The following is a 144,179-nucleotide window of genomic DNA, read 5'->3' on the forward strand; positions in this document are numbered from 1 at the left end:
CTTTTTACTATGGGAAAGTCAACATAGAAAATGCCATAAGGAAATTTCTCCGAAATATGAAGACTTACACTAGAGTTGTTATATGTAAATCCACAGAGATTTTTTTTAACCTGCAGTCTCTGTGAACGAGAAATATATTCGGCTTCAAATGTTTGTCTTTATTCATGCTGCAAAGGTAGCCTGCTTGTGCAGCCACCGTCACTGCATTACTGGAAACAAAATGCTCTTTCAGTATTGGTACTGAATTGAATGTTTTCTAAGGCCACTGAGGTGAGCAAATATCTGTAGAGAGAAGAAAGAATAGCACCAAACCCAATATTTGCTTTCCAGAACCCCCAAAGTCATCAGTGTGTATAGCATGCAGTTAGCAGCACAAGTTCTGAAGCCCATATCAGACTAGAAAATGGCTAAATCAGAAAAAAATTGCTCTAGGTGAGGTAAATTAATTTTCTCTGAGAATTTTCTGGCATTCTGAGGGGCAATTTCCATGAAAGTGTACTAAAGTTCTCAAATCTTAGTGAAACGAATGCAGTATTTCAAAATATATATAAATTTAATGATATCTGAATATTGAGTCTGTCCCCTCTGATTCTGAGAGGCGATGAGTAAATCTTGATCTGTTCTTTCTTCTACAGCCAACAGGGAATATTTTCCTGGTTCAGGACCTATCCTGAGTGAGTACAGGTTTGGCTGGCTAAAGACAGAGAAGTATGCCAGGAGTAGGCACACTTTTCCCTTCGGCCTTTGAGGGAAGCTATGGAAATAGTAATTAAGGTTGAAGTATTAAAGTAGGATGTGTAGGCTCAGAGGCAGGTCCTATGGGAAGATAATTTTAAGGCACCCATGTGCCTTAAAGGCACTCGCAAGGACTTAACTTTCTCTTAGTGTGAGCTATCACCAAGTTCGATTGTTGAGGAGCAGGGACAGAGGGTGAGTTAATCCACGTCTGGTCCCTGAAGCGGCATGCGAGTGACGTGAATGGGCTAAGACCTCCTGGAAGAAAGTGCTGACAAATGGGTTGCAAGAATGGATGCCGACAGTGTTGCTGGTAGTCCAGAAATGGGCTCATCCACGTACCTTGATGGAAGAATCCCTGTGGACACTAAAGTTGGTGACTTTTGCAGTTGGAAAGACAGCTCCCTGCCGCTTACCAACATGTGTTTACCAGTTCCTGTGCAATTCCCAACATGTTGTTTGTGTTGCATCTAATTTCTGCCAACCAATGCAATTGTTGGATGGATTACATTCTTCATAAGGTTAAGAACTCCCTTCCATTCATAATGGCAAAACAAATCTCTCTCCCTTACGTGAAGTGAAATATGTTAGCTTTGCAGTAGTAGTTCAGAAGCAAGATATTATTCAGAAGTATCATATTATTTTACAAGTTAAATCTGTGTGTGCAAGGATGTTTGGGGTGAAAAGTGTCTTTTCAAGTTTGACCTGGATTTGTTTTAAAGCTATTGAAATATTTTATGTCTTAACATCTGCTGTCTTCTCCTTTCAAAAAAGTGTTTCAGAAGAAAACTCTCTCCCTGTTGCATAAGTTCGTACAATCTAACAAAAAAAACCCCCAAGTTCTTCTCGTACATCTTTCTATATGTTTATTGACATCTTTCATTTTCCACCAATATTCAGAGTATTTTGGGGCAAATCTGATATAATCCCTCATTCTGTATTCCTGACCATTGTGCTACTAACATCAAGTTACGGTAAGAAAAGTGCTCATCACTAGGAGTTTTTCTCATGGTTTGATCTTGCTAAAGTTTTTAAAGGTACTTATGTGATTTAAAATAGTGTTGTCAGTAACCTCTTGATTTAGGGAGATTAAAAATAATTTTTGAAGAATCATCGTTATTTTGTTGCTGAAGAGTGAGCCAAGAATGATAGCTGATAGTTCTTTCGCAAACATAATCCCTTATAGCGTTCTTTCTATCTATTTATGCACAGAGCTGCTGATGACTGAATGGAAATAGGATTTAGTGGGATTTAGTAATACTCTTGGTAGAAAGGCTCAACTTCATGTGCAAGTTCTAGTGGGACTTTTCTTTCCCAAAGATATTTTTATTAGCATTTAGATACTTTGAAGTGTACAAAATAGAGATCCAGCTCTCAAGCAAAGTAAGTCCCATCAAAGTATTGTTGTATTGAAATGTAGACCTTTATAGAAGCTGCATACTAAACTCGTGAAGATAAAATGTGGACTTATTTCTTTAAGGCTTTGAAGTGTCTGTTCTCTCTCTTGTTATTGACTGCATTTAATACAGTCTTTGAATTTATGCTTGATATAGTCCTAGTAAAATAGAATGAAATTATCCACAGCTGGTCAATGATAAAGAACCATGAAATAACCATCAAGTACCGGGCACTCGTCCTCATACAGTCTGAGCCTCCTCCATATGATGTGTGTTTGTTATCAGCAGTGATCCTGAAAATGTCTTTCGCTTTCCATGAGTGGCAGATTTGATACAGCTGCTGCACCCTGGTGTGACAACGCAGACAGAAACATAGCTGTAAAACTGACTAGTTATATAGGTTTATACTACCACGAGGTAGGCATGAAGCTGGTGCACCATCTTCCCCCCCCCCCCAAAAAAAAAAGCCTCAGTGGTTGCGAGCAACGCAATTGATACGGTCTAGCAACTTCAGCTTCTGTAATGAATTATTAGCCTGAGAAAACCTATTTAGTACCTCTTGAAATTATAGCTGAATGCTAGGATAGCATCTCGGACAATATTGTTGTAAGTGATACCGATGGATGGGTTCTGTAAAATTGAAAGAATGGAAGAATTTTTAGAATACTAATGCAGTAAAAGCTATGTCTGTCAGCTGAGTCAGTGAAACAGCAACAATCGGTTACTTAGTACAGGTTTGGAGATTCTTGAACATGGTTTACTGAGCCAGAAAATTGTCTAATAAAGTGGCTTTTTGTATAGATGTTTTGTGTAAATTCATGGTTATCTGCTAAATTACATTCCATGTAATTTTGTAAAAGAGTTTGAAAGGTATTTATTTCAGCCTTTTCTGCTGAAGTTAGATGGATGGGCCTGGATCAATTAATCAAGAAAATACTTCCTGAAGGAATGATAGCTATTTTAGAAAGAACTCAGATATTCAGAAAGGTGAGGCTGGTGTCTTCGTATATTCTCTTAGAAAGATTTCAGTCTGTGGTGTTTTAATATACCGACTTGGAAGCTGAGTAGACAAAGAATATTCTCATAGGACTACTATTGCATCTTCAAGGATGAAAAGCAAAAAAGTACAATGACAATAATTGGGCTTCTGTCTCTGATAATAAAATTAAATGGAAATACGGAGGCCTCTAACTCAGTCTGGTGTATTTGTAAAATAAAAGGCGGTGGTTAGGAAAGATGGCTGTTGTTTACAAGCATCCTCTATACATACACCACAGTATTCACTGAAGTGAATAAACAGCCAGTTCCTGACTCATAAATATGTAGAAGTAAAGGTCAGGTTATCTGGTGGCTAATACCTGTCAAGATTATCTGGCTTGTATTTTTCCCAAACTGTTTGGGTTTCTTTAAGCCATACCAAGACAGGCTGAATCCCCTCAGTGTGCCTGAGGTTTGTTTTTCCTGTCGGCTAGGCACCTCGGCAGGGCAGAGCCAGCCAGGAGAATCACCCGCGTGAGGGGCTGGTGGAATTCAGACAATCCCTCTAATGCTTCTGTCCTTACCTAAAGAGGTTTGCTCAGCCAAATCCATCAGTAGCTCACCATGATCTTCGATGTAGCTATTGTAACATGCTTTTGTTTTAACCAAGGCAATTTTAAAACTTCATCTTAAATTTCTCCAAAAATAGGAAAGTCGGTTTGCTGCATCTTGCTGTTTGTAGTTGGTGCTTTTGTATTTCGTGCTTTAACATTTGTATTCCACGTGCAATGTTACCTTTACTATAGTCAAGGTAGAGGTCTGGAAGGCTCTGTATTTTGTGACAATTCAATACCCAATTTTGTAATCACGTTTCAAAATTATAGCAGATACTAAATCTTTTCTGTTTAACTTAACTTCTAATTCAACTCAATGAGTACTGCGTTTTTCTACCTCATGAGATACTTTTGGCTATTTTTCCCAGTCTATGTGGCAATATCTATCTAGTTGTTTATATCCCTTTTTTTTTTTGACTTCTTAACCCTAGATTATTCCATTTATCCATTTTACAGCATACCCCACAAACAGTTTTATCAGCTCAAAGAGGCTGTGAGTTGCAGTAGAGAGGTGGAAACAGAGACAGGGAGAGAAACGTGGGAAGCTCTTTAACTGGATTTACTATTACTGAAAATGAAACATAGAACTATACTCTATAGAACCTCACGATTGCAGTCTTGATTCATGCCAAGCCTGTAACAGTCATTGACAAAAGAGAAATCACGCTATAATTTTTCCAAGTAAATTACTCATCCCATAAAATCCCCAAAGTTAAGGATCTTTGTTAAGGACAAATTGTTAAAAATCGATTAAATGCTGGTATCTTATGTGTATTACCAAAAGACAGCCCACAGTAACCATTGTTTAATATTACCTGCTTTTGAAAAGCACAAAGTCACGAAGGGTTATTCATAACAAGTTTCATAAATACATGTGACTTTCTAGATCAGTAATTCAATAAGTGCAGGAAAGTGCGAATCAATGGGACAATGTTTTAATGTTGACCTTCTTATGTTTCTTGAAGCATTGCTATGTTTATATTTGGTCTTTATAAATCTGAATGGAAGAATGCACCCAAAAGCGCTGATAAATGCTTTAGATCTAAGTATGTCGGAGATTCAAGCAGTCAGAGTTTCAGGCTATAATGAATAATGCATCACCTAATCTGACCTTTCCTATTTCACAGACCATTACACTTCTCCAAAATTGACTCCAGCGTGGACTCCTTGTTGGGTCCGATAGCTTGGGATTGACTGAAGCAAAACTGTGGTGTAACTGATGACAGTTCACACATAGCCAACATCGCTGGGTACGGAAATCTCCTCAGCCAGTTCTTTTACAACTCTTACTGATATTAAAAAGTTTTCTCTTTAGGAGTTGTTCCTTAATGCCCCATTTTAAAATTAATGGACAGTATTGCTTGTGTAAGAATGGAAATGGAAAACAGAGCATTTACTAAACTGATATCTAATGATGTCTAATTACTTGAAACGCTAAAGCCCCTTGCCTGTAACTTCGCGAAACACCTTGTAAAAGGGCTCAGAAACTTTACAGGAGTGGGCCCAGTGGTGTCAGCGAACGATAATCCAGCTGATAATATTGATAGGTGGATTCAGACAAGACCATATCCAAACACGACAGTGCGGCCAATTTGTTTGTCAATGTATGTAAATGTATGCTAATTTAAATGGGTTATTTGGCAGGCCAGAGGAGTCCCTATTTAGTAGCAGATAAGTAAGGTATCCTAAAAGAATACAAATGAGAAAAAAGTTGTAAAACAGCCTGATTAGCTTTTCTAGGCCTGCTGTAGCTGTCTGCTCATTTATCAAAATTTCTGTAATAAATCTCTCCCATCTCCCTCACCTAATTCCCGGGAGGCCAGGTGGCAAACTTGGAAAAAAAATGCCCTCTTTGTGCATCTGTGCCAGCGAGTGGACTAGCTAGGCAGTGGCATGAAACTTTGGCAAACAGGGCTTATTCTGTCAGACAGAAGCTGTTTACAAGTAAGATTGTTTTCTTACAAAGCTTGTTACACTGTACAGTTTGCTTGACTTTATTAAAAAGGTTCCTTTGATTATTCAGGTGAGCAAAGGAGGCGCATTAGGATGTCTCAGGACCATCTGCCGAGAGCTTTACAGCTTCCATAGGATGAATATATTGCTGGTTGCACTGCGCGGTGGTAGCTGCCTGGGCACTGGGGTCCACGGCTGTCCCACCATCTCTGGCAGGCTGCAGCCCCTGCACAGCGTGACAAACTTTGTTGCAGGTAGAAGAAATAGCTCCATTTCAGGGAGTCTGGCTAACAAGGGGGTAGTTTTCTTATGTTGCGTGCTGTTGGATTTTTTTTCTGGATGTTAATGCTTCAGCCAGTGTGTAAGCAATTGCCCAGAGGTGCTATGGTGTCTCCAGGCACGGTTGTAAATACCATGTGGGTTTCAGGTACAGCCATGTGTCTGTATTTACATCTGCATCTATGCCTGTAGTATCTGTAAAATCAGTTCTGTGTTTTTTCTAAATGCAATTTGGAAAGGAAAACATAAAACTGAAATTTATGTAGCCCTTTCATCTAGATGTATTTGATGCACTGTATATACTGATTTCTAATTTACATCTTTAATAGAATATCATCTTACACCGCAGTGTAAAATATTTCTATTTCCATATGTTTTCTTACTCTGTTTTAATATGGCAAATAAGCAGTGTTCCATGCTTATAATTATAGGATTTTCTGGATTTTTTTGTGAGCCAGTCGAATGACATAAATAGCCATTTTCATATGGTACATAACTATCCAATTCCATAATTATCTAGGCGTATGTCATGCATATTGACATTCAGTAAATACTAACAAAATCAACTGAGTTGGTATTTATTTAGTATATTCTATTGAATAACTATAACTGAATGCTATTAAGCTAGAGGATGTATTGTGAAACAGTCCATTGGGATAATTTTATTTATTTTAATATGTTATATTTTACTGTGTTTATTGTCTTTCAGATTAGGGGCTCTGCTGTATATGGTGTCATTTTTCTGTTCTGTATCATGATGTTGCTATACTGTTAGAATAACAGCACATTAACATTTGCCGTAAGAGTGCAGTCTAGTCTTTCGGAGTGAAATTCATTCCTGGGCGTAGGGCCAGGACGAGGCCTGTGAATCTCCCAAGTCCTACTTCAGCTCTCAAATCCAGTGTAAAAGCATATAAAAATTGTTATGTTTTCCTCCCTCATTTGGCCTGGGGAACGGAACTGCTTTTGAGTATACTTTGACGAGGTTTGTGCTCTGAAGCGAAGAGAGCTAGCCCAGAGATGTAAGAGCCTCCCATATGTTTAGGTAGGTACCCGCTGTTCTTTCTGAATGCGTATGTGCAGCCCCGTGGGTCAGTGCAAAGCTCTGCTAAGGGCTGTGCGCCAGGTTATACCCCACCCCTCACGCTGCCCTGCCCGTGGGAGCATCTTGGGTTGGGTAAAGTGCTCTGCGCTGTGCCTAAATCCTCTTCACGACCAAGGGAAGCTAGTAAAGTCTAGCAGCGTTGGAGTTCCTGTAAGTCAGTCTGTAGGAAAGATAGACCTTTGCAGGTATGCAAAATACGGGCAGCGTAAAAATAGTCCCATACAGCACCCTTTGGATTTCTTCTCCGTGAAGGGAAACAAAGTAACTCCGTATAAAAGTGACATTTTTTCCTCAGAAATCATTGGAGGCAGCTATCCATGGCAGGCGTGCCATCATTATGAATTAACCAGCCGCCTCTGCAATACATGCCACTGAGGCTGGAACTCTTGAGTTAAAATTAACACCTCGCCAATGAACAAAGGCCTCCTTATGAGGCTGAAAACAAAATAGGAAAAGCCATTAAAAAAGCAGTGTAAGAGTGTGGGAACTGAACTTCTGGGCACAGAGATTTGCTTCTGCGGGAGAGCTGATGAATGGTACGCTGACTTGAGATAGTAGAAATCTAACATCAACTCCTGGTGAGCCAAAGAAACCCTGTTAGGCTTAAGTGAGCTGTTCTCTGTCCAAACTGCTCAGCTGGAAGAATGAGATTTGTAAAAATTTCCTCTCTTTCCTGACAGAGTGGAAACCGTGTTAGTGTCTGTAAATTGCCTTGCAATCTTGAGGAGGTGGCTGCTACAGAAATGCCGGGCGGTGTGTGCTCTTTCTCCAGGAACGAGCTACTGTTAGCGCTGTAGTAATGAGTTAAAGCAGTTCTCCTGTGTACTTTACTCCAAAAGGCGGTTGTCTCTCGAAGTGCAACACTTGACAGTGACGGTCCTGAGTAACCATTAGTCTGTAATGTCCTTCAAGGGTGACGGTAAGCCCGGCTTACCCGCATGAGGGGAAGCCTAAATAAATGGCCTGTCTGCATGGTGCGACACAGACTTGGAGCTTAACTCAAAAGGCATAAGCGCCTTTGACAGGATGCGCGCTCGATTACTGTGACGCCTGGTTTCCTGGAGATGGAAGTGTTGCTGGACCACCTTGAGGGTGTCATCCAGAAGGGTGAAATGGATGTCTGAACCTGCTCTGGGCAAAGATGGTGGTAATTTAATTTCTCACCATTGCAGATATGAAACAAAATATTTCCTTAAAAATAAAGAAATAAAAGGGAAGAAGTCTGCTTTAAATTATTTCTGTAGAGCAACCCATGATATACAATCAGTAGTGCTTGTAGGCAGTTTTATGGGCACACTAGAGCTAAATTTTACATAACTGGGAAAATAAAATTAGGTGTTCTCCAGATGAAGCGTGCTGTGCTATAAATTTTCAGTGCAGTTTGAGTTCTGTCTGAACAGCCCTTCGTTAAAATTTACACTGCAAGATGAGAGGGGTTGGAGCAGGTTTAGGTGAAGATCAAGAAGATTAGAACAAACAAAAGAGGAGAAAATGCAAAGAAAAATAATCTGGAGTGGTTTGTACACGTGGCTGATACTGTGTGAGGGAAACTAAGGGAATGGCTTCAGGAAGCTTAAGAAAATCAAAGGGGTAACAGTTCAGTAATACAATATGGTACATTTCTTTCAGATTACTTTAAAACAACAACTTTGCTGTATAGGTATTTTCCTCTCCAAATGTTTTTCATGCGGTCACGTTTCAAACTAACTTAATGTATAACTTTAGATAAAGGACGTATAGCAGTTGACGCCTATTTGCACAAAAATCCATTTTCCTTATTCTCACAGAAACTCAAAGCAGTGAGACTCAAAGCCAACAGGTCTTTGGAGTGGAAGAGTTCTCATCTATGTACACCAGCTCACACTACCTTAGATTGGGAATGAATGGCTGCAGAGGGACTGCGCCTGCTTAAGCAGCCCAGTTTGGACTCTGGCCTGTGCATCTGCAGAAGGGAGCAGCATCCATTGGTTACCAAACGTATGCAAGTACTCCATTCCTTCTGGCTGCAGGTAGTTGCCCGGGACCCTCTTCTGGGTCCTTGCCTCTCTCCCCTCCACCTCCTGATGTGCTGGCTGGGGTAGTAGCGCTCGCTAGAAACCTAAAATAAGCTATTCTCTCCACTGGGAGCAGACAGGAGTAGAGAATACTCGGCAACTACTCTCTACAGAAGTTTGAAATTCGTGGCTTCTTTGATGCTTCAGTGTCTCGTATTAACAGTAAATGTTTTCATCTTAAAGGGCTCCAAACCATTTATGTTAAAAAAAAAAAAAAAGAAAAGGACATGGAATCAAACCTAGTATAGAGTGAAATATACAGCAATTACTTTAATAAATTTATAAACGCCACTGCAAGTGCAGTTTTAGTATTGTGAGTTCTTTTGAACAAAGAACGAAAATAATCCAGAATGATACAAAGCATATAAAGCTACAGGTAAGCGTACCTGTCAGTAGGACCTTTGAGTGTAACAATGCTTGAAGGTACTTGACCCGTCTATAAATAAGCAGTTGCAGCAGTGTGGAGGCCCTTGTGAGCTCCTTCGGACTCTTTCAATGGAGAGCTGTAAGTGCACGTACCCCAGCATGTTCTGATTACCAGAGCCAGAAGAGTCTTTGGTCTACCTTTCGGGGCACCGTGCTAGGAACATAATTTCTGCTGCGAGATGGATAGGGCTTAAAATACTGAGCTGCATGAAGCAATATGAGCACTGCACTATGTCACTGCAGGCTGAAGTAATAAAATGAGTATTTCTGACCCAGTGGATTCTTGCTGTTCACGTTCACCATAAGAACTGTGTAAATATGAATTCAAGCTTCTGTATAAAAAGCACAGTAAAATGGATTGTGTTTTGAGATGCCAAATCTGACCTGTCAGCTGTCATTTTCATGTGTCTTCATATACTTTTCTGTGCTGCTATGGTGTATCAGTTGCAGAGTTTTCAGGGAAAATGGACTTCTGTACAGTGGTCTCAAAGGTGGGGGCAGAATGCAGCTGATCTAAAGATTATCTGCATTTATAGTGGGCTGTGTTTAAAACTCTGCCATTTTTGCAACAAAATCCTGAAGAAGCTTTGTTTCACTTGGACTGCTGAAATGTTTCTGCAATGTAATTATTTTAATGGAGTGTTCTGAAGCAGTAGACACAGGAAAACTCCACAGGCGCTGCTGCTGCTCAGCTGGTAAGCTGCGTATGAATCTAGCAGAAATTTCTGATTGTAAAGAAAATGTGAATTTTCTTCCCTGCCTCTGTTTCAGGGATAGAGACAGATATCCTTAGTCTTTAAGAGGCTTGAACGCTCTTATGAGAAGCTTGTGCATCTCCTGTTGATATAAAATCAATAAACGTGATTTGGATTTTAAGAGTGAGGATTTTCTCCATATGGTGGTTTCAGAGGAAATACAGAGTTCTGATATCTGGGGCCAATCTCTATGTTTATGAATAATCCCTGCTGACTTGAATGAGAGCTGCAGAAAGGGTATGTCCCTTGTGTTCATCACCCTTGCAGCTTGTCTGATGCAGTGTGTGCTACCTAAGTGAGAGGCCTCTGAGGAAAAAGAGAGAGAGATGTGGAAGGCTAGAAGTCGTCTTGAAATGCTTACTAAACACACTGATTGACAGCACTGGAAAGTCTACAAGAGCTCACAGATTATAAGAGTGGTAATTAGTCATAATACCGGAATAATCAGGTGGATGATCTGTTTGCAGTTTGGAGAAAACCCCTGCACATCTCAGTTTTGTGAATCTGTGGTCATAGCCATTGCATCGAGGTAGCGTGTCTGTTTTCTAGAGCCCAGCAAAAGCCATACTGCACAAAACGTTCATTTTTGCATAGCCTCCACAACTTGGTGCTGGGTAACTCTGTGTCTCCTCAGTTTCCCAGTAACTGAATGTAGAAACCCCAGTAATAGTGATCTTTGCATGACCTAAATGGTCTGTTTTCTGTGGGACAAATAACCTTATTATTCTATAACTCTAGGATTACTTTATAGTTAATTTATTTGCTTGCGTATTGATGTGCATGTATATGGTCATGTGTGGGAGAATTACTGAGGAAAGCTCAGCTTAGAAAATGGGCTTTGCTTTTTGTTTTGGCAGTAAGATGGTCTCTATTCTTGGTGGGGAAGTGAGTTTCAGGACTTGGCTCTATGACCTGTGGAAGTTAGTCTTCGCATGCTTGAGTCCTTTTGAGTGTGCGCTTCTGGTGGGATGCGGTTGCAAAATGTGGTGGAGCAGGAGTCGGTCTCCTCAGAATTAGTGCAGCGGGGAGCTTGTCGGCACAAGGGGCTGAGATGCAGCTCTGTCCCAAAAAGATGCCCAAATGTTCAGCATTGCTTCCCGAATGCCAGGGACGTAGAGTAACATTCACAGCAGGAATGCTTGGATGATTTCTAGGAAGATACGTGCCCATCCAAATGATTTCCAAAACCATTTTGACTAGCATAAAAATTGGTATGAATCAAAACTGTTCCCTGGCAATTCTTGAACTGGAAAAGGATACAATTTACCGGATGAATAATTTGCTGTGAATGGTTTGTTCATCTCTACTCTGGTGTTTTCTAAGCAATTGCTTATTATGGCAAATTACCAGGTAACAGATTTACTTGGGCTGTGGTTTGAAACAAAGATCTGTCTTCCTTCGCTGTGGATCCAGCCTGCTGAGCTGAGTGACAGCTAGTGCCCCTGAGCTTGTCTGGAAATGAATATTCTTAGATATAAGCAATCTGTGATTAAAACGTTGTACGCTCGGTCTCATTCAACTATTTTCTTTTAATTTTTCAAATTGAACACCACCTTTTGCTAGCGGTGACTGCAGTGCCGAGTAGGCTCCACAGAGTCGCTCTGCCAGTGGCCTGCTTAGCACGCTGTGACAGATCGGGCAGGCTGAGCAGCCTCTGTGCATAACAATAGACCTGGTAGTTACTCACTGGAAAAAATTGCCAGAAGGGACTATAAAAGATTATTACCGTTCAGGAAGCTTTCTCTGGGGAGGTTTGTTCTACCTGTTTTATCACAGGGAATGGTTAGCCCCTTCCAGGGAGAAAGCTGTGGGCTTTGCGGCGTGCATCGTTCACGTTCCTCGGGAGAGGCCTGCCTGGTGGAGTTGGCAGACTTGCGTTCCTGTGCTGGATTTGTGGTGGTGTGCATCCCTCTCTGCCGGCAGCACAGCTTTGTGAAATTTAAGCATTGTGTTTTGGGTGCAGGAATGATGTGGTCCTTTTACATGTTTATCCCTTGAAGCAGGAGGTCACTGAGATACTGAAATAGGCGCTACAATTAATTTTCTCATATTTAAGGAGAGACTCCCCCCCCATAGTATCAGTACCTCCTCATAACAAACAGCCTATGCTTTGACTGTAAGAATAAAACTGTACTGGCTGATATGTATGCAGGTTGCTGCAATATTATGGAGATTTGCTTGTGCTGCTCAATTATGGAGGCAAAGCTTGTAACACAAAATTGCTTATATTGAGGCATGGTGTTTTTAGCCTTTTGCGAATATGACTTTGGAATTTACAATTTGGAAAAGACAGGTGATCAACACTGATTCACAGAAAAAATGAATGCTCCTTAGTGGGAAGCAGTGCTGCTTACCTGATAATGTCTCACCAGGTTTTGTTGTATTGATGCTGTGCAAGGTGTTATTTCATGTTTAAAGGTGTTGGAATCCAACCCGTTGTTACTAATTTAGAAGGGCAGGATTTATCTAGGTATGACTTCTGTGCTTTAGCACAGTAGCTTCATCAGTAAGACAAACCACCCTTCAAAGGTGCCTTTCCTACCCCCCTTATACACCCATCTCTAGCACCCTGTAGTAGCGTCTCTCTCTCTTTCCTTTGACTAACAGGAGTCTGTTACCCTCTAAATGGTTAACTAAATGGCATCAAAATCAGGTGGGATTAATCTTACTGTAAGAACTGTTATCAACTTGTACTAATGTATGCATGCTAATTACACAGTATGAAATGCTTATAAAGAACTATGGTAGTAACCATTTTTTCAGATGACGTGATCCTCATGTCATGACTATTAGTCTAGTTTATGATGATACAGTAGAAGTTTAATTTCTCAATCTAATGACTAATGTTTTTAAGAATGCTGTATTTGTGAAAAAGTTCTATTTTGTTGCAGTTACTCTGTGGGGGGGGAAAGGTTAGGGTTTGTTTTAGGGCTTTTGATAAAAATCTGAACATACTTTGTTTTCATAAAACATTCCTATATGACACAAAATACCTTTTTTAATGAGTAGTCGTATACACTTTCGCGTGTCACAGAGGAGGTTTCATTGTCACTACAGGAAAGCTGGTTACGGGAGTGGTTTAATTTGTCTGTTTAGCTGAACTCGGTGTCTCCAAATCCCATGTAACTGATTGTAAGGGATAGCAGCTATCATTTCAGTTAAGCAGGAGGGGGGAAATGGAAGCAGGAGAATAACTTTTCTCTGGTCATGTTGTAATGCAATTTGTTGTTTTTTTCCCCTTTATCAGTTCTTGAAACCTAATTCGTAGTTTTCTGTTTTGCAACCAGTATCAAAAATAAGGCAATTTGTTGTTCAGCTTCACATGGGCTTATATTGTAAAGCAGACTTGTAAATGTATATAGACATATATATTTATAATAATAAAAACATTCATGAGACTTAAGATGGTCTCAGCTGGTATGTTGGAAGAATCGGCAAATCAAATGTCTTCAAACCAGATCTGGCAAAATGTCGGTGCATTTAATTTTTTTTCTTGTTCTTAAACAGGAACATTTTTGTAAATATTCTTGCTTTTCTATGAGCCCAATTGCAAAGGGTATAAAGAGGAGAATCTCAGATTTTGTGAGGAACACAGCTTTCACACCATTTTTCAGATACCTGTCTTTTTGCATTATGTGATAGCCCAGCTTAATAAAAAGTCTTATACTAGTTCTTAATGTTAGTTTTTTTCCGTTTATGCCAAAATAGATAAATAGCACCTCATTCCTTTTCCTCAATAAAATACCCCCCCGCCTCCCCAATTTCTAATGAGATAGTGTAGCGAGCCACATAGCCTTCACAAATATTTGTTTCTTAAAGGCATCAGTTTTGACCGTAAGTAACAATACTACTGCTAGCGAACCCCAAACCTCTTTGCAAGAGGTTGGCCTCAGTGTTGTGGCTGTTTTCTAGCAAGGGCACGCAATATGGTGGCTACCAGGTGCCACACTGATCACTCGGGCTTTGAACCTTTCCCTTTGTATTTTCTCCTTGCTTACTGTCATCCCAGAGAAGAGCTTTGTCAACAGATAAATGTTCTTCTATTATTGGTAAGAAGACAGGCAGATTAAGGAAAGCAACTTGACTTCTAACGTTGCTCCTCACTGCCCCAGAACAGCGCAAATACGGGATTGCACTCTCACCCTCGGGCGGGAGGCATGGGCAGCAGCCCGCTTTCAGATTCTCTCTTGTAAAGCCCAGATCAGGGAGTGGGCATAAACAAGGGAAATAAAATGGTGGAAGGAAAGAGAGTCGGAGAAAAAGAGATTGAGAGAGAGAGAAGCCAGCAGCATGAGATAAAAATTGGGCAGGGCAAACAATTGTAAAGCTGGGACTGTCCCTGCCCCCACGGCAGGGGGGTTGGACTAGATGACATTCAGAGGTCCCTTCCAACCCAAACTATTCTATGATTCTATGATTCTGTGGTATGAGGCTTCAATGTTATGAATTTACCGGTAAGCACCAGTGGTGAGTAAGAAGGGGTCTACCAAGCAACGTTGAGAATAGAGATCACGCGCCTGAGACGCTATTGGTCTTTCTCAGAAACAACAACCTTTTTTTTTCAGATTTTTACCATTTTCAATTGACCCATAGCCAGAACTGCCATTAAGCTTCAATATATTTTATAAAAAATAGTACTTAGTTTACTTTCACATAAGTGAAGAGATACAATTGCACAATGGTGGTTACAATGGTAGAAATACATACTGTCGATAAAATGTTTGCAAGAGATTTAAAAACATACTGTACAGCACCACATCTGAAATTGGGTGATGGCAAAATGAATCATACTCCATGTCCAAGTAAATTAAATTCCTAAATCTTTCTTTTGGAATAAATAAAAAAAAAAAAAATACAATGTGCAATATGTGTCTGACACTACCAAAATATTTCCTGAAGTTGAGCAATAGATTAAAAACAAAAATGAGGTAAAAAAAGACATTCATGCATTTAAGCCACCATTAGTCTCTGACTCTAAAATAAGGCAGATCATAATCTTTTTAAAACTGTCTTTAGCCACTTAAATCCTTTTCAGTGCTTTTTAAGACATGGTCTTGACAGACCTTGTAGAATCATGAGTTAAGATGCTTTTATTTCCAACAGGTCATTTTTAACAGGCTCAGCCATATTTGGAATGCATTGTATGGTAGAAAATGTTGCTTTTTCATTAATGAAAAAAGAAATGTAAATTAAAAGGAACTGAGAGAGGTGGATGCTTTAGCGTTTATCACAAATGACACTGCTTTGAGGGAGGGAGGTGAAGGAACGGGAAAGAAAATTATGTGTCATCTTCAGTTTTAATGACATGGAAAAGGGTGACGTTAAACAGGACTTGATGCCCGTTATTCCAGGCATAGAGAGCTCTATCTCTTGCATTGTAGTCAAGCATGGATATATGAAAATACTGATTATGGAAAGGAATGTCTGTATACTCGTAAGTGGAGGTTTTTGTGGAATAAGAATAGTAGACCTTGGCTCCTGTTAAGTGAGAGTTAGTAACATACAAGGTGCCACAGATCATGAAGGATTCTCCAGCGCTTCTCTTTGGGTAGCCTGTGCTCCAGCTCTTCAGCACCTCCAGTGTATCCTGGTTTAGCTGGCTGATGACAATGTTGCCTGCGTTCTGGTTGGTGGCATACACAGCCCATAGCCCAATTTCATCTGCCATCAGGTCAATATCAGAAAAGCCACCCCAGGTGTAAGGGTAGACATTGTGAAAGCCAGCATACTCAAGGCTACGCTGTGCAAGCACCCGCCCAGTGTCAAAGCTGTATTTGATGATGATGTTGCTCTGGTACTTGTTGAAATAGAGGGAGCCATTGTAGACAACGTGGTTGGTTCCTGCCCATTTGAATGGAAGGTTGTATGTCCTTGATTCAGCCCCACTGACAAAGTCTGCAATTGATTTATATTCACGGACAATTTTATTGTTAGTGTAACTATCCATGTACCAGACCTGGAAAGAAAACAAAGATTGGGAGTGAACACCTGGAACACAATCTGTGGTACTACATGACCATGATACGGCATGATGGATGCATTGCAGAAAAAGAAGGAAAAAAGGTTTTAGGTGTGCAGCAGGCTATCGAAGTACAACATTGTCCACATTCCTGTTACAAAAGTATGAGGAACTCTGGAGTTTCGGAATCAAAACTTACCTATACAGGTGAACTCTCAAGAAGACTGTTACTAACTACAGTGTCTGCATTTTCAGAGAAATTTATTTCTGGATTATTCAGTGTTTGGGTTTCTGCTGTATGGGGCTTGCTTAAAGATATTCCCAGGGACTAATAATCAAAGAGGGAGATGGGAAATGGCATGTGAGCTAAGCTTGGATTTATGATTAGGAATAAATTTCATTGAATTGTCTTCAGCTGAACCTCTAATTGGTGAAAAATAGTGTATTCTTAGTAAAGAAACCAAAATACAATAGCAATGAAACCAGTAAAGTTTAGGAACCATTTTTTTCCTTTAAAGCAAAAGAAAACAAAATCAATACTTTTTTTTTTTTAATGTTCTGTATGCCAACTTCCATTCCCCCATTTTTTCCTTCATGCATTTTGCCTTTTCTCCTTATAGTTTGTCAGAGGACCTGACTAACAACAGAACAGAATAATTTCTGGAGATATTTTTCGTGCTGATTTCACAACTGGCATTAACAGAATATTTGTATAAATGCCAGTTCAGCTCCCCATCGTCCTATTAGTTGGGATGCTAATGAGGGATGTGGTTTGTTCTAATTTGCATGCACACGGGTAGTCTTTGTGTTGCTTTAAGAGGGTGGCAGTGGGGGGAACGTGGAGGCTGTCTGGGGAGGGGGCTGCAGGGCGTGCAGGGAGGGGGCCACGGTGGGGAGCAGGTGCTGGCGGGGGCGAGGGCCCATGGGGGTGGTTCTGGAGCAGCCACTGGTGCTCTGAGGTGGCAGAAGAAGCTGCCTTGGGACAAGATGGGGCTGAGCAGAGTTTGCTGCTCTCCTAAAGGTAATTGAGATTCCTGGGGCCGGCAGTAAACCTGCATGGACACAGCGGGCAGGGGAGAGCTGCACGCAACTCTTTAGTTATTACCATTTGTATGTTGCCTTTTCTATTGCCTTTGGTTTTTATCGTGTTCAAAAAATGAACCTTCTGGCTCTCCTTCAAAAGCCCTTTGATGGAGGGAGCACCTCCTCAAAGCTGTGGCCAATTTTGAGATCCTATTGCAGATCCGAACAATAACATAACTTGGATCTGAGACGGCAAATGGCCTGAATACCGCTTTTATGGGGCCTAATCCTGCAAATTTTGGCTGTGCTGCGTTATGGGTTATGCACTTGGGTAAAAGCGTTGGTGTTGGCGTTATATTACTTGGGTTCTTAAAGACCCAAGCTCAATTAAATATGGTAGAAAGAAAAAAAAATTGTGTAGTTGGGTCAGATAGGTGTATATCAGCCCTGAAACAGTTGAAGGAAATTGCAGAAAGGTGCTTCGCTAACTTTTGTCTGTGGATATTTCTGCACAAACACTGTTGCTTTTTTTCTGAGGATTTTTAACAGTGAAAATGGTGGCAGTAGAAGAAACATGCTTGCGAGTGTAACCTCCTAGGGAGAAAATATCTTTTTAAAGATTAAAATAAAGCAAGTAAAACTCCAGAAGGACACAAAGATACTCGGTGCCTTAACATACTCGGTTATTTTTCTCTGATGCTAATGGATCTGTCATCCAGGCTCCAAATCGGGTTCCGGATATCTTGACTGTAATGGGGCCTGTAATTTTCATCAATTTGCCACATGCTGAAATTAGAAAAACAAATGCATTAATGCAAATAATTACACAACTCTCCTTGACATCAGTCAGAGCACAAGACCAATTGCTCTAAACTAAATAGTGGCTCCAGGGGATTCAGGCTTATGTTGAAGATGGATTGTCATCTTCACCGTATGAACTTTTCCGTATCAAGCAGTAATATAAATATGTTAAAAATAGATAAATAAAAGTTTATTTGTGTATATTTTTGTTTTTATATATGTCAAAGCACAGTTACATTTTCTGGGCGTAAAGAAAAATACAACCTAGTAAAATATCTTCTGAGCTGAAGTGAATAACGTTTAATAATAAATGAAAAGAAGACACAAACTCCCCTCGCTTTTGCCTTCAGAAAGTTCAGTGCAAGGCTAGGACTGATGGATGGTTCAGTTTGCCATTGACCAGGGTAACAAGGAGGTTAAGGGCGGACAGGAAAAAACGAGCTTGTACACAAAACGTATAGCTGTACACAAACGCCTGTGTCTGCCCTGCGGTTACACACACGTAGCCGTTCCAGTACTAGGGGCCTGTCTGAAGTTAAGAAAGCGAATATGGGAATTATTCAGCAACCTTGGCTGTATCAGTTGGCTTCTAATCCATTAGGCTGTCTCATATTGGACTGTCTGGGAGGAAATAATGAGAGTCGATATGATCTTGGATGCTGACCTTCCTAACAATCCAAAAATCTATATTTTAGGTAACATTAATAACATACCTATTGGCAACAAGCCCCTGGTGGAATTCATAAGTTTACCAAGAGGCTTAATATCACACAGTGGTGTGTAGGTGATTAGCTGAAATAGCATGTTTCTGAAGAAAAGATGTTCCATAAGAATGTAAAAAGAAGTGACGCATTTAATTTGTTTCTTTAATTTAAAATTAAGTGCTTCTCCGTGATACATGGGTGTGCTATATTGTATAACCCTATCTGTCTCGGAAATGCGGAGAACAAACTGTACCTGGTGTTGAGAGTGAATTTATTCAGTTCAAAAGAGAAGGTGACATCGAGCCTGGATTTTCTACTTCATGGAACTGGCAAGGAATGTATTGTGCAAGCCTGTTTCAGTCAATTAGAAGGGGGTTAATGCTGTGGTGACAACTCAGGGGCTGCTCGCGGGGATTTCGTTCCCGGCCAGGGAGGTGGAGTGTAATGGAAATGAAGATAACCGAGTACATGCCGAGACCGCAATGAGCAGCGTAGGCCGTGTCTATTTTCTGGGTCAATTCAAAGGCATTATTATTTACGTATCTCAATCTATGTATCTTACAATCTTTTGAAGATATTTTGGAATTTCCCATTTTATAGAATCTTATAGCTTTTCTACAGTTGGTTATCATAGTATATAATCTTTTATTCTGGAATTTTTTGTAGATAGGCTTCTAGTATTGTGTGCCGAGTGCTGTTTTTCTACAGCAATGAACTGCTATTAGCTTGGAAAGTAGAGGACTGTATCCTATCACGGTGAAGGCTTTTATTTCTAGGTGGTATGTTAGTAAATAGTACCAGAAACGGGCATGAGGTAAACTCAAGCCTTCAGAGGGGTTTAATTTGGAATAAAATTATCAGAAAACTAATAATGAGTAGAAAGAAATCAGGAAAAAATTAACTACTCCTGAATTTGTAGTTTTTAAGATAATTAAAATACAATGAATGTCTGAGTTAAAGAGTATACCGATTGGTGCCTTTAAAACACAGTATTGAAATCAGTAGGAAAACATAACCAAAGAATTTGGAATTCTGAACCGCTGTTTCTTCCATTTAAAAAAATATCCAGGAAGCTAAATGTGGAATCAAAACCGAGCTGTGAAATTTCGCTTCTGAGCGGACAAAACTTAGAGAGGAGCCCATGGCAGAGATGTGGGGTTGCTCACAGAGCCCACCTTTGGCACGTAACGCCACGTCTTGGGGGTAGGCACGGGAGCACGCGCGGTGTGAGTCGAATTTGCAAAACTGTCTGCTGGCACGATGACTTTTGCCGAGGCCAGGCAGAGCAGCCACCCCACCAGGTACCGTGAGCAGCCAGCGCTCGGGGAGTGGAGTCAGAGTACGGGGGCGGTGAGCCGAGTCCCTGTCCTGGTTTCAGCAGGGATAGAGTTAATTTCCTTCCTAGTAGCTGGTACAGTGTTTTGGATTTAGGATGAGAACACAGTTGATAACGCACCGATGTTTTAGTTGTTGCTGAGCAGTGCTTACACTAGTCAAGGACTTTTCAGCTTCCCATGCTCTACCGACTGAGAAGGCTGGAGGTGCACAAGAAGCTGGGAGGGGGCACAGCCAAACTGGCCAAAGGGACATTCCATACCATGGGACGTCATGCTCAATACATGAACTGGGGAAAGCTGGCCGGGGGGGCCGCTGCTCGGGGACTGGCTGGGCATCGGTTGGCGGGCGGTGAGCAATTGTACTGTGCATCACTTGTTTTGTGTATTATTATTATCGTATTATTATTATTATCATTTTATTTCAATTATTAAACTGTTTTTATCTCAACCCACGACTTTTTCTCACTTGTGCTCTTCCAATTCTCTCCCCCATCCCACCGGGTGGGGGGGAGTGAGCGAGCGGCTGCGTGGTGCTCAGTTGCCGACTGAGGTTAAACCACGGCAGTCCCGCGGCCAGGGCAGGTGCCTGTGAACTCACGGGCTTTCTCACCGGCGCGTGTGTTAGCGGATTGTGGGGAGCAGCACGGGCACGCGTCGGGCTCGAGGCCCCACATCTCCAGCAGGAGAGCTGTAAAAGGAGGGAGTGTGCTTGTAGCCCACGCCGGTTGTTGCGGGGGGTGTGTGTGTGTGTGCATGCACGTAACTCCATGGGTGTCTGTGCACGTGGTGTGCTATCTGCGACTGGAACTTTTTGATACTAGCTAGAGAAGGGTGTCCAGAAATTTGTAGGCTTATTAATGTTTCTTAAGTGTCTAGTACTCTGGTTCGTCTGTTGTATTACTTGTATTGATCCTGAATGTACAGTTCACTGATTGCCAGCTAATTACATGTCGTTAATATTTAATAAACCTCTTCAGTCTTGATTTGGTTTAAGCTGTATGAACTGAGCAGCTTTCCCCTGTGATGGGAGTCAGATGCTTCTAGAGCGTGATCTTTCAAAACGTATTGGGATGCCATTCAGTGTGAAAAAAGAGATGATGCTGTACTTCAGCCACCAGATGATTGGCGGTTTGAGTCAAGGTATATTTATGTGGTTAAATTTTTATTCCCAGATAGCATGTAGTGATATCAAGAAAGGAAGGAAGGCTGTTAAGAGAGTTGCTATATAGCTGAGGGGCAGCTGACTGAAAAAATGACAAAGCTTCTCTTTTCAGCATAACAAAACAGAGCATCTTGTGAGAGGCGCGAGGATTTTTTTTTTTCTCTCCTGCCCTGTAGTATGTCCCATCTTTTCTTTTCCTTGTTCGTTAAACAGAAACCCATAAATCTGCCTATTTGTGATATAACTTGATGGAACTGGTATTTAAAACTAAGGAGTAATACTTACAAGTATTTTTTCCACATATGGTAAGCCATTCCCGCTGTAGTGATAATTCACATCCCATCAGCAGGTTTCTGCTGTGAACCTCAGCAGTACCTGAGGCCTGTTGGCCTGCTTGCTGACAGCGTGGGCAGTAAGAAGGAGGCAGCAGAGCTGTCGGTGCCCACCTCTGTCTTGTCATCACAGCCTCCTCACAGCTGGGAGCTCCTCAGGCACAGGAGCTTCATGTATGAAGTCTCTACCAAAATTCTAGTCCTGTAAGTCTAGCACCCTGCTATTGCAGACAGCCTTTTTATAAAATTATTAACACGATTTTAAAAATGGGGAAATATTGTTTGCGCTTGCCTACCCTCACCCTTACTCCAACTGAAGATTGTTTCAGAACCTCACTCTTCTCTTCATTTGAAAAACGTTCAGGGCCAAGTACGTGGGTGTCATCTGTCTTTTCTTTTGAGTAGTCAGAACTCAAACCATTGCTTCCAGATACATGCGGACTGGAACCCCTTACCAGTAAGTTCTCTGAGTTCAGAAAAGAACTGCTTGAAAGAACAGGACAAGGCCCCAAAGCATGTCTTGGCTGAATGGTCAACTTGATACGTCAGCTCATGCTGTTTTGAACTGTTTAAGGCTGCACAAGTAACTTTTGTAGAAGTAAGTTGTCCTAAGTATTCCACAAATCGTCTGGCTTGCTAAATACTGGTCTTGTGAACGCAGTGAACCTATTGCTGACTGATGGTGCAGGGAAATGTGAGACTAGGAGAAAGTAGTTGAGGCCAAATTGTCCTCCCCTTCTCATTGAGATCCCTCTGAAATTCAGTTCACGCTTTATTCTGTCAAACCTTCAGACAGTCCTCTAATGCAGTGTTGCTTCTAGTATTTGATTGGAAGTTAAGAGAATTAAGTGAATCCAATTAAGAAAACAGTAAAACGAATTTCTCATTCTTCAAGAGAAATGTATCGTCGTTTTCTCCAGTTCTGTCTTTTGGAGCCCTACCTTCAGATGTGTTTACCCATTTGTTACAGCAGACCTATAAAAATTGGCAGAATCGGGGTCATTTAGGTTTTGTTCATTATAAAGTAGCAAGTGTGCTGTCTGTGCTGAAGTATTATTGACTTACTAATACAATTAAATAATTTATTCCAGATGAATATCACAGCATTTTGATGACATGTTACTACAATATGCAGTTTATCAGTCTGTTTAACACTAAAATAATTAGCGATACTGACTTTATAAAGTGAATTCCCTTACAGCTTGCCCAAACCTGATCTTGCATTTGATACAGAAATTAAATGAACGACAACGCCTTCAAGAGTAAAGCTCAATATAATGTTTAACAGTTCACTGATAAAGCAAGGTGAATTTTCTGTGTGGTTGTAAGCACTTCCAACTTCAAATTTGGTGCAAGAAATTTTCCTCACTCCTTCACCAGAATTGGAAACAGCTTCTTCTTGTCTACTTAAGTGTAAAATGTGTTGATCTAATCCCAGCCTATATTCTTAGCTGCAGAATGAACCTTATAATTGTTCGTGTGGCTATATTGAAATTGATCTTGCATGCTGAGGTTTCTTGCTAGGGAATGGTGATACTAATATACTGAAAAGCAGGATCATTTACTTAACACTTTTGTGGCATGGCAAGTCTGGGAGTCTGAAATTAAAAAAATGCCCATTAGTTTCCAGTTGAGACTTTTCTTGAGCTCATTTTGTGTGTAGGGAAATAGACCATAGACAAATGTCATGTGAAATGGGAAACGCTTCTGGGCTATGAATTTTCCATAGCAGTGAGGTGGCTGAGAATTAAAACTGGCCTATGTGTCTTGGTTGGTTTTTGGTTTTGGGTTTGTTTTTTTTTTTTAAATATGGCCAAAACCTCCTTTTTTTTTTCTTTTCTTTTTTTCTGGCAGAAGGGAACCTATGAGGATGTGGAAATAACTCTTGTGATGGCGGGAAAGCTTTTTTTTACCGGTTGAAAAGTTTTGGTTTATAGCAAACCTCTGCTCTTTAATTCCCTGACAGGAGAAGGACCAGATGTTCCTGAGAAGGTAGGACAAATATATATCCATACGAGCAAATGTCAGGAAGTTCAGGAACAGTAAGAAAAAAGAAAAAAAAAAAAGATATTTCTAGGCATTTTTTCCACCCCTAACAGGTTCAGATGGAGTTACACAGAAAAAGAGTGGGATTTTTAGAAGCACTCAGTCTCTTTCTCTTGAAAGAAGACTTTCTTCTTTGAAAGAAGCAGCTGCCTCCATTAGAAAATCCCAACCATAACTGATGGTAGTAATTGGAAAATCAGACCTCTGAGTGTTTATGCATCCTAAATTGAACTGTAGAAGGAACATCGTATCATGCACCATCTGGGTGTTCGTGGCTTGATTCATCTCTTGTAACAGTTTTGTACCGTGGACTCCAGTAAGTCTATTTGTGATTTCCTGTATTTATTTATATTAAGGAAGAAGTTGAGCACGAAGTGACCATTGAAAAAGAAAGTAGATGTACTACCCCTGCAGGCTGGGAAAGTCTATGGGGCAGAACGCATCTGGAAAGCTGCTCCAAAGGGAGCAAATACCAGGAGAAGGTTGTGATAGACCAATTGGACAGGAGCTGTTTTGAAGACATCTAGGAATAGGTAGTTGATAGCCCCCAGTCTCTGTGATGCAAAAGAATATTGGTAGCTGCTTTGTATACCAAGTGAGTGTGTGATTTATAGACGGGCTTGCAAGGGAAATAAAATCAAAACATTCTCTTGAAGTGTTCGTAAACATTATTATTCTATTTATTGTAGGTAATAAATAGGGGAAAATGGAGCGGGTCTTTTTTTCAGTGGTTGCACAAATGACTTCTCAGTGTTTTACTACTTGCACTTTCCTGCTTATGATCAAATTTGTCATAACATTACTTTGTAATGTGAGGGAATGAATAATTAGTTCTTACTTAATGGGTGTATGTCTGTTGTCCTACATAATACAAATCCAGGAAGCACTATAGTTACTAGAGCTTGCTGAGAGGAAGCCTCTGGATTCTTCTGTACGTGTGCAATGACTTGCCGTGTAATCTTTGGGAAAGTCATTTATCCTCCTGGGCTGCTTGTTCCTTCATCTACAAAGTGGGGATAACAATATATATCTCTATTGCACAATTTTGTACTAAATGATATTCATAAAGGTCTTCAAATCCCAAAGGGAAGGATGCTTTGGAAGTACAGGTAGCACTGTAATCAATCAAATAATCTCATGCCTGCACTAACACTTCTTTTGCCACTGATGTAACAGCATTTCTTTGGATACATAGAATATTCTACTTTTGAATTTCTAACCAAAAATGATACTGTAAAATATTGTTTAGATTCTACATTATAATCGGATGTAGCTACAAATGAATCTAGTGTGTAGCTACTCTAATTATTTCTTCATATTTCATAAGCAACATCTGGCAGAGTATTGGCTTCTATGAATGCTACCCATATAATTTTTTTCCAATTTCATAAACACATTATGACAAGAATAGGAGAGTCCCAAGCAGACTGTGCAACCTGCATTCTCTTATAAATGCACATGCCTTAGATGATGGCCAGCAAAGGACCCACACGTGCACGAGTGTATGTGAATGTGTGGTGTGTGCACTCTATTCCTACATGTTTAATTGCACGCACCCTTTTAAAGTTTTGGGGACAAATTTCTCACCAGCTTCAGCCTGAATTTTCTCTTATTCCAAAAGAGAAGGAGCAAGTTTCAGTCGTCACAACTGCTGTGGTAATCATTAAACCTCAGTTGAAAGTAAGACAACTGCTTACTGTTATGTTAGTGAGTGTTGAAAGTGTTGCCAGTGCAGATGGAAGATCCCTTTTAAGTGGCCAGGACAGTATAAATAATGCAAATATATTGCTGAAAAACACCTGCTAGGGAGAAGAATGGAAAATAGCTATCACACACGCTGGTTAGATAATTATATTGTGAAACGCAACAAAATCTGTGAAGATTTGAGCCAGATCCTGTGGCACATCGGGGCCAGCCTGCCTTCTGCTGCCAATGGCTTCTGGCCATCACATTGGCACGGACAGTCACAGCTGGGTCATCTCCAGCGTGGTGAATGTGGCTGGGGAGAAGGTGTAGGCACGAAAGCTGTTTTTCCTTTACGCTTGCTGATCTGAACACACAGCACCAGCTTTGAGGAGTTACAGTAAGCCTAACTGAAGCTGGTTTTACTTTAAAAGCCACACAGGGTTAGGCCAGAAATACAGCCACTCCATTAGCAGGTGAGCATAGAAGTCATTTAAGCATCTAAGACCAGGGAATAATGCCATTAAGGATGAGTAAGTCGGTATTAGAGCTTGAGAAGGCCAAACCCCATTTAATAATGGATGTGCTTAATAATCTATTTCATACAAAAATTTTCCCTCTATTGTTGATACACATAATTTTAATAGTTTTTTTTTTTTTTTAACATCAGCACATCAAGAGAAATAGAATGTGTTGCAGGAATTCAGGATGATAGGAGGGGAAACGTGGATGAAAAATAGGGAAATAGTAAATAACTTCTGAGAAAGCCCCCTGTGAATACACCTACTCATCCCAATGTATAAAATATATCATACTGTAGTCACTTCACTAATCAATTTTACAAGAATATGCTGTAAAAGCAAAGAAAAACAAGAAGCTCATTAAAGATAAGTTAATGATCTTTTGGTGTCTAATAAACTTACTGGAACACTCACTATCAGAAAATACTGTCTATTTATATGAATTTTCTTGCTTGCTGCGGTATTGCAGCGCAGCCGTTTTCTCCTGACTGCCTCCTGTCAATGCAGTGATGCGCTATTATGTGTGTGTACTGAGGGGAAAATAGGATCATACGAAATTTCTGTTTGAAGAAGGCTTTCATGTATTTTAGCCCATCATCACTGTTATTTCTAGTGTAAAATAAAGAAATTGAAAATAAATAATTTAAGAGGCTAACCTAGATTTTTCTCATTCCATTGCTTCGCAAAAATACAGGCACTGCTCATCAAGTTAATAACATATTTCATGTCACATGTAGCATTTAAAAGTAAACGTCCCACACTTGGTAACTGAGATACCGATCGCAGGACTGAACCTTGGGATTTCTAGTTTATTCATGTTCAGTGTCAACTTACAAAGCGTTTATTTCTCATAGAGGGGCTGGATCGTTGGCTGTAGCAATCCGGATTGCAATAGCGATCCATTCAGGAGTCCGGATAGATTGGGGAGGGGGGAGCCTTTGCAATGTGATTGTAAAGGTACTAATTGTCCCTCTTTGGGTAATGGAAGTTAAGGCTGACGCTTGATAATGATACTTCAGGCTTTTAGTTTTGGTGGCTGATACCGAGCTAGCGCTGATTTTCAGAGGTGCTGATCATTTGACTCTTTCTAACTAAAGCCAGCATGTGAGCCATAAGGTGGAGGCTGCCTGATGTAAATCTAGTGCAGCGCTCGCAACAGGCTGTTGCTGTGCTTCCTACAAAAATCACGCTTTGTTCCCTTAAATTAGGTGTAATGCTTAATTACGTTGTATTGCAAATTGTAGAATGGCACATCTCTCCTAATGCTAATACTACAGGTCTAAAGACAGTACAATCAGAGCGGCCTCCCAGGTGTCATAGCAAGATGACAGGGTTATGATGTGGACATCTCAAAATTGATTCCAGTCTACTTCCCACTAAAGTTTTTTTCACGCTGACATCCCAAAGATGACCTAAGTAGCAATGCCTGTCTGAGCTTTTTTTAAAGAATATTTGTAGCTCTCCAGCCGTTGTAAATCTCTTAGATTTTAAAGTTGCTGTCTGTTGTTAATTTTCCATCTTAATTCCTTCTGTATATGGTAGGGCAGATCATTACGTAAGATACACTGGTGCAGACTTCGAATGATATGACTGACCTTAGGTTGAGTTACTCGTGACTTTTATTAGGGTGGCACAGATCAGAATATAATGCAGTCTTTCATCAAACAAGAAAAAAGAAAACTGCATCTTTCTATAGAGACAACTGAAAATATACAGCCGAGGGACCAAATTTGCCATGAAATTGTTGACTTACTGAGCTTTTTCATGCAGTCTCGAAGCCTGGTTTCTAAACTGAGTACGCGCTGGTGAAGTTCCTCATAGTCATAAGCACCGATTTCTTCCTGAATCCCAGTGAGGACAGTAGACAGATTCCGAATTTCCTCCTTGAACTGGGTGATTAATTTGGCATCGGTTTTGTATTGTTCCAGAACTGGGATCAGTGGCAGGAGCTCATCCATCTTTTCTTTCAGCTCCTGTTAAAGGCAATCAAATGTACGTTAGAGCAGTTTAAGGGAGTTCAATCCCCTAATTCCCTTTAATGTAATATTTATGCCCGATTATTAAAAAGACTTGAAAATTATTATTGATTTTAGTTACAGGTCTATTATTAGAGTATCGTGAAGGTCTTAGAACCTCAGACTTAATGGTAGTAAGCAGTAGATAAAATGTATGAGAGCATAGTTTTTCTGCTGAAAGTACCCAATTACCTTCAAGTGATCTGAACCAAGCCTGTTGAAGGTCTGACTTTCCATCCAGAGGATATAAATCCCTGCTAAGTGTACCTTTCTCGAGGGAAGGTGATGAGGCCTGAACACACAGTGGCGTTCGAGGAGGTCACACTGTTTTACAGTGCTGTCATAGCTGGTGAGCTGTTAATTTCTATTTCACTCCTTAGAAAGACTGAATTCATTCTTTTCTCAACAGCTGTTGAACACTGTTCAGTTCTGTTCCGGCCACAGCGATATACAGCTCTTTCTTCTGAAGTGAAAAATCCACGGTTCTTAACTGTGCTCTGTATTTGTCATCCTGCTACATCGCTGGGTGCCTTTGAACTTCCTCAGCTGATCTCTCTTCTGGACTATCACAAATGGAGTTTTTTGCCATGTGCAGTTGCCGTTGCATTGCCAATCCTATTCTTAAACATTGATTAAATAAAATAAGGCTCCACTTGGGATCTCGGGTTGCCCCTTTCTCAGACTTTTGCCGAGTCATACACTTTGAGAATTTGTCTTGGTTTGTAACCTATATTGGCTGCTCATCTTTCATTTCTTAATTAGTCTTAAATGCACTAATCATAGGGGCTTTGTTAAATTTAAACTAATTGTCCGAGGTTGTTTTTTGTTTGGTTATTATTCTGTAGAAAACCTCAAAGAATCTTTGCAGTCAAAAGGTTTTGCTTTATTGAAAAGCAGACGGGTTTTCCCTGATGTATCATCTGTATGTAGAGATCTGCATATCTTTTTATAATTTGAGGAAACAGCAGGACTTCCATGAGCAAATGCCAGAGACACATGAGGAGGTGCAAGCCGGGACAAAACAAGTCAAAGGATGGGAATAAAGATCTGCTAGGTACTAGCATTAGGTGGTAACAGAGACTGGGAACAGGTGAGGACACACAGGGAGAGGCTGTTGAGGGGGTTAAAAAATCAAGTCCTGAAGAATAGCTGGAGTAGTCAGCAGGTTAAAAGGGAAAGCAGAAGAGAGCTAAATGGAAGCCCAAGCACGAGAAAGAGGTGCAGAAGCAAATGTGGCTGGAGGTTATAGTCACGGAGGTGTGCAAAGACACGCACGTGCAGTTTGTTACATCACTTTTATTAAAGGATGCAATGAACAGGGTAGGACGTTTCCAAGATAAATAACGTGATGATGCCAAGTGCATTTTTGCTAAGGAGATGTGAAAGAAGCTGATAGGCAGGGTCAGCATTTGAGCTGCCTGAAGATCTACCTCTGAATTTTTGCCTCTCGAACGTGTTCTAAGACGGCTTGAGAGTTCTGCAGTATCTCTTCATAACCTAGCTAATATATCCATGTTGTTCTAACAATTGCTTTCGTATTGGAGTTGTTATTTACTCAAAATAAAGACTTGTATGTGTTGTTAGGAAGTATATTGTGCACACAGGTCATCTTAATAGCCAGAAAATTGCATTTTAAATTATAAGCAGATAAGTCATTATAAATGGGTTTGAGAGTCTCAGGAGTTCTATTGGTTCTGTTCTAAAGGGGTCTTCCAATTACATTATAGGAGCAGAATTACTGAAACAGAAAGAAGTGGAGTCGTTTTGTCTACAGTTAAAACTATTTTTATCAAAAACTTAACTTGAGCCTACTTTATGCCTGTTGAAATGAACAGTTATTTTTTCCGTGACGACAAGGAGAGTAGGCTTTGTGACACGGAAAGCAGAGCTCTAGAAGCCAAAGTTTTTTTTACTTCATTTTGAAATTACGAACTTAGGCTTCAGGGTTCTGTGGGGCAGTGAACTGCCAAAAATCATGGGTAAACCATGATGTAAAAAATTGCAAGGCTTGTAAAAACTCAGGAAGATAAAATGTGTTTAAGAGAATTAGTGAAGGTAGGATTTATGCCGGATGAGGTATCATTTGAGCAAACTGCGGTAACTTTTTGTGGCGATCAGGTATCTCCTGCCTGGTGTAAATGCTGATTTGACTGAAGTATGACCGCATGGTCAAGTGTGATCTGGATCAAATTTGTACTCTCTGGTTCTCATCAGCGTGGAACCACAGCGTTAGAGTATCTCACTTCAGTAAATGATACAAAGACGTTTTTAGTATTTTCGTGATAAAGAAACTAATTTTATTGGTTTCTGCTGACGCTCCTAGCTTGTTGCTATGATGAGTGGTACAAGAACTAATTTGTATTGCAACATGGATAGGTGGTAGACATATTCTGGCACTTCATGAGGGGTTATGCTGTATCCAGAATGAGTTTCTTTGTCTCGGGAAAGATAAAGCACTGGAATTTTAGTAGATCAAATTTCAAAAAGCCAGCAGCATAGTGTATTGTGTTGACTTTTTAAATTACTCTATAATTTGATTGGCTGGAAATCTGTTTTATACTCCTGGCACACTGTCAAACTGAAGTTAAATGACTGGCCAATACAAATATCGAATATTTAAAAGGTTAGAGTACTGCAGAAATCTGCTACCTTTGACATCGTGTATCAGACATTCAAATTTTGATATTTTGTTCCCAAGGAAAACGATAATGAGCATACAGGATATATAATGGCATTGTACAAATGTGTTGTTATAGTAGCAATGAGTGATGAAGGGGAAAAAGGTGGAGATGTTTCTTAGTACCTGAAAATAACTGGAAGTATGTGCTCAAACTCTAATCTAAACTAAGAATGATGACATAAAGAATAAAGTTTGGTAGTCAGATCATTAGTGTACTTAATTCCTGGTATTATTAAGACCCATTGGATATTCAGCGTCTCTGAAACATAAATTAGACCCCGTAGCTATGTAATTGTTTAGGTATCTAATTTTAGCACCAATTAGAAAATTAAGTCCATTTTATGTGACCTTTCATAAACACTTTAAAAATATATATTTGTAATCCTCAGAACGTATTTTCTAGATCCTGTCTTGTAGTCTTGAAATATCAACTTATCAGACTTGATATTTAAAGAACCTAAGTATGCTCTTGTAACATCATTACTTAAGAGTACTTAGCTTTAAAAGCTAAAGCTTCCGATAAGCTTTTTCAGAACACACAATGCTCTTTTGTAATCTCTGCAACCCTCCTTCCTCACAAAAAGATTGGCTTGTGGTTTTTGTTGTCGTTAAAATTCCTTGGAAGTCTTTTTTTAATCACACAAATGTGACTGGGAATGATTGCCCTCCTCCCCTACCCCAAATTCAAAATAGCAAACCTTCAGACATGAAATTAGATCTTAATTGTACTGGATAAAAATTACAATAACCTGATTTATTACACGCTTTCTTCCCTTCAACTGCAGCAAATGTCAGGCAACAGTAGAAGTGCAGAACTCTCTAGTTGTTTGCTATTCATTCCCGTGGATCTCCCCGTTTATCACTGGAGCTTGAATTTCTCAGTATGACATGCACATTGATACAGAAAAAACAAGAATCTGTTTATAGTGACATTTCTCTAATGACTTACTAATTAGTGGTTACTCCCTATTACAATTAAATAGGACAGAGCAAAAGTTTATCATCATAAAAGAAGATTTATTATGCTTTTCTCTTTAATGTTGCTCTTGCATAAGCATTTCAAGCTGCGATCTTAGCAGTCCATGCATTGCTGCTTAGTACATTGCTTCCAGCAGGCTTTCAAAGTTAGTGTTAAAATAAAACCTACTTGAAAATGCTTTGTCATTAACGTCTTCCGATCATCTTCAATTTGCCGAAACTTGGCCTTCAGCCCTTTCATTTGTGTTTCCATTTTTAAAACATACTGGAAATCCCTCTGAGTCCGTAGATTTAAAACTTCAATAGATTGGGACATATTCTGAACCTGTTAAAGAAGAACACTCTCTAAATGCACTTTTTGTTGCTTTACTTTTTTCCTGGTTAGGTAGTTAAATGTCAGGCAATAAAATGTGCTTATGTCAGTGCTTTAGTTGTGAGTCATTTATACCACAGTATAGTTTTAAATCCCATAACTGCTGACGGTACAAAAATTGGGGAACAGGGCTAACAGAGGACTATCAGGAGCAAGACCTTGAAGCCATAAATGATTTGGACTAGCCTCTTTGAGGTAGAAAGAGAGAGAGATCCCTTCAGCACCGTTACCAACGGGCTCAAAAAAGGCTGTTAGGCAGCAGAGTCTACTTTGTCACTCTGTCCTGGTTTCGGCAGGGATAGAGTTAATTTCCTTCCCAGTAGCTGGTACAGTGCTGTGTTTTGGATTTAGGGTGAGAACAATGCTGATAACACACCGATGTTTTAGGTGTTGCTGAGCAGTGCTTACACTAGTCAAGGACTTTTCAGCTCCCCATGCTCTACCGACTGAGAAGGCTGGAGGTGCACAAGAAGCTGGGAGGGGGCACAGCCAGGACAGCTGACCCCAACTGGCCAAAGGGACATTCCATACCATGGGACGTCATGCTCAGCATATAAAGCTGGGGGAAGAAGAAGGAAGGGGGGGATGTTGGGAGTGATGGCGTTTGTCTTCCCAAGTCACCGTTAGGCGTGATGGAGCCCTGCTGTCCTGGAGATGGCTGAACACCTGCTTGCCCATGGGAAGGAGTGAAGGAATGCCTTGGTTTGCTTTGCTTGCGTGCGCGGTTTTTGCTTTCCCTATTAAACTGTCTTTATCTCAACCCACGAGTTTTCTCACTTTTACCCTTCCGATTCTCTCCCCCATCCCACCGGGGGGGAGTGAGCGAGCGGCTGCGTGGTGCTCAGTTGCCGACTGAGATTAAACCACGACACACTCGTAGTAGAAGCTGACTGTTCTTCAGGATGTGTTATATAGCACGTGTTTCCTCCCGAGCACTTCGGGAGGGACAGGACTGAGATTTGGAGATTTTGGTTGGTTTGAAGAGCATGATTTTTATTGCTAGTGGCATTTATATAATAATTCAGTATAAGGAGTTCATGAGACTATCCAGAGATAAAAGGGGGTGTGCCCATCATCGAATAGGTGTTTGCTCATCATTTTGTATTAGATATAAAATTAGAAATTTTACCCAATTGTCTCATTGGTAGAAACCCCCTTTTTTTTTTTTTAACGGATGAGAAGTAGTGAATGTTCAGGTAACTTTTGTAGAGCAAGTGACTTTGTAGCTATAGTGAGCACTTTTACCACAATGAGGCAAGAATAACTGTCACCTATGGTAAATCATACATATTTTTACCAGTATCTGCTATAAAAGCAATGCCTTTGCCAGTCATAAAAATGACACATTTTGCAAGTGCAGTTACTCTGTTTCAGTAAGTGTCTTGTTTTCCCAAAACATGAACAAAGTAGACTGCTGGAAAGGTATTAGGCACCATAGTGAAGTTTTGGCTCAAGCAAAAAAGAAAAAAAAATTCTACCTTCCTAATAAAAGACAAACCCAGCAGTATTCCTGTTGTTTGCAAGAGTATGCGATGTTTGAACTGGTATTCATGTTGGAAACGAATGTGTTGTGACCTACAGAATGTGTGGATTCAGGAAATACTCTTAAAAGACTCTAAAATAGTATACGTTACTTATTGCACAGGTGCCATTAGCAATTCTTAGAAAGTATTTTTAATGAAAAAAAAGTAATGTTTCTTTTTTTTCTTTGCTTTCCAGTTGTTGAAAGCAGGCAACTAAAGTCCTTCAGGTCCTGGAAGAACTTTGAGTGTTTCCACTTGGGAGAAGAGGCATTCACATAGAGGCTCTAATTAAATGACTGTGCATGGACTTAGTGAAGTAATAATATGACTTTACATACCCCTAATTACCACAGTTCTAATCGCAAGAAAATAACTTTTAGAGACTGATGATTTAGATTCTTTCCTGTGGCAGCTCAAAAACTGTGCTGAGCTCTTAACACCCCTCCAGCCCCCACCCCAAAAGAAAGTAAGATTTTTTTTTTTTTTTTTTACATTAATATTTTAGTGCTTGGGAAGTACGCTAGAGGAAAGACTCTGGGGACTGAAGTCTTCCTCTGGTAAGTAAACAGACAACATGAGAGGAGGTAGCTGCTCCTCTGTGTGCTGGTTCATCAACGTCCTTTCCCTGCGTCTCGTGCTATGGGCTCTGTCACAACCTGAAACCAAGTCCCCGCTGAAGTTCACGGAGGTTTAGGGAGGGAAAATCTGCGGGGATCTGGCACTGTATTAGCACTGGAGTGATTTTTTTATAGCTAGAAAAATACTGAAAATTGTATGCTAAAAAAAAAAAAAAAAGTATTTTTAAGTCTACATTTTATGTTGCTTTCTGCTGCTGTTCAAACGCTCTCCCAGGCCTCAGGTTCTGTACCGCCAGCTGTGATACAGTAGCTGTAACCTTGGTTACTTATACAGGGAACGCAGAACAATAGTTTGTGTTTTCATGGTTGCGGCATTTTTTTCCAGTTGTTGACGCAAAATAACACTTCACTGGGTTTACTATATATGCAATAGTGGGTAATACTGGAAATAAGAATTGGGTTGTTTGGGGAAAATTTGCGCCACCGGAGAATGAATAAATAGTATTATTTGAGGAAAGAACAAATGAAAGAAAATTGGAACTGTTTCTCTTCTGTACAGTCTGCTTTGTAGATGCTGTCACGTCTGTATCTCGTTATTTGTTGATAAGAGACAAGGAATGACCTTCGAGAGTCTCATAGGATTGAAGCAGAAGCTGTAGTTTAAGTCCCACAGCAGCTAACTAGTTCGAGGTGGGATTTGTAACTGTTTTTACACAGAAAAACCAGTCCTGTCTGTGTGCAAGGAAGAATTTTGGGAGGAGTGAACAAGAGAGAAGATGCAACTTCAGTTTGCTAGATAAGGGGCTGGGGTTGGGAAAGGTGTGTTACAAGGAAAATAAACAAGTAATGATCAGTGGTGAGAACACAGGTAGGGGATACAGCCTGAAGAAGTATTTTGATTAGATAACTCTTCAGTACTCCATTATGTATTAAAATTAGAGGGGAAGGAGTGGATTTCCATGGGAAGTTTAGTGATCAAAAGGAGGAATTTGTTGGGAAGACTTACCTTCTCTAGCAGTTGTCTGAGTTGCCTGCTTTTGGCGTCTCTTGAACATAGGTTCTGTTCAGGTGCGACAACAGTGCAAATGCAACGGCCGTCAGGATCCTGGGCTGAACTATAAACTTGCCACCCTTCCTTGGGGCTAATCTGAGTCTGTAACAACAGAATAATAAAAATAATGGGAACTGAATGGATTTTTTTGTTGCTTGAAAACCCCCTACCTCAGAATATTTTTGTGTTTATTTGTGCAGCATATGCAATGAGGTTTCTCCTAGTCAACACTTACTCTCTTAACTAATTAGATTGGTGGTTTCGCACAGTTTTGTCATATCTCACGCCTTTGTAATAGTTCTCTGGAAGTGTCCAGCACACATTGTTGCCAGGGTGGATGAGAACAGTTTTCTGCTTGCGATTCAGCACAAGCTAGTTGATTTAATTCTTTGCAAGGGGATGTAATGGTTTTTCATCAGCAGGGAACAAACATGTCCTTTCAGCCTGAATGACTTTTACTTTAGACTAATGGAAACAACAAAGACAGAAAAGAACAAATATAAAACCCCAAAGAGCGAGCACTGTGTATGTGAGTGACGCGTGGGGAATTGGCGCGGAAGCGGTGCGGGACGTGGGTTAGCAGGTTTGCTCTTAAAGATGCAGCGCAGAGAAAACTGTTCTCCATTGACGACTTCTGCACATTCACCAAAGGGAGGAGAGGCTTGCTGCAGGGTGGTACTGAAAAGTGTCTGGTTAGTTTAGGTGAATGGGGGTCGTGGCAAGCGTGGCACGGTGCAATTAAGACATTGCACGTCCCTCACTGGGACAGAAGAATTCTGGAAATTCCTAACCTGTTCCTTTTTACAGCAACCACCATCACCATTCAGAGAGAAGAACAAAAAACCCACGTTTGCTTGCAGAGCAGGCTAACACTGCACTGCATTTAAAGTTTGTGTGATACCTTGTGAGAGTAGGTATCTGTCTCTTTAATGGGATGTATAGAAATACACAGCATAAGAATGAGAGAAAGCAATATAATTAGATGATTGAAAAGATTCAGGTGAGGGAATTAAAACTAATGGACACAAGAAGTAATTATTTTACTTTTTAATCTGTAATTTCAAGATAATATTATGCATTATTCTTTCCTAATAATCTAGTATTGACTACTGAATTTCATAGTACGGATGCTAATGGATGCCATTGAATTAAGTCTGGTTTGGACACGGCTGGAATCAATTACTAGTTATATTATAGAATTGTACTCGGTGTCAGCACAGAGAGTGATTATTTGAACTGGCAAGCTTTGATATTGATGCTTTACTGGCAGCTTAGTGCCGAATAAGCTGCAGAGTTCCTCACCTCAGAAGAGGTGCAGTATCTCTGTAGACTGAGGTTGGAAAAGAGCACAGACTTTTCACAACAATGACTCTTCTGAAGTCATTGAAGATAGCAGGGACTGCGGAGTTAATGAAAAAAATCAAAATTGTATTGTTCCCTTGTTTTGCACGGAAAAATGAAGTGTCATAATGTAGATGACTGTAAAAAGAGGAGAGCTGAACTTGCCTTAGGGTTTGCTAGAAAGGCACATCCAGAGTTCGGTGCTAAATTATACTGCCTCTACGCTGTTTTCTTCGCCTTAATTTTTAGGGCAAAGGGAATCTAGTTTAAGACATGGAGAACAATAAAAACTAAACAAAATTACACCTGCAGAGACAAGCTAAATTGGTTTTGAGCAGCTACTAAAATTGCAAGCTTGAGCAGCTGAAGCCTATCAAGGCTGGGAACCCTTGCTAAGCGTAAGCTCTATCTGCTCCAGTAGTTTCCATGATTCTCTGTAGAACTTACGCCCAGACAGTGTCATGCAAGAGCGAGGAAACCAAATTTTTGTTGAAGTTTAGGAACAAGTTCAGGAACCCAGAGCTTGTGATTATAATTCCTTTAGGACAGAAATACTTGATAGGAGTTTATGAAAAATTCTGACATTTGAGCCTTATACCTGCTTCGTTTAGATTGGTAGCAACTGGTTTTACTGCATTCAAGTAAGTTTTCTACAGTGGAGAATGGTTGAGATACCAGGATCATGCACAGTCTATAGTAAAGCCATTATAATCCAAGCTGCGTTATCAAACGTTTATATTATATTATATATTCTAAGATGTCATGAGTGTCTCTCTCGGCTTTATCTGAGGGAAAAAAAAACCCCTTTTATTTATTAACTTGGCAGATATTTTCTTACGGTGTCTAACATACGGCTTGATTTTAAAAATTTGGGAAAATATTTCTCACAGCGAGAGACTGTCAGGCCCGATCTGAGTGCATGGTTATCGGCTGCCTGTGCATAAATAAGTGCTCGCATAGTACTCCCACAATTCAGGCTACAGTTCTTTGTGGTATTCTGTGGCTCCCTGTATTTGGGCCGTTACGGTTCCTTCACTAATTAGGATGGGTAATATGAGCGATCACAGAGAAAAACAAGCAAGTGTGTGTAGGTGCACTTTGCCTTTTATTTTTTTCTCTTTCCCCCTCTGTTATTTTTTTAGTTTGACATTTAATTCCTACCTCAAGCGGAAACTGCTGTGCCGTGCAGGGAAGGAGCTAGAAGGCATCAAAACCTTACAGAAGCTACTGAATTTACTCTTCAAATGCAGGCTTACTGCTGACAGGCCTTACTAAACAAACAAGAACAGAAATAACAAGTGGAGAACAGCAATGATAATAAATTATGCTAGCTCTTGAAAACCTGGGGAAACCAGAGGACTCCCTACAAAGACCAATATTAATCATTGCCTTGGCAGGGTGCTGTGCTACAGACACTTCGCTTACCTCCAAAAGATTTATTTTTTCACGTGCACTTTTATATGATACAACTGTTGTAGTCACCTCCGTTGTTACTAGTGACAGGGCAAATGGCAGTATGTCTACTTAATATGGTTGCTTAAATATAAACAGTATTTTTTCGGTTTGTCTTGCAGTTTCAATCCTGGGACTGTAACAGAGCTGAAAAGAGGAGGCCCCTTCCCCGACCCCACCTCCCTGTGCAATTCCTCCAGCTGAAGGGAGGAATTTTGTTCTTTTTTGTTCTTTTTTTAATTAAAGTAGTAATATTTAAAGTCTAAGTGCAGTGATTTTTCTGCAGTAATGTTTTTCCTGCATATATTCAATTAATTAAATTTTGTTCTTTTTTTCCTGGTACAATATACACAATTTAGGAGCTGCGTATGTGCTAGGAGAGCACTTGTGGAGGAGCGCATGTGCCGCACTGCTCACGGGACAAGCTGCCGGTGGATAGCGCTTGATGGCAGTTAAAAACCAGTCCGTGATGGCCTCAGTATTACTGTGCACCTGGGGCGTAAAGTCTCTCAGCCCACATCTAAAGTTTAGAAGAAGGTAGGAGATTTGGGGTGCTTGGTTTTATGCAAAAAGAACCCCACGTGATTGAAGTTCGTATTTTTCTTTTACTTGGCAGATGTTGCCAAGCTCGGATAATCAGGTTTTTATGATTGTTTCCCCAGCTCTACAGGCGCTCCTGCTACCCCTCTTGAAACACAAAATGGGCATTTAACTCCGACTCAGTGCAAAGAGCATTGCTGAAATAATACTTAGGAGGCATTTATATCAGCAGCGCTCTGTTGTAACCAAGGGAAGCATGACAGTTTACAGTTTAGCCTACTTGGAATCTGAACATGTTAATATATAAAAGCATGTGTGTGTGTGTGCAAATAGATGCGCGTGTGTTATAATAACTAGTGGGCATCTCTTAGTTGCTCAGTTGCAACTTTAAACTTGGGTTAAAATGGGCCAGGGAACTTTATTACTTGTCACATCATATTGCCGCAAGAACTAGCAATATATATTCTAGTTCAATGAGCACAAGTTACATCTAAGGAAAATAAAATAGAGCTTTTCCTTGTCTTCTCACCTTCCTGCTGCTCTAAAGCACAACAGAATTCTTTCTTACAACATCATTTAATTAAAGTAGTAATATTTAAAGTCTAAGTGCAGTGATTTTCTGCAGTAATGTTTTTCCTGCATATATTCAATTAATTAAATGTTGATTAGTAAATGCATCATTTTTAGCTGCAACTAAACACTGAGCATAGTGAACTACTGTACAAATAGTTAAATTTACATTTTACATAACATACTATTATGTAAACATCTGATTGCAGTTACACAAAAAGATACACAGAGTGTTTTACTAAACATTTAAGAAAATGGTGCTCTAGTTTAATTTATGAATACCAGTATAGTGTTCCCTCTTGCCCAATTTAAAGTATTACTTTAATATTTAGGCTTCTCATGAGTAGTTAATCACAGCTTTTCTGTAGGTCTTCATTAACAGAGGCTGCTGTATATGGGCGTCAACCATACCAAGTGATATTTGTGTCATTTGTATTATTCCCACGTCAGCCTTTCTAAAATTCTGGTACCCAACCTCCTAGTACCAATTTTATTTTGTTTCTAACAGCTCTTTATTTGCTTAACTGTATTCCGATAAAGAAAATTAGGAAAGAATCAGACCCCTTGCATATTGTAGTGAATAGCTAATATATAACATTATTCAGACAAAAAGAAACCTACTGCCAGATATTTTTTTTATCTTAATAATGCAATACGTTTTTCTGGAGCAGTAAACATAGGAAAAAAAGTCTAGACAAATGAAACGACATTGCTGTACTATTTTTAGCATTTCACGCTCAAGATGAAGGCATTTGTTCTTAAATATTTAAGGATGCTATTTTAAAATCTTTCCTTTCATAGTAAGACCACAACATGCTCGCTAATGTGCAGTTTTATGATGCCCAGAGAGAAGCATGCATTAAGAGACGATAGGAAGATTAGTAGCTTAAAAAGAGATGTACAAAGAGGCAACAAACTAAAGCTTTTGCTGGCACTTAAATACTACTTCAGCAGTAAGATGGCTTGCAACACATCAGAGCTACTTACTAGAGTATCTGAAGTGGTTATTCTGGTGGTATTGAGTCCTACCAGAGATGGGAGAGTTTGGGACATCCAGTTAGAGATCATTGCCATGGTACTAAGAACAGCACCAAGCTTCAGCAGTGGAGGACTCATTGCTGTGGAGCTAATGAGTTTTCATAGTGACTGATTATCATCCCAGCGCAGGCTGGCAGTGAGAGGCGTGACTGCAGCACACAACATCCACAGCATGAAAGGAGATCAAGCTGCCCAGATTTAATCATCCATTTAAAATACTCATATCCTTATTTGCCCTCTGTCTTTCCGCTCTTCCTAACAGATACTTATGACTATCTTATGCTGACCACTAAATAAGCAGTCCTTTCTATGCTAATAATCATTGCAGTTTCCAGTGGGAGATGGCGTGGGTGAATTACCTCTTCATAGGTGCCAGAGAGTCAATTAGCGCTTAATTAGTTCCGTCCTTGCAGAGTGATACATGTTCCTGTCTGAAATGCAAAAGCCCAATCACAAACCCAAACACAAATAACCCTCCCCACTCCCCATCGCTGCTTTGGTAGAAATATGCTCAGGTCTGTTTCTAAATATCATCCTGTACTTGTCCAAGTGGATGGGGAAGGGGGAGAACTGTCAAGCCTGCCCATGAAAACAGCAGAAACCTTTCTGAACCTTCCTTGATTTGTTGATGTCACATAAATTACAAGCATCAGTTACTTTATAATTCGCACAGCTTGGTATTAAGCTATTTGTTGTTTGTAAAAGTACATTGAAGCAGTAAAGATTCACATTTCTCAGTGTTCTTGTTAGTTTACCAGTTTTTATACCGAGAGTTATTGCATTACATGGGCTGGCAGACTCAGTGTATCTTCATTGCCGTTTGGATGGGAAGAGAAGACAAATTGTGGGTTGCTCATGTAGCATTTTGAGGCTTCTTTTGGCTCTACTCTGCTGTTAAATCTGCCGTTCCTAGTGCTGTAGAATGATCTCCAGGTTCAGTAGCAATTTATCTTTTTCATAAATTTAGTGAAAATTAGCAAGTGGGGGGGGGGGGAAAAACCCACCCCACCAGAAAAAAAGAGTGTGGAAATCATTGTGCTGTTGGGGTAGTTTTACTTTTTTTGGAATTATTTAAATAAGAAGAAATGCTGAGCAAGGATTTCTAACAGCAATTATTTTATAGAGAACTTGCTTAGAAGTTTGCAGAGAGGTAGACTACTGTATTTTTCCCAGAGGCAGTTATGGACTTTGTTTCTGAATTTGCTTCCAAAAGACTGTATTTTTCTTAAGGAATTTTGGTGGTTTGTAGGAAGGAAACCTGTAGTGAAACTGAAGGGATGCAGTTTTATAGGAGTGTGTGATCATGAATGTATTTATTAAAGTTACTAGAACCCTGCAAACAATTTCTCAGATTCTCAGAGCTCGTACACCAAATTCAGGCTAGACTTTTCTCTTCCAACATTCATTCAGAATTATTTCAATAAAACTCTGCAGTTTAATGAAGACAAGTGGAAAATTAATTTTTTAAAAAGAAATTGAAAACCACATTGAGAGCTATTATATAACCTTATAAGGAGTCTTCCAGCAATAGAATACAGAGACAAATTCTGCACATCCAAATATTAAATGTTTTCTGGGAGTTACACAGTAAGGTGAGCTGTGAAATATTTCAAATACCCAAAAAACCTAATTCACTGAAGAGATGCATTTGAAAACAGCGAAAGAATATGAGTTTCCTTATATACAGATTCTGCACAGAAAGATAAGCTTTTTGCTAGTTTCTCTCTCTCTATATACACATTGCAGTAAAAGACCAAAATATGAAAACGATAATCAATTAAATAGTAAACATGCTGTAGTTTTATTTACCTGTAGCATGTTGAATGCACACACTTGTTTGCGTGCATTTTGACTTATCTCACATACTTTGTCTAATTGATATCAAGACTTTTGGGACAAAATAACACACAAAGGCCGTTTATCTCCAGAGAACTTGGATTGCTTTCAAAATATGAACTGATAGTGGATGATGCTGATGTCTGAATAAGAAAACACGATTTTTTTTGCTCAGTTCCAAAAAAAGTATCCTAGTAAAAAAAAGTTGCACTGGATCAGTCTCCTTGATCCATTTAGCTCCTTTCTCTAGCAATGGCCAGCGGTGGATGCTTAAAAGAGGAGTGTGAGAAGAGAACAAAGGTACAGGAATACTTATCTTGGTGTAACCTTCCAGCAAACTGAGGTACTTAGTGGGCCAGAGGTTGTAACTTTGTGTTCAACAGTCTTCATGATGTTTTCTTCCATGAATTTCTCAAATAATTTTTTAACTCATCTGTACTTTTAGGAGCCACAACATCCACTGGCACGGAGTTGCACAGTTTAATTATGTCTTGTGTGAAAAGCATACTTACTAGAAGTCATGATTAGACTGCAAATTTGAGAAATGCTGGTGTTCAGTCCAAATCTGCAATTTTCCACTGAAAAACCTTTTTTTGAAAATTACAACCTTTGTCTACTTCCAACAACCAGAATTGCTTTCAGCTGCTGAATAGAAAAAACCCTTTATCCATGCATTTGGATACTGCAAATACGGTAATCGAGCCCGTGAAACAACTCGGTTTTGTTAAATCTCATAACACTGTTGATACCTTTTGAGAGCCAGTGGTGGCTCTACTTTCTGTTGTTCTCTTGACTCCAAAGGAGTCAACAGCAGCGTTAGGCTTCATAAATCAGGTTTTGTAGTGGTGTCTGTGCCTCCCCTCTGGGGTGTGTTCTAGGGCCTTGGCCTCCTGCTCGTCTGGAGTAAGCAACTGCTGCAATACACCGGCTCCGGCCAGGCATCGGGGTTTCCTTACTGTGAATACCAGAGGGCAGAGCTGGCTGGTATGTGCCACGTTTCAGGCCGGTATGGGCTTGTGGTGGTACGGGGATGTGCTGCTGGAGCCAGAGCTTCAGAAGCACCCCTGCGTTTCACAGTTCTGTAATGGCAGCTGTTTTACTCAGCGTATTTTCTGTATTTTAGAAGATAAATTTCGTAATAGCTTGGATTGTGTGATGGTGGCCATTAGGTATATTTCTCTGAAGACAGAGACCCTGTGGCAAGACACCCCTGATATGGTGTCTTGACACTGAGAGGTCAGTCAGGCATTACCTCAGCACGATGACGGGCACAGCGAGTGGTGGTGGTTGAGTCTTTGAAACAGAGTTCGTGTTTCTGTGGAGATAGGCTCAAAGTCCTCCACTGAACAGATGTGCATACTGAACCGTCCAGAATGACATCGAGAGGCAGGCTTTTGGCTGAACTGTTGCACTTCATTGGCAATTTATCAATTTCCCGGGTAATTCCATTGATTACTTCCAATATGGATTAGGTAACATTTGGCAGCGTTGCATAATTTTCTAGTTTTATTGGGTTCTTCTGAAGTCCCTCAGCATCCCCTCTAGATCTAACACAAAACAGATTGTCATTCACCAGTTCTATCACCTTTTTTGTTCCTGTCTTCTTTCGGAAGTTTAATAAGCACGTTAATTCCCCCAGTTCCAACACGTCTCCTTAAAGTCATGATAGATTCTTTTTTTTTTTTTTCCCACCACATTGAGCTGCAGCTGTTAGTATTTTTGGATTTCTTCTCTGAAGCGTTTTCTGTTCCACGAAAGAACATAATCTGTCCCCTCTTGACTGTTTTAACCGTGGACAAAGTACATTCAAAAGACAATAAAAGGCTTTTCCGAAGTCCAGATGAATAGTTGAACTGCTGATTATCCTTAATCCAGTGTATTGTCAACTCCTGCAAAGAACGCTGTTTATTTGGTTATTATGATTATTCCTAACAGATGACACGCTGCTTGGTTCTTGTGACAGGGTATTCATTAGCGTAGTTTAGAACTTTATTTTCTTCCAACTAGTTTGCCTGCTAAAGAGAAAACCTGCTGACGTGTGATTCACGGTATTGCTGCTAGATACATCTTTAAAGAGCGTAGCAGGAGATAATCCTCCAGTACTCTTGGCTGGTTATACAATTTAAAACTACCATACAGTCGGTGTCTGGATTCCCCATGGTGCTGACGTTAGATCCCCTATAATTGCACAAGGGCTTTAGGGCACATTTGGGCTGCAGTGCAGGGATGATGGCAGGTTGTAGAGGTATCGGCGAGCCTGCTAACGCAGCCCTAGCCCAGGGACTGACAGCAGCGTAGCTCCCGCTGGAAAGCTGCAAAACCGTTCTTCTAGGACTGTAAGTAAGTATGTGGCGGCTGTGTCCTGTACGGCTGCAAATGTAATGCTAGACTTGGGTTTGTTTACATAGGCTACACCTTTCCCGTAGACGGGGACATTACTTGTTCGGTGTAATAGTCAATATTCTAGGTATCTAATATTCCTCATTTCATGCACCCATTTGTCAAATAGTTGCTTCAGAGTAGTATTGCGAGAGAAGACATCTGTGGGAACGATACGTCTCTGAAAAGGTTTCTTTCCTGAACAGTGGAAATACTCACCGGAACTATATTTTGTTTGTGTTCTTATCAGAACTGTAGAAATGTCCAATAAACCCTTCTGTTAAGGAACTAAAACTTGAGCTGTATTTTGCCATAAATATTTGGGTAAAGTAAAAAATGGCAAGCAAATAGTAGAAAATTTTTGTGAGAAACACATCTGAAATCACATATATAAAGATCTTACCAGAAACCACAGAATAACTGAAGAGTTGTTCTCATCTCGTTAGGAAGTAGAAACAAAACCTTATGATCTGTGTTTCATTTCAGCTCTGTGTTTTGCTTTTGGTTTTTTTTTTTTTTTTTAAAAGGTGCAATTTCACATTTCTAGTCTACGATAAACTGCTATGAAGTAGTTTTCTGAACTAGAGCTACAAAGCAACAGCAGTTCTAAAATCTGAACGTTATTCTTGATTACCCTGAAATTTCCACTGGTATGATAACTTCCTCTTTTCATAGCTAACTTCTTCTAAAGTCAATAAAAGCTAAAATATTTATACAGAATGACTACAGATGCCATATTTTGATCTTATGCAAAAGCATGCGAATCTGTAACAATTTCAGTGTTGTTAGCAGAGTTACTGTATACCAGGTCTGTAATATTCAATTATTATATTATAAATTATTAGGGGTATTGAAGGTATTATTAAGATATTGTATGAATGCCCTTATTTATTGTTATTATATAAGAAGAGGTTGGAGGCTCTTCTAGTCTCTGACGTTTATTTTCACTTTGAGATCCTGTTACATTTTGATTTGGGTTAAATAAAGTCTAATGTAAATGAGAATACAGCCCAACGTTACGTTATCACAACTGAGGTATGATAATCTCTGTGCTAGAAAAAGTAATTAACGCCAGTATTAGGAATATCGACAAAGTAAACGTCCTGAGAGTCAGCGATATGTGAACACACACACTCATAAATGCATGAAAAATGTCTAGTTACCTCCTGACTGGAGGTAACAGAAAAAAAGAAAAACAAAAAGAAAAGAAAACAGAAACAGAAAAAGAAACATCGTTAAGAAGGAGGAAATGGTGAAGTTCAGCAGCAGTCACTTAACCCTGATGTCAGCTTAATTAACGTGTGTTAAGAAAAAAATAAGTTACCTCATTCCCAAATATTTCTTAAAATTCAAAATCACGTTCATGGGTAAATGCTATAATGGCTTTGCCTAAAACCTTGCGTTTTATGCAGATAGAGATGAAAGTGATTGCATACTCATGGCTCAGATGTCTTAAATAGCTTCCTTTGAAGCGGAGCAAAGTCAGGAATCTTCAATCTCAGTAAGTTTGTACTTTGACAGGTTAGGTTTAGAAAGCAAGCTCATGCGTAAAAGTCAAAGCTTCCCTTGTTATAGTGTTGTTCTTCTATAGCGTAGAGCGTTCTTTTTCTTCATGTGATATATTCTGGTGGTGACTCAGTAGTACATTGATTTCAAAAATGTATGTCAGTACATTAGTCGTGTTCCTGAGCATTATTATTTATTCACATAAGGTTAATGCATGTATAAAGCAAAGTTCTCAGAATTTGAATAGCAACTAAAATTCATAGAGCTCAGGTGGACTGAGCAAGTACATCTTTGCCCTTTCAGCTCAATTCCAATTCTCTGAATTTAGAAACACTGAGAAAACATTAGCTTCTTCATCTAACGCTATGTTTTTGTTCAACAAAACCCTCTGGCTTTGCAGTGTTACTTGTGAGTAGTAATATCCAGGTTCTTTGTAAGAGCAGATTGAGAGGTATGTGCCCTTTCTAGAGAAAATCCTTTCAGCAGCTCATCTGCGCATACACAGTGATATTCTTCAGTCGGGCATCTCCACTGATAGTAAAAGTATTGAGGGAGGGATTTTTAAAGTCTGTTGGCCATTACATGCTTCTATACCAATGCTGTTGAGGTGACGTTCTTTCTGACGTGGTCTTAGCTATCCGCTTGTTCATTTTTCAGGCTTCAGGGCGCTTCCTTTGAATGAAGACATTGTTCTTAGAGAGCATTTTCAGGTTTTTTTCCCCACCTATTCTGTTCTGCTGTTAGCAATTCCCAAGCGTACAGAGTAACAAAGTAGTGTGTCTACAGTAGGCTTAGTTCGCGATGAGAATTGCCTGAAACTTGAAGCAGGCTGGGCAGTGTGCTTTAGGAAAGTTTGTGGTTAATTGAAACAAAATTTTAATTTTCAATAACATTTACATCAGATACTCAGTAAAACCTCATAAGCTTTTCTCTCAAATGTGTGATATGATGATGGATCTAATGGGAGAAGAAGAGTTCAGTGAGATCACCCTTTTCTGTTCTGTCCTTTTTATTTCTCTGGGTGATCAAAGTTATTCACGCTTACTCAAAAAGCTTCTTTTCTAAAATACAAAGAGATATCTATTTAGTAGAGAATGACTAACGATTGTGCAGCGTGTCCTTTTCCCTTCAACAGAGGCTGGGAATCTGCGTGCTTTTGGATGATCCTGGGATCCCTCCTCTTGCTATGAACATCCACAGAATGGCAGGGTGCAATGTTGGATGGTCCTGGGTCGGGAATTGTTTGGGCATCGCACAGTACTGCAGTTCCGATGTTCTTTTGAAAGCTGTAGGGATTGGGTATAAGGATTTACGCATAATTCCTCCTGGAGTAATCCTCATGCTTCAGGTTTTTAACCACGTGTAATTTTGTCTTTTTTCCATTCCTCAAAATACGTATTATTCTGTTTGAGGCCAGGTGAGCTGGCTTTCACTGAGGATAAATTTAAAAAGAAACTTGTTTTTTCTAAGATGTCTAGAAGCTGAAATTCACGATGAAGTTAGATCATATATAATCCTGGAGTAGAGCTTGAGCCATGAAAATCAGTGAATTTTGTTGTAATTTAATAAAGTAAGTGGTTTCAGCTGGCTCTGACCGCAGCTAGATGTCAGAAAACAGAGACATAAGATACTTAAAACAGAAGGCCATTTACACTCTGAAAATGGCCAATGTAACTGAACCTTCCTCTGGTTAATGTATGCTTGCAGCTTTTGGCAGTCAGCGGTTACAGACCCCTAAACTGGAGGCTGTCTGTGGACTGTCACATTTAATAGCCACGGGTAAATTTGTTCAGTCCCTTTTCAAAATCTCCTCGAATCTTTGTGAGCGCAAAAAAGACAGAAATGAAGAAAGTAGAAATGGTTTGTAAAATAAAATCCCCTGTAAAAGGGGAATTTTGGCTTTGGGAAAAGACTAACGGGCTATGTGTCTGTACTTATAAGTACAACAGGGTTGGGGCATGGGGTTGGACACTGGCCCGTAGCAAACAATACTGTTTGTTGTTAACACGCTCCCCGATTACCTTTTCCTTTTATGCCTGGGCATGACTCGGAGTTAGATGGTTTGGACATGGATGCAGCATTTCAGGAGGGGAAGAGAGTCGTTTCGGTGTGTGGAAAGGAGCTGTGCCTCGGGGTCAAGAGAGCAGCTCGTTTGCTTTTTATTTAGTAGTATGGTTGTATTCGCGTTTGGCTACGTGCTGTCTTTGGAACCGAGAGCAAAGGAACCATCTACTGTTGTTTGATTCCTGCTGTATTCTGCCAAACAGGTCTTTGTATGTTCTCTGTAAATTAACAGCTTTGCATTACAGAAACACTTGGCTTCATCCTCCTTTTATTTCCTGATGCAGATAGTTGTCAAGACTCTATAAACCGACTAATGAAAAAGTGGCATGGGGAGGGTTATCCTATTGACTTGCCCTTCATCCCACCATGTGTCATACCTTCTTTTGGCAGGTCTCTTCTCAAACTGTCATGTCATACTGATTCCCTCTGCTGAGGTATCCGTGTCCTATCCTCTGTAAGGATGAAATAGGAAAAATCCCTCAGAAGTCTAAACTAGTGCTTACTTCCAGTAGTCTGGCACCCCAAAGGCTGCAGTATATTTAGATATTAGCCAAAAATTTATAGATTTAACCGGCATGGCACCGATAATGGCATTTAAAGTCTGTAGCATCTTCCTGTTAGGATTTTCTAACAAGTGGCATTAACGACAATTCCCTTCTGAGATAGGAAGCTCTCTTTCAGTAGGCAGAAAGACCGAGAAAGAAAATTACGTGGCTGTTCAGAAAGCACTGCGTGTGTTTCCTGCAGAGTCCTCAAAAAACAAGATTTTGTGAACGTGTCTCATTGCAAGCGAATCCATTTTTAATGTATACTGTTTCTCAACGCCATTCCGGAAGGACTAGTTTACTTTTGCACAGGGATGAAAGCATACAAGGAGAATTAAGTGAATATTGAGAAAATTCCACGGGTCATCTTTCCTGCAAGACAGAGGTGTTAACCTGAACGCTATGGCCAAATTCCAGTAGACTTAGCTACGTTCTGTCTCGCAAAATGCTTCCTGCAGTTTCAGTTGGATACTGCAGTCTGTTCTAAACGCTGCATAGTGCTTTGAATACAATTAAACAGGTGCTGTGTTTCACCTCAGAGGTGGCTGCATTTCAGTAGCGGGTAAAATAGTCCATGTATATGCCACAAAGCGTGCTCCGAGATCAAAGATGCTGTAAAATAATTTTATGTTTAAATAAGGGTATAGAAAGCAAACGCTCGTTATTTTGTAAGGCTGTAACAACCCTGAAAGTTTCTGATTTGAATAATGCTGAGAAGAACTAAAGATATTTGGAAATGCATCAAAATTGTACTACTTGCAGAAAAATAATACCAGGTATCTCATAGACCTCATTGAAATTATGACGTATTATTTTTCTAGCTGCCTTTTTTATTTTCTATTTATCTTTTATAGAACAGAAAAAGTTTTAAAACTTATTTCACTTTAAAGGATTCAATTACTCATTCTTATGAAGCTTGTCCTTTACCCTGGTGTGTTTTTTTTCTTTTTCCTTTTTTTTTTCCCCTTACTGAGATTATCAAAACAGGCGTGTAACGCTCTGGGTGGCTGAGCTGGGTCCATCCTCGTGAGGGATGGGGGCTGCCCTCTGCAGGGCTGCTGAGGGCCGGAATGCTAATAGGAACCGAAGGTTCTCACGGATGAGGAATTTGGGTGTCACGTTTGAAGGTCCAAGGTTCTGTTCCCAGCCCCTAGTGAGCGAAAAGAGAAACTTATTAAATTGGTGCTGTTGTCTGAAGACAGTACTGTGAGAAATGCGCTTCTGTAACGCACAGCAGCGAACAAACCCAAATGTAAATATGAAAAAACACAGGTGTGTCCCAGGCGTTGTGAAGATCAGTGCTTTTACCTCTCATGCGGTAACACTGGCTCCTACAAATAAATAAACCGCCAATAAAATGTGGGTTTAGTCTTGGCTACCGTTTTCCTGAGAGGACAAAATGCCAATTTTGTACGTTTTGATATGGGTGATTGAGATTTCTGCATATACGTGAGAAGCAAGATTGTAAGAGCTAGTTTGAACATGAAAAATTTACAATAACTTTGTAAAACTAGTAGGAGAAAGGAAAAGCAAGCTGCAGGGAGGAAGGGAAGGGGGGGGAAAAAGATGGAGCTGTAAGTACTGAGACATACTTAGTGGTGAGGCATTAGGGATTACTGCCTCTTTGCTCCTAACCTGTCACTTGAATATAACAGAAGACAGACACCTATAAGACAGTCCAAAGCACCTTTTTATAAATTTAGTATTTATGCGTGGGACGGTGGCGGACATGCTAGTGTGCCCATCCTCAGCATGGTCATTCTGTCACCTGGGGAATGCTGCTTGCTGTGTGAGGGTTGACATCCTTGAGAATTAATAAAGTCCTGAACTGGTTAATATTCTTAGTATTGGAAGTTACCTCTCTTTTGGGACAAATAAGGCTACTGTAGTTCATACAGCTTATGATTTTCCAGGATCCCAGGCTCAGCAAGCGTGTTGGAGAGCCACAGATACCCACGCTGTTTTGAAAGTAGTCAATTTGTATTCTGACTTTCCTTCCTCCGTTTCTGCCAGCGCTCTGACTTAGGTGTGATCGATGTACCACTTTGCAGAGTTTTAGTATTAGCACAATGCTCAGACAAATCCATATATACGCAATAGTTAGCAACTCGGGAGAGGCCATGTTCTTTTGATTAGAAAAGAGGGGGGTACATTGAACGGTCTCGTAAAACTAGGCACAGAAAATTGTGAGCCAATGTAAACACTGAGATAAACGTAGAATATTTCTTGAGTCTTGTGGAAAATAAAAACTGGATAGTCTAAACAACTATGTTCATAATACAACTGTGGCTTGCATGGGGGTACTTAAAGGTTAATCATTTCAATGCTTGTGATTCTTTACCCTGTAATCTGTTATCCTTTACCCCATTTTTCATGTGTCTCTAAAACAGGCATTGAATCCTATTCTCCGAGTTAGAAAGCTGCGGTCTCGGACTAATAACGAGTGATTTTTCAGTTATTACAGAACATGATTGCGGCAGTTGAGGAGACAGTGGAAAATGGTTGGGCTTTGTGTTGCTTTGCAGTCATGCAGTGGAATGTCTGATACTACAGGCTATGGCAGTGAAAGGGAACAAAGCTTTTACAGCGCAGTAAGCAGTTCTGACATCAAACTGATCAATGACTTATCCCACACAAAAGGCTCACGTTTCAGCTTCGAAATGCAAAGTGTTCTAAAAAAATAACGGTACACATCATGTCACATTACACTCATTCTTTCATAGTCGCGTTTTATGACCGAAGGAAACAAGGTCATTCCCAATTTACGAGATGACTGGAATTTTGCAGTTCTGCGGGGTTTAGTGAGCTGACAACAGAGGAGTATAAATGATGAAGACTCGGGCGATACCACATGGGAAGCCTTCTGTTTACTGACGCTCTCCGTACAGTCTGTAACCTACATTTTCAAAATGTCTTTTCAGCAGTTTAACTCTGAGGCTATTTTTTATCATCTCCAGCATGTAATCCTTGTGTGCGGTCGTAATCCTCTGTTTACAATATCAAAATTAAAAGCTGTAGAGATCACTTATCTCACAGGAGAAAAATATGAAATGTGTGAGGAGCGGGCATCAATGAATAGCTTAGAAGCAAAGACTTCATTTCTAGAGAAAAAGGTTTCTGTCCACAAGATGTTCAACGCAGGCATTTTTCTTTCTAGCTTGAATTTGGGGGAATTCACCAATTAAGAATCACAAAGTCAGTGAGTCTTTGAAGGACTGGTTAGCAATGTGATTGTGAAGAATAAAATTCACAGGCAGAGCTGGTGAAGTTTTACATAAGCTTTTAGATCTAATTCATAAAAAAGGGCCAAGATTTTGGTTAATGAAGGCATTTACATAACTTTCGAGATTTGATATTAGTTTTACAGGGAGATTTAATTAACTCGTTAGCAAATGACAGAGAAATTGAATAAAAGATTTCTACTAAATCTTGTAATTCGTTTCTGCAGCTTGGCTAACAGTGATGCAGAAAGGGAAGGAACTATTTGCACAAGGGCAAATAATAACTTTGGGCACACAACTTGTGCTGGAGCTCCTGAAAAGTGTTTTCAATCCCAAAAGATCATTTAAAAAACATGGACAAACTCATCTCAAAGATCACAAAACGAGAAAAGGAAATTTCAATCCAAACTACTGTAAAGGTCATGAGGGTAAGACCCCCACCCTAATATCAAACAGTACGCAGCATTTTGGAAGCAAAATCCCTGCGTTCTTCAGGTCTGTTGAAACCTGAATGTCTGCAGAGGGAAAGTTTTAATTCATTTCTGTGCTATCACCGTATCTTAAAACTGAAATGACTAAACTACAGCCAATTACACAGTTCACCTGAGACGCTGCTTTGGATTTCATGAAAGCGTTAAGTTCCAGCCTATCTGGTATGCGCTTTTCTGTAATTTAAAAGGGAAAAAAACCCCATCAGTCATATAATATAGTATAGAATATAGCATTCAAGATCCAGATACATAAATCTAGTCCTCTTGCACCCAAACCATTCGTATATCAGTCCTTCATACACTGAAAGTAACTGAGAATATTGATACTTTGGTTGTCAACAGAGGAAAACTGTTGAAATTGTGTCGTCATTATTGCTGGAGCTAAAGGTGAACTTCTTGAATCATGGGACAGTATTTTGCTGTGTGATTTCTGTGAACCATCGTTTAGTATCATGAGTCATAATAATGTCTTTCATAAACAAAGCGTCGTAATTTTGGCCTTCATAGTGAGCAGAAACACTTCAGTTTTCAGCTGGAAACCCAGTATGCCCTTGTTAATAAAAACATCAGGGACGCGGCGTGTGCTCTGTGTGACACGTTGCTTAGAGGGGTGAAACTGGCTTTTTCACCATCTTGATAGCAAGAGAGAGGTAGGAAATGCCGTAAATAAGTAGAGCTTATGTTTTCAAATGTAGCTTGGGAGGAGAAAATGATCAAGTATTTAATATTTCCAGCAAAATCTGTGTGAAAAAAACCTGGCTGCTTTCCTCTCCTCTCAAAATCTTAATCCAGTTTGAGAACACTGGAGACAGTGCCTCAGACGTGAACTATCTTTTTCAAAGATCAGACTATACCATATCTGGAATTTTATTTCCTACCTTTTATCCTGAGCCGAGTAAAGCATATTAGGGTTATGTTTTTTGAATTGTATTTGAATCACTCGGTACTTCCAAAATATCCCATAGAGAAATGATTCAAGAACACAGTGAAATACATATTGTTTTCAGGCACTTCTAAATATAAGGAGGTTGATGATTGCTGGTGGGCTTAAAATAGTTAGTATTTGAAATCTAATAACATTATCATAGCTTTCCTTTCATTATTTGAAGCCCAATAAAATTGCCTGCAGGCAAGGTGCTCTTCCTGTTAAGGGGTGTGACTTGCCATTCTGCTGCTTAAGCGGCGTGATGCAGAAATAATTACGACTATAGTCGTAATTCAAGTTCAAAAGAACTACAGTTCTTTTCTGTATTTTACGGCCGTCTGTCCCGACGAAGCGAAAATTCTCTTCTGAGTTGTCGTCTTGCATTGGTGTGTTCCTAGCCAAGGTTCAGATCTCCTGACGTTGAACATATTACCCGCTACACGTTGACTTTTAAAAAGCACCAAGACGTTAAACCATACAAGTAAAAACTATTAACATGAAACTGGAACAAAATGGATACCTCTTAGCCGATTTGTCAAAGTGCTGGTGGTGTTAAGGCAATTAAATAGCAATAAGAAAGCACTAAGGTCCATCACTGTTAGCCTTGGAAATCAGTGTTAAATTTATAACTAGAATAAAATGATTTAAAATCCATATAAAAAGAGATGGTTTGACAGAAGTAGGAAGATGCTGAAGAAAATACTGCAGAGGTCAAAAGCGGGAAGCTGAAGAAACTGCATTTCACATACGCTTCTTTTTTATTGACTTTTTGCTTTGGATGGACTAGCAAATTGTTGTTTGTTTGTTTTCTTATGAATATAACACACAGTCAATCTGTCACAAATACGGAGAAAAGTGATTCCAGATGGAACCCACCTCAGCCAGTGCTCGGGGGAAATAGTTGTCTTTTTTTGGGCCAGATGGGATGCCATAGGGCTATTTGCAAGAATTGGGTGGCTTTTTTTCCTTAATGTAACATATAATGTGGAGAAAAAAAAAAAAAAGGTGAAAATGCATTCTCTAGCTTGAAAACATGGTTGCTGTAGGGGAAACGCCTGCTGCCTGTGTTCTTATTTCTCATAACCTTTTTTGCAGTCAAAGGGGAAGGAAAGGGTCAAAGGAGCAAGGAAAGTAGAAATATTAATGCGTGACTTCAGCAGCGCACAGTCAGTAGTAACAAGAAAACTTGCCTAATGGATAGACAGTAATAGGTAATTTTAAAGACGTTGGCTTTGTCAATAGAAATAAAACCCAATAAACCAATAATTAGCTCGTTGCAGCCTCTCACCTATTTTAGACTGTTTAGGAAACAGACTTCTGCAGATCTTAAATGTGATGCAAGGGATGACTACCTGAGGCTGAAGACAGTTAATAATACTTTTCTAAATTATCTCCCCTGGGAGCTGTTGTTCTTTTACTACCACGTGCACGTTTTACAGGTAATACAAGCCGTTTCCTGAAGGGCACTTCAACAAAACCCAGCTTGAATTTGTACCACGTTTTTCCTGGAAGAATTTAAGTGGAGTTTTTAAAATAAAGTGCTAAATTTTAGCTCTGGAGTAACTTCATTAAATGACAGTCGCTTTGCAAATGGTTTTTGCTCATTATAGTCAAATAATCAAAATCAGTTTAAAGGCAAAGCATGACTTGCATGATTTGCACAAGAGGTATGTCACAATTCTTTTGGTTTGAATAGATTACCTTTGCTCACGTTGTTAAGCTCTGCTCTGGACTGTGAGATTTTTGGTTCATTGTTCAGTGTACTAAGGATGCAGATGAGTTATTTCATGAGTTAAAGGGAAACTCGGTAGATAAAGTTAGTGACAGGCACGTTTTTTAATCTGTAGTATGATGAATTAAAAATATTCTGATAAATTTAAAACATTAAACTTATCGCTGGAGACTGTGTTAAATGACTTTGATACACAAAGAAACATTTTGGAATGCTTCCTTTTAATCAATTGTTAATACGTTAAAGAGACAAGTCCCTAGCTTGCAAATGACTTTTTGATCCACAGAAAGCTTGTCAATCAAGCCACTTTACATAAATTCAATGGTTTATTAGTAACATGAGTGGATATTTTGGGCTGAACAACAAATTCTCATTTCAAAGGGTTTAGAGTAAATACCAGCTTAGACACTTTAATTCTTTTGAAAAATTGATAGAGACTTGAAAAATACTTACTTTGTTGTTTAACAGGGTACTGGATATAGCCATGCTCTAAAAGCAAAACAGCGTATGGCAATGATCTAGGGCCTGGGAAAGCAGACTACAAAAACGCACTTAACTGGGGACATTCGAGCAATCTTGTTTTATCCTGAAATCTAACTGAATGTTTTGCTGCTGGCAGTCTTTCATGCTTATTTATTGTTAAGATACATGTCTGAGCTGTACAGAAGAAGCTGTTTGCAGTTCTTGTGTGGTTTTGATTCTTCAGAACTCATGGTTATGGTTTCTTAAGCGCTATAAATTGCCAAATTTTTCTCTTAGCAAACCATTTTCTCTAACTCTATCAGTTGGTTTAATAAATGATATGATCTCTTCCTAAAAATTTTACATGGCTTATGTACATACATGAATGTAGAACGCTCCCTTAACATGTATTAGTTTTCTGTGCTACAGTTTGCTTTCTGGGTTTAGAACAATTGATTTCGGAATCAGATTCGCAGCTCTGGATCTCTTTTCAGAAGAATTCTGTAACCTGGCTCCAGATTTTCCATCTTTCCTTGCAGGGTCAAATACTTTCTTAGGAGTTGTAGCTTGAGGGTACCCGTATTAAGAAATTGAGGTATCAGACTGTAGACTTAGATTTGCTAAAGTCCAAGCCTTCCTAGTATGGACTTCCCCAGTAGTTCCTCGAGGGCATGATTAATTGCCTATAAATAAACTTTGGACTGTGCAGTGTGTTTAGAACAGATAGCAAAACACAAAGCAGTATCCCAAGCAGTGTTCCTTGATGACTTTCATTCCTGCTATGAATTCCTAGACGTATGGGAAATGTCATGGCTATAAACCCCTTGAGCTGATCAGCAGTCCCAGAGACAAACAGAATATATTGGATTTGTAATTATTTCTTTCAAAACATAACAAGATACCATATATAAATGAGCTCATTTCTGTGATGCTATCCTTTCTCAATGCGCATCGTTAACTTGAAACATCCAGGAAATTAAATGGAGGTAAAGGTAAAGCCCAGGCGAACTGCTTCAAGTGGTTTAAAACAACGATGGCTTGATCACGAGTACAGAAGAAAGTACGTCTGACTGCTGCAGCCTTGAATGGAGTACTTCTCTCAAGCCTGAAATGTGGGATCATAGTACTACCCCAAACACATCAGAGCAAGGAGGCAGAGTGGAGGAGATAGGAAAAGACTGGTTTACACAGAAGATGAGAAACTTCAGCTTTTACCTCAGTTGCATTGCGCTCTAGAGATAAAGCTGGAAAGCTAAGGTTGAATGTATAAAGGTTACAAACACTGTCTAGATATAAACGCCATTTATTGTTTTTACTCTTCCTCTTTGGGCCTTGGAGGAATTGGTGTTTAATTCAGAAGATATTGTTCCTGTGTTGCTGCAAGTTTATGTTGTCCTGGACTTGGCAAGGGTGCTAGAATCTACTGAAACCAGTATGGGAAAGGAGGTGCAAGAGATTCACAACAAGAATGGTAAAATCTCTTGCTTTGACTCAAAAGTGAGGTATTAGAAGTCAGATGCATTAAGGAGGGAGCAAATGGAGTCCCTAGTGCAGCTTGCTTGGCAGTCAAAAGAATGTGATTATGATAGCTTTTTAGTGGGGTGGAAATATCCAATTTCCCCAAAGAGCAATCTGGCTTAGCAATGCAGACTTTCTGACTTCATATTCTGCTGCTTACTTCACAAGATGCCTTATTTCTCTTTATGTAATGAATTGGAAACAACATTGTTTCAGAGCACAAAATACAAGTACTGCTCCATTAGACAAAACAATTCTCCAGGAACTTACCAAATAGAACAAGAGAGAAAACTGGCGCTACAGCCTATATGTGAAAAAATCCAAATTTTAAATATTAGATACCTGTAGAGAAGATAATCAAACATATTACCATCACTGAGACAATCTGGAGAAAATAGTGTGGCTGAGATGACCATACAGACCCTTTAAAAATGAAATAGAAATTGAAAGGGCTGACAGCTGGGAATATCAGTATCTTGGAAAAGAAAAGCAACCCTGAAGGAGAATGTGGCTTATCAGATGTTGAAGGACAGATGATAAATTCCATATTACTTAAAGCCCTTACTTATGCCGAAGGCATATGAACTGCAATGTAGCTATAACATAGTACACTGTTTTATGCATTATGAATGTAACCATTAGAATAAAAGCCTTCCAGCATTCTATACAGAGAGTTACGTTACTGCACAAAGTCAGTCTTTAGTAATTATGAAGAATCTAAGGCAATTCACAATCCAAATACATACTGTAATGTAAGCCGCCTGGCTTGGGAAACAGTTGTCTGCAATCTATTGTAAAAGAGGGAAAAAGCAGAAATGCGACGTAGGCTAATACAAGATTAAATGAGAAAGCAGGGAAGAAAAAGGAACACAGAACTACACAAATAGAAAGAACGGATTAAAACAGTAGGAAATGTATGCAGCAACAGAGTAACCTGAGATTTAATGGATAATTCTGTCTTTCTCAGACTAGGGGCAGTCAAAGTAGAGAAACAAGAGGGGCACTGGGTGTTTGGGCTTACAACAATCAGTCTGGAACACTATTATGGAAAGCTGAACGAGGTAATATTCTTTATTCCTTATTCTATAGCGACCCTTTTTAGTAAGATTTTTCCTCAGTCTAGTATGGTGTTCCCACGAGGTAACGTTCTAACAACCTACCAAAAGAAAACTACCGTAGCTGAGAATTGAGCTCTTTCACAGCGAGAATGAAACAAAAGAGTAAGAACTAAGGCTGACGTAATTAAAAAACCAGACGCTTTCTGGTTTCTGTTAGGATCCTTTGGGACACTCTAGCTGTCCTGCACTGGCTGAGAAAGGGTGTCTCGGCATGAAGAGATCTCTGGCTTATATGACTCTCTTGCTCACTGTCCTCCTGGACCTCTGAGACAGTTGTTGGCATCATAGGCTTCAGTCCACTCTGATTTGTGTTATGATGAGCACGGTCTCCTGACAACACCAAGACTGCAGTACCACAAGTGATTTATGATCATGTTATCCCTTCTCCTCTGGTCTTTTACTGGATACATGTCAGCGGTTCCTGAACAGTGAACCTGTAATCTTTAGGAAATTGCAGCAGAAATGCCAGGCTCTCGGACTGAGATACGGTTTTAAAGGGAAAGGACTGGTGTGTGACACTTTCTTCGGAGTTCCTTATCAATAGTAAAGGAGTGTGCATGTATCACTAAAAAATCTTGTATACAGTGGTGCTTTTTGACAGTTTATATTCCATGCATGAATTAATCGCTCTACCCAAGTCTGATTTAGTTTTACTGAAACACGAAGGAATGTACTTATGAATAAAAATTCCTATGACTAGTGCCCAGTGAAACGTCTTTCATTCCAATCAACAACTGGAGGGAATTTCCTGCTACAAGTTGACTATTTCATCAATGAAATTATGAAAGAAAACCTCTCATTTCACCTTATGGAATCACTGATTGTTATTTCAGCACTTATTTTTTCCTGCTCATGATACAGATTCATGGATATCCTATAATTAAAGGAATACGCACAAGAATGCCAATATGGGTTCTGCCTCTGCTCTTGTGAAGTAGTATATAAATTACTGGTTACTCACAGGAATTGTAAAGAACACTTAGAATTGAGGAAACTGTACTGCAACTTTTTAAAGAGTTTTGTAAAATATAATATGAATTTCTAAAAACATGACATCATTTCTATCAGTATGTTGCAGCGTGACGTGATCAAATATCATTGACTTCAAAGACTTTTAATTGTGTTTTAGCAGGTTTCTGAAAGAGGAGCACTGAGGTTAAGCCTTTCCAGGCAAATGTGTCCTGTCCTGCACAAAAGAGAAGAGCATTTCCAGAGGACAGCAACACCCACACTTTTGACCAAGACCTTGCACGGTGCTGTAGGAGGGAGGATGCGTCAGTGAGAACGGCTGAGGTTGTTTTCATACGAGTAACATCCTATCAGTTGGAATATAAGTACTCTAAGAAACTTTTCTGGGAAACAGAGGGAAAGTCACTGCTTCGTACTACGTTTTTTAAAAAATATAGTATAAGCTATCATCTGTAATTGAGGCAATGCTAACAAAGAAATTAATGAACTGGAAGTGACTTAAAGCCTAAAGGGAACATAAGGCATGCCAGTTATGTTCAGAATAACATTCTCGAACTTCAGGCCACACATAACTTGTGACACTTTTCACAGCACTGACTTGATCGCTTTTTTCCTTTCTTTTCCATAGCACGGTATTTTAGACCTGCTCAATCCCACCTGCACATTCCATCAGATAGCCCAATGCATAGTTACAAGTTTCGAGTGAGAACTTGGTAATACTTAGATGATAAATTCAGTAAGTGATTCTGAAGACTTTAGAGCAAAAGGGAAGATCTGCATGGCCTGAAGTCTTCATTAGCTTGAGACAAATCTGTTCATTACCATTTAAGAGAAAGGTCTTATGACATCCTCTGTCAGCCTAAAGCACTCAAAGGTAATTAATTTCAACTGTATTTCTAGGATGATGCAGGGCGAAGAGTTTATGATGCAAGTATGTTAAATCGTTCAGTTTTGGAGGAACAGATTAAATGTCTTTTTGAGCTTCTGTCTGTAGTTCATTTTCTGTGATGCTGTGATAGCTCTGATGAAGGTAGGGAGTGCAAGATTTGTTTCTGGGTGGAGGGAGTGAACTGGGAAGGAGAAGAGTTTCTGAAGTACCCGAGAGACTTTTCCTCTTTTCATATGGGATTAAAGGGGGGAAGAAATCCCCCAAAATACAGTTAACGTGAGCTATGTTCTTAGAGGGCAGCAGAGTGACAGAAAGCGAGCTCTTCTGATACAGCTGACAAGAAACCAAGACACAAAAGTCAGAAACTATAGACTAGGCTCTGGTCTACTAAAAAGTCTAACAGAACAACTGTGCTGTCTTTGCATAGATAAGCTAGCTCTGCCTCTTAGCTTCTCCTTAAATCAGTAGTTTGATAAATTTTTAATCTTTTTTAAGACACTGGTTCACGGATATCTTTTCTTTGTGTTTGTATGTGAGCTCAGACTATGAACTCCAGAGATGGCATAATGAAGGTTAATGGAGCTCTCAAGTTCGTGTAACTCATATGAATTAAAAATAACTTACTGAAACAGAGGAGGCTCAACAAAATTAAATCTAAAAATACTTCATGCAGAGTTCATAACAGACTAAATAACACTTCCAGACAGCTGCAATGTAATTTTGCCAAACTGAGATAGAATAAATGCCAGGGAAGTGTCAGAGTGAACAAAGGAAGGGTCCCTCCTGTGTCCCTTTACAAATATTTTTTTTCTACATTATTCTTTTAGTAAACAGGGATGAAATAAGAATGGAAAGAGCAAGAAACATTAAAAACCAAACTGAGCTCTGGACCACTCCCTCCCTCCTCCAGTTCATTCAGGAGTATACATTCCTGAAATCTCTCATAATTTGAAGTCAAACATACAAGCAGCATTCTCTCCCTTATTTTGGTAAACACTGGAAGCATTATGAACTCAGCATTATATTGTGAAATCAGCTGTGTGACTGCTGAGGAAACTAAGGAAGAACGAGTCCTGTTCTTTTGTTCTTCCCACAGAGAGCTATACAGAATTTCAGGGCAGGGAGGAATACAGAAACGGATATAGGCTTGCCTCTTCTCTTCCCAAGATACCTGCCACTGCAAATGAGCCAGCGTGACAAGAATAGTAAATACTTTCTTATATTAATAGCAATAATTAACATCTTTGGGAGAAAAGGGGGAAACAATTCTTTCTTTGTGCTGTTCATGTAATAGTAAAACAATCTAATGCTCATTAAGAATTGTATCCCCAGGGCATGATTTGGAGGTGGACAACCTATATAGTTTCCAAAGGCTTAATCTTATAAAGAGAGGAAGAATGGTCTTAGATCATCTGGCAATGAATTGTACTCTATGCACGAGAAAAGCTTGAAGGGTTTGGAACACAATTTTCATTAAGGACAAGGGATCAATTTGTGTTACTTGGCAAATAATTCCACTGCACTTTCATCTTTTCGGGTTCAGTCAGTAAAGAGTAGGCTAATTTTACAGTGAGGGTTTCCTGATAGGCATGCTGTGGAAACTCCATGGAGGTGGAAGCTGTCCCGGTAGCGCAGTTAATCAGCTGTCTCCCAAGTGCCATAGGAGCTTCTCAGAGGGACTCCACAAAACTACTTCATGTGGGTTAATCGTAGGTTATCCAAGCTCAGGTTCTTTGTTCAACAAGATTTTAATTCACAGTAAGACATTAAGTATTTAAGTCTGGAACAAGTCTGACTGAACTCTTTTCCATTTCATTGTCTTTCAAATTGCTCCTTAATTTCTCTTTGGTAATAGTAATGATTTTAATTTAGACGGAGACTTTAATCTAAGGATGTCATAGTATTTTAACACGGTCAGTCCAGCCCAGCAAAAAGGAGGAGTTCTAAAAATCCTGTTACCTCCCATACCATGTGAACAGTGTGTGTTCTTGTCACGGATAGGAAACTACAGTTAAATTCCTAAAACCCTGGAGTGACTGCAATAGAGGTAGAACTGAATGTAATGTCTGTTGATTGTAGTTGAATACTCCTGTGATGAAATCTAGCCCCTACGCTGTAGGTTTGGTATAAAAAGGATATCCTATATACGATATAAATCTACCTTCTGTATGATTCTCGGTAGCATGTCTATATGCTACTTCACAATGTATGGAGAATATATGTGCATGTATGAGACAACATCACATAAATGCTCTTTGTTTCTAGATTATGTACGATAAATTCTAAACACTGGGTGACAACATATTATCTCACCATTAAACATGGTAAAGGTAATCATATATTAATAATGTGAAGCAATTGTTATGTAAAGCTAAATCCCTAAATTATTATTCAGTTAGACAAGTTAAGGATTAAGGATTTTGCTCCATATTGTCTGTTCACCAAACATAATTACTTGGTTGCAAGTGTGCCTGGTAAAAGAAATTGTGTTGTCTGTCACTGTGTACAGAAACAAAAGATACCATTCTGTTTTTCACACTCTGCTATTGCACTGTTCTCAAAATAGTCTCTGAAAATTGAGCTGAAAAAAAAAGACATGAATTCAAAACTACCATATCTGTGTTTTGTAGATTTCCAGTCCTGGTGTTAGCAAATAATGAAACAGCGTCTGCGTGATAACTAATAGAAAAACGATGAGCAAAATCCTTACCGAGTACAAACGATGCTTAGCTCCATAGGCCTTTCTGCGTATGAAACACAACTCTGAGCTTTCCTTAAGGTGGTTGTTAGTGGTGACTCTGAGTACTAAATGTCAGCGTATTATGCAAGTTTAGCTGTCTTCTCGAAAAGTACTGAGCCCCATTGTGTCTTTTGATATCTAGGAGTAAACCTGAAGTGACTGTCTTCAGAATAGTTTACACCAGTTTAAGGGATGTCAGAATTTTGTTCTCTGGACATTGCTTTTGCTTGTTGGTTCACCAGATAAATAGAACAAAAACGCTCAGGGTGATCTATCCTTTCCAAAGCATAATAATTCTGATTATCGTCTAGGGGGGGAAATCTTTATACATGCCTGGTCAACTCAGAGCAACCTGTAATAATGGACGTGTTTGTCGGAGTATGTTGATTTATTTGAATATTAAGGTTTTACCAGAATAAAATATTTATGCAGCAGTTTTACTTAGCTAATGATGAACAGGGAGTAAGTAGCAGCATGACTTTCTTTGTTAAAAATCCTTCAAGCAGAGGAGAAAAGGCAATTGAGAATTCCACTGCATGTAAAGCAGTTAGACTTCTCTTTAGCGCTAGAATGGGTCCAGCTCCTGACTCAGCCTGACCTCTCTGAGAACCTCTGGTGACAGAAATTACTTTAAAAATGTCTTGTTATTTCAGCTTAGGATTCCTTTAGTGAGGAGGAGGGAAGGAGGAACACGGGGGCAAGGATTTTAAATAACGGTGGCCAGGTTCTGTCTCATCTCCCCAGCTTTTTAGCGCTGTGTGGGTATCAGTCCCAGGCAGAGCCAGTAATTACTGGCTTGGGGATGGCCGGATCACTCTAGGACTCAGTAACACCATAAAATTATGACAAAGAATTTAGTTAGGGTCAGATCCTCAACTGGTATAACTCTGCCTGTTTGGCTTCGGACAGTGCTGAGGGGCTGCAGCATCTCTCAGGTAGAAGTAGAGACCAGAGATAAGGTAATTTTATGCTATCCTCGTGCACCATATACAACCTGAATGGCCAAAGCAAAAGGGCTTATCAGAAGGGTTACAAGTTCTGGCACCCTCAGTATAATTCTGTTTTGTTCTTTCGAAATATCTGGAGTCCACAGAATCATCCAAGCAATACACTGCCTGCGTCGATTTGGGTTGACGGTTGGACTCGATGATCTTAGAGGTCTTTTCCAACCTTAATGATTCTATGATTCTATGATCTGCTGTGGATGGCTCCTCCCCTTTAAGTACGATCTCTCTGTCTGGTATTAATGAAGAAATTAACTTTAATTCCCATTCTCGCTTTCCCACAGCTCATACATTGGCTTTTACAGTTCTCAGCTTCAGAAGTTTCTTCTTCCCTTTTATGAATCTTTGTAAATGGCAGAGCAAAAATAGCTAAGAAACCCAAACATGGAGAAACTTTCAAAAAGGGTTTTGGTTTTTTTCAGGCAGTAAAAGAAAAAGAGTACTGAAACGGGAAAATAAAATCACTCTTCTCCCCAAGGACTTGGAGTGCAGTGTGATTGTATTTTTCTGATAAAAAATGTCTTCATAACTCTGCAGCATGAATACATGAAAACTGTAAACCAGTTCTGTAAGACAGAACTTTTAGGATCAGATGCCTCTCTGACGTTCTTTGGTCATCAGTCAGTCCTTAGTCTTTGCCTCTGTTTCCCTGCTGCAGTGCAGATATTGTTTGCAACTACGTTGATCCTTGAGCAGAAACATTGGCCTAGGTGTCCTAATGCTTTTTAATTGTACCTCAAACTAACTTAACTCCAACACATTCCTTTTCTAGCTATAGAATAAGGAAATTTATTGCCTTGAGATTGTGCTGTACAAATCCCTTGTGAACCCATAATAACAGTCATCTTGCTTACTCTGTTTATTCTTTTTCATATGGAAGTTATCTGTTGTTTCTTCTACCTACTGTATGATTTCCTCAAAAGAAAAAAGTCTGGACAGAAACGGAAGAGGATGGCTTAGCAGTTCCCAGGAACAACATGAAAGATTTACTTGAATAGTAGAGTTCAAAGCAAATCCATGCACTGGATCCATTGATAATCACATGTTCATAGTAGGCCTACAGAACAATATTTGTTTCCTGGGTAGACAAGAAAACATGGACATTACCTTGAGAAGTTTTAGTAGCATTTTTTATATGACCAAAAGGCTATTAGGTCTCATGAAGTTCTGGAAAGCACCTTCTGGACTCATGGTATACTGTATCTGTTACCTGTCAGAAAGACAACTGTTGGAGCTGGGTGGACTGTTGGCAGAAAAAATCATGTGGTCTCATTGCCTAACCGCAAAGTAACGGATACCAGGCTGACGTCCTCAAGTGTCTTGGGCAGAAGCTGTGGTATTGACCCACTTGAAACCTTGCCTTGAAGTTTTGTTACGAATCTGTCTCTGAAAGCATCTGGCATTGCAGTTTATATGGTTAATTTTGACTGGTCAGATTAGTCGTAAGTGCTTATTTTTGAATCCTAAGAGGACAAGTATTTCTAGTATAAAAACTTGTCTGAATTTAAGAATGTGAATTTCTGAAAATACTTAAGCTCACAACTTTAAAATTGTACGTATATCTACGCTACTGAAAATCTAACACCAAAAATGGTCTTGAAAATGAACAAAGTGAAAGTGTAAGTATGGATGGTACCAGTTTTGGTTTTTTTTAAATCTTAGTGGAATATCCCGATAATATTTGCTTAAGTCTTAGTACAATGTGAGAGAATACTAAGAGTTAGAAATGCTATTTTCTGTCTTGGTAGCAGCATAGAAAATGTGATCTCACCTTAGAATAGTATTGATATTTTCATTTATGATGACAACTAATAAGATGACTCCTATTCACGCGCATCCATCTATCTATCTATCTATCTAGACCCATCTTGCAAAGATCTATATGTTTATAGTAGGGGAAAAAAGCAAATAAAAATGACAGATTACTTTAAAAACCAAGCATGTAATTTTCCCCCTTATCCTTTAAAATACATTTATGTGATTGTGCTCATTATTTAAAGATATGAATAAATGACTTCAAAATCTAGTAAATGATGTTGCAAGAAACTATAAAACTAGTAGGAAAGAGCTTTTTTCTTTGTTGCAAACTACTTGAGACTGATGGCTAGCTAAAGAGTGATAAAACCTGGGAACAGCTGTAAATCACATTGTGTAGGGTTCTGTTTCAAACGGTAGCTTATTCCTTGCTTTGTTTGCTTTCTGACACGTTTCTCAGACATATGTTGAAGGAAAATCAATCATCTCTTAGTCTTTTACTCCTCCCTGCCATTGAATAGTACTTAATATTCTTCTGTAAGGCTTCAGTGACTGATCCCTTTCTTTCCCTTTTTATCCTTGGGTCTATACAATGAGTCAGAGATCCCTTGCCTGTTTTCTCTAATTTTTCATAATTGTATGGAATTACTTTTTAGAAAGTGCAACAGGAGCATGTATTTCTCCTCCCCAGTAATCAGTAAAACAGATACTGCTTTGTAAGCGTTACTTAACTCTGGGTGGTTTTGTCATAAACAACAGTAGGGACTGAATCTGAGCGTGAAGAACTGGGGAAAAAAAATTGCAGCAGTGGAATGTGCTAGGCTGTATCATGCTCTTCTGAGAAGTGCTGAGCGCCCCATCGCATCGTTAAAAATAGACTGCGCTGTATACTCAATAATAAGGCTAAGCAGATAATTTGATCTAAACAATTTAACAAAATTAGCTTCCTCTTTTACTAGAATCAGTCTACAGACAGAGTACTATTTTCAGCAACATTTCTGTAGCTCCTGGTGTGTAGCTATTTTATGAATAATTCACAAACCTGAATGCTAAAGTTTGAGCTACTTTGGATTGATAAGCCATAAAATATATTGGCATTTCTTAAATGAGTAGGCAAAATTTGTTATTCTGTATAAATGCAAGTACAAATTACAAACTCGTATTCAAAAATATATTACAATATTCACCTAACATTCTCTTCTGTCATCAATTTTGCTGGCTAGAAAAGGAGTACAAACAATTTTTAACCTACGTTTGTTTAAAAATTGGAATGACTATTTGTGGAAGACTTTATTTCTATTTTCTTTCCTTTCTACCGAGGACAGTGTATTAGGAAAGAAAAATATTGACTCATTTAATCTTTTTGATCCTCATTTTCTTCATAGGCATCTTGCACTGATGTGCTTGTCCAGTAAGAGATCATCTTTGATGGGCATAGGCCTGCTGACCTCGTCACGGCTATGGTAACATTCTAACTCACAAGTGATTGACGTTGCAAGCGAGAAATGAACCTAGCTTTGCTGCTGTGGCCGCTACTTTTTCTTCAGAGATCTCTTGGTTTTGTCCTCGGTGGAAGGCAGAGGGAGGTACAGCCATAGGGCTTTCTTTAGGCAAACAGCAGTGTATTTTTTAATGAAACATATCCCAGTCACAGTCTACTTTGGTACCGTTAGTCTTATTTTTAATATGCTCTTTTATTAATAGGTCAGTACCTTTATGAAAGGCAAAACAGGCCTCAAGATATTATCATGGTTTTTCAGATATTTCCGTTTCCAGGGTGTTCCCACTAGTATTATTTATTTTAATCTCACATCATATCATCTGGGTTTCCTGTTATCTTCCTAAGCCTATTCTTTCCACTTTTCAGAGTACGTAGTACATTTTTCACAATGTGCCCACTATTAGCACATTCTGCTAAGTCCTTACTACTGCCATCCTTCTTCCCATCGCAAGCTACCACGGTATCACAGTCTGTTCATTTGAAATTGATTTTGTATTTTATCCTATAAGGACAGTATCTCATGCATTCAGCACTTATAATACAGGCATTGTTCCAAACAACACAATTCAGAAGAAACAATTTTTGTGCCATGTGACAACTGAAGTGGCAAGAGAAGTGTTTGGATGCATTTATCTGCTCAGTTCTGATTTTCTAAGTTTGGGCTCTTGAGAGCGCTTGCAAGCTACTAGCTCTGGGTACAGGCTTTGGCTATAAGCCCACATAAGGCTAGTTACGGGCATCTAACCGGGCTCCCCCATACCTCGGTTTCAGCGGGAGGGAAACCCAAGAAGGAGAGCTGCAAAGAAGTCCCAGCGCCCACTGACCCTGACTGTACAATGAACAAGTCAAGCCTCCAGAGGTACCCTAGCACGTATCTACTGGTCAGTCTAGAGGCAGTCTTTGTCACCAAGAGATGTTTCACTTGTAGAAAACAGATTTTGTAGGGGAAATGTACCAGAAACTATACGTATTGTGCTGGTTCTCACTTCAGAATCAGTGGTGCAAAAAAAAAAAAGAGAAGAAAGGTCCAGTGAAAATGATTATGTGCTTGCCTCTCAACAAAAAAAGAGTACAGGCCAGCAATACATATATATATATATATGCAGTTGTTCTTAAGCCTGTATGGCTCCCTCTGTGCTACACTTAAGCTGCCTGGTTATGGGAATGTCCATACTGCAACTGGGTACGTGACTACGATGGTTTGCTGGAAAGGTTTTCCTCTGGCATGCCTCAAGGTAAACACCGCAGGTGGTCTAGAATGTAGCTTTGAAATTGGATTTAGAGGTCACTTTTAAAAGTCAGCAGTGGTATAGCCTGTACCCACAGTTAGGCATTTAAGTGTTTGTTCTGAAGCTCCCATTACTTCCAGTGTTATCTTTGGTCTTTCAGCCAGTTAATCTTCAAGGAAGTTAATCTTCAGGTGGAGTCTTGTAATGAATAGACACCATGGCACTCACTTATCCTGTGGAATCAGCCTTGCCATTTTGTCAGGCAAGAATTCCCCCAGCATCAATGATTGTAGGTCTGAGCACACTGGTCCTAATGAAAACAGAAGTGCAAAGCCTTATTGGCTGGAAATGGGGAGGTTTACGCTCTGTTTAGCGTAAAGATGTTAAACGCCGATTTTAAAATGCTCTGAATTCAAAGAAGAGTTCAGCAGAAAAAGCAGAGACTCTGAAATAATAGGCCTGATCTCCAAATGTGAATTGTCTGGCTGGATTTTTTTTTTTTTTTAAATGTAAAATAACCAAGTAGATTATTTAAGATATTTCTTAAGCTTGTGTTTAAATTGATGGTGGTAGGTATGCTGATCATTCGTTCCTCCCGCTACAGTCAGTGCTTTGTTCGAGCAGACTTGTGTTAAAAAATGGCCTCCCCAAAACAACCACTATATAAAAAAAGGGTGCCTTTAGGCAGTGGTGGTTTTTGGTTTGTTCCCCCCCCCCAGTGCCTGTCACGAAGCATTTTAGTTAAACTGATACTAATTGGAGTAACTGTTCCAGAATTCGGATATATGCCCTTGGAAGGATAGCTGAAAGTCTTTCCAGTCCAATGAACAAGTTACTAGATCTGTCTGTTACGGACTTTTAAGTAAAATCAAACATATATGGTGCATGAACCGTAATCAGGTGAATTCTTGTAATCTTGGGATGTTTTCCTTAGGTTAACAGTGCATTTGGCTTTAACTGCACTTATTTGTAGCTCAGAGGATTTGGTTTCACTTATTATTAAAAATAATAATAGAAATAACAAAATTCAGCATATGAAGGGGACTGGAGGAATCTGTCAAAACTTAGCAAAACTCTTAAGAATCTCTCAAAACTGAGAAACATCAAAAAGGTTCCTGGAAAAAGAAGCCTAAAGATGACTGAATATGGCAAAAGCAAATGCCTAGCGGTTAAGGGGTCTGTAAGGAACGTGGCTGGTCAGAATGTTGGTCCAAGATTGCAAACGAGGAGTGTGCGGGTACAGAATAACAATTAGCATTTTGGAGGGAGAAGAAAGGAGAAGCCTAAGGACTTTGGTATGACATTAGCTAATAATAGCGTATTTTCTGCAAAGGAAGCAAAAATATTAGAAAAGATAGATATCACATTTACTAGTGTACTTTCTTAAAAACTGCACATGTTTGGGAAACTATTGATGACGTGATACAGTAAGTCTTTAGAACTGTAACTGAAATTTATGACAACAGATAAGGAAAGAGTGATATTTTAACATGAAAAAAATTGCCTAGGAGATTAGTTCCTGGAGGTAGGGGTCCAGAATAATTAGAAAGTGAAACGATAACATCAGTCGTTCTTAAGCGTTAAAGGCTATTGAAACAGGAAAATCACAAAATACGAATAGCACCTGTCCAAGAACACCCATGAGAAGGGGAAGGTCAGTGTTAGACAATATCTAGTTGCGCGTGGTTTGGGAAAATTCTGAAGGAGAAAAAATTGCAACCTTGTTTCTATTTAACAGAAGAACTAGGCGGTTAGGGCTTATCAGGAATTTTTTTCAACAACTACCATCACTATTGCCATCTGTTTAGAAAGTGATTTGTGGAACCATATGAAAAAACATGAACTGGTCGTGTCCCTTGTACAGAGACGGACTCAATGACCTGACCAGCCTTAACCTTATTTAATTTCTGTGGCATTTCTAAATGGGAGCGAGCTATAGGCAAGAGCAATTTATTCTATTCCTGTGAATAAAATAGACACCGGCGAATGTAATATGAATGCCAGTAGCACCTGGGTAAATTTTTCTTCTGTATGAACAACAGCAGTGGACCTTAGCCATTAGTGTAGCTTTCTCACTTGACAAATCGAGGACTGGGTAAATTTGAATACTACAGCTACTGCCAGTATTGCATCAAAATCCCTTTTCTTTCATCTTCTCAAAAAATTTAAAATTCAAGGCGCTCAGTATCGCCCGGTGGTTTCTTGTACAGTGGCCTTACCAGAGACATCAGGGAAGCCATGTCATTCTGTCTTCGGAGAGCGTTTTGAAATCTCCAAAGGAAGAAGAGTGTCTCTTCACTTCTCATTCAGGCCAGAGGAAACACAAGTTAAGGCAACACATACCTTCCCCTTCCTCGTGCATCATATCCATCAGGGATAATTTCGTTGTCTAGTCCGACAAGTAGAGGAATAGCTCTGCCCGTACATCCCTCCACACACAGACGATATCGAACCAGTTGGAAGAGCAGATGAGTAGCATTTGTGTTCTTCCTCACGTGCTGCTCTCTGGAGCTGGTAGGTCAGAGCGGGAGGAGGAAGAGGGGGAAAGCTACCGCCGACTGCAGTATAAATACAGGCATTTTGGGAGGAGGAATTGTACTTCTCTGCCCACTCCAAAATTCCACCATCTAGTCCCTGGTGGCACTTACAAAAGCAAAGTTATCGCTTTATGAAATACTTTTAAATGATGATTGTTTCAGCCAATAGAGGTTTTCATTCTTGAGTTCTTGAGGTGAGAACGGCCACCTTAGAGAAGGGAGCGCTTACTGTTTAAAAAAGATAACCACCACAGTCTAAATAAATGGGACATTCTGAGAACGCTGATTCAGTCAGTATTTCCATTCAAAATTTTCTTCAAATGCGTCCCGTTTTTCATTGAGAAAGAGGAGGAGAACAAGCATATATGTCCTCAGGCTAAAGTTGTATTTTGCTGCTTGAAACAAAGGACAGAACGTTGCTGCTATTGTGGGTATGATTTATTGTCCAGCAGCGTTTTACACCAAAGCGAACGCAGTGGACATAATGGAGGATGCTGTGCTTCTGAAATAAATGTTTCTGATAGTGGACTTCTGACTGAAAGGACTGATACAAATGCTCAAGGTTTAATTTATTGAAAGGTTATAAAACCAAAATAAACCAGCCACTTCCTCTGCCCTTCGTCCTTAATCCTTCGCACCCCCAATAGAAATAATTTTATAAGAAATGAATATTTAAAATAGAAGCTATATCTTTAAATCAATAAAACTAGATATAGTGAATTAAACGTTTCATAAATGAGCAGGAAATAAACATTAGAAATAATAAAGATAACTTGTCCCTCAAGTGAGAGATTATGAAAAAGATTGATTGGTGGCATAGACTGGATAATGTAAAATGAGATAGAGATCTTATTTTCCTTAAGTAAACATTTAGCCTTTTCCAAAGAAAGGGTCAGCATTTTTGTCATTACATTTTTTGCCAATAAAATCACAGTCTTACAAAGAACCGCAATCCATAGGCTAATAGCGTTTCTAAACAGAATTTGTGATGTTATTCTTTCATGAGAGTTTCTCTGTAAAAAGTCTCGTCTCTCCAAAACAATTTTCTGTCTCAGATCATCACAATTAATAATAAATTTGTAACATTTCAGCAAAAGTTAGATCTAGGAAAATAATCACGGGGAGCATAAACTACTGTATATCTAGTTTTAATTTTTTTCTGGATGCTGAAATTTGCTTTAAAAGTAGATTTTCTGAAACTTTGAAGAGCTTATGAAGAAAATGATGTAGTAGGGGTCTTTGTATTTTGTCATTTCTAGTACTTCTTCTGACTCAAATGCATTGGACCAGCACTAACCAAAATGACTTACAGATAACGTTATTTTGTAAGAGACACCTGAATGAACGTTCCAGCTGTGGTGCCGAGAAATATTTAAAAGCCGTTTAAATTGAAAGAAACTCTAAAGATCTCGGAGAACTGCAATAAGCAACATTCACTCTAGATAAGGATAACAGGAATTGTTTAAAGCCACTGGGGTACCATATGTAAATGTGAGGCCAATAATTGGAACTTTGGATACACTGATTTTACTCTAGCACTGCAGTGAAGATGCTCGCATTCGCTGGCTTGAACTTTAACAGAATTATGTACATGGTTTTATGAGAAAGCAAGTCCAGAGGGCAAAGGAAGATCAGCAAAAGACGACGACCGCAGCACAGAAATTTGAACTCCCTGAATTGAGCTGCATAGATTGCTGATCACAGCAGGAAGTATGGAAGGGAAACAAGGTAGGGATGTATTCCTGTACCATCTGCTAATACGGAAGTATTTATTTTAGCAGTGTCTGCAGGACTAGTATAGCAGAAGTTCATTAAAAATTATTTTTATAGAATCATAGAATCATTGAGGTTGGAAAAGACCTCTAAGATCATCGAGTCCAACCGTTGACCCAACACCACCATGCCCACTAAACCATGTCCATAAGCGCCTCATCTACTCGTCTTTTAAATACTTCCAGGGACGGGGACTCAACCACTTCCCTGGGCAGCCTGTTCCAAGGTTTAACCACTCTTTCAGTAAAGACATTTTTCCTTACATCCAATCTAAACCTCCCCTGGCACAACTTGAGGCCATTTCCTCTCGTCCTAAACTTCTTATAAACTTCTTATAAACTTCTTATTAAAAAGGATTAGAATGCGAATCAGATATTTAACCTTGCGACAGCCACAACTGACAGATTTTTTTGATGTTGTAAGTGAACCTGTAATATCACAGGATGTAGAAATATGTGGTGTGTACGTAACTCCGGAAGTTTTATGTGCAAATTCAGTAGAGGGATAAAGATATAGCCCGTGTCACTATTTATATGCCTTCCTACCTTAGAGGAACTTCTCTTATTCTTTGCTTCTGGTTTCAGTATAGTTTTCTGGGCCAGGAGGGACTTCTGTAAGACTGGAAACTTTAATTTTTGTGTGACATAGTATGGAATATAGCTTCCAGTTCACTCGTGAGTGAAGTTCCTACTGACTGGAAAAGGGGAGACATAACCCTCATTCAAAGGAAGACTCGGGAAACTACAGGCCAGCCCTTATTCTATACCATCTACGTCATGCTCAAGTCATATTTTCCAGTACATTTTCATTAATCACCACCCGTTTTCCTGGGTTTCTTTTAATATATATACACACACAGAGATATCATTCCCTTAGTCTATGGGCCATCCCTCTAAAATGTTCGGTGAGTTCATTTAGTCCATGACTTCAGGCTCCATCTGTCATAATAATCTTCCAGAGCAGGAAAGATGGAAATGGTATGTGGTGTTGGATTGTTTCATGTTGAAGTCAGTTCTGGTACCATCATCGCTGTGCTTTGCTTGGTTTCATTGAAGTTATTCTTCATTAATCTGGGTGATTCTTATTGAAGAATCAGTCAGGTGAGACTGACACAATCTCACCTCTGTGCCCAACAAGACCATGGAGCAGATCCTCCTGGAAACTATGCTAAGGCACATGGAAAAGAAGGAGGTGATTGGTGACAGCCAACATGGCTTCACTAAGGGCAAATCATGCCTGACAAATTTGGTGGCCTTCTACGATGGGGTTACAGCGTTGGTAGATAGGGGAAGAGCAACTGATATCATCTACCGGGACTTGTGCAAAGCATTTGACATTGTCCCGCATGACATCCTTGTCTGTGTGGTGCAGTTGACACGCTGGAGGGAAGGGATGCCATCCAGAGGGATCTCGACAGGCTTGAGAGGTGGGCCTGTGCGAACCTCATGAAGTTCAACAAGGCCAAGTGCAAGGTCCTGCACATGGGTCGGGGCAATCCCCAAGCACAAATACACGCTGGGTGGAGAATGGATTGAGAGCAGCCCTGAGGAGGACTTGGGGGTGTTGGTTGATAAGAAGCTCAATATGACCTGGTAATGTGTGCTTGCAGCCCAGAAAGCCAACCATATCCCAGACTGCATCGAAAGAAGCGTGAGCAGCAGGTCAAGGGAGGTGATTCTCCCCCTCTACTCCACCTCTTGTGAGACCCCACCCAGACTACTGCCCCCAACATAAGAAAGACATGGACCTGTTGGAGCAGGTCCGGAAGAGGGCCACGAAAACGATCAGGGGGCTGGAACACCTCTCCTATGAAGAAAGGCTGAGAGAGTTGGGGTTGGTCAGCCTGGAGAAGAGAAGGCTCCGCAGAGACCTTACAGCAGCCTTCCAGTACCTGAAGGGGGGCCTACAAGAAAGCTGGAGAGAGACTTTTTACAAGGGCATGTAGTGATAGGACAAGGGGTAATGGCTTTAAACTGAAAGAGGGTAGATTGAGATTAGATATAAGGAAGAAATTCTTCAGTATGAGGGTGGTGAGGCACTGGAGCAGGTTGCCCAGAGAAGTTGTGGATGCCCCATCTTTGAAAGTTGGATGGGGCTTTGAGCAACCTGGTCTAGTGGAAGGTGTCCCTGCCCATGGCAGGGGGGTTGGAATGAGATGATCTTTAAGGTCCCTTCCAATCCAAACCGTTCTATGATTCTATGTGCCTTTCCGCTGCATTTTTGCATATCTAGTTTAATTGCATGTGTCACTAACATACGTACTGTTGAGCTTGTTAAACGGTAACGTCCATATCATTTTCATATCAACACGTTAATCACAAAGAGAAAGAAAAGCAAGAGCACTTGCAAAATTTGTGTTGGGGACCGAGGAGGTGTCGGGAGTCAGTAAATTCCTGCCTGTTACGTGGCAGGCAGAGGTGGAAGTAGGATTAGCCTTTAGGTTGAAGAGTCGGAGGGGAACTTGAGGCTTTGAGAAGACAAAACGCAGGAGACCATATTCTTTGCTTGTGGCTAAAGCTGATCCTCATGGGAGATTGTTAACGCATATGTTTCTAATGTTGTCATAATTGTGCATGTATTCAGAGATAGGATGGAAAGCAGGTCAGTGGCAATCTTTGTATCTTGAGCTGTTCTTAGGATACATTCAAACAGGACAGACTATTGCTAGAAGTCAGAGAACAAGCCTATCCATGAACCAGATGTCCTCCATGTGGACCAGGAATACCCATAGGACAAAGATATGACTAATTCTCCCTATGTGATGTAATGTGTATCTCAAAAAATCTAATGAGTTTCTCTTAGAATACCTCAAAAAGGAGTAAGCAGAATAAGCAGGGAGGACTAGCGTTGCTGAAAAATGTATTAGAGCACTGGGAGAGTAGTAGTACTTAGAATAAATTTATTTAGAAAGGGGACAGACTGAGAAGTATAAGAATAATAAATTATTTACAGAAAGTAAAATTGTTTATTCTCCTGAATTTACTTGTAGTGCAAGTGGGTAAGGATATTATATCCAATGTCTAAAAAAGGAGAGTTTTACACCAATAAATAATTATTTCTCAAATATAAAAAATAATACAAAACCCACTGTCATGAGGTAGAATTCAGTTTAACTAAGAGTGATGGCTGTCAGTTAACTAAGAGTTGGTGTGGACGAAGTGGTAAAGAAGATGGATCACAGTATATTGTACAACATTTCTACATCTCCCATAGGGAAAAAAAAGCCCAGGAGATACCTTAGTATCTCACTAACAAAACAATTAAATTTTCCAGTCATTCTGAATTGACCAATCCAAGAACTTCACTAAAGTCTATGCTTGTGGCCCTTACTTTGCTGCTGAAAAGTTTGAGAATTATAAATTCAGCCTTAATGGTTTTAGGATAAGAACTGTGATGTGGAAAAATCAGCATCTCCTCTTCCAATAAAAAAAGATAAGAAAACAAATAATAAGATTATATTATCACAATCTCGCAATTGAAAACTATTATTCATGATAACATTGCACTGGGAAGATACATAGAAAATGACTTAGACGTAAATCATCATTGTATAAAAATACCGGTGTTTCTTTTTTCCATAGAGTTTTATAAAGTTCAGTATTTACTGACTTTTTTTTAGGACCTGATGAGAGCAAACTCCCAAACAAAATTGTATGAGCTCGCAATTACTCTTTGTATACACTGGATAAATCTGTTTTTCCTCCAGGAATGGACTTTAACCATACCCAACAGAGCCCGATTGAAAAATAGGAACAGAAACAAAGAAACCACTAGATGCCTCAGGTTACCTGAGCCATAAGCAGAGGACGGCACGTACCGAGCCTTTTGACGTGGTATCCTACAGCATCCTTGTTGCAGTCAACCTGGGGAGTTATGAACTGGATGGGTGGATTACAAGGCAGGCAGACAAATGTTTGGCCTGGTAAAGGGTAGTGGTTTGAAGTCTAATCTGCAGCTGGTAGTGAGAGGCATTGCTGAGGGGTCGACAACGTTTAACATCTTCAGGATGATGGAGCAGAGTGACACCAAATAAGTGGAAATCGCCGAAGGTCAGAGCTGCTGTTCAGAGGGGCTCTGAAACAGGAGGCATGGACTAGAAGACCTCCAAAGGTCTCTGGCTGCACTGATGGTAAAGTTTCATGACCTATTTCGTATAAAACAGCTTCAGACTATTAAGGAGTTCATGAAAAGGTTTTTGTCGTCTATTTAAGGATGCATTTGCCATGAAAGAGCAACTACCAAGTATTATTTTAATTTGGTATTGACTGAGTGAAAGGTTAATATCATTCCCTGTCTTTGTCCTCAGGAAAACAAGTTTTATTACACTACATTTTACTATGTTTTTTTTTTTTGAGTTGCACTTTTTTTTTTTCCATTTAATTTCTATATATGCATGTCTTGAAATAATTACCAGGAGGGGTAATCTCCAAAAGAGTTATTCAAGGTTCTGATTTTGGCAGATTTTACTGTACTGTTGTCATGAAGACATCCCGATTGGGGAGCCAGAGCCGTAGAACAGATCCTGGGAATGCACCGAGACCGACAGTGGGGGAAGTCTGCACAGCCCTTTACTCCTCTTAGTAAATTCACTCCTGAAAGCACGTTAAGTAACTGCTGTTCGAGATAAATCAGTTATCAGAATAGAAATTACGTCCAGGCTGAATAAAGTGAATATAACGTTGTAACTGACACCTTGAACGAGGCTTTTTGTGTATCTGAAAAATAGCTACTGATTTAAAAAGTAAGTCACCGAGTGTATTAGAAAGGCTAACTCAGAAGAAAATAATCTGTTGAATGATGCTGATCCCATAGGAGATGTAATTTTACCTTGAGGCAAACAACCACAATTTTGAATGTTCTTTGAAACATATATTTTAAAATAATTCTTTGGCTAAGTTGAGGCGATGGAAGTAACTTTCAGGCTTAAATTTGCTTTGCAGAAACCTTTTCTCTGAATAAGGTATTTCAGAGCTTTCATTTCATTGTCATTGTGAGTAAAATATGTGCAGGGCATATTATAAATAATTTAGGAGGTCACAGTTCTCCAAGAAATCTTAAGAACTTAGCAATTCTGATTTCGTTAACCAGTATTTTGTCGTTCATTTCTACAATGATTTTATTGGTGCAGTAATTTGAATATTACTTAGTATCTGTGTTTTTTCTTATTTAATATAGTTGTGGACTTTTGTGATGTCTGAGCTTCTCTGACTTTTTCGTAATAAGACACCAGACATAACCGGTAGTTGATTTCTGCAAGTATGAATTAGTTACTAAATATTCAAAGTTCCCTACTTTACGCTTCAGAAAAGGCGTATTTGTTGTACCGTGCTCATTTGCTACTCTGCCTGACGTGCACCTCTGTATTCTTTATGCAAGTGCCTAGAAATACCTGTGATGACAGCAAATAATACTGATCTGAGATCTCATTATAAATTCAAACCTGTCACGCAGTTTCCCTGAGAACTGAGAGTGCATATATCTACAGCTGTATCTAAATTTTTCATACCATCATCTATTCTATGTACTGTTTGTTACTCAGTACAGTAGCTCAGTGTTACAACTACACCGTTTTCTGTGTATTTTCTTGGAAAAGTCCCAAAACCATATATTGAAAATGCACAGAATCTTATTATAAGAAGGTGGATTTGTTAGAATAATATGTAAGAAATTATACAAAATGAATAGGAAAAAATAATTGCAGTAGGGAGGCTGAGACTGAACAACCCCGTTTCATATCAGTAAGCGTGTGACAGGTTTGCGTTTATGAGATCTCAGATCAATACTATTTGCTGTCACCACAGGTATTAATGTATTCTAAATGTGCGGAAGTTCGTATTTCTGTAAATCTAATTTTAAAACTGAAGTCCAAACTCAAATAACATCTACAATTTCATATATGGAGAATTATTTAAGTGCTTAGTTATCTCCTTGAAAGGGATAGACTGAAATACATTTTAAAGTATTTTTCTAAAGGAATGGTTCTAAAAAAGGAGGTCTGTGAAAATCTTTGTAAAACTGTCTTTTTTTTAATAACATGCGCGAATAATTTAAGAAGAATATTATTCACAGGGTTGTGATTGGCACTTAATAAGAGAATTCATGAAGCTGCAGTCCTCAGAACCGAGTGAGTCCTTTCCACTTGGGCTGGCTCCCCCCTCACAGGTTACTTTACAGCTTCAGGAGGATGTAAACGCTATTTCCCAAAACCACGGGAGTGAGGAGGGCTGCTCGCTGTCAGAATTTGCTTAAGCCACTGTTACGCTGACTGATCTATGCTTCTCAGTGAAATAAGTAAATAGAAATATTAAATCTGCATGCACAGTTACAAGGATTTGTGTGGTTAGAAGGCAGCGCGGCAGACGGGTGCCTGTTCTTGAGGGGAATGCGGAATGAAAAAATTACATTTGTGTTATCTGGGGCTGCTTTAGGTTAGTTAATTGATTTAAAAGTCCGAGAAAGGCTCAGAAGGGGTCAGCATATTAAAATTACTCTAATTTCTCTTGAGGAAAAAAGTTTTAAATAAATAGGAGTGCCTATTTTGTGAATAATTACATACTATGGTTTTTTTTCTTGTGAAAAAGACATAGATACAGAAGCAGCTGGGTAAGAGTTTACAAAAATCCCATATCCGTAGGCCTGGTATTTCCTATTCAACCTACGTTTGGCCATAATTAAGTTCCAATTTATGATTGTTTACTGACTTACGAAAATATGCCTGGTGGTTTCGTCTGCTTTTCTGATAAGTAAACCTCTGTCACGAAGTTCAAGAGGGCACAGGATAGTATGAAAAAAAGTATATGCTCTGTGCGATACCACTATGAAACTTTAAGTAAGCAAATTACCGTGTATATTCCTGTATCCATTAACCTCCTCGACGTTAACTGCTTGTATCACCAACTTTTTGCATTCTGTGTTTCCTTCCCTAAGCATGCACATTTGGTGGTGTATTTAGCTCATTAATATGAATCAGTCAGATTGTCAGAAGAAGGTAGTTGTTAGGAAACTACTTCTGGAAGCTGGCCAGTAAAGATGAAGACTAGAGATCATTTAGTTTTAGCCAACACAGAGCTAGCTAGACAAATGGTACTAACTTTCTTTGTCTCATACATAGGTTATTTCCTTATTTATTAAAAAAGTCTTTTAATACTATTCCCAATGAGACGGTCCTACGAATGGGGATAAGATAATCCATATGGGGAACTTGTTATTTTGCATTCTGGTATCTCTTTCAGACAGAAATACGGATTCTCCAATTCCGAACAAAACCAAGTCTAGACTTTAAAAACCTTTAATGACAGGAATAAGACAATGACAATCAAAATAGTAATGTTTTTGAAATAGTGTCAAGTGTTCTGATAAATTATGCTGCTGATAGAAGTTCAGTTGCCTTTAAGGTTGGAGTCATTAATGAAAAAATCTGAAGCTGCAGCCCACGCTTGAGTGAAGTGTCACTGATTCTTGGAAGCTGTGCTGTGACGTGAGAGGTTACGTCCAAGGTCAGTCGCCTTCTTTTTCAGATACATTTCTTGACACTGTGCTGTGCACAACATTAAGAAATAATCTCAGAATTGTCTTTGCTTGGACTTCACCATCACCCAAATGTTGTAATATGAATCTTAGATTCATGAACAGAGACAAATGCTCCCTTAACTGAACTACTCATGTTCGATTCCTGCGTCTTGAAATGAGGGTGACTCCTTTATTTCAGACAGTGGAAGATATCAAGTGGCCATCAGTGGTGGATGGGTGTCCTTCAGATACCTAAATAGTAATGTGCCATAATCAGAATTGTTGAAGTTGCAACTTTCTGTCCGTTTCTAAATTAGAGTTCTATGCAGCTGTCACTACAAAACAGCCACCTTTACACTTCTGTTTCACTTGTATTCTTACTTCTTGGATAACACGCGCTGTCCTTTCTGGTTAGCATTCAGTGTGTTCCAGTGCAAATATGACAAAAGAATCAACTTTCTGAATTTGTGGTAAAGATAACTTAGTACTGAAGTAATTGTGTCCTCTAGAACGTGAATTTCTTTCTAGTGTTAGGAAAATTTCCCAGCTGACTGAATAAAGGAATGGTTAAGATATTTATTGCCTGTTTTTTCTTTTTAGCAAACTCGACAAAAACATCATTAATGCCAGGACGAAGCGCATGAAGATTGATGCTGTGTACTTTGAGAGTTCTTAAGAGATCTCCCTGTGAATGCATTAAGATAATTTCCTCTTAGAAAAAAAAGGTGAGTAAAAATACTGAAGAGGGACAGATTTGGAGCTGGTTTGGGTTTTTTTTTGTGAAAGAACTCCTTTTTGAAAAATGAGGTCAGATCAGGTGAACAGTAAATCGTTCTGTTCTGTAGGTGCACCAAGTGCACGCTTACTAGCTGACCATGTGGGAAGTAGTGCACGCTGTATCCTTATATTAAACAAGTACAATTTAAGCTCTTTGATCTTCTGTCAGAATTCTTCAAATACATAAAAATGTTTAACTCCTGAATGTTTTTTCTGTAGACCATTCAAAGTATTTTTAAGAGTAATATGTACTGCTACTGTATTTCTGCTTTTTACTGGCTTGGAGGACTAAGAATTATGCTGTCTGTGTTCTTAGGTGGAATGATTAACGTGTATAGAAACATCTGCTTGTGTCACCTATCTTGGTTTAAAAACATGTGAAGAATCGATCTGGTCTGGAATTCTGAGGTATGTTCTTTCATTCTGTTTTTATGCCACTTAGGTTTAAATGCAAGAATTTCCAAAATTTTCAGTTCATTTCTCTAAGTAAGAGAAGTTTTCCACTTGTTCCTGAATGCTGCCTCATGAAAAGAATTCTGTATTCAAACCCAGGCACGCAGAGTCCTCACTTTTGCTAGGTTTCATCTTAGACAAGAAATCCGCTGCCTTGTGGCGTGAAGCAGTAGGATAGATTGCTGTTCTTGTGAAAGATGGTCTTTGAGAGGACTCCTCCCAGACAACTGCTGTGAAGATTTGACACAGGGCTTTTGAATTTTACCTGGTTTTCAGTGAGGATCCAGTAAGAATGCCAAAGTGATGCCCGGAAGCATTTTTGGCATACTACATGTCCTGGTTTTGGCTGGGATAGAGTTAATTAGCAACACTAGCATCAACGTGTTATCAACATTATTCTCACCCTAAATCCAAAACACAGCACTGTACCACCTACTAGGAAGAAAATTAACTCTATCCCAGCCGAAACCAGGCCACTACAGTATTGAAAAAGGGGATTTCGATGCCCAAAACAGACTGGAGCCTCTCTGAGGACTGCCTGTTAATTTCTTAATAGGCCCCTTATGAACTTCATGGATTTGAACTTGAACTTTATAACTGTGTTAAATCTGTCGCCAACTGGAAACACGGTTTGTAGAGCTACAGCTGGATAGCTACGGCTGTTACACTGCATTTCCTGTTCCCGACAGTCACCTCCTCTGCTTCAGCTTTTTCTTCTTTGCATATTTTGTGAATTAGAATCATAGAATTGTTCCTCCTTTATTGGCTTACGACTTGACCAAATACAGAAGAAAGGCGGAAGCCCCGTTACCTGAAGGCAATATGCATCTAATGGGAAAAGAACATATTTTTCAGATCTATTTAAATTTTCAAAATTAAACTTAAAAAATGCCATCTAGACTTTGAAACCTGCTGAGCTTGATTTCTGTGTGGAGAAGCATTGTAATGCTCTACAATGCTTACTTGGTTATACTACTGTGATTATCAAATGATGGCCAGCAAACGTAACCCTTATAAGAAGTCCACTTTACATACTATGAAGGTCACTACAGAAAACTCCAGGCTTGCGGAAAAGCAGCACAGAGATGCCACCTAGCAGTAACTCTTAGAAATTTCCTAATATTTAATAGTTCCTTCTTTCAAGATACTGCACTTAAGTGTAGGAGAAAGGAAAGATTTTCTGTTCCAAGTCCTTTCCCTATAGCTGGCTTCCTGCTGAATATCTAGCCACCCTGCTGGAAATAAAACTTTACTGAAATATATTATCATGAATAATTATATTGTCTTGTATTTTTCTGTGTAAATACAGAGAAAAATTAGAATTCAAATGAACAGATACAACATTTAATAAGTCTCTTAAAATTGGTATTCTGTAATTAGCACTAAGGGTGCTTAAAATTAATCAGTAGTGAGCTGTCTTCCATTTGTTAAAGAAGAATTTCCAGAGCTGGTCAATATTCTGTATCATGTTTAGCAGGGGGAAAAAAAAAAGAAATACAAAAGCACGGGCAATAAATTACTATGGTTGAAATAAAAGCTTAACGTTCCAGAGATTTAAGAATAAACTATATATATTTTTGTTACACATTTTACCATAAGATGGCGATAGTTAAACACTTTACAATCAGTAAATAACCCAGTAAGTTGAGCATAAAAGCCCTGTCATAATAAGGGTGCCTGTGGACAGCAGCCTTGAGTCAGTGATGGCCTGGTACTAAATCAAAGCTGCTTTTCCCAGGCATTATTTTAAAGCACTTCATCAGTAAAATAAGTTATTACTTGAATATTAATTAAGACATGAACAGGAGTGTATTGTGCGTACTTTGAAATGTCTGATGTGATTTATTTTCGTAAGCTGAATAGTTTGTGAGTGTCAAGGGCATGTAAAAAGTTGTCTGTCTAGTCATGAGCATATCGCACAATTCTTTTTGGAAAAGAAAGAATTTAATATCCCCTTGTTTCTTACAATTAATTTCATATGATATATTTGCTTCCCAACCTGCTGGGCAGAACGTTATTATTCCATTTCAGTTTAGCATAAAGCAAGACAAATAACTGAGCACTACTTCCATTTCTGAAGTGAGATTTCAACCGCAACTTGTACTTATTTGCTAAAAAAACCTGTAAACATTTTACGTATATCATTTTTCACAGACATATGAAATCTGTTGTTCATCGTCAACAAAACTGAATTATTATCTGCCATGTGGCATCTTTTAGATGCTGAATGTGGGTGTAGCATCTTAACCAAGGATCTGAGTAACCATTTGATCTCATATTTTCATTTCTGAAAACCCAATTTAGCTCTGATAAACACCAGACTTTGATTAAGGGCTCTTATTTTTACATAATCTTAAGGACTTGTGAGCTTCCTGGCTCATGACCCCTTCACAAAGTTGAAAGAGCCAGCAATGAACGTTTTAATATCCCTGAAAACGTCACACAGAGTGGAGAATAAAAGGCCATTTTTATGCCCTCTGCACAGTACGCCGCAGCGAAAAGGGCTAGAAGCAAAGTTTCAGAAGTTAATTTATGCCGTTTCATTCCAGTGGCTCATCCTGCTTTTTAGTGCTGGATGGTGACAGCGTTTCTTCCCACTGTGATTTTGGGGCATATCTCTGACACCTAAACTCAAAGACTAATTCTGCCAGATGAAGCTTGTTTGCTTCACTAGTGGTTTTACTCTTCTGTGGGTAGACAGTGATACAAATTTTGCTTTTCCTGCTTTCACACAGCCTCTTTAAGTCTCTTAACTTTAACAGATCTTGCCAAGTGTAATAGAAGATAGAAAAATAAAGAAAAATGTGTGTGTAGAAAGCTGTAGTTATAATGTGACCGTGTGCTGCTATTCACACAGATGTGGAACTCCTGTGCATTGCCTGATGAAGTCTCTTTACAGAGATAGTGCTAGCTGATACTTTCAAATAGCTCCTGTTTAATAACATTGATATAATTAATTATTTAGCTAATGTTATTAATCCTATATCACCTCCTGCTTCTTTCAGTTGTCACTGTATATCTTACTGATTAAAAAGCGGTCAGAATACTGCAGCCGTAAATCAGATTTCCACTGAATTGCTTTTTAAGTTCTCTCTTGATATTTTTAAAGAGGAACAACGTCCCTTTCACATTGTTGGAAATTCAGTACGTATTTGTATATGATTAATTGTATGTGATTAATTCCTTTATTTTAAAGGAAAGAACCTGCCAGAAGAGCTGAACATTGCCTCACACGTTGTCTGGTACCTAAACACTGTCATTAAAATGACGTTCAACCAACATACAATATAAATTGTGGCAACACGGTATGAACTACTGCTGGTAACGGACTGCAATACTGTAAGAATGTTTTCTCTCTCGTTACCTTTTTATAGCGCTCACGGTTACAGGATTGCATGTCACAAAAAGACAAATGAGACAAGTTGTACATCTCCAAGATGCAGCACTACAGACAACTGCAGGCCTAGGGGGTTTCAGTCATCGTTCCTCTTAAGTGGTATAGTGCAATTCTGATTTTTTTTTTTGATGATTTGATCTAAAATCACCTTCACAAGCCAGGTTGCACGGCTAAAACATATTGTTTACTTTTATCGTTATTTCACCATCAGATGGGATCTTTTGGCGACCTGAACGCATCTGAAAATAACGAAACTCTGCAGCTGCCTGGAGCGTGGCTGTAGTACCAAAACCAGCGGCTTCACGTGATGCCTCCGGTTCCGCTCTAAACAAATTTATTTCCAGTCGGAGGCTGTCGATCCCCGCTTCCAGCGCCCAGCGGCTTCCCCAGAACTGGTGGGGTCGCCGGGCCCTATAAATACCTCCTCGCCTCGGGTGGGATGGCTCGCTGTTCCCTCCAGCCGGACAGCTACCGCCCTTCAGCAGCCGATGAGCCCCGCGCTGCCCTGCCCCAGCCGTCCCGGCGCTCCCGCTGCCCACCTCCTCTCTCTGCAGCCGATACAACTTGTGCGTGGGGTGGTGCCGGCGGGTCGTGGGGGGGGATAACGGGGGGGGGGGGGGTACGCGCCCGTAGCCCCTCTGACCGCTCGCAGCCCGCGCTTCCCCCGCCTCGCACCGCGAAGCCGGTAATCCCGGGAGCGGGGACAGCCCTTCCCGCCGCGAACTCTCCCGCCTTGGCCGATCGGACAACCAAGGACAAGCGCCCGCCTCGCCCCGGAGCCGTCCAGCCGCCCGGCAGAGCCGCATCCCCCGCCACCGCATACGCCGTGTGCGGGCCGGCACCGCCTGCCTCGCTCCGCCGCTGCGGGGCCGGGTGAACTTGCCGTCCGCGGGGGCGCCCGGGGCGCGGCGCCCGGCCGGCTCCTACCTTGGAGGGGTCGAGGCCGGCCAGCAAGGACAGCAGCAGGAGGTTGAGGATGTTGGCGGGCGCCCGCATCCTGATCCCGGGGCTGCCTCTCCGCGCCGCTCCCCTCGGTCATTCACTCCGCTCCCGCTGCAGCGACCGCGCCGGCAGCCGCGCTTTCCGCCCGCCCGCCGGAGCCCGAGTGGAGGCGGCAGCGGCAGCCGCCCGGGGGACGCTCATTCCGCGGGCAGCCTCGGCGCGGGGAGGGAGGGCGGGCGGGCGAGGACGGCGCTGCCCGTGCTGCCGGAGCGGCTCCGCTGCCCCGTCCCACCCCCGCCCCTCCCCTCCGCCCCCGGCCAGCCCACCGCAAAAGTTTGGGCCCGGGAGACGGCGGCGGCAGCGCGGCTGGACGGGAGCGGGCGGCGGATGTGACATCACCGCCGCCGCGGGGGAGCCGCGGGCCGTTAGCGGGGGGCGGCCGGGGCTGCGGAGCCGAGCTGGGCAGGGCTGAGCTGAGCCGGGCTGCGCTGCTGAGGGGCGCCAGCAGCCGCAGGCTGAGGAGAGGCGCGACCCGGGCCGCTAAAGCGCGCGGTGTCCCGTCTCACGGGGCGGCCTCCCGTGCCCCTTCACCCAAACTTGGCGTTATCCCTCCCCCAGGCCCCCGGCGGCGGCGGCTGGCGGAGGCCCTTTCCTCCGCGGAGGGGTAGCGTGCAGCCGGGCACCGCTCTCCCGTTGGCTGCGGGCGGGGAGGTGCGGCTCTCCTGAAGGGAGCGCCTAGCGCCCTGGCACCGGGAGAGGGGCAAGGGCGGGCTGTTGCGGGGAGCTGCGGGTGCCGCAGCGGGGAGGGGGCGGTCGGAGGGGAAGGGGTTTCGCCTGGGGGATCACGACCTTTCGCTCCCCCGCCTAGAAAGTTAGGTCAGGGCTCGGCTGAGCCCTGATGAGGGGAAAGCCACCGCCCTGCTTTCCAGCTGGACCATGGGCCAGCGGGGGACTGTCGTGTCTCCTTCCTTTGGCCGGAGCTGCGGCGGGAAGGCCTGTATAGGTGAAGGTTGGTGGAGGTCATTGGTTGAAGAGTGAGCCCTCCCAACGCCATGTTGTAGCACGCAGTCAGGAGTTTCCTTTGCTCTACTTCAACGAGCGTGTTTGTAGTCGGCCGAGGCTGGTTTGCCAGCCAAGGCTCCGGGTGGGCCCGTCTGCCTGTTCAGCACCTCGTGGTCGCTCTTCCACAGCTACGCATGAGGAGGTACAGGCAGGGATTTGGCTTCCGCAGGGCTGCGCGCTCAGCGCGGCTGAGTATGGCCCAAATGTAAATCACGCTTACAACAGCTCCATCCTGTTAGCATGGGCAAAGCATGTTAAAGTTTCAATTATTTTCCCTTAAAAGACTCAAACTCATGATTTATGGTCAGGGTAGCCTTATTTATAAGATTATAACTAAGATTCTTCTAAATGAGTTTTTCAGCTTTGCGTGGTAAAAATGTATTAGCTTTATGGTTGGTAATTTTTTTTGTCTTGATTAGATTCTCTAGGGTCTACATTGTGTACTTTTTCAGCAGCTAGCACAGAAAGGCCAACGCTGCTGTGGATTTTTAGGTGCTATGTCGTCTTAACAGAGAGAAAAATAGGATGAAAATATCCTTAAAGAAGCAAAACTTCAGTGTAAAAAAAAAAAAAAAATCAAGCTTGGGAGGGTGTTTTGGTTGAGCGTGGACAGGGCGTGGTTTTCTAACTTACTCTCTCCAAGTCTACAAGATTGGTGTCTTCTGTCTTCAAGACTTAAGACCATGACTGAAAGACAAATGGAGCAGAAACTGTTCTGCCCACGTGCTCTCTGAGGAGATTGCGTATCCTTGGCATGATGTTCCCAGATCAAAAACGCCAACTTTTCCTGCAGTGGTTTGTTATATTTTTGAGTTCTGAAGTTCTTCTAGGATTAAAATAACCAGATATTCTTTTGCGAGTGAATCAAAATTTATGTTTTATGCTAAGATGACTTAGAGAAGCCCCCTTTGGTCAGCAGTATTTTTTACAAAGGTGGAGTCTTTCATTTCCGTGGAAGGTAGATCTACAAAGTGTGGTTCTTTATGACAAGAAAAGGAAATTATAGAATTTATGAATGAGCTTCCATTGGCATTCCAATGTCTACAATGGAAAGAGAATCCTCTCTCATACAGACTGTATTGAATTTCCTTCTACAAAAAAAAAATATAAAAAGATACAGAAAGGAGATCAGTTAAAGTGGGGTTTTTTTTGTAGAAAAGATGTAAAAGGTCTATTTTCTATGAAAAAATGATAAAAAATACAAAAAGCGACAGCTGCATGTATTAATATGGATTCAATAATAAGTAAAGTAATGGTACCAAAGCACTGAAAATCTGAGGTTCTCCAAAGAACAAAGTGAATGGTGCTTTCAAAAGAAATGATTTTTTATGAAAAAAGAACTTAGATTCTAAAGTCACAAAGGCAGGTACGAAGGTATTTAGATCTTTTCTAGAGTACCTCAGTGACTAGTTCTCTTATTTTCCCTACCTTTATTTCCCCCACGCTTTTCTCCCCTTCCTTTTTTCAGTCTATCATAGATAAAATTGACAAAATGTATGAACGATTAAATTAATCGTAGAACGCAAACTTTTTGAAGACTTTCAGTGGTGCGGCATGTTAGTGCGCTTCCCGATGCTGCTTGGACTATCCGTCTTTGAAATCAGTAAAATACTGAAGAGTAGAAGTTAAAAATAAAACAAACCTTTCTTCAGGCCCCTGAAAAAAGTGAGACTTCAGATGTCCTGAACTCCTCAGATACTTTTATGTGTTACAAACTAATAATTTGTTTGATGTATAAAAAGGTAGCAAAACGTGTTTCAAAAGGATGGCATAAAGTGACCCAATTCTATTCTGCTTGATTTTAACAATCTGTTAAGAAGAAAAAGAAAATACCTAATAGTCTTACTCCTCCACCCTCTAGAAACCCGGCTAGTCATTTTTTGTCAGAAAAGGCTGTCTGAAGAGTGGTGAGAATCACTAGCAATTGGGACCTGAAATAATTGGGTTGCTTGAAACGTATCTGAAAAATTAAACAAAATTCAAGTCCATATGAGAAGTTTTCATTTCTGCTGCGTGCCCCAAAGCGGCAAGGGGAATACCTGATTCTGAAGATCTCTCTAGCAAAGCTTTTAATAATCCTAAAAATCTATGAAATTCTGCATGAATTACATTTCTTCTTGAATTCTTTGTGTGGAGATGGCTGCAGCCAGGGTAAAATAGTCATGAGAGAGAAGAAAAGAGATATCAGAAGCTTTCCTGCAGGCATCGGTGACAGAGTATTAGGAAAATGGAGGCGTGCTGAATACAGCTGGTCTAGATAGTGAAGGATATTCTCAGCGTGTGGCTAAAGTTATAACAACTTTTTTTTTTCACACTGTATTGCAAGATGTATTGCTAGCAGTTGGAATAAGACAGATACTTGTTCACTTGGGCATGCTGGAAACTGAAGTTGATAAATTGGATGTAGGTACTGAATTATATATAAATAAGTTCCAAGTTCTGCAATCTGAGTTTGGCAGCTCGAAAGTACTGACGGGAGTTATGAGAAAAGACAACATACACATGCATCTGTAGAAAGACAGTCTTTAAGTTATTTATAGCAGGTCACATCTGAAAACTGTATTTTTAATTGCAGTGCTATCAGATATTTTTTCTAGACGAGAAAATTTTTCATGAAATGGGTCTTACACTGAATACGTCATGGGAGTTGAATTTTCTGCTAAGTTAGGAAGGTGGTCCAGATTTGGAATTTTAGGCATTCTCCGTATTTATTATAAGAATGAAAAGTTTAAGGAATGGGGAAGAGGGGTTGAATGCTGACCCTTGTTGACTTCAACGGAGCCGAAATGTCCTTGGAGAGCATAAATGTGTCTTCCATTACAGAAGAGATTTTGATATTTCAATGAGACTAAAGAGAGAAAAAGATAAAAACAAAATTAAGTTATTAATGATACAGAAGCTGAACTTTTACGGTAGGTGTTGTATTTGATCATATTTGTAAGGAACGTGAGAGAAACAGAATGCTTGAAGCGTTGTTAAATGAGGTGAATAGAAAAATCAGTAAAATACCAATTCATTTAATTTAGCCGGTGAAGGGTATGTAGACGTTAAATAAAATACAGAGACATTGCAGATATGGGATGAAATTCAGGACTACTGTAAATTATTAAATTGGCTTATATTTGGATAGATTTTGCCATCAGATTGAAATACACTTTACAGTTATCAGTGATGTAAGGAGGGTCATCTTTTTTGGAATCTGTCAATGCTACGAACTCACTTCCTAATCCACATTGCTATATTAGTTACAATATTGAAATGAGGTTTTAGAAGCATGTTCTATCAGTGTAACTATCCTAGTGATGATTACTTTACTAAATAGAATTGTGCAATTGGGTCAACACTGAGTATTGTTTGAAATCCTACTAATACCTGAAAAATTTATTTTGTTTTTCTGTACATGATCAAAATTGAAAGGTGACTAAATAATTATTGAAAATAGATCTAGCAGTTGATGTTTTTCCTACTCCCTGCTCTCTCAAAAGTGAATCTTTTAAACGAATTTTTGGTTTTTTAGGAACTTTTCTGTGAAAATTACCTTCCTTTGCATATATCTCCATAAGAGTGCACTGAAAATAGTTAAAATTCAAGGTTCTGAAGAACCGCAGTACTAATGTTACTTCCCAATGAGCTTACTGTCAATGTCAGCGTGAAGTGTCCTGTAGATGCAAGTAGCTGTGAATCAGCATAATTGTTCCTGGCTTCTGTGAAGTATACACAGTTGCACGTGACAGACGTACAGAAATATTGAGGTACTGGATGAAGTGGACAGGTTTAATAGGGGACCAGAGAGTTGGGTGCCTCTTTCAGATCGCCAGCTCTTTCTCTAAAACTGATCCCGCACCTAGAATTTACTTCTGTTGAAGTTTAAGTTTGACCTTAATTTCAATTGGTGAAGAAACTGCCCTAGTAAAGTATTCCCAGGTATTTAGAGTTCACATGAAATACAACAAAGACTTAACTCTGTGGAAATGTAAGTTGTATGTAAGGCTAATATGAATATCAATATTTGTAAATATTTCTATAAAGTGATTCAGTTCACTTTGTTTTTCTTTCAGATATCATTTATGCTTTTTTAAATTCAGGACTTCATTTATGTATCAAAACCAAATTAGTTAAATCTTCTTTCTGGCCTTTTAGGAGTTAATATCATCTTTACTTTAGAGCACCACGTAGCTCTAGTCTTTTCAGATTTACAAAACAGCTATATTTAAAGATAAATTACTGTATAAATAGAAAGGAAAATATGTAATTAAAGATTACATCAGTTTGAAATGTAGGAATGGCATTCTTCATGAAAGTGGCAGCATATATGAAGAATGCTTGTCTACCAAAAATGCTTTTCCTAGAAGATTATGGAACTCTGCTCGCAAGCTTTCTCATATTTTCCCCTTCCGATATGGACAAGTACAATACAACATATCCCATCAGAGTGGCCTTTAAGTGTGTTACTGGTTATGCGTGACTTTTATAATTTTAAATATCATAAAACTTAAGGAATAAGGTTCTTCCTTAAAAGATTACAAGGATAGTAAATGTATTCTTGATGAACTCTCTGTTCTTAAAATTGCATGATCACATACAATAAGTCAAACTTGGAGAACTAAGGTTGAAATGTGTTTTATTTCAGAATTCTAGTGCAGATAGTAAAATCTAGTCAGTTGTTTAATAGAAATTTAGTTTGGCTGACAGATTTTGAAAATAAAGAAGGTACAATTACTCAATGTGAGTAGGAATAATACAATTTTTGAACAGTAAAATATTCATTTGGCATAATTTAAAAATGAATATTACCTCTGAAAATACATAATTTGCAGCCTGTCAAGTCACAGTTAAAGTTGAGCTAAGTAACTGGTGATCAGAGAATTAATTCCCCAGCTAAGTCTTAGGAACCTGTAGAATGTTTTAATATTAAGTGTTTCTTCTAATTTAGAACATAATGTACTTTGCAAACACATACTGCAAAAGTAACAAAGACAGAGCAGCATGCTGTATGACGACACAGTTATGAATTTATTTTGGTAGTAATTTAAATTCTCTAAACGTTTATATGCAAGCAGAACTAGTTTGTGTCTCATAGCATATATATAGATATTTATTGACCAGAGCGTCATAGTAAAGGGGCTGCTTGCAATATTCCTGTGTAACAACCTGATGTTTGTGGGAATTGAAAGGACTCGAGCATCCTCAACTGTTGATCATTGGGGAGTTCCTGGGGCTCAGCATCCCATAGGACTGGCTCTCAAAATAATAAAAATAATAACAAGGAATCACTACTAAAAGTCCAATTGCAATACCAGTCTTTGTCGTAATCACTTAAGGGCACAAGTACTTAGAAGAAAGATTAGGTTGTGTTTATAAATTATGATGCAAACATTCTGATGGATTTTATGTTCTGTTCTATTTTAAGGTTGTGAATGTTACCTTCATACCTGATATTTTTCCCCAAATGAAGAATCGGTGTATCTAGTATCTCACGTCTGTCTTCTGTGCAGAGACTTCTGGTGGAATGGAGAAAGAGAAGTTTGCGTAAGAACTTGTCACAAAGATAAATGAGCTTAAGAGGTGGGTGTTTTCTGTAATACAGTAGTTCGTTGCTTTGATTTTTAATCAGTTTCAGTTTTTAAAAGAAACTGGTAGTATGGTGCTCTTTGTGGTACTATTGCAATATTCGTGGTTCTGTCCCATATAGCCAAGAACGATGCTTGTTATAGCTGGTGACACAAACTCCGGCACTGTTATGGTAGTTTTTTGTTGGTTGACACATATTTGATATTTTAATTCCAGCTGGATGCTAGAATATAACTAATCTGAAAAGAAGTAATTGTCTAAGCTGATGCTGACTGGCATTCCTCTGGTGCTTCTGTAAGATTAGATTTTGAATACTGATGTAGGATCGTGGCTGTGAAAAGTATGTGTCAGTATTCTCTTTGAGATCAGTTTAGGTAGGGAAACAGCTTTTTAAAAGGTAAATGTTAGGAAGAGAAATATTTTGAAAAGGTATTTCGGTTTACTTCATACAACATTTGTTAGGTTCTAAAGTAAGTCTTTCTAGAAAGTAAGTTGGTGCGTCTCTTGGCAATTACCAAATGGTATCTACTCTTAATATGTGAGAAGATTATCCAGGTTATACACTAATTGTCATGAGCGAGGAGACCTCCAAACTAGCTCCATCCAAGTCTCGAAGCAGTATAGGTGTGCTGACTAAGAGTTGCACTGGGTAGACTTAACAGCTCAGCAAATTCTGCGTTCCACAATGTACAGTGTCGTTTGTTTTCTGTTTTCTCATTACACTGTAAAATTTAGGAGACTATAACTTGCACATGGGACATATTATCCCTTTTTTATAATATTCCATTTGCCCAGTGTTACCCCAAACACTTGAGAGTTGGCTCTAGTTTTGTTTTGATTTCACTCCTCTCCTGTTGCGCAGCAGCAACAGAGGGACAGATGAAATGATTCCATTCATTCCAATTCCACTCATTCATAGCTTTGGCTATGATACTTGGTCAAAGTAAACACGGTATCTTTTCTTTAGAGAAGAAAATTTATAAAGATTTTCTTCAATTTTCTGTGGGATATCAGCCCATTTATAAATTCTAGAGGGAATAACTGGATTAAATCATCCGTAATAAATAATTGTAATAAAAGTATGCTTTGAAGCAAAAGGTCTTGTTTTCCCTCTGTTGTGGTTTGACCCCAGCCAGCAACTAAGCACCACCGAGCCGCTTGCCCACTCCTCCCTGGTGGGATGGGGGAGAGAATCGGAAGGGTAAAAGTGAGAAAACTCGTGGGTTGAAATAAAGACAGTTTAACAGGCAAAGCAAAAGCTGCGCGCACAAGCAAAGCAAACCAAGGCATTCCTTCACTCCTTCCCATGGGCAGGCAGGTGTTCAGCCATCTCCAGGACAGCAGGGCTCCATCACGCCTAACGGTGACTTGGGAAGACAAACGCCATCACTCCCAACGTCCCCCCCTTCCTTCTTCTTCCCCCAGCTTTACATGCTGAGCACGACGCCATATGGTGTGGGACATCCCTTGGGTCAGTTGGGGTCAGCTGTCCCGGCTGTGTCCCCTCCCAACTCCTTGTGCCCCCCCAGCCTGCTCGCTGGTGGGGTGGGGTGAGAGGCAGAAAAGGCCTTGACTCTGTGTCAGCACTGCTCAGCAGGAACGAAAACATCCCTGTGTTATCAGCACTGTTCCCAGCACAAATCCAAACCACAGCCCCATAGCAGCTGCTGTGAAGAAAATTAACTCTACCCCAGCTGAAACCAGCAGACCCTCATACTGTGGTTTACATTCCAGTAAATTTGTTGGTCTTTTGGACAGCTATCCCTCATTTACAACTAGTGTGTCTGAAAAGTGAATCATACCTACAATATCTGATATTCAGGAAGCATAAAAGCTATAAATAGCACATATTTCAAGACATAAGGAAACCCTTTTTCGCCATTAGGATAGTCATGTAGCGGAACAGGTTGCCCAGCAAGGTAGTACAGTCTATCCTTGGAGGTTTTCTAGACCAGATTGAATAAAACTCTGAGTAACCATGTCTGACTTCACAGCTGACCCTGCTTTGAGTAGCAGTTTGGACTGGAGACCTCCTAAGGTCTCTTCCAGCCTGAATTATCCTGTGATCCTGTATCAATGTGAACAGCGGTGATCTGCACAACTGGCTTGCTGCTTCTGCTGTGTGAGGGACTTGGAGCCACCTATCTTATCCCTCAACATACCTGTGAAAAAATAGGTGCCGTATTTCCCATCAGTATGAATTTCTGGACTGATATGATGTATATTATATAGTTTTATGTATACATATATGTATGTATTTTTATGTGTATATATAGTTTTAGACCAGTTTGATGTATATTTTTATTTACAGGAACAACAGCATACAAATTACTCAGTTTTCTAATTTGATGCGGTTTTATTGAAAAACAAAAAGAAAAAAAAAGTATGGTGTTTTGGTATGCCTCTGCTTTTTTTTCAGACGATAGCTGTAGTCTTTGTAAGAACGGTATCAAGCTTTCTCATAATTAATTTTTTTAAAAAAGTCACTTCTCTGTGCTGGCCCCTGACCATTGTTTTGCCGGAACTTCAGTTTATATATTATTGCCACTTTTTTTATCTCAAGCCAGAGGAGAGCTCTTTAAATCAGGGTAACACCGAGGCTTGACAGTGAGGTACATAAACTATGACCTCCCTTGCTCACATCTGCACTGCGTGAGCGTTCATACAAATCTCATGATCATTTTGAATATACCCTAGCTCCAGCTGTTAAGCAGTGGGCTCAAAACCAAAGCTTTAATGAATTCTCTGAGATAGTCTCCTTTTTCGCTTTAAACCTGTGGGCCAAAGAAACATGAGATACTACTAATTCTTTTACAGAACCCGAACAGTCTTTATTTGACTTGTGAAATAAGCTATGAATGAGGGGTTTGGTAACGTATTTCTTGGAAGGCTCTAGGTAGCTTTTCTTTCAGAGAGAGTAGTACAAATCCCTTGCTGTCACATTCAGCAGATGGCAGCATGCATGTTAGCTGGCTGGGTATCTGCTCAAATCTTTAAGCTGCCATGCCATACTGACTAGCAAAGTAATTAATTTGTCAGTGTCTTTAAGGTCAGTCACAGTGGAAGCTTTCGGTGTGTTAACGTAAAAAATCATCTTTACCCTGAGGGGGCACTGTCACAGCAGGTAGGAATTAATTGTGGTGTTCTATTGCTTTCTTCCTAGAATACAACTGTGTTGGAAGAGGGAGAACCTATAAAACCAGTGGAGTGCGGTTCAGGACCCCAGTGTTTCAAACATTAAAGCACAGATTTAAAGTTTCCACAGATGCATATCTGAGCGGGACCAGGACGAAGGCCTGGGGATTAGGTCATGAAAGGTCGTGAAAAAAAAATAAAGAATGCCATGACCAAGCAAATATTTGTGTGTGACTTTTCAATAGTAATACTCACGTCCTTTGAATTTGGCCAGTTTTTGGTATAATATCAGATCAAGTCTGGTTTAGATGCCATATTAGCAAACCCCTGAATATGAGCAATGAAGGCATATGCTAACTGCGTAAGAAAAATTGCCATGTCGGGTAGAAAAAACCCCTCGATTTTCCGATCTACGCAGGAGATTGCAAGGATGGTGTTTTCTATCGCAGTGTTCTTATCAGACTTGCAGAAGCAGGAATAATGGGGTACTAAAGAAAAAATCTAGAATGCTATCTGAATTTTTCAGCTACGCTGAATTTTGGCCAGGGCTTTTAAGGTGAACATGGGTGAAAAATGTGATAGATTTTTGATTATTGCTGAATATTGGAAGTTTGCACTTTATCTAGAGCTGAACATATTGTACGAACGGAATTTGCCATTATTTTCTATGTCCAATTTTATCTTATCTGTCTTTCTTTTTATTCCTTTCTAACTATTCAAGCCACATTTCTTCTGTTTGTATGGCTTTATAGAAACTGAATTTTAAGGCCTGTTGACGATATTTGTGTAAATATGAAGAGAAATTGGTATCTTTCTCTCTTAGATCTATTTATGAAAGGTGAATGAAATATTGCGTCATCTACCAAAAAAGGATCATTATCATGTGATCTAAAAAACCAATCACACAGGCTACTATTAATTTATTAGTGTGTATTACTAAGTAATACACAGTACTGCATACCTCACAAGAAATCTTAAAACTAAAATTTGTTCAGAAAACTGTGAAAATTTCCCAATGAGTAGATCTTATTATCTAGTTACAGATAATTGGCAATATAGGAAAATGCTAATTTTGCTTAGTAATTTGCTGAAAAAAAATGTTCATTGCTATTTAAGCACTTTCTGCAGCAGCCTAAGTTCCTAAGCCTGGAGAGATTTATATGCATAGTTATAAACATGGATAAAATCCATTGAAGTTGGTAGGAATGTTGTCTGTCTGTATTTCCATCAGTGCGAAGTGGTGGCATTTATTATGTATCAAATGAAATGTGTTTGTAAATCTTTGGAAAAATAGGGTCTTCATTTAATTTTTTTTTTTTTCCTGACTCTTAGGCACACTTAGTTCTATGCTGTTTGTGGAACCTTACGAAAAAATAGTCCACATAAACTTCAATTTCACAACACTTTCTTTTCTTTAAACATAAAAACAAGTTTCAATTATCTCCCCCCCCCCTTTTTAAATGATTTTGTGGTCTCAGACAAAAAGGTATTTGTTTACATCTTGATTTATATTAGTCCTAGACTCTCCTACACTTTTATAAAGTCATGCCTGTCTCATACTAAGTTCCTACTTATGTTTAGCTTGCTTTGTCTTTATATTGACAACTGGCTTTCTCCAGAAGATGAAGGAGCTTGATGATAAATACAAGTCTACTACTGTAAGGGTCTCTTTCAAAATGTAGGAGGAACTGCGTAAGGTAATAGACTATAAGATCACCGTTCTAAACATGAAATATCTGTAAAGAGTAACGTGTTGCTTAAATCCAATTTAACATGTTAGACAAGAAGGGTGGCGGGTGAATGATTTACCAAAGAGCTTCATTTTACTTATGTTACATTTTGAATTTCACACCTGCTTTGTGTTCGCTTGCTCTTCATCTCTAAACTTTTATTCTGTAGTATGGAAATAGAAGATCGAAGTTACAGGAGAAAATACGACCCCCAAATAACTCTCTTATCCTTGTTTTGAGGCGTGGTTGCTTCTTGCAATATTCGTGAAGAAGTATGCGGACAATGATGGTGAAGTCCTGATGAATAGGATATAAATTGATTTTGTAAGTTTGTGGTTGTGTGTGCGTGTGTAGCTTTAATATCCTCTCCTTTGTAAATCACACTGTATCCTACTTCAGTATTTGCAGTTGGTACTGAAAATGCAACTTTAAAATGGGAGACATAATGATATTTTTGTAATCCATGAGTTTTTGATCTGCCCGTGACCTCATAGTGAAGAAAAGGCAATTGAGAGCACTATGAAAATCTCAATGTTACTGCATTGCTGCTGTCACGGTGTGATAAATACTGACATTTACGTGAGAACAAACTGAAACTTTTTGATTTGTGTATCATGGAGAATTGACATTTTTTACATTTGTTTCATTCTGAATTGATCAAAATTTGTGCGCAACATTTCATTCAAAACTACATTTCAGCAAATGGGTACAATTTTATACTATTATAGACATTCCTGAGAATTTTTGAAGATGTTTAATGAATAGCTTTCATGGAATTTGTATTATTAGGCACTTCCTTTTAATTCCTTAATTTTCCAGTGAAGTTTGTCATTTTTAATAATGCTTCTCAGATAAAGTTCTCTGTGAAAAGATGAAGAATAGCTGAAATAGTTCTTCCCTGTAACGATTGCAAAAACCGCTATTGTATCATGCTATGCTTTTAAATACTGACCTTGGAAGGAATATTATATAAAAATATAATTTGAGGCTAATTTGACAGTGTGAGTACAAGTAACGGTGTACACTGTATTTTAAAATTCTTTATAAACGTTTTGAGAAATATGTATGTTGACCTTGAGAGAAACAGCTACTATTGATTGAAATTTGTCAAAATCACTCCTTTTCTTGAGTTAGGATTATTTAAAAAAAAAAAAATAATTAAAATAATATTTTTCCATATTAAAAGATTTTAATAAGAGCTTTCAGTGGATTAATTACTTTGTGTGTCAGCAGAATATTTTTAAGTTTTTATGTCACTAATCTGGCTTGCTAGGTTGTGGTACATTTTGATTCTTGCATTGATAATTTTGATTGTTCATTTCAGTCCAGTTGTGACATATTTTAAAAGTTTTCTTTAAAAATTCTGTTAAGTGACATTTTTAACCCTAACAAAACAAAATCAAAAGTACCCTCCAAACTCTGAGCAAAACTTGTTTATAAAATGGAAATTACTACTGTAAAAAAAAAAAAAAGAAGAAAAAAGCTAAATAGTTCATTTGAATATGCATTTTAAAATGCGTATGATTTTTCCCTATATTTCAACCAACTCTAAAAGATGAACACACTGCGTTTGGAGTTCACCGATTCAAGAAGTGGGCTAACGCTGTAGTACCTTATACCACTTAGAACCGTGGCAGGATCCTGAGCGCTGCTGCAGTTCAAATAAGGATATAATACTGCTTTGCTTTGGAATTTCCTCTCAGTATTACAAAAAAGAAATAGGGTTTGGGGTTTTTTTGGTTTTTTGTTCTGTTCTTTTTAGTAGAGACAACCATTTCTGTCATGAGCTGCCTGCATCTTTGTGTTGGCGGTCACCTGCATCTTGCAGATTCTTTGTGTTAAGTATGGATGCGGAAGATATTTGCAACTCTAATGTACTTTCCCACTTGGTCACTCTCGGTTCCAATTTGGCAGTGCAGTGGCTCAAGTAATTTGCTCATTGATTCACATCTCTTCTTATCTAGCAGACAACCTAATGCTTAGGTTGGCTCTAGCAGACGTACAGGCCATTTAAGTAAAACAGCAGGAGAATTTCTTCAGCCGTATTTTTGTGAACACTGCTATCAACCAATATGAATGTTGTGAGGTTTTATTTTATTATTATTATTATTATTTTTTCTGAAGCTTTATTTGTTGTCTTATTAAAATATTTGCCAGTTTGGTAGAGTCAGTATAACATGAGGCTGGTTTACACCTTACGCTTTTGTAACGGAGAAGAGACTAGAACTTTGCGAAGAGATGTGCATAACCTTCAGTTAGGTCTTGAAATCAACAACGATGCCTTGCGAGTGTGTCCTATTACAGTTAAGGCTCTTGGGATTTTGTATGGAACTGGTGCATTAAATACTATTTTATATTAAATACTAAATACATGCATTAAATACTATTTTTTACTGGTTAATATCTAGAGCTAAGCCTAGAATTAGATACTGCTCTTGGCCAGTGCTTTTAGTGTGATCCTTTGTTCAGCGCCAGACCTGTTGGAAATTACTTATATTCTAATTTCCTGGAGGAGACACCCAAGCCAGAGTGTATGGTGGTCCTGAAGTTATGTTAAACAGCTGAAGTCTGATCAAATTTTTTCAAAGTGAGTATTTAAAGATCCATAATGAATAACATAGATAATGACAAGCTTTCAGTGACATATTTGTTTACAAGAGGAACGTGGGAGTGGAAGGGTCGTTGAATCCTGGCCCCAGTATTGCAGGTGACCCTTTCGCAAGACAATTAAGCTGCATCCTGAAACTAGCTGGAGGATTTTAAAAAGGTAGATGTCCTAGAGCTTCACAGCTGATCGGTGAAGCGATCTTTGATCTGACCTGAATGAACATTTGAAACATTCCAGGCAAATGACCGGGAGGGTGGATGTGGAGGTGGAAAGCATTTTTCACAGCGGAAAAAGAACTGTAAGTCACAGTGGAGGTGGAAAGCATTTCTCTCAGCAGAAAGAGTACTGTAAGTCACAGTGGCTAAGTAGGTCAGATAGAATGGTGTAATAAATGAGCACTTAGGCTAGTAGTCTGAAAATTTTACAAGGGTTAACTCTGCTTCTGGCGTTACTGTGTTTTGCAGCCCTAGAATGTAATTTCTGATGACGTCGTGTTCCCCACGCTGTTAAGGAAGCATTGCTAATTGTTTATTAAATGATTTGGAAATAGAAATACAGAATTTCAAATCTGTTAGTCCCAAGAGGAGGAAAAAACCAAACGCACCCACACATGATGAACACACATCGGGAGTGGGAGCATTCTACAATTCACCTGTTAAGCTTAGGTGATAGACACATTAAAAGCTCAGCGGCAAGGCTTCTGGCATCCTCTTTTTTTAATGCCTTGCTGGATGTGCTGGTTATAATTGAAGTCTTCAGCCTGAATCCAAAGGGAGCCTGATGTTACTGCCAGACTCTTACAGTAGGGCCTCTGCTCTCTTGCCATCCTCCAGTAAAAGCAGCACAGTCATAAAGGAATCGCGCTGTATTTCCATTCTGTGTTTCATATTGTGGAGGCTTCCTTTCTACACCTATCCTTTGAGAACTTAACTCCTGTAATATAGGATATAATGGGTTTTTTCCCCGACTAATTCATTTCTGCAGTTAATACGGAGTGTGAGTTCAGGTGTATCCTCTGTAAAAGTCAAGAACAAAAACAAACTATTATGATATATTTGACAGGATTTAGGTAATACAATGCACAAATCAGTGTTCCTGTCTTTCCACAAGTGTATTAGTTTCTTAACTGATTAAAGAACACTGGAGAGAAAGGAAAGCTTTATTCACATAATAACTTCCATTTTTCTTTTATTTGTGTTTAAAGGCAAACATTTGCTTTCTCGTGTTTGAGCTTGTTACAAAATAAATGCCAATGTAAAACTACAGCTCAGAATATTAATGTAACATTAGAAGAATAATTCAAAGAAAGAAAAACAATTACCTGTAGACTAGGAAGTCTTAAAGTCTTTTCACAGACAGACTTTAAACATTAGTTTTGGCTAATTCATTCAGCCAAGAAAACCAACAGTTTGGACCGCTGTAAGCTTTCAATTTGATTCCATTATAGCTGTCACTCAGCTGTGCTGAGATGCTTACAATCAAATTACAGGTTATTGGCACTGTCTAGGGCAATAGTACTGAATATTTTTGCATATAAATCCATTGCAGTGGAAATTCTGTTTACCTTATAGAAGTGGTCAAAACTGTCCAAATTATTGTGGTCAGTTTTTGTGCATAGATTTTTCATACTTTAATGCAGTTAGGCATAGTATGAAAAAGAAGGAAAATTTCTGATTGGGCAGAACTGCGAGATTAACCAGGAAGAGAATGATAAAAGCTTATAAATGTATAATTTATATGAATTCTGTATGTGAATTAGTTATTTGGAAAGTTGCTGAAGTCCTTACTGTGTTAATAAAATGTGTGCTGTGGGCATCTATTGGTTTAATTTAATAACTGGATGGTAGAAATCACAAAGAAGGCATACAATGGCTCCAGACAAACTTCTGACAGGGGTTAAGATAATACCCTGAATCATTAGTTGAGAAGATGCTGTTTCCATCTGCCAAGGAACACGTGTAGGACTTCTGTTGCTAAGGTATGAGGCTTAAGTTCAACAGAACGTTAAATACTCGAAAATAATTGTCTGGAAAAGAAAAAAGTGATGCTTTTTGGAGAACTGCTTTGACAGTAACAGGCTGACAAGAGATGAACTCTCTTGGAAAGTCTTTGGGTTGACTAGCTTGTTGCTTTGATCCTGTTTCCTACAGGGGAAAAAAAGCAATCACATCGTTCGTTTGCTCCCTCCTTCATCTTCCCGTTATTTTTTTGGAATGAGATGTTGGCTAATTTCATCCAGATTTAAGAGAGGGATAGACGTGTCAAAGAAATCAATTTCATACTGGCTTTGGGGAAAAAAGTATTAGTGGTACAGAGGACAGATGTACATTAGTGCTGCCCTCAGGGAAGAGGTCTTACATTTTACTGTTCTGCTTGACTTGCTAGCTAGGTGATCAGCAGACCTTCGTTTCTGAACCAGTCATGGGCCAAAGGGATCTCTTACACACCTGATACTGAGAAGTCCATGGGCAAGGTGAGCATGCTTTGAAAGGGAAGGGTTCTTAATCTTTTATTATGCTGTCTCCAGACAGGAGAATCTTCAGTTGGAGTTGATGACATCAGTTTGACGGTTCCTTGCTGATAATCCAGTTTCTATGTACAAATGCTTGGAAAAAGAGTATCTGGAATTTACCAGTTTTCAAATAGATAGATGCCTGTGTGTATACTGTGTAGGTCTGTGACAAAATATATTAGAATATAGTACTAAATTTTATTCCCTTATAGACCTGTAGCTGTCATTTGTGTTCAAACGCTTTTGAGTTATGCTTCAGATAGAAGAGTAACATTGCCTTTGAAACAGCAGCCTGACTGGGCTGGCGTACGGACGTTGTTCCCTGACTCCGTTAGATTCTATAGGAGTGTGGTTAGCTATGTTCTGAAATGTAATTTCACAATGAATTGTCTTCACCTAAATGAAATTAACAGGCATTCTGCATATTTTGATTGTTTGAAAACACTGAACTAGAAGCTCTTGATTTTATTACTCAGCCTCCTAAACTGAGAAGATGTTTTGCCTAAATAGATTTAGAAAATTAATTCTTTGAAATAGATTGACATTACTCTAAAAATTAAAAACAACCTCTTTCAATCACAGCTGTACAGAAATCTTGGTAAAAGTTTTTTAACAGTCTTGCTTTTCCCCAAGTATTAAATGATAGCTTTTAAAAACACGGTAAGGATTTTCATGTGACTTGAGTCTCTCATTCTGTGCGACTGACTTAAACAAGAAGATGAAAGCAGGATCAAAGGCACTCATTTAAGACAAAAATCAGATATAAGCAGTAGGTGCTTTCTCAAGAAGCTTTGCATAAGACAACAAAGACTTGTAAAGATGGCACAGCTATCCAGGCTGGTAAAGGCAGATATTAGGAGTACTTATGTAAAACTCTGCTATTTGTATTTCAGAGCTTCAAACCGTGGTCTTCAGAATAATGCACAGTTAGGTTGCTTGAAAAGTTGCATATGAAACTGTTCATATTAATTGATTTTTGTATGTATAGAACTTACGTACGCACAGAGAAGACTAAACGGGACAGTTTTCATGTTTTTGGTAAAGAGTTTTCAAGCTTTGTGAGGAAAAATGGTGTTTGTTTGGTAATTAAGAGAATATCGCTTAGAAGGAAATCTTTCCTATTGGTCCTGATATTTTCTGACCTGGTCAGTTATAGATTGGTTTTAAAAGTTTGGAGTGGTAGCTTAGAAAATGTTTGCACTGCAGGTATTTATTAATTATACACGCAGCAGTGGAAGGGGAATGAAGGTAAGAGAAGGGGAGGCACTGTGAACAGAGGTATAAAAAGAGGGAAAGTGACTAAAATAAAAATGTGGAGTGACAAAACAATACAGAAAACAAAACAAATCCAAAACAATTACTTCAAATTTTCTTAACTTCTCATTACCTGCTTAGGCTAAAAAGCCCCAACCTTAAGCACATCCTGAAAACACGTGCTTTACTAAATTTGTATTATTTTGAATTATGTTATACATTTTGAGTTTCAACTAACTAAAACTGAAAATGCAAAAATACTCCCATAGCATTCTATTTATAATATTTCTAATCAACTCTTAATCAGCAAGGACTTGCTGTCTTGTGATATAACCCTGTTGCATAGACATCGTTCTTTTTTACAGATAAGGCATTTAATAAGGCATTTAATAATTACAGGTGGTGAGCTGACTTGAAATTTAGGAACCTTTTGGTAGTACTGTGCTGTTCCCAAGAGTCTTGGTTTGCTTGTATGCATATACCTATTGCTGACATTTAAGTCACTGTCGTTCAGTGTAAATGACATATATAACACGCATAAAAATGGCTAAGAGAGCTCTATCTATTGTGTAAGTAACACAGAGCCTTAGAAACGTTTAATGTCACTTAACTTTCAGGCAGGAGAAAACCACCCCTTAGGATATGGTTGTTGCTTTTTTTTTTTTCCCCTTGCATAATCTACAGTGATCTTAAAAGTTAGTTTAATTGCTGAGATGATGATTAAGTATCCCTTATACTGGAAAATATTTCAGTGTTGATGTTTATGTTGTCCCTGTTATGTCTCAGCATTTGAGTCATAGTCAGAATTGAACGAAGACTGTCTCTTAGGGTACAAATGCTGTTTGAGATGTCTTGAAGAAGCAGTTGCTCTGCACGAAAGCACACCCACTGTATTGCTATCATAAAAAGATGGAACCTCAGTTAGGTGTAGCAAAGGATAAGTACAACTAGCTGGAGTTTACCCATGCCTACTTGAGCAGTGCAAAGTTTACTCAGTTCTTACTTTTTGCCTGTGGTGCCAAGCTGATGATTTTACCTCTCCGTTTTTAATCATGTATATAAGAGCTAGTGCAGTTTTGTCTTCTGGTTTCTCTCCTAGGCTCAGACTAACAGCTATCAAGCTAATATTTTGGGAACATTGAGACTGAGTCTAACTGTTTATAAGAACTTGGGGATAGTTTCTGCCAGCTAAAAACAGTGGGGTGCACAGATCCTGGGTATCATTTTGTTTATTCATTTCAGAGGAGTAATTGCTGGAAAAATTTCCTATGATCCCTGTGATAAGCTGCCCATATCATGTCCAGCCACATATTATATACGGGTGAGGTCAGGCGCAACCTAGTTGATGTAGCAGGTGTGCTCTCTGCACTCTTTGTCTGATTTTATGCGTTGGTGTTGGTATGGTACTCCTTCAGATCACAGTGGTCTAGATCATTGCAAATTAAATAAGAGATTAAATGAAAGCTCCTTGTTTGTATTCGCTCTGCTCTCTAAGTGTGGCATATGGTCTTGTGCAGACTAGGAGTAATTTCTGTGCCAGATTAAATACCCTAAATACAGACAGCATATGAAAACTAAGCAAAAAGAAGCTTATCATCACAAGCAAAATGGGAAGTTAAGCACAAAAGGTATCCATAAGCTTAAGCATATAGCATTAGGATCTTTGCGTTAGCAGACGTGTGAAAATCCATATAATTTTTCACTCTCTTGTAGATGTTTAATGGCCCTAGGGGAGCCAAGCTTTAGCTCATGAATCACTTGCAGCTCTGAAGCAGTTCATATTTCTTGCCTGTTCCAACTGTGTTGTATATGAATCACTGCAGGGCTATGCTGGTGCGGGATCTGCTAAGTAATATATATTCCTAGGGGAAAAAATGGGTCAGGAGAAGTGGTGAATCCAATGTCACTTGGTTGTATTAGACCCAGGTGTAGACCCTGCCTATTCTTGCCCTGTGTATTCTTGTGGGAGGATGCCAGGGTCCTTTGGAAGACATATCACCTCTTGCTTGGGAACCAGTCCCGGGGGCTCTTACACTTTCAGACGTACGAAGATTTTAGCATGCACCTGTAGGAAGAAGAATATAAAGGTCATTGATGTAAGGGGTAGATAAGGAACATTTTCTCCATCTTTTTACTCTGAGTTGGCAGGATTTGGTAGCGTGGGGAAGCAGAGTAACATTGATGGTATAGGCAGTAAGTTTCTGCACGCAAGATGGAGTGTGTACAAAACCTGTACTCACTCTAGCTTGAGATCTATCCCACAGTACGAGTGTAGCTTCCACCCTTCCTCCTTTTCATTTAGTATGTGTCTGGGTTTTTTGTCAGCTGCAAGGGTGTTAGCCTCTCTGGGGAATGGGAAGCTTTTCCCCTCATGTCCAGTTTAGTGCAGGTTGGCAGCTTCCACCAACCAAAGCTCTCTCGCGTCTGGCAAGAAGATAGTTCAAAATGCCACAGTTCATCAGGTAACAGACGGTTGACACAGTTTGGTCGGAAGGGGTCTGGAGCCTTAATAAGCCAGAGCGCAATGGCATTAAAGCAGATGATAAGTAGAGTCACTACACTGAGGAAGGAATTGGGTAAAAAGTTGCAATGGGAGGGCTGTGCAGCCTCAGCAGTGGGTAAAGGGACCGATGGCAATTCTCTAACCAAGGGAAGCAATCAAGTAATAAACCATGATCTGTGCTGTATGAGGCAGTGCTGAGTAGTTCTGCGATGAATTAATGTTCTTAGCTAAACTGTATCTTTTGCGTGTTTGGTTAACATTCTTTCCTCATGTCTGGTTAACAATTTAACCCCAACTACCCTTTCTTTAAACTAGTGCTCATTGATGATTAAAATAGGTCAGCTATGGAAATAGCCATGGAACTAATTTTGGTATTATTTGAAATTTAGAAGAATACTTCAGAAGCTCCATCAAACATTTAGACACAAAAGTACCACAGCCAAGACGTATACCAAAATGGGATAGAAATTGTGTCTTCATAATTTAACAAGAACACGGTTTTATCTTTATTGTTATTTATATCTAGGCTTGAGTGTAAATGAAAGCAGGAGTACAGGAATGTCCAGGAATTTTTTTCTCCTAAACTTAAATATTACAAGCACCTATTTAGTACTCGTAAGTGGACATGGTAGTATAATAAGTCAATACATAGACCCTCAGTTCTGAAGCCATGCGATGAAGTACAGTTCAGTTCACCAGTAGAATTTGTTGGGTAAACTAGAACTTTACACACATTCAGTTACTGAGCTGAGAGATCCAAGTTTTAGTATTATCTATGACAGTACCTGATAAACCCTCTGATCCTGCACTATGCACATTAGCTTTTTAAGATTTAAGCAGAAAATGATCATTTAAATTGTAATTAGTCTTTCTGATGCTTAATGGACCAAACATTTTCACCATTTCTTGGAAGTATGTAGAATACACCAAATCTCAGTCTTGCAGCTAAGAAAAGGTGACAACAATGATTAAAAGACTGTGCGCGTATTTCACTGAAGGCATTTTTATGTGTAAATCTGGCGAGGAATGTTTTATTACAATGAAAAAAAAAAATCTGTAATCCAGTTAAAAATTAAAGCAGAAAAACACAAAAATGGGATGTAAAAATGCTTCCTGTCTGAAAACAGCAAAAGTGGCTGCCAGCTAAGAAAATTCAATATCTTTCATCAATAATTTCGTTATTGATGTTCTTCAGTTTCATTTGCCTTTGTAAAATTTCATTGAAAATGAAACTGGAAATGTTTGAAAAATCTTACAAATCAACTCAAAATCTCATTGTTTGGATGAACATGAAAATGCTTATCTAGCGTTCTCATCAGTTTGATAGTAACTCTCCAGAAGTACAAGCAGGCTAGGAATCCTGGCCGATGTCCAATTGCTGTGCATTCAAAATGATGGTGGGGGGTTTGGAGAGAGTGAGAAAGGAAACAACTTACTTATTATTATGTGAAAACAATAAAATAAATAAGATACGCCTGGTTTTGTGTTTATTGACTGCTCATCTTAACAGCTCCATAACCACAAAGGAAATAGCTTTCATTTAAGGCACTATAGAGAGAGTACTATCTGAAGAGGGCTTATTGCTTACTGTCCTTCATGAAAAGATGTGGCTTCTAATGAAATACGCGTAAAAGTCATTATAGATATGTGACCTACGTAATCGTACCTGTCCTGAGAGGCTAGGGTAGAAAATTATTCTATTCAGAATAATTAAGCTCCCCCTTTGTATTATTTCTCATTAATTCAATATTCTTCTAAAAAATAAAGCTCCCACAACAGTTTTAGTAATCAGCCTTTCAGATTTATGAGCTATTTTTATGCTAGTGTTGTTCTGTAAGACAAGGCTCCTTGATCAATTGCCAGGTGACTGTTTCAGTCTTCTCCCAACGCCCTGCTAATCCAGCACATTAACTTATTTTTAATTGAGTAACTTCATTATTCAGAAATCCCCTTTGTCATACTTCTGTAAACGTTAACAGTATTTGATACAAACAGTTACTGAAATATAATCATGTTCATCCCCATCTCTTCTTCTGCAGAAAAAAAGTTCCCAGGCGAAGAAGGAACATACTGGAAAAATTAAAGAACCTTGTCGTCATTAAAATTGTTCCCCAAAGTGCAAGACCAATTTTAATCAGAGGTCCAGATATAAGACAGCTCTAAGATAAATTTTTGAGAAGCTTAAAAGTGATTTCAATATACTTTTAGGAAAAAAATTACACAGTTTTTCTGCTCGTCTGCAAGCAAATGTTGTATCTGAAGCATATCATAAGTACGTGTACAATGAGAATGTAAAAATAATGACTAAACAGAAGTGATTCAGGTAGTAACATTTTTAGGTTGGAATAAGGAGGAGATTACAGTGACAGTTTGCTTTAAAGCAATATGTTTTATGTTACCCAAAATTACGGAATCGTTGAAATGAACGTTCACGCATTCTTAGTTACCTAGTTACCATGTACCAGCTGCCTCCTTTTCAACTGAAAGGGTGGCTTTTGAGTTCAGGTGCTCTTCCCTCAACACTTCATTATTCCAGCAACAGTCATGGCAATGCCTCTCCTAAAAAAAAAAAAAAAAAAAGTAATTGAATGGTATCCCTGAAGGGATCAGGAGGCACTGAGGGAGGGAGGTGGTGTGATTAACACACTAGCTGCCTTTCCTACAGGATATTGTTGGTTCTCCTAATGGCTCTGTGTCCTGGTTTCGGCAGGGATAGAGTTAATTTCCTTCCTAGTAGCTGGTACAGTGCTGTGTTTTGGATTTAGGATGAGAACAATGTTGATAACGCACCGATGTTTTAGTTGTTGCTAGGTAATGCTTACACTAGCCAAGGGCTTTTCAGCTCCCCATGCTCTACCGACTGAGCAGGCTGGAGGTGCACAAGAAGCTGGGAGGGGGCACAGCCAGGACAGCTGACCCCAACTGGCCAAAGGGACATTCCATACCATGGGACGTCATGCTCAGCATGTAAAGCTGGGGAAGAAGAAGGAAGGGGGGGACGTTGGGAGTGATGGCGTTTGTCTTCCCAAGTCACCGTTGGGCGTGATGGAGCCCTGCTGTCCTGGAGATGGCTGAACACCTGCCTGCCCATGGGAAGGAGTGAAGGAATGCCTTGGTTTGCTTTGCTTGCGTGCGGGGCTTTTGCTTTACCTGTTAAACTGTCTTTATCTCAATCCACGAGTTTTCTCGTTTTTACCCTTCTGATTCTCTCCCCCATCCCACCGGGGGGGAGTGAGCGAGCGGCTGCGTGGGGCTCAGTTGCCAACTGAGATTAAACCAGGACACTCTGGAATGCCTGACATTCGTGACAGACAGAAGGAGGAAACCACAGACAAGAAATCTTTGCCCTCTGTAATGAAAACTTTATATTTTATGAGTGCTTGTAAGAATCCTCCCACAATAACAATATTCTTATTTTTGCCAAGGGTGAGAAAAAGGTATTTGCATCATCCGACAAATATATTCAAAGTGTGTTCCCTTGGTCAAAACTTAAGACATCAGTATCTTGCAGCACATTAAACAACCTAGCTATAAAGGCTACCCAAGCTGCCGCTATAGTTGATTTTTAGCCATACATGCCCCTGATGGCCGGTCATCACTAATTCTGTTCATTTTCTGCCTAACAGTGGCTCACATAGTAGACCTCATAGCACTGGTTTCTGCTTTCTGTTGATGAACCATGCTTAAGGGCAGTGAAGACAATATCGGTTTCTAGTCAGACTTCAAGCAGACGAGCTATACAGCAGCTGAGAGATCCCAAAAAAACCTACTGACGGAAAGAGGAACCTGCACAGGACTTTGGCGAACAATGTGGTGTAACATCCCTTCAAGGAATCCAGACATCTGCATGGGTGACTTAGAGCCTCTATAGTGGGTAATCAGAAGTTGGCCTGTGTGAAAGGCAGACTTGTGGAAATCAGCATCAGGAATAATAGTCTGTGGTAATCTCATTTTCTTTTTGTATAGTCCTCTGTAGGAGCCTTTTTATATTGGATAAATATATACATGAACTTTGGGAGGCTAGCCTGCTAAACTGTGCACCTAATTTAAGTACGTAAAATTAGGCAGTGCAACTGTCCCCCCTTCCCTAAGTATCCATTGACCAAATAAAGCATTAAATGCTGAGATCTCATATGAATTTATGTCTATTTTTTTCTAGTAGCATTAAGCACACTTTTACTTTTGATTCATGGACTTATATTTAATTCTTATGAAAATGCATCTAGTGTACAATGCAAGTAATTTCTAACCAAAGTCTTGATCTTCTCCAGTCAAATATTTGGTTGTTTTGAATCGATCTTGCAGAAGAAATTCAGTTCCCAGTGTATGGTTGCTACACTGAATGCAATTAGAGAAAGGGTTTAAATAATGAAGTAAGAGGTGTTAATTCTGGTAGGTTTTTTATAATTTAGTATTCCTTTTTTTTAATTTAAAACTGATTCATCATTTCTGTATTTCAACATTACGGCTTTGTTCCTAAAGGCCCATCCTGTGTGCTTGCTAGCTAAGCTCTCTGCCTAATGTCCGCAAATGCACATTAAGCTGTTGAAAGTGCTTTTTATGTGTGTTGATTAGAGTGATCACAATTACGCCTAAGAGGTACACCGAAGGGTGCCAAGAAGCGAACAGCAGCCTGCACGTTGATTTAAGTAGATGTGAGCAAGTGCTGAAAAGCATTTACTCTGCAAATACTGTGTTGCGGAATCCGGTTGCCACGCGGTAGTTCAAGCTGAAATCCACCCATGATGAAAATACTACTGACCTGACTGAGGTGGTCTGCTACTATACGCTCATACCGTGCTGCTGCTGCTACTAATACTACTGTATACTAATACTCCTGATACTGACTACTGATCGTGCAGTCGTTTCTAAAATTCTACCTGCTAGCAAAGATTACCCTGCTTCCATTTACTGCTGTCGTTGGTTTATTTGACATTTCTCATGCACTGTGTGGTAGAGTCTTTAAGACTTCTTTAAAGCTGTGGTAATTCAGTCTTACATGGAAGAACCAATGCCGTATCAATACATATATGTCTGTTGCGTGGGTTTTTTTTGCTTCTCAATTCTGCTTTTGTGCAGACTTACACCACTTTCTTCGTAAGGGATGTTTGCACGGAGTTGTGTGTAGAGGTAGATGGTGGTAGAAAATGTCTCCTGTGGGAAATTGCCTTAACATCTTCCTGTGATAAACATGTGTGGTGGGTTGGTTTTTTTTTTTTCTGTTTGTTTTGTTTAGGGCGGCTTGTAAAATGAAATACATAGTCCGTTGTATGTTTTTTTCTCTGCAGACAGTTCATTGATGCAAAACAGGTTCTATCTTTCCAACTGGATATCTAACCCCACTAATTCATAACAGTTAAAGATGTGAAAAGCAACAAGGCATTTGATTAATTGCCTGTATGACCCATTCAGAAATGCATAATTCATTAGATTTTTATCCCTACAGTTTAATAGATTAAAAAAAGATTCCCAGTCCCTCCAGAAGTACGGTATCATGCATAGCAGCGTGCCTGATTTTCTCTTCCAGGAAGGTTTTGTGTTTCTTGTTATTCAGTGTTCTGAATCATCATTTCTGTCGGCAGTGTCTCCTTGAATACATTATTTTTAAAAATTGTATCATGGGAAATGCTGGAGGTTAGAAGTGCTTTGGAGAGGTGTATCTCTGTGTAGCAGAGGCGGGTGTGAAGAGATCCTTTCTTGGAGTGACTGGTAGTGTATCGTGAGGAAGAAGCACTGTGTAATATGAATGATTTGTGCAGACGCACCCCAGAAATTACATTAAAAGAAGACTGAGACTGCGACTGTTTAGTATTCAGAAGTTGGGAAACGTCAGTATTGCTGCCTGCCCAACTTAACAAAGGTGGCATAACCTGAACTAGATGGTTGTATGATACACCTGCCCATTATGCTCCTGCACCCAGCTGCAGAGCACTTTCCTTGTTCAAGGTGCGAGATGGACAGTACTCACTGAGCATCTATGTACTATTTCTGGCATCTCTTTTTCCCCCAAATACATGCACGCTGCTTAAACATGGCATTTTTTATTAGTAATTTATTTATGAGCTTCTAAATGATGTTCGTAACTAAAATATGAGTGCTTTAGAAAGTGCATACATTTCCACAATGTGCTCGCAGAGTAGGGTAGCAGTGTTAACCTCATTTTTGTAGAAATACAAAGAGAGAATACAGAAATTGGAAAGTAAAAAATTTGCGCTTACTGTAGGTGCCTAATTTGAATGTCTAGAGTCTTATTTTTTCAGGCTTCTTATTATATGATTGCTTAATATGCTTAAAGCATAACTCCCATTAATTTCAGTTGCAGCTGTGGGAATTCAGCACTTCTGCGGATCTCAAGACAGGGCATTTAGATGCCCAGAATATACAAAGTATGCAATTAGCCATGTGACAGTCTGTTTTAAGGGACTTGCACGTTCTCACATATGAGCTCTATCCACAGGTGTAATCCATTGTTCCAGAATTGCAGTCATCCCCCAGATTTATTCTCTTTCCTTGACTGCTGCCTAAGTTGAGTCCATTCCTGGGCTCAGTCTTCTCGGCTAACCACATTTCTTCCACTTGCTAGTGCCTGAGGTCTGGTTTTTCTTCAGCTCCAGGTTCCCTGTCTGCTCTGGTTTCCCATCCCACCATCTCCCTGGATCCTCGTTGAGTCATTTTCAATGGCGGCTCGTGTAGATACAAAGCCAGGTCCGAGGTCAGGGCTGTTTGCTTGAGGAGCATTCTCTGTACGAGCTCTGGAGCAACTCGGCTGTTAGGGAAAAGAAGGTCCATTCCCAGCTTATATAAGACCGGGGCACTATATGCTTTACAGTGACCTCCACGAGATGCATACCACCGTGCAGCTTATTTTCCTGTAGGAAGAAAATTAACTCTATTCCAGCCAAAACCAGCACAGGGGTTCAGGAATACCTGGGGTCACCCTAGGCAATTCCTACCTATGCTATAGCGTATAAAGTCTGTCAATCGTCCCTTCGTTTCTCAGTCCGTGCCCCTGCTGTATCTCCCTGCCTCATTTGCTTTGTCCAAGTATTTCCAGGTTTCTGCCTCTGGCAGTTTCCAGTCACAGCAGCTGACTGTGGTGTCCGTGCGTCAATGTCTTCCTTCTCAGTTGGCCTCTGATACACCAGACTTCCGAGGTACAACCTACATGGCGGGACAGTTGTCTCTGAGCTGGAAGAGTCATTGGATAAGTACTAAGAACGTTCCTTTTATTAAATGCTGCTCTGTTCCTCTTGCTTTGATTTTTTACTTCTATGTTTCTCATGATTTCATTGTGAACTTAATTCTGTGTTGATCGTTTAATTAGTTTGTATATGCAGTACAAACTTCTGTAATTAAATATTGACTACTGGTCATCTCAACTGGGAAAACTTTCTGGGGTGCAAATTGTTTCAAATTCCTACTTTTCTCCCATCATCATTTACAATTATTAAAATAATTTTTGAACTTTGAAAGGAAGAAATAAAGTCATAGAAGTAATGTGGGTAAAGCAATAAAAGATGGATGGGATAAAATCATACATCACTGTTTTTATTGTATTCAGTTATTTCTTTGTACTTGATAGGAACGCAGAACTAGAAGTGAGCTTGTTTGAAGGGAGCATCAATTCCAGTGCTCAAAATTGTAGACATAGGCACGGTTTGAGGATGAGTTTAAAAAGACTCGAAGGATACTTACGCTGCACGCTCTGAACCAACTCCCTATAACAGCTCCAGTACAGTAGTAAAGATCAAAGATTGTAACGGTAGTGTGTTACAAGAGGAGAACGTGGATACTAAAAGAGCCTTGTAGGTATCTCAAAATACAGTAAATGAATTAAAAAGCTGCTAGATGTATTCATGCTTCACTGTGTGTAGGATGGTGAGGAAAAATGGCTAATCTGATGTGGAGAGGAAAACCAAATACCTTTGACTCCAAAGTTGGCAACTAACGTGCAAATGGAGCTCCTGAAGGATGTTAATGAAAGCAGGAACAGGGCACCCTGTTTTGCCTCCCTAGAACAACTAGTTTTGCCTCCCTAGAGAACTAGTGCCAACATTCTATATAAATAAATTTATAATTTGTAAATTTCCTGCTTTTCTAGCAAATTGGAGTGTCGTGGTGCTGATGTTAATCCAGAGCTTTTAAGTTTTGTGTTTTACTAAAGGAGGGTTGGAATTAATGGAAAGTAGAGTTTATGAAGAAGATGAAAGGCTAAATTTGGATTTGACCTTGTATTTGAAAATCCAGGAATGATTGCCATTAGCTAGTTGTTAAGCTTTTGAATCTTTCTGCTTGATGAAGCAATTTTATTCTTTCCCTCGTGTGCCTTTTCGAAGAACATACAGTAGGGTTTTACATACAGCAAGGCTATACTTTGCTTTGCAATGTCGATTTATTGTAAATTGGACTAGAACCAACTCTGAATACAGATCTTTCTACATACTCTTCTGTTAGCATCTGTAAAATAAAAGAAAATTGGATTATGGGAAAGTGCACTTTTGGACTGGCCCTTTTTAGACACCGAAGCCATGTGATAAATTCTCATCTCCACACCTCTTTTCTCTCACATACACTTCTCTTGATGTACATACATGCTCCTGCTGCTTGTAGTAGAGGAGTAAGACTTGCCTAGTCCTACATGGGAGTCTCTCTTTTTGCAGATACTAGAACTGCATTAGTCCATTTGGCACAGGGCGTGATGGTTTATACAGCTGATTATTCACCATTGACCCCAAATTCTTTTCGAAATCACTGCTTTCCGCAATAAGTAGTTTCTCTCATCACCTGGCATTTATTCTGTGATTTCCAGATGTAGGACCTTTTGTTTGTGATGCAGATGATTTCAAATTGATTAACCTGTGTCTCTGTTATTTACAGTTTTCCTAATGATTGTGTCATCATCCAACTTTCCCGGTGATAGTTTTTGCATTTTACTTTCGATCCGAGATATAAGTCTTAGAGCGTGCTGCTCCAAATAGGGCACAATATGCCAGTTCAGACCCAGGGTAAGTGGACACTCGGCACATCCCTTCATTTTGACAGCTCTGACTATGGTCTCCTGACAGCTTTTGCCCAGATTTGGAAGTTCTATATTGCCACTGTTTCCCAGCCTTTATTCTAAGGATGTCTTTTTAACCACTCGCTATTTGAAGGCCCCATGGTATTTTGAAGATGTACTTTCTTCCACTCTTATCCTTCAACTTTGTTGGGGAATGAAGGAGTTGAATGAGCTTGGGATGAATAGTACGGTATTTAAGGTTGTGCTGAAATAGATACGTTTAGCCACTCTTACTTTCTCATATGGTTCCAAAGAAATTATTTCTAGAAGCTAGTATTACTACTCTTTGAATGGTTATCAGTTGGAATGCTCAAGAAGAATCAGAGAGATTTCATTTATGTTGGAGACTTCTCATTGTTCATAGAAAAGTCTCCTACAACTTATGTCCTGTAGTTGGGTGAGCAGTTGAGAGCTGTCTAGCATAGTCAATCTTTTTCCCTTTCCACTGCCTACCATTTTTATCTCTGGTTCAGCTCTGCTGACATTGCTGAACGGGCACAGCAGCAGTGGTAAATTTGAGAGAAGGGAATACCTGGTGAAGACAAGGTCATTTTCTCTAAAATCTATTTGGAAGAAATCGTCTTCAGTCTGATAAGAGGTAAAACTGCTTTATTAGAGTTGTTTAATCTTCCACAACCTAGTTCAAGTCTACTAATTAGGGGACTGTTGAAATTTACTTTTCATGTGGTATCAGCAGTAGGAAAGGCCAATTGAAAAATCTTCTTAGCACCCTTACAATAACGTTAACTGTGGCTCACAAGTTAAATACTTTTGTAGCCACGAGAAGAGAAAAGGAACAGCTTGGTTGCAAATTTCAAGACTAGACTAAAACAAAGAATGAGCTTCGAGATAGTTACATTTTGTGAAGTGCTCTGTTCTCTGTACTGAAATGTTGATTTTTATTACCCAGCAATTTAAGAACTATCGTTTTATTCTTTCTAGAGCTTTTAAAGAAAGTTTTCTAAGTAATAGGTCGGTCCTTACAGGGGAATTGATTTTTCTCTCTTTGAGCATTGTTTTTGATATCTTTTTCACCCTAGCATTCTACCATATCATTTGGAAGCTGGTCACAGGGCTCCAAGCAATGTGTCTGCCTATATTTAAATTCAGCAGCTATCAGCTTAAATTATTGTGTCTAAAAGTTCACTTATTATAACGTAAAACCATTCTTTTCCTCTTCTCTCCCCTGTCTCTTCTTCTTGTCTCCTGCCTTCTTTCCTCTTTCATTAGCAAAGGCTGAAAATCTTTGGTACTCAAAGGTAGTTCCACATTTTCTCTATTTCCATTCTAAATACATTCCATTTGCTTATGAAATTAATTTTAGATAAAAAAAGAAAAAAGAGAAAAATTCCCTTCCAGTTATGTTTATATGTTTATAGTAGTGTAGTAGTGGTTTTCTCTGTCAATCACAGAAGCTTTATAAAGCTTTAGTATTTTAATTCCTCGTGTGTTTATGGATGTAGTAACGTTAATTTCAAACTGTCTCTTCCATTTGCAAAATGTAGTTTCTCACTGTAAACATTTGTTCCTTTTTCTTCTGTACACAGGCTTTAAAAAGCTTAGAAAATATCATTTATAGACGATGTTCACTCTCTTGCATTGGAGCCATATATCTCCTAAATAAGTAGGCCTAAATGTAGCAGGACAAAAATGGTTTCAACACCGAAGGGGCTAAAGCTGTACTAAAAGAACAGGGGAGCTGATAATTGGCCGTTGAAGCTGTGTGTTGAGTATTTTGGGGTTTTAGGTTAGGATTCTATGTCTGGTGGATATACTTTCCCTTGCCACTATCGTTTAGTTTGCTCCTTGAGTCTCCTCTTTGTTTTCCGAGTCTAGAATGATAACGAGTATTTGATGGCAAGCTCAGTGAGGGAGGAAGAAAAGGCTCCAGACCACAGTTTTCTGCTGTTGACGTTGGCGTGAAGGCGGAGGAAACCATTAGGCTCAGAGCGTGCCGATGGCCAGGTTACGCCCTCTAGACTCCCTCTTTTGCTTAAATGCCTGTACGCTTCTGAGGACACTGACTTCTGGCTTCCTGAAGCTCTTCACTTTCTTGACCGTCTGGCAGTCATGCAATTGTCATGCCAGGTATGAAGTCATTTGGTAATTTACTAAACCAGTTAAAGAAGCTTCAGAATCCAAAACGTTATGCCTTAGAAGGAGGTAATTTAGTAAGCGATCCTGAAACTATATATATACAATCTATATATGCCTTTGAAATAATTTGTACTACCTCCACCTTCTAGTATTAGCTATAGAGAGTATTGAAAATAGCTATTTGGTAAGGATTTTTATAAAAACCTTATGTAACTTCACATTTTGCATAATAAAAGATCACAGCAGCTGAGAATAGAAAAATGTGCTGTTATCATAAATAAATACTCCATGATGAATATTTAACATATCTCTTCAATCTACATTTAAGTGCATTTTGTTGTTTATTTCATTTCTTCTTCCTTTGCCCGATTTTCACCTGGATGGCTCTATTTTCAACAAGCGCAATAAAGAAATTAGTAATGACTGAATGTTACCTCGGCTCATCCTAAAAGCAGTGCCAAAAGGTAATCAAACGTTAATGTAGGTCAGCATCATCCCACTAGTCAGCGCTGACGTACAGCACTGGCTGTTTTTATGTGTTCAAGGTCAGCATCAAGTCTTTCCTGTTAATATTGTTTGCAGTATTCAGTGAGGCACTGCCTCTGCTCCTTGTATTCATAGCAACGTTTTTCTTTTGATACCGCATGCAGACCAAGAGCCTTCTGCCTGGAGTATCATTTTGGTTAAATACGTGTCTTACCGTTTGCAACCTCAATAAAACCACTTTATAATATAGCTCCTCCTCAGAGATTTATTTTTTCTTTTAAAAGCATCTTGATAATTATTATTTTCTCAGAGAGGTTTTGGGAAGTAGAAGGCAGCAAAGTGTCACGCAAAATAGCAAAGCAGTCCAGGAGTGCATGCGTTTATTGAAGTGTTCCTCGTAAAATCTGTCTCACTGTAAGTGATGATTCCCTTACAGTGTTCAATACACAAAATAGTTTTAACACTCCACTGTACTAAGGAATTATCTAATTCTACATTTTAAGGCATGCCTTGAACAAATTTTAGTTTATACTTAGTAAACCAAAAAATGCAGATCAGTTAAATGAATCAAAAGGCTTGCATTCTTACCCCTGAACTTTGAGTTAAACTCCGAACACTGAAAAGATCTGTAACATCAAACATAAAGGATCACACTGAATTGCTTCTGAAGAGTCAGTTTCCTGTGATTGCTTTGTGAAGAAAAAAAATGCCATTTGGTATTTTTAGATTCTTGTGATTGAACATTCCGGTTGATCATCAATGTGCCACTAAATAGCGTACGGCAAAGTAAACAAATCCCAGAACGCTAGGAGAGATGTTAAAAAGTGGTTAAAACCTCGTCATCCTATTGTATTTATTGTTGAAATATGGAATGCTGAGCACATGCGCATAAAACCACTTGAAAAGACAGCTCGTCATCCTTCCGGATGTATTTGAGAAAATAACACATTTCAATGAAATGCCATGGAAGATTAACAAATTAATTATGTATAAGCTGACCTCCTATATCCTTGGGCTCTCGGTGCTATCTCACTCTCTCTCAATGCTACTCTGATACAATTTTAATTGGAACCACAGTTCCTTAAGCCTGTGTGAGTTTGAGTTTTGTTGTTTTATTGCCGCTGCCTTGCATGGGGAGGACTACCTCTCAAACCAGGAAACGTGCATTCTCTGTAAGTTTTTCTTCCGCTTCAAATAGAAAACCTAGTTCTAAAGGAATATGGAATGCAGAAACTGCTGAACTCTGTATCGGCATTAGGATTAAACAGAATTTCGTTGCAGATTTATCAAAAATAAAACGATAGCATTCTGTAAACAGCATTGATTGAGTACGTTACATGTAAGAGACATTTTAGGCAAGAGCGGGTGCAAGAAATGAATATCATCTGTTCAACTAGTCCACTACATTTCCAGTGTAAAGCTTTTCTGCATTTTTTCTTTCAGTGTTTTGGGGGCCATTTAAAAATGATTCGAGTGATGTGGCAACTCCCCGCACCTGGAAGAGAAAAGCATCAGTAAGCAAAGCTCTGCTTTTCCTCCACTGACGTTCTCTCTTGCCTTTGCTTTTTCGTTAATTTATTTTAGTCATTTATTCTCTCTGCTTCTAATGACTCTTACTATTCATAACATTGTCATTAAGATATCATTTGCACAGAAGGGTAAACAGTATCATGATCAAATACAGGCCGCACAGCAAACGGCATAAGCCGTAGTGCAAACTTTTTAAAGCCATATGTCCTTGAACTCTTCACTACTTCGCATGTTCTTCCTTCGCTATACTGGAGGTATCCAGAGGCCACGCTTGTCAGAACGCTCTGAGCCACCAATAGCCATACCGTGTAGCCCAGGACAGGAGTAATTCTCTTTTTTGCTACCACTGTAGCACACTGAGTGACTGCTGTGGAAAGGATTATGCCTGCTGCACGTTGAAGGAACATGCTCACGACCCGGCGAGGTGAGGGTCACGGTGGGGAAGGGGCAATACTTGCTTGATTATTTCTTACAGCAAGCGTGGGCTGGTGGCGTAGCCCAGAACAAGTCTGGGGTCTAACTTCGTTCTCCAGGGAAACTCCTCTATGTTGCCACAGTTGCGCGTACGTTCTCCTTTCCCGCACGGTAAATGCTCTGTTAGAAGTGCAGCAGCAAGGTAAGCTGGTACAGGGCAGCAGATATCCGATATCCTGCAGGCTTAACCTGACCTTTAGAGATTAAATTAACACACTTACATCAGCAATAATCTTCTTCCTTTTTTTAAATTCCTTGGACCTGCCTGGTAAAAAAAGATCTGTTCCCACAATGTTATTGATACTTTCCTGAAACAAGATGGACTATTATATAAAATTTCCACTTTATGCCAAGCCATAAGGCAATACCTGTGGGGAACAACAGCACAGATGCTTGAATATTGTGAATCCAGTGCTTTAGACTGCATTTTGAGGGGAGGTGTGAAGGGAGAGAGAGGTGCCCCGGAGCGTGATAGAGAAACGCCTGAGGAAGGCGAGAAGGTTGTTTGACGGGAAAGGGATGTGCTTTCCAGCAAAGCCCCTCTGGGCACAGACCCTAGTGGGATGCACGGTACTGTGGCTCTGGGCTGTGGCTGTTGCGTGGAGGCCCAAAGCAGAAGAGGCACTGCTGGGCTCTATTACAGATTCGGTTGGTGCCAAGATTGCAGGTAGGAGATCAGAACTCAGTGAAGGTCTCTTACTGACAGCTTGAGACCGGGCAGAACTGCTGGTAAAAATATCAGTATTTTCCTTTTAAATTCTAGAAATGCAAAGTTGTAAACTTTGGTGAGATAAAAATTTGTTTCCAAGCCTGCAACTTCAGTATTTTCACAGTTTATTTGGCAATGTTTTTCTTACCTGCTCAGCTGCAAGTGAATGCAAGTATGTGCAAGTTAGAGAATAAGCGAGTGAGAGATTGCAGCAATGAGAGTACGTAGAATTGGAATAAATCAGGCCAGTTTGAAGCTTCAAAAGAGAACTATACTAGACTGACATTTAGTAACAATACATATTGCCAGTGGTTAGTTCTTAAACATTATTAATTGTTATAACCACTTAAAAGCAGTCCATTCTTATTAACAAGCTTATCCTAAATTAATGACGGTACCACAGAGCTGTGTGGTCAGTGCTGATGGATACGGTCCTTGGTTTTAGTCACTGAGGTTGAGATGATCAGGCTGTAGAGCTCTTCGACGAGGGAATACGGAACCGTTGTAGGTAAAGCCATTCTTCCCTATTTTTCCTCTCACACTGTTGGTGTTTCTATATTCCTTGCCCCTTTTGTTGTTATGTATTACACTTAGCTCTATTACAAAATGCTTATACACAACGATAGCGTATGTTTGTGTCAGTTTAGAATACCTATGCCTGAATTCAAGAAAAGCAAGTATTAATTGTATCCTGCTTAATATATTTCTACTTTATGGGTGCAACAGGCCTCTGCTCTTGCTACAGCATTGTAGCATCCTTTTCTTCATTTATTTTCATAGCTAGCAAATGTAGTCCGTGAGGAAATTTTTATTTTCTCACAATCTAAGCTTTCCCAATGTAAAATTTTTAGGTACTTGTTCTTTAAAAGATGGTACATACTCAGTTCATGTCAGTGTCTGGGAAGAGCAGAGATTGCCAAAGGATTCTCTGTAATAGTTAGGGGGACACCTCATGGGAAGCCTACATGGATTCCCTGGGTTCAAGCAGAGAAAGAGCTTCACTCCTGAAGGAGAAAAATATTTCCCCTCTTTTCTACACCCTGTCAAACAGAGGCTGTTCAGATACGCTGACTGGGGAGGGCAAAAGAGAAAACTCAGGCCTTGCGAATCACACTGGGTGCTGCTAACTTCTCACTGTTAATTTGAATTCTGGACCTTCTTCTCTATTAGGTCACAAGAAAAGAAAGGCCATTTTGTCTTCTCTTCCCGCATATTTCCTACCTTTCATAGAAACATTAACGTTGGAAAAGACCTCTAAGATCATCGAGTCCAACTGTCAACCCAACACCACCATGCCCACTAAACCATGTCCCTAAGTGCCTCATCTACATGTCTTTTAAATACCTCCAGGGATGGGGACTCAACCACTTCCCTGGGCAGCCTGTGCCAATGTTTAACCACTCTTTCAGTAAAGACATTTTTCCTCACGTCCAATCTAAACCTCCCCTGCCGCAACTTGAGGCCGTTTCCTCTCATCCTATCGCTTGTTCCTTGGGAGAAGAGACCGACCCCCACCTCGCTACAACCTCCTTTCAGGTAGTTGTAGAGAGCGATGAGGTCTCCCCTCAGCCTCCTTTTCTCCAGGCTAAACAACCCCAGTGCCCTCAGCCGTTCCTCATCAGACTTGTTCTCCAGACCCCTCACCAGCCTCGTTGCCCTCCTCTGGACAGGCTCCAGCACCTCAACGTCCTTCTTGTAGTGAGGGGCCCAAAACTGAACACAGGATTCGAGGTGCGGCCTCACCAGTGCCGAGTCAGGGGCACGATCGCTTCCCTGCTCCTGCTGGCCACACTATTTCTGATACAGGCCAGGATGCCATTGGCCTTCTTGGCCGCCTGGGCACACTGCCGGCTCATGTTCAGCCGCTGTCGACCAGCACCCCCAGGTCCTTTTCCGCCAGGCAGCTTTCCAGCCACTCTTCCCCAAGCCTGTAGCGCTGCATGGGGTTGTTGTGGCCCATGTTGTTCATGATCTCATTAAAGTATGAAATGTTTCATTTTTACTTCCTCTAGGCTTGTACTACTTAGCGCCTTACACTGCTGAAGGTTTGGACTACACGGGGGCTTTAACGTGCTGGTGTATGGCTTTCTGAGCGTCTAAGACACTATGATTTCACCATGGGCTGGTCTGTGGGCATCTGAATCAGCCTCCTATTTCCTTACAGAACAAACAGCTACTTTACACCCTAGATGAATAATAATAGAAGCTGCTCTAGTATATGTTTCATAGCTAGCAAAAGCCCTGCCTGGATCCGTGCAAAAAGGGCTTCCCGTGAAACAAATACCTATTTATGGATACAGAGATGAAATTCAGAACCAGGTTGTTGTTTGACTTCTGTATGTTGCTAATACAAACGTCTCAAAACATCACCTCTAACTGAATATTTTAATACTCTGAAACAATATTCTGTTTCCCTTACTGCTTTTTTCATTGTGTATCCCATGCAGTGCTCTTATTTAATAAGTACAAATCACTTACGCTCATCACTTATGTTACTTAATTGTGTTGTACGCTGGCAAGATTGTAACTGTTTGGACTGCGCTTGGTTTGTTTTAATCACAACCTCTCCTAAAGCACATTGTAAAGATATTTTCATAGAACGGGATGATAAAGACACGGGGAAGGGGCTGTTCCGCAAAGGAGTAGGAGTATTTTTTTATCTGCTTAGACTTGTTCATCTGTATCCAACTCAAAGCTTCTTTAAACCATGGAGTGTCCTGAACCCTGTGGCATTTTAAAATGAGATCATTTTATATTCCTTTTGCTTGACGATTGCTAAATGAGATCTAGAGCAAACACAGCTTTGATACCACCTTCAGACACAAATTTTGTGCCTAAGCACAGCAAATACGTTTTTAGCTCTTCACCTCAGTACTTCCCATGACTAATCCTTGTAGCATTATTTTTTCCTCCCAGTTTTTAGTCTTCTTACCTGCCCCCCATGATTATTGGTCATGTTTCTGTTTCTCAACTGGGCTCTGTCATGCTGTGGTCTGTATTGCTGTCCTTTGAATAGCACCTTTCCCAAATGTCTTGGTTCTTTTTTGTTGTCGCCGTGTGTTGCTGTTTTTTAAAATAATGCTTATTTTAGCCTAAAAAAAAGGAATGAATACATGACTGTTACCAACCAAAAGCTGAAAAAGACCAAACTATAAAGAGGCAACAAATTCCCTATTGCTTTACCTAGCCCACAAATTCTTCAAGCCTACAGATACTTCGAAATCACAAAGGAAAATTTTCCTTCGTGTGCTCTCAGTTTATTATTTTTTTTTTTTTAGAAAAGAACCAGAACACTTGGTAGCCACTTGCCGGTTAAAATCAGTTAGTTTTCAGTCACCCCTGGTTACCGTCATATGCAGTGAGTGCATGCAGGTGTTCAGAACTTTCTGCTCGTCCAATTAGCATGACCTCAGATAATCCTGCTGGAAGACAGCGAGGCAACACCCGTCCCTGCGCGCTCACTGCTTACCTGACAGTGGGCTCTATCGCGGGCAGATCTGACAATCAGGCTAAATAGTATTCTTCCTTTCCGGGGGGCCAATATGTCAAGGTATGGAACCAACACATTTTGTTGCAAACACAAACAGGCGTTGGCGTTAGGTTCTGATTGTGAACTTCCGTATTTTAGTCTGATAATAAATTTCCCCAAATTTGTGTGGTCTCCGAGAGAAAGAGCGTTTTAGCAAAAAGTGAAATATGTCCGAACGTGAGAGAGACGTACCTTATTTTTCCTGCTTCCTGAGGGCTCCCTCATGTTACTGGAGTCAGTGGTCTGCTCTCTTGCAGCACCTTTTACAATCACAGCTTTATTCCTTTTAGAGGAATGATGGTGTCAATAAGGAATATGAGTTGTTAAATGCCTTGAAATAGTAAGTAATTTAGGGTGATAACCAACAGAGTGACCAGGCCAAATGTGTCAGCTGATGATATAATATTCCTGACAGGTATATTTCCCACTATATTATGTTGTGTTATATCTAGCCATGTGTTTATATATGTGTGTGGTGTTTTTTGTTTATTTTAGAATATTGTGACGCTGTCACTGAGGTCAGTGATGCATTTTAAAATCATTTTTGTAAATGAGCCTCTTTAATTGCAAATATTCAAATTATATGAATCAGGGAGGGCCAGTCATAGTAAACTGTGCTGGAATTTTGTTACGTTTTATGAAGCGGTTTATTTTATGTAAGTGAAGGGCTTATTTAGACTTCTGGTTGGACTGAAGTGGGAATCCCAGAAAAACAAAGCTGATCTTGTTATTCTAACTAGAAATTTGCTTAAGAGTTGAATGGAAATTCTAGGGAATGGGGTATTACTGCTTGGAGTCAGACGGTCGTGTGGCATAATAACGGTATCTGGTACATTATGATCAGCGCTGTCCTCAGAAATTGATGTTGGAATGCAAAGGGGATGTCCTCACCACCTCCTGGGTGAGTTTGGTGCATGAGAGAGCCAGTGAGCCTGCTTGCTAGGAATTTATCTTGGACCTCTTCACTCCCTGTGTAACTGCCAGGAACGGCTACTGTGGAGAGCTCTCAACTGAAAAATCCTGAAAGAAAATTCTGCTTAGTAAATCCCCCGCCGCGTCTCAGTTCTTGATTAGGCCCATACTAAGCTCATAACCTTTCACCTATTCTTTCTAATTTGGTTTTTGTTTGATTTGTTTTTTTTTTCCTTCAGTGACACACATAATTCTTATCGATCAGTCTTTCTCACATTGTCCACCTCTCAGGAGTCTCCTGAGTGGAAAAGTAGCGTGCTAGCTAGTAGCATCACCATACGTGATATTGATGATTTCATGTATATACCATTTATTTGGTTATTCGTGGATATTTCCCCAAGATAATAAAATATCTGCAGCACTGATGGAAGAACTAAATGTAGAAATTATTTTTGCAGACATCAGCTTTTTTAACTTACAGTCATTTACATTTACATCTTCTCCTTCTCCTCTCTTTTCTAAAGAAACCACAGGCTTACTGCTTGAAGACAATCGCTTTAGTTCACCAAAAGACATTTATCTAATCCACCAAACTTTTGGAGAGCTGATCTGTATTTGGGGTAAAGAATTAAAAGACACCCCCCCGCCCCCCAACTTCACCTAGAGTAAGCACATTGCAACAGTACACGAGGAATTTAAAAAGTAATTTTTTGAATCATGTAGACTAGAAAAGACTGAAACACCCATTATGTTTGTGTTCTGTACGTCATTCGGGACACAAGACAGCAGTGAGCAACTGACACTTTACTGCTCCAGCATTTATTCATTAAAGAAACGGTAAGATCGACATAAGTCATTGTATATAGTAGAAATAAAATGATTAAGAAAGAATATAGTCACATCAGTGTCCCCTGCTTTGAAAATAAACCTGTTTACTTATTTTATGTATCAGCTGGAGACGATCGTGCAGTGACAGCTTCGTATTCTTTTGACGTTATCTACCAAATTGTATAAAATAAACCATTTGTCTTTTAGTGTCACTATTCATTTTCATGAAATAAATTCCATTCTCAATTATAAAAGCAGCATACTAGTACTGGGGATGTTTTTAAATTTTTAAAGATATGTTCTTATCCAGTCTTTAGGAGTCTTTGTAGGAGGCCCTTTTAAAATAGGTGATAAAAGATATACTAATCTATTAGAATGCATGTAGTGATATTTTGACTATTGTCCTGTAGGTAATATTTCAGTTGTACATTTCATTGTCTACATATAGAACACAAATAAAGGTAAAACAAGCAAGCAGAAGTTAAGGGAAATATTTGAAACAAACTTTGATTTTTATTTTAAATGTTAAACGCTTCCTCTTTGTTTTACTTCGAAACTGCAGTGGAATTGCCAATAAAATACAAACAAGAAATGCAGCGGAACTGCAGGATGAGCTGTGAAATTCTTTTTTTAATCCTCCTTTTATAAGTAGTTTTTCCTGTGTTCTTTTAAAAGACAAAAGAAAATGTGCCAAGGAATCTGTTCTCTAACTCCCACAAAGCAAGCTACCCTTTACGCGTTGCAGAGAGGCACACGCACAACTCCTGTTAGCGTTGGCTCCTACAACGCGCTTAAACGTGCTCCAGGTCTTCCTTGTATAACATCTAGCAGCACAGCAAACCTGACTTAAAATCTTTATGATGCCTCAATTTCCTGTATAACATGTATAATAATTTGAAAGCAACAATAATGAACCCCCTGAAAGGTGCTGGGAACTAGTTCTCTCTAAAGCTGGTTCTCTCTGTCGACGCTAACGACCACAACTATGTGAAAGCTGCACTAATTATCGCAGCAGGAGCTAGGTGGGAACCGGGCCCAGGAGCCCATGGATAGAGGGGGAAAAAGGGACTTTGTGGTACTGTACCTGTCTGGGAGTGATGCTTATTCATAGTACAGAAAGAATGTAGAAATGAGTAAAAGCAAAGAAAATAGAGAAAAGCTATTTTTTTTTGTCCAAGAAGTTCATTAGTATTGGTCAGATTAATGAACAGTGCTTTGTTGCCTTCCGGAACGCTGACTCAACCTACGGTTAAATGCCTGTATCCCAGGAAATAAAATACTAATGTACTGACTGCTTTTTAGGACAACACATGTCATTTAGAAGGCTTGGAAAAACAGTCCGTTAGTTGTTAAGCTGGTACCACCCCTATTTATAAGAGCAGTTCTACTCCACTATAATATGGCAGCATCTTAACTATCTCAGCCAATATCCGTTTCTCTGACAACAAAAATTATTTTGGTTGTAGAATACTGTGGAGAAAGAACTGGCCTGAAAAATAAGGATTGTGTTTTTAAAGATTTGTCATCAGGTTATGTCATATTCTCAAAACCTTGCACTGATATCAACATACCTTTCCTAATTAAACTTGCAGGACTAATAATAGTAGGGAATGATAATATAAAAGTAAAGGGGCAATCTAAAGAAACTTTTAATTACTTTTATTTTCTCCTTTTGCTCGATGCTTATCTTATTTGGAATTGCACAGGCATTTATTTGCCTGATCTAATTTCAGCACGTTGTTTGGATCTGCAAAAATGTTATTTCTCATTTCTTGCATTGTTTGGGCTTTTTTTCCTCCTTCCTGTTTTTATTACAGTGGATCTAATTTTGAATATGTTATGAATAACGTGTAGGTTTTACCGTGGATCTTTGAACACAGGTGGATCTTACCCTCTGAGAACAGAAAGAGAAAATAGAATGGACTGTTGAGTATGTATACGTATAATATCACTTCTACTCGCACATGCACCTTCAATACAAACTCTCTTGTTTCAAAGAAATGCACCTGTGATAAAACTAGAATGATTTAGTGTATCTAAGAAGGCTTTTAAAATCATTATAGTAGGGTAAAAAAGGTACAAAATATAAGTAAAGGCTGTCAGTAAACTCCTTCCAGATTTAAGTCCATTTATCTAAAACTAGAATATGACCTTATGGATTATTTGGTGGTATAATGCCTGAAGAGTCAGCTCTGCAGGGTTTATTAGGAAAATATAAATTTTTATAAAAAAATAAAGAATTAAATTGTGGAAACAGATAGGAAGGAAATCCCTGAACATCATTGCTACATCAAGAGAAGTTTTAGTGGAAATTGTATCTTTTGAAGTCTTAAGAATTAAAATCCATGCAGAATTAATTAGCAGGTCTGTGAAAAACTCTAGAAAACAATCTAATGGAAAATTCAGTGGTGGTAGTAGGCTTGCAATCAAAGTTTTGTTCCATTTTAAAGCTTAAAATATGCAACTAGCATATTTCCTGTGAAAAAGTTAGTTCAGAATAATAGTCAATGTTAGGTGACACAAAATCTTCCTGCTCCAAAGTCTAAAGTGTCTCCGTTCTTTTGTAATCTTCCTACAAATCGCAAAGCCTCTAAATCAGTCCTGGAGGAATTCATAGAGCACAGTGCTCTGTAAAATTGCGTTTACCAGAAGTTCACCCTGAAGGAAAAGACGTGAGGCAGCTGAAGCGGAGGATGTGGTTTCTTTTCCTTGCTTGTCTCTATTGTCATGCTAACTCTTTAGTAAACTTATTCTCTCATTTATTTTAAAAGTTTGCGTATCAGTTAAGAGATGGCTTATGTGGTAATCCCAGAAACCTCTGAATAAAAATCCCTTCTGGTGTAGTCTGCAGAATGCTTTTGTAGCACTCCTGGCTCACTTCAACCTTCCACTGAAACCTCGAATAAGCTCAAATGGCTTATGATTAAATGGTGACACACGGTCTGTGCTAAACATGCTGGTTAAGCCACGTAAAGGTCTCTGTCCTCTTTTATGCTGTGTAATTTCTTGAAGAAGTACTGAAAAGATGCTTTAACAAAATGTATTAATGTTAGAAGTGAGGGAATAGGAACATTTCTTGTTCCGTCCGTGTTACGCAATTGCTCATTTATGCAGCAGCTGTCTTCCTCTTGTTACTTCTCATCACAGTGAAACCATACTGGGCAATGATGGTAGTCGGCTCCTTTGGTAGCAGAATCCTCACTCTGAAACTGCCGGTGAGCTCAGGTTATCCTTTCACCCCTAAGGATCTTCCATCTAAGTCAAAGCTGGGATGTGGTGTCGGGTAAAGACAATTGTACTCCTGTTAGCCGCGGCAGAAAGTGAGACTTGGAAGAAACTGGGAGAGGCAGATTGGAATTCTCTTGAACTTGGGAAGGTAATCGAAAATGCTTTGGTGATCCCGGAGCAGAATATGCATAAATCTAAACTGACAGGAGAATAAGGAAAGAGCGCTTGAGGTTAGATTGAGCCCTACAATAACAAAGGACATTGGAGAGGGAAATCGGATAAAAGTGGATTAAAGTATAAATCAACATATAGCATGTTGTGAAGTTATAGCCTGGTATGTAAGTGGATCTTGATTTATAACTGGGGTATATTTAGTTATTCTTGTTATTAACTGCCTGGGGCTGGTAGGGGATAGAAATATCAGATCAAGCCACGAAGTCCCCCTGTCATTTGCGGGTTGTTATTGAGCACCTATTCTAACGAAACACAGAACCAGGCTTCAAAAGCAACTTGAGGCTTTGAAATTGATGCAGAGAAGGACAGCTCACATTTTTGTATTGTCTAATTCCCTAAGTATATGTCATCTTTTTCCATTACTGTATGGTAGGGATATGCATGTACTGACCTTGCTGAATGACTGCAGCAAGTTGTGAATAATACATGAAATACAAAGCTCCTGCCCAGTGCACAAAGAATATAGCGTTGGGCAATCAGGGCTGTTCTGAACTGTGTTCCCGTGCTCACAGTGTTCAGTGCTGTCCTAAAAGCTGTCCCTGTATCAGAGCAAGGCCAAAATACGTTCGAAAGTCAAATTATCTTGAAATTGAACTATTTGTATTTTATTTCCATTTTCCCTGTAATTTTGCAACTCGATAATTTATATTAGTTTCTAATGCTTCTAGAACACTGTTAGCTACTACAGTTTGGCCTTCCCTTGACATACACAGATGCTTTTGACATTCTGATATCCCACAGGCATAGCTAGACAGAGTTTTCCTCTAGCAAGACAGTAAACAATCTTTTACCAAAGATGAATATAACAGCTACTGACGGAGATCATACTTAAAATGACTGTAAACGAATTTCTTAATCAAATGATAAATGAACTTCTTCCTGCAGCCAGGTAGTACTGAGATTTCAACTCTTTTCCTGCCCCATATAACAGATACGTTAAAAATGCACTTCATATACATCTGTAAAGGGAACAGTGAGGGTGGCTCGTTATTAGCTCTACTTGACTCTTGATGGTTGGGGTGGGTTATCCTGTATTTGTCGGCTTCTCTGTCAGTTCCCAAAGACTGCATTCAACTTCATGGAAATGAGGAGAAACTGTCCTGGGTGCTTGAGAAAGTACAGGGAATTTTAGCCTTTTGTTTTCAATAACACATAGTAAAATGAAACAAAAAAGAAATACGCAATACCCTCTGGCAGAAATTTAAGAGATGGGTCAAGGAACGAGGTGAACATCTCTGGATAGGTCATGAAATTGAGAAAGGTAGTGTTTGAAACTGGAAGACGCTGCATTAAGTTTCATAATCACTTTTGACTTCATTAATTTATTTTTCTTCTTGTACCCAGACTTCATTATTGTATGTACTGAAAGATGGGTTAATTAGATGAATGTTCTCTGTTAATAATTTCCTAGTTTGGGCAAGGCCTTGACACAAAACACTGTCTGAGGAGAGTCTTTCCTCAGTCTTTCTGAGGAATATTTCCTCACAACATTTTCTCTTTTTCTCACATTCTGACTGCTTCATCTCTACAGCATTTGGGATCACTTCCATAAGTCACTGATGAAACAACAGAATGAAGATCTGCCACAGGTAGTTTATTTTCTCACTACTTTTCTACAGGGGAGAAAAGCTTCTGTAATACAAAGGGTTTTTTTAAAGGGTTTTGCTTTTTGGCTCATCTTTTGAGAGCAAGGGTTTTTTTCTGTAGTTATGCATACTGTTTCGTGTTAGGTAAGAGAATTTATGGGGGGGCAGCTTTCTAATCATCCATAGCATCCATGGCTTTGTAGCAGCTGGTACCACAGCTTTAATGTGACTCCTGTGAAAGTTTGGTCTCCTGCTTTGTTTACGACGGCTGAAGGTTAGATAGGTCTACCACAGCCTTCAGCCACAAGCGGCTGATTCATTGATGCATTTGGTCCAGGCTGTTGAATAATCTGCAGACATGACTAGGCTTTGAAGTTGATTCTATGTTCCGTGAAAATCTTGTCTAGAGTACATGAAAAGATTGAGGATATGTCTGGTGTGATCGTGCAGCCTGCCTGACAGAGGAGGAGGATGACGGTTTTCCGGGATAGAATTTCCTAAGGGTTATTTGTGCCTTATTTTGATTTGTTGAACTTCTGTAGTCCGGATGGAAAATGACAGAGGTATGAGTAAACAAGGACCATCAGTCACTAGGATAGGACTATCTCCAAACCCACAGGAATACTAGAAAGGATAAGTTATTAGTAATTAATTTTTCCTGCTGGAACAAATTAGGAAAAAAGATAACATAGTAGTTTATGGACATAATAGGTTGAGATAGAAAAACCCTTTGTGTTCATAGCCAGAAAAAAAAAAAAAAAAGAAAAGAAAAAGCGAACGACCTTTTAACTTTATTTGCATTTTTACTCTCATGAGTTTTGCTCCTGAGAGACCAGACTTAGTGCAAACTTTTGGCCTCTTCAAGCCCATGGAAGTCAGGGGTTTCACCTAAACTAAATTAATAGAGGAAAAAAGTGCCATCTTTGCACAGATTCTCTTCTGTATTTGTTTCTGGTTTTGTTCCACTGCAGAGGCAGTTTTAAGAGGGCTGTTTACTACATGCCCTGCAGATACGGTTTGACCTCTTTGAATCGTTACTCAGGAAGCTGAAGGGAGGGCTGGAAAGCTCATCTTGATTTAGTTTCCCAATTCAGTATATAAATCATTGTGACTGCCTGCAGATCCTGCTGGTTATGATGGAAGAGAAACAGTTCTTTTCTGAGCTTCTTTATCAGGCACATTAGATAAAGGCCATGTTTCCTCTCCAGGATGGACAGTTCATCAAAACTTTTGCACGTGCGTGCCATCTCTAGAACTCCTGTTACTATGATTATGCTGTAACTTGGGTCTCTAGATCCACACTGAATAGCCATCACCATTTACCAGGCAGACGCTCTGACAGACAAGGTGCTGGGTAGAACATTAATGACGGAAGATAGTCCAAATGACACAATGCACGAAGTCTTATAGCAAACTGAATTTGTGGGGCCTTAATATACTTTATCACACTGATAACCTGATTTGGCTTTCCTGAATATGAGAAAACCTCTTTGCTTGGACTGTGTTTAATTTGCTAGCTTAATATGTCATGCCCTAGTCTAGGCTGGACCTGTTATTGCTGTGACAACCTTTTTACTCGAGTGGTAATGACCCTGGGTGCTGCTGGTGAAGGTGACAGCAGAGAAAGTATTGGCTGAGATTTTTATAGCAGTGCTAGGAGTTCATTCATCAATTTTTTACACAAAATAAGAATGAGTCCTTCTGTGTTTATGCAAGATCAGGACCCTTGAATACTACAGTAATATTAAAGTTGTAATCATAATGGCAGAAGAAATCCTACCCCCTGACATAGGGCATTATCAGGCCTCAAAAGTGCAAGAACAATAATGCGATGATGTATTTACTTAACTTTCTAATGGATGGTGCTGAATATGCTCATAAAATCAAGGGATTGCTTTTCAGATGCATGGAGCATTCATAATATCTATTGACTTCAAATGCAAGTGCTTAACACTTCTGAAAGAAGAGGATGTCATGTGAAAATCCATTATAAAATGTGACTTTTCATGCTAAAACTAATGGTAAAATGAGATAAATCTATTGTTAATTAGCACTAATTTGTTTTACAATATCTAGATATATAATGGAGAAGAGCTTCAGAGCATCACAGCTATAATACTGGCACCCAGATCAAATCAGATTCACCTCATACTTACAGCTTCAATGTGCAAGACTTTCAGAATATCAAAGTGTGAAGGGAGCTGAGTGGGATTTGGTCCTCTATCTTATAAGAACACATTTCTTAAAAGTTTGAGGAGACAGGAAGAATGTCAAGGTAACCAGTATTCAACCCATATATGCTCTAGTCTTTATGGAATGTTTTCTTTTCAGTTCTTGTTATTATATTGTGTAAGAAGATACTCAATGTGGCTTTCAAGTGAGAAGAAGATTGTGAAGTTACTAAGACTTGGTAAAGTCATCATTTTCAGAGAGAAACTATGTAGGGTAGGCTTTCAACTCTGTAGAGAACAGTATTTTGGGAGGAAGAGCAGCTCAGTGGTAGCTTTCTCATCTTAATTTAATGAACTCAAGAAAAAATTAGAAGATTTTTCCAAGTACACAGAATAAAACATACTTAGAATAAAATGAAAGGTACTGCAATAAAAAAAATAATCTTGTTAAACCAAGTAGATTTTTCCAACTAATAAGAGAAGCAATAGCATTACGGCAGGAATTAATCACTGGGTGTATTTCTGAAGAGAAAGGGTAGGTTTAAATCCTGCCTTTGATAGAGATATATTCATACAATATTTTGTATCTGCTTTCCGTTCAGTTCATTGGAAATGTCGCAGGCAGTTTTGTCGTGCAGGTAATCTAATGACATGCATTGATAGTTTATGTCTGTGGCTTCAGTAGGGCTGCTTTTGCATTTGCTGGGACAATGAACTGTCAGCCAAGCAGTCTGTAGGAACGTGTTCCACCAGCGGAACTGAACTGAAGCAGCACTCTGCAGATCAGATATATTTTGTGGAGTATCGTATCTTTCCGAAACTCCAAGTCCCAAATGTCTACTTCTGTGCGTTTCCTTTTGATTGCTGATAGTCTAGATATTTACAGGTGAGTATAATCACTCTCAATATCAGTCTCATCTTCTATCTAGACGATCAATCCAGTTGTCTTTTCTATCCTGTCTTCATTTCTGTCAGGGCAGCAGGAGTGGCTTTCTGCAGAAATTTGTGTTCAGTGGAAGTTCAGCCTTTATTTTACCCTCTCTGGAGCACTGCTAGAAATTACTGTCTTTCACTGCATAGAAGTTGTACAAGAAGAATAAATGTTGACTTCAGCAAGAGGCAAAAATCTGTAATCGTATGCTGCACGTACTCCGGAGTATCAGAATAAAAGTGGAGATTGTTACAGTGCATTACCGTCTGAAGCTTAGGGGTGTGATTTTCCTGGCTATTATAATTATGTAATTATGAAATAGAATATGATATTTAAATTTCATTTACTTAGTGGATGATGAATATTTAAGCATATTTTCTTTACAGAACCTGATGAAAAAATGCTTTGATGATTTTGACAGCAGGGATTTCAACTAATAGACTGATAACTTGTTTCATTCTACTTTTAAAACGCTAAGATTTAAAATAGGAATTTGGCAGACATTCAGTCATTAAGCTGGAGTGGTGTTTTTTTGAAATAATTTATACTATTAGCACTTTAAAAGAGTCTATTGCCTCTGGAACTTGAATTCCACTAGAACTCATGAAGCAAAATGACTCCATGGATGCAAATGGGCTACAGCGATTCACATCTATTGTACCAAATGCGTACAAAGTTTTATTCCCATGGAATAAATTAAAAGAAGTTATCTTTTGTGGGAACCATACAACTCTGTCTCATGAAAATTTCACAGTGAAGGTTTGGGTTTTTTTTTTTCTTTTTAAAATCTTTTATCTATTTAGGCTAAAATTTGCAGTGAAAACTAACAGTATTCAGCTACCTTTACATTTCAATATAATGTGAATGCAGAAGTTCTATAGGTCTTTCATAATAAAGCTGTTGTTCCAGAAATAGTCCTTCCTGGGCTTAAAACTAGAATGAAGCCTTATCAGGCTAGCAGCTAGTTCGCATGAAAGAGTGCAAGTTATGAATAGAATCATAGAATCATAGAATCATAGAATCATTGAGGTTGGAAAAGACCTCTAAGATCATCGAGTCCAACCGTCAACCCAACACCACCATGCCCACTAAACCATGTCCCTAAGTGCCTCATCTACACGTCTTTTAAATACTTCCAGGGATGGGGACTCCACCACTTCCCTGGGCAGCCTGTGCCAATGTTTCACCACTCTTTCAGTACAGAAATTTTTCCTCACATCCAATCTAAACCTCCCCTGGCGCAACTTGAGGCCATTTCCTCTCGTCCTATTGCTTGTTACTTGGGAGAAGAGACCGACCCCCACCTCGCTACAACCTCCTTGCAGGGAGTTGTAGAGAGCGATGAGGTCTCCCCTCAGCCTCCTTTTCTCCAGGCTAAACAACCCCAGCTCCCTCAGCCGCTCCTCATCAGACTTGTTCTCCAGACCCTTCACCAGGCTCGTTGCCCTTCTCTGGACAGGCTCCAGCACCTCGACGTCCTTCTTGTAGTGAGGGGCCCAAAACTGAACACAGGATTCGAGGTGCGGCCTCACCAGGGCCGAGTACAGGGGCACGATCACTTCCCTACTCCTGCTGGCCACACTATTTCTGATACAGGCCAGGATGCCATTGGCCTTCTTGGCCACCTGGGCACACTGCCGGCTCATGTTCAGCCGGCTGTCGACCAGCACCCCCAGGTCCTTTTCCGCCAGGCAGCTTTCCAGCCACTCTTCCCCAAGCCTGTAGCGCTGCATGGGGTTGTTGTGGCCGAAGTGCAGGACCCGGCACTTGGCCTTGTTGAACCTCATCCAGTTGGCCTGGGCCCATCGATCCAGCCTGTCCAGGTCCCTCTGCAGAGCCTTCCTACCCTCGAGCAGATCAACACTCCCGCCCAACTTGGTGTCGTCTGCAAACTGACTGAGGGTGCACTTGAATCCCTCGCCCAGATCGTTGATAAAGATATTAAACAGAACTGGCCCCAAAACTGAGCCCTGGGGAACACCGCTCGTGACCGGCCGCCATAGAGACATTTCCGAATAGAGACATCCTGAGATCCTCAGCCTAACTGCCGTTGATAGTTCATGCCTTATTGCCTAAAGAAGCTTGCTGTTCTCTAACTGATCTTTTTCTGAATACCTTGGAGATGAAGCACCCTGCTCAAGTGTGCCTCTCTGTGCACAGATTGGGATAGTTAGTCATTAGAGGCCTCTTTCCTCTATGGTCTCAAGGCTTAATTACAAATCTCTTCAAAATACAGCCTCTGGTCTTTTAAACCAAACTTCGCACACCTCGCAGACCCATTAGATGCTAGGGGCCTTGCAAAAAATAAATCGTAATAGAAGAGAGTTTCTGTACACTCATAGGCATCCTTGCACATGCTTTGCCTCATCACATCAGTAATAATAACACTCCTTACATGACAACAGGGTATGTTACACTTTTACAAACCCAGCAGAATCCACAGAGCTCTTCCTTGTGGAAGTTTATGATGACAGAGTCTATCAATGTTATTACGATTTAGGTAGTGAATAATATTTAGAGTGATGAAGTAGCATCAGAGAAATTCGTGGGAATGCCAGATCTTGGCCTGCAAAGTCCTACTTTCCTTTCCTTCATCTCCTAATTTGGCCAGCGAGTTGAGAGTTCCTCAGAACGAGAGCCTTGTCAGATCCTTGAAATCCTCATCTATGCACAGAAAATGAAAAATCATGTAATAACTTGAATTACAAAAAATGCATAATATATGTATACATATTGTGAACCTCTGTTGTGCCCCTAGCAGAAGTAGTCACAAGGAAGGTGAAACCAGAATCATTTTGATAGCTTTTACTTGTGGCCATATGTTTCTAATGTATGTTAGAAAGGCTATTACAAATTCAGCGTTCTCAGAATTCAAAACCCCAAGGCACATGTTTAGCGTCATGCAGTAGAAACAGACTGATCCCTAGAGAACGGGCAGTGACAAACCTACAAATCATTTGTGCTTGTTCAAACAAGGTGTTATGAAGAAAGGATTGTGGGAGATCATACGAATCGTATTTCATATCCTCACCATAAAAAGAATTGCAATTATACTGGGAAAATACTGAGTCGGATACATGTTGTGAGAGGTGTTCTGTTTTGACACTCTGCAGCCAGAGCCATTGGCTGCGGCAAATCACTGACCGGTTTAAAGATCTACACGTCAATGTCAGAGCCTATAATGAATCTCAGCGTCCTAAAAGTGAGCTGACAATTTGTTCTGAAAGGAGTTTTGTCCTCCAAGGCAGCCTGGTAGTAATACTGACGCAGGGAATTGCTGAGTCAGACCGACAGTCGCAGCTGGAAGGGTCACCCAGGTTTCTAATGACTAAATGCCTTATTCATAAGAAAGTGTTTATCTTATTTTCACGCATTTAGGAAACGTAGGTCAAAAGCCTAATTCCTGGTGTAACTCCATGGACTTTGAATGGATTTATGCTGAGGATGAGTTTGGTTCCCAAGAGCTTACTGGAATTGTAACTGTTTTATCTAAATGAATCATGCTTTATACATGTTTAGTAATCATTGTAGGAGTGCATCACAATGGGTTCCGCCTTATTTATTAATTTTCAGAAAAATCATCTAATATTTAATCTTCCTCAGAAGGCAGTTTCACATTTTCGGTATATGCGGTACTAAGCAAGAGGCAGTTTCAGCTGGAATACTGCAGTCAAAATGTTCCTAACGCAAATGCGGTAAATGAAAAAGAAAAGGATGGATTTATGGCAGTGATGCTGGTTAGTGGCACCACTCTGCAGGAAAGGGGCACATCTGTGGCTGAGAGAGTAAAAGAATTTAAAATCAAGTCGATGGTCTGTATAGTATAATGCAGATCCCAGAGGTCTAATGATGCTGCTTTTAGCTCAAGTAGCTACTACGGTTTTAACAAAGACATCATAAATAAGGAGCTTAAGAAAGTGTTAGGAAACTAAGAGTTAGCTTGTCATAGTATTCTGAGTTATCATTAAAGTAAGTTTTAATGTTGGTAAATGAGCTTTAGACACAAAATATCAAAATTACTGTGTTCTTCAATAACCTTGTTGGATCTTTTCTGTTAAGGTGTCAGTTTATAAATAACATTGTGCTTAGTTTTTATATTGCACTTAGTAGTAGATGAGAAAGGAGGTAAGTATTGTCATTTTCTCACTTCGTATGCGAGGAAAGCTATGGTTTTCTTTACGTGACTCGTCAGCAGAATGGAGACAAGAACCCAAGTCTGTTAAGTCGCCTCTAGTATGCAATCCAATAGACCACTTGTTCAATTAAGTTCTTTAGGTTATTAACGTGATTCAATTCAATTACGAAATTTTCTTTAATATTCAGGAAGAAACCTGCAGGCTACCCTTCAGAAGCGCTTACGCAACAGCTGTTAGAACACATAAACCCCTGTTGCATTGCTTGGTGTAAAAGCTCAGCGCTCTTCATGATCTCCTCTCATATTCCATGCTGTGGGACACCGAGTAAGCTGCTCTGTGATTTGCAGATGATTCATTTAACTACTTCAATACTATCTTAAGTGTTTCTCTCTTGCTTTATATGGTCTTGATTTATTTTGTATCGGTGGCTGCGGTGTAAATCCCACTGAAAATCCAGCCATATAAATACAACTGGTCTAAGTGTAATGGAGTCCGCTTTAAACCAGGCAAAAATTAAATCAGAAACGCTATCTGTTCATAATTTGATTAATTGATTTTTAGGTTAAATTTGCTGAGGCAGTTTCTGATCTCAGTTGTGCTTATTTTAGGCTACTCTAGCCTTTACTACGTAGCTCAGACTTCTCATCAGTGTGAGGAGGGAAACTGTGGTGTTCATGCAGTGACCTGGTTTGTATTTATCTTCATACTGTTACTTGTGTTTCTGTGTCCAATGAATACAAACTGTACTTTTCCATTTAAGATGTTGGAGTGAAGTGTGATTTCTGTAATAGTTTTTCGTTTTGATGGTAGCAATTCAGCACTCTTACTAACAACCAAGCAAACAGAAAGCCTTCCTATAAGCTTAGGAAGTTAATAAATGAAACCACGTGTAAGCCTTTTGAGATGTTCCTCAGTGCCAGCGTACAAGGAGGTCAATGACTGATGGTTTGCCATCCAATCAGTCAATCACATGTGCAGAAGTTATACCAGTGGCATTACTTTTGTGTGTGTTCAAAAGAAATGTTTTACTGACTTTGTCAAGGATACAAATGAAGAACGGAAATAAAACTTACGGACCAGTGAGGTCACAATCCTTTTCTGTATAGCACAGCAAAACTGTACCTGGAATAACCTTCTGTTTTGGGCAGCAATGAGGCAGGAATAGGAAGATTACTTGGAAATAATTCGTGGGGAAGCAGAAATATGTTAAGTTGCACTTAATATATGCTTGAAAAGTGTGTAAGAGCTGCGTACGTAGCCAAGACATGACTTACTGAGAGACAATACCAGAAATTCCAACCAACATTTTAGGAGAGAGAAAAATTGTTGAGAGTGGTACTGGCAGCAGGAGGCGTTGGTACAAGTCAGCAGCAGCGCTGATGTTATAAAATGCAACGTGTATGCATAAGAGGTACGCGAACTTTGGCATAAGGGGGAAGTCGTTAACTGCAAGTTGCTGTGGTTGCCTTTTGTTGCAGGAAGTGACTGTGCGATGCAGATTGGCCCCAAATAGTTGTCAGGGCAGAACGGTGCCCATTAGCCAATGATACCCAGGCTCCTGAGTTGTGACTGATGTTCTGGACAGGACGGAGAAGCTGCTTGGAGCCGAAAGTCTAGTTTCTCCTGGCAAGCTGTCGGACTGATCACGCCATGCTGTGCCTGAGGCAGACGTCCTATCTATCATATAGCTTGAGGAATCAAGCCAAATAACATGGTCAGAACTGTCAGGGAATGAAAAAAAAGAGGTGCAACAAAATATGGGGAAAATATTAAGTTCTACCAGATTACACAGTATTTACCTAAGGGGAGGAGTTAAAGCCATTGTAATACAGCTCGCTGGGACTGCTATATGACTGAATCATTGGAGAGTGGAGTAGAAGCTGCTTGCGTAAATCAAGCTTCAAAAGAATTGAAGAGGCTTTTAGCTCCCTGCTATCTAGCTGGTCCCAATTACAGGTCCATGGACAGTTCATTTGCTCCAGAGCACGGCTACAAAGTTTTCAAGTTTACACGTCTTTGCCCAGCTGTGGGCTGCGACTTGTGCAGTAGGGCTGTGGAGTATTTAAAAAAAAAAAAAGCTGATAAACTCACTTGTTGGTGTACATGAGAAAGGGATAAATAGTGTCCCCATTAGGAATAAGTTGATGCATCTCTACATCATTTACGTGCAATTTTTCTTGACTATAGCACTGCCTTTGTTTCTCTGTTACTTTTCCATCCATCTGCTTGCTTATTCTGTCAGTTGGGTTTCTGTTTGTTTGTTTGTTTGTGATACTTTCTTGTTATGAGTACTGGGTTTTGTACTTCACCCAAGATTTTTCCGGACACTTGGGGTGTAAGAGAACTTTTCCCAAGACAGGTATTGTTATGAGTGATATTTCTGCATTTCTTAGAGCATACTAGAGGTTCAGTAAGGGAGAATTTTGAACTAAGATGCTAGTTACAGGAATCTAGAAGAGTCCAGAGAGGGTACTTTGAACATATTTTTAACAACTACACAAACTCCTAACAGCAATTTTTCACATTGTTGCCTTAAGCCAATAGAACTTACCTTTTGTAGAGAGGGTGCAAAGTAATCAGTACTTTTTTGCAACTTAACCTCTAGAGGAGAGTAATTTTCCATCTCCAGTTTCTCAGATTTTGTTAACATACAGGAAATAAGAGGTTCTTTGGTGTAAGTTAGGCTCATCATATGGTTTAGGATTATTAAAGAAAATATTTCTCTGTATGAACAGAGTGGACACAGACTTGAGCATATTAATCACGAGATTGTCTTGTGTTATGTGTCTTCGGCAGTTGAATAGATATTCTTTCCAGAGCTGCCAAATCACTTTATGTATGCAAGAAGAATGATGTCTTTGTAGCATTAGCTTTTTGGCTATCATCATGCCCCTCAGCAGCCATCTTTCATCACCACAGTTACCACGGAGAGTTTTCCTAGGATAAATAGATCTGGGTTGTATAGAAGAGTAAATCCTAATGCTAAGTAGATTCTTTCAATTTTCTCTTCCCAGAAATGCTCAGTCTTGTCAGCTCTCCAGAACGGATGGTTGCCATGATAGTACATCTCCAAGATATGCTGCCTATTAAATATCAGTGTGTTCGTATCCACGTGTGTTCAGCCGTGTTCTATGAGATCTAAACTCTGTGTACTTGGTGAAACAGGTACCTTTGTAACTAGTGAGTACTTTCATGTCTCTCTATATGCATTTGTTTCTGCCTAAGAATGGAAGAGGGTTGGAGGAGGAAATGGAAAAGGCAGGAAGGGAAGGTTACCACGCAATTTTCTATCTTGTTCGTATGTTTGAATTAAAAAGTTGTGATCTAGCCCAAACTGGCACTGAAATCAAATATACATCTGGTGTTAAATTCTCAGACTCCAAATTGGCCAAAGCCATTCAGATTTCAAAAATCAGTTTTAAAAAATCAGACAGAACTGTGTGGAGTGTTTTTATTTTTTTTTTAAATGTGTGAGGGTAAACTGTTTTTCTCCTAGATCTAGGAATTATGTCCATGTGTAATCAGATTTAACACTGGACTGTTACATGAAAACTGATGTTCACCATGTTACTCAGGGCAGTTAATGAAGGATTTGCTGGTATTCTTTGATTATTAATTGCATATAACTTTACCATTGCCGACCATGAAATGGAGCTAACGTACTAACCTGAAGTGATGGAGTCAATTATGAATGATTGCATTCCTTCCTTTCTGATATCAGATCACAGCGCAGTGCGGTAAGAAGTGAAGTCAGGAGCTGTCAGCTGCATTTCCCCCAAGAAAGTTTATCTTGCTCAGTTTACCCCAGCGTAATTCTGAACTAAGAATATGATTTACACTAGTATACTAAGACTTCTGCTTTCTTCGGTCATGGGAGCAGTAGCCCTGACAGTCTATGTGTAAGGTAAAAGTTGCATGCAGCGAAACACAAAAAGAAAAATGCCTTCTTGGCCCCAGTAATAGTGCTGAAAAAAACAGATCAACTTTTGAGTGCTTGAGATTCTGTTCAGGTCACTGGAAATTGGGAGCTAGGTTGACTAGAAGTTAATAGGCTACGGTTCCACTTGGAATAAAGTGGTACCAAGTTCTAGGAAAATGTGCTTTTAGATACCTTGCTCTTGAATTACTTTGATTAAGGGAATCTCTTAGCCATCAGTACTAAATTATCTTTGATCTGAGGATCTAATGGGATTAATGATTGCTTGCAGAGGCCAACTAATGACTACTGACCTTTCAGTTCTTTCAGTTATGACTAGCAAGTGTGCAGTTCCCCTTTTGCTCTCTATAGCAGCACAGGTTGATTGCTCACACATGATTCAGTCATCAGATGGAGTTTTATAATGACTATTTAGTTAATATTTGTATAGCAGGCTAAGTATGTTATGTCTGTGGTAAGTGTTCCATGAATAGCATCTCGTCGTTGATATCTGCTTTTTTAGCTGGGTCAGTCACTACAGCACATAGACAAAAATAGCCTGTACTGTTGAATTATTCCGTGTATTTTTCTTTGAGACAGCAGCTGTGGTGCGTGCAGCAAGTGTCAAACCCAGCTTTAGTGCTTGGCCGTGGTATGAGATGAATAGGTGCGCTGCAGTTATAAACAGAAGAAGGAGAGACTTGCCAACTAAGGAGAATATCTATAAAGTATCTATGCCCCTGGTATTAGTATCAGACGTTTACAAGGCACTAAAGTATCCACTGGCCATTACCAGCTTCATACACAGGAATCTTTCCAGGGATTTGAAAGTGGCAGGCTCTCTGAATTAAGTTTAAAAAAAGAGTCTGAACTTTCGTTTCCCATGAAGCCAGTGATCTGCCTCATAGTTTATACTAAGGCGGGCGCTTAGGTGCTTTTCTCTCTGAGAGCCTGTGTGCATGAAAGCAGAATTTTAAATTTCAGGAAGTGCTTATGCAAGAGCATTAGGTATCTCACTTCTTGAGTGTATCATCATACATCTGTTTTCTGTACAGAAATATTCAAATAGTTGGAAGAAATGAGGAATGTTTGATTCTCCATCAGCCCAGGATAATTGCAACAAAAGGGGAAGTTATATTTGGTTATGGCTCTCTGAATCAGTATAGGAGTTACCATTGGCATGCAATAGTATCTAATTCATAAGCGCTCTGTTAGGTTTCATGGATTAAGCAGAAATCCTTGTCAGTTTTCTGGTTGTTTAAGGTTTATCTGTTTAACATTTTGACAAATTTGGAATTAAGGGGCACAAATTCTATTTAGGTCGGCATCTCCCTTCTCACAGAGACGGAAATATTGAGACTGGAAGTAGCAAACATTCTAGCAAGCGCATATGGACAAAGTTCTGGCCCAGGATGATTTGCTTGCACCGTCTCTTATCCAGCCCAAGGACAGGAAGGCATGTGGAATACTGCTTGTGACACCTAACAGAACAGAAGCCAGCCTTGCTTCAGCTGGACTCCAGTGCTACCTCTGAATATCAGGTCTATTCAGTTGCCTTTGCCAGGAGGAAATTGTTGAGTAGCCTCTTGGCAGAGGTCGGAGCATATGTGTCTCATCCCCATGCTGCCACATGCTAAGTTTGAGCGTCCCTGTAATTGTTGCCACGCTGTGTTAGGCTGAGCCAGTGGAAACTAGGGGGAGGAGAGTACGGAGAGCAAGGGAAAAAGGATTTGCGTCTGTAAGGAGATGTATGTTACCTCGGACATGTTAAATTACATTTCTACATGTACGTTACCTGCTATTCTAGGGTGACAGTGGAGCAACAGTGACAAGCCAGCCAAGTGCTCCTCATGCAGAATATTGCTCCTAGGTGACTAGATACAGCCATGATCCGGATGCTTAAGTACCACACAGAACTGAGACTCTTTATTGCTCACATTTAGATAAAGTACCTTTTGTATGCAATTTATTTGTGCAGTCGCTGAGTGGAGTATCTTAAATTCCAGGTGATGTGAGCTGGTTTCTAAGCAATTTGGTTTCTAAATCGCTTGGCTGATTAGGATGACAAGGGTGTTGTCAAAGTAACCCTGGCTTTAGCATCTCCATTTCTTTAAAAAAAAAAAAAAAAAATTAAATGGGAATTCTATATATTGCCCTTTTTACTGGGAATATTCCCTAGGGATATAAAAATATGCTTTTCTAGCTAACCAAAATAGAATAATAATAATTAAAAAACCACACTGGAAGCAGAGTGGAGCTGTGGATGAAAAAAAAAAATTAAAAAGATTCCCAAGCATTGCCTGGACATAGCCGGTATTTTTAGTGCATTAACAATTTCAACTTGGAAGACCTGAGCTCTGAAAGTCTTGTTTTATTTGAAGAATCAGCACATTATTTGGCATGATTGGTACACTCTTCAAGAGAGAAAGATCCAGACATGGAAAGCAGCTCACGTGCAGATCAAGATGACGTGCATTTGAAGATTTGAATAGAGGTTTGTACTGCTTTCATGCTCTACGCTTTAGGCAAATGCCATGATTTTGTCTCCTTAGCTTACATTTAGACACCAGTTTTGTAAAGTTTAACAACGCATGGTATAATTTAGCAAATCTATATGATTACAAATATTGCATTCACACATATGCTATATTTTCTGATTCAAACATCTAAGACTTCAGTTCTCCATCAACACATGCAGATGACA

General features: G+C 39.6%; 1 protein-coding gene and 1 long non-coding RNA gene across 3 annotated transcripts; one reads left to right on the plus strand and one right to left on the minus strand.

Moving 5' to 3' along the window:
- Window positions 1–14,901: 14,901 nt before the first annotated feature.
- OLFM3 (olfactomedin 3) lies at window positions 14,902–85,438 on the minus strand. Of its 2 annotated transcripts, none has more exons than XM_076337916.1 (6): window positions 85,261–85,438; window positions 35,018–35,164; window positions 31,707–31,862; window positions 27,618–27,837; window positions 17,958–18,064; window positions 14,902–16,252 (listed from the first exon to the last, which is right to left on the minus strand). In XM_076337916.1, the coding sequence occupies exons 1-6, from the start codon at window positions 85,327–85,329 to the stop codon at window positions 15,575–15,577; spliced, it is 1,377 nt and encodes a 458-aa protein (XP_076194031.1). In that variant the 5' UTR covers window positions 85,330–85,438; the 3' UTR covers window positions 14,902–15,574. The 2 variants fall into 2 exon arrangements, with proteins under 2 accessions (XP_076194031.1, XP_076194029.1); XM_076337914.1 differs by lacking the exon at window positions 85,261–85,438 and adding an exon at window positions 39,929–40,081 and having other exon boundaries at window positions 35,018–35,158.
- Window positions 85,439–91,848: 6,410 nt separating this feature from the next.
- On the plus strand, window positions 91,849–95,264 carry LOC143160240 (uncharacterized). Its single transcript, XR_012995356.1, has 3 exons — window positions 91,849–91,902; window positions 93,903–94,084; window positions 95,072–95,264. It is a non-coding gene; the product is annotated as an uncharacterized LOC143160240 (long non-coding RNA).
- Window positions 95,265–144,179: the final 48,915 nt, after the last annotated feature.

This window comes from Aptenodytes patagonicus, chromosome 5 (assembly GCF_965638725.1).
Source record: "Aptenodytes patagonicus chromosome 5, bAptPat1.pri.cur, whole genome shotgun sequence".
NCBI lineage: Eukaryota > Metazoa > Chordata > Aves > Sphenisciformes > Spheniscidae > Aptenodytes > Aptenodytes patagonicus.

Coding starts and splice junctions, on each gene's coding strand:
- OLFM3 (XM_076337914.1), bottom strand. CDS start 40,081: ATGAGTCCTCCACTGCTGAAGCTTGGTGCTGTTCTTAGTACCATGGCA. Junction 31,863..35,017: donor TCAGACAACTGCTAGAGAAG/GTAAGTCTTCCC, acceptor CTTCTTTAACAG/GTTCAGAATATGTCCCAATC. Junction 16,253..17,957: donor CATCAGAGAAAAATAACCGA/GTATGTTAAGGC, acceptor TTTTCTTTCCAG/GTCTGGTACATGGATAGTTA.